Source organism: Nuphar pumila, chromosome 5 (genome assembly GCF_984573655.1).
Source record: "Nuphar pumila chromosome 5, dmNupPumi1.hap1.1, whole genome shotgun sequence".
Taxonomy (NCBI): Eukaryota; Viridiplantae; Streptophyta; class Magnoliopsida; order Nymphaeales; family Nymphaeaceae; genus Nuphar; species Nuphar pumila.
Window position 1 is genome coordinate 120,397,539 of NC_143253.1, and position 144,179 is coordinate 120,541,717.

The following is a 144,179-nucleotide window of genomic DNA, read 5'->3' on the forward strand; positions in this document are numbered from 1 at the left end:
AACACCATCAAATATTAAATAAAGAACAAAAAAACAAATATAAATCATCTACAACACCAATAAATATATAAATTCTCTACCCTCAATACATATGCAAGTTAAACAAATATTTAAGCAACCATATCTCACTTCCTATACCAAGTCCTGAAAATACCTAAGATACTATTATTAGAACACAAAACTTAACACACATATCAGTCAGATCTATATATCAATAAAACTCCATGGGAACTTGCATGAATTGCTCTACTAGAGTAAAACATGGATGATAAGTTCTACCAAAGTAACACATGTTTATATATTACACTGAAGATCAACAAAAAAATGCATCCATTATGCAAGACGTGTGAAAATCCAATTTCATGGTAACACCATTGTCTAGATAAGATATCTGAAAATTTTCAAGTTACAACAATTCTTTAAGGTGTTGGTGTTGGAAGAACATGAAGGAATAGGCCCTACATAATATGTGCTGCTAATTTTGCATACAAAATGTCACAAAAGAAGATAAGAACAGAAGCATGGTTCACAATCTAGTGACTAGTGTGTAAATAACATGGATCAACAACTCAGGCAAACATACATAAATCTAGTGACTATATATATATATATATATATATATATATATATATATATATATATATATATATATATATATATATATATATATATATATATATATATATATATATAGTAAACTTAAACGAAAAATCTAGTGTAAAATATTAAATAAAACATAGGCAAATATACTTAACCAAACACAAATACTACAAGGTTATATTAAATATATATAATAACTTAAGAATGTAAGGTATATATGAAACTCATTTTTCAACCTAATCCAAAGACAAAAAAGTTGACCAAATTAAAGAATATCGCAACCTTGCTGGAATGCTGCAAGATAATTTCATAGGAATCACCGCAAAGGAGGAGGGAAAATGGTTAGGGTTTTAAAGGTTAAAGGGTTAAGGCTCTAACAAGAAACAAACAAAAAAATGAAAACAAAGTGTGATGACTTTATATATGAATCAGCATTCCCCTTCACAACGCCAAACCCCTCCCTTGGGGCTAAAAGATAGTCACTCATTGAAACCCTTAATACATGCAACTGGGAGGGCCTCATCATTTAAATGATGTTGAGTAATTTATGAGAAAAAAATTAAAAAATAAATTGCCAATATTTCTAAGTACATTAGTACAATGAAGCTATTGTTTGCCGAAGTTTCGTTTAACTCATATGTCTTTGGGCACCAAATAGGTGGGAGATGTCTTGATGCAATTCCATTGCTGGATTTGCAAAAGTCTACGATATGATCTATTTTACCTTAACCTATGATCTAATGAAAACATCACAGAAATGAGATGAAAATACTCAATAATTCATTTATTCATCTTTTAAAATGAATACTCTAAATGAATATTTATAAGAAAACTCAAAAACCCTAATCTAATACAGATCCAAAATGGATTCAAGTCCTATCCAAAAAACCTAAAAAAGACAAAATGGATCCTGGACCTGAGTACATCCTGCTTCAACACTGCGTCATTCTATCCAGGTTGGTGAAGACTCACCTCGAGTCTGACTCACTTTCGCTTCTTCCAATTTTGTGCTATTGCTGGATTCACAAAATTAAGTCTAAGCTATGATCTACCAAGCTACGATCTATTCTACCTTAATCTATGATATAATGAAAAAATTCAAGGAAATTAAATGAAAATACTCAAGGATTCAATCATCCATATCTGAAAAATAACTCCCTACAATGAATATTTATAAGAAAACTAGAAAACCCCTAATCTAATATGGATCCAAGTCCTCAATGTTTATTTTTAAATAAAAAAGTGAAAAAGATGCAATGTTTTATCCAGTTGATAGAACCGTGAGTATCAACATAATTTATTATTTTTGAAATGTTTAGTTTCTTGTTAAATTAATGTTTTATTTTAAATTAATTTTATTGGTGATATTTCGCTGATAAAGGCACAAGAAAAATAAATAATTCAATTTGTCACATGGAAAAGGCTGGTGTTATTCTCCTATTTTTAACTTTTATCACTATGTTGAAGACTTGTCATCGTTCTCAAATTTCATTTTATAAATTTTCTCTTTTCTCATAAAAAAAATAGAAAATGCTTGGACATATCACTGATCAAAATGTTGGCCATACTATCGGAGTGCAAATCTACTCATCAGCCAACCTTGCAAAGTTACTCGGCCCAATAACTGGATGCCATGCATCCCACCCTCTCCTTCCCCCCTCCCAATGACTAGCACGTAAGGGTGCCAAACTGTCAATAGTCAAGTTTGACCCGTACCAAACCTTATGGTGTCAGGGTTTTGGTGACGAAGAATAAGGCCCGATTAGAATCTGGGTTTGATGCAAAGGGTTCGACTAGTATATGGAGCCAGGTATAGCTTTGTGAAATTTCATACCAGACTTGGGTCTGACCCCAGTTGTGATTAAGATTCATGTTCTTTCAATGTAAGAAAGATATATTTTATTTTAGTGGGTATGAACCAGGTCGGGTTTATAGGATCCGGATATGGTTTTTTTTATGGACCCGATTGGACCTGGGTCCAAACCCAGTATCGACATTTTAAAATCAGATCCGGGTTCGGCCTTACCTGAGTCTGAGACATGTTGACACCCCTGCTAGCAGGGCAATGATTTGAACCGGGTACCTTGCAAAAATATCATGCAATACTACGACCAGCCAGTCTCAATTGGGTTTCGGAGCATAACCGAAGTTGGATATGCTGGCGAATCCCTGAAAAATCAATAATGACAGGAAGCGTACCTGAATTCGCCATAGTCCATGTAGGTAATTCGGCGTTCTCTTCAGCTGGTCGACGCCCACAATGAGCGGAGGCCTTAGGTTGACGGTGAGCAGGACCCTATTCTGCTAAGTCTGAATGCAGAACTGAATTTGGGCAGGGAAACTGCTACAAGTCTCTCATCATCCTAGTAGCCCCTAACTCCTTATGTAATGGGAGATTAAGCAGTTACGTGAATGTGGTTATTCCATATTCACGTAACTCCCACCCACTACCCCATTACGTGGTCACTACATGACCCACTAGGAGGGTGTCAAATAGGGTCATATTCGTGGGTTGGATCCAAAAACTGAAAATGTTCAACATTCTCCCACTTGACCCATTGACACCAAAATTGTACTAAATCGAGGTGTATACCGTTATCTTGATTTAATTCTTTATGTGGGTTCACATGCCACCCTTTATCACAAGGATGAATCGTATGAGTCAAAGATATGAACACCCCTTTATGAAATGTCATATATCCTTGTACTACTCTTCAATTCACCTTCAGTGCTTAGGCACTTAAAGAAATTACCTTTATGAATAGGTTGGTCTCTCACCTATTCTATTGGTCCTTTAATATTGTTATTCTGCTATTCTCTCTAACTCATATGAGAGATTCTTTATGCAAAATCAACAATAACACAAAACCTTAGAGAATCAAAACATAAACACAAATGTGATCATATAATGTATTGTCATACATTAGAAGGAATCAAAAAGACCCATCCCCTTTACATGTTGGGAATACAATCCTGGTGCTAGCCCTTTAGTAAGGGGATCTGCAGTCATTTCCTTCGTTCCAATTGTATCAATACATACCAGATGATTCTCTGTCCTTTCTTTAACAACAAAATATTTTAACTGCATGTGTCGACACGATGTTGAGCTCTTGTTGTTATTTGAAAAGGACACGGCTGCTTCATTGTCACAAAAGATTTTTAGTGGTCTCTCAATAGAGTCCACTATACCAAGATCCATAATGAAGTTTCTTATCCAAATGGCCTGTGACGAAGTCTCGTATAGAGCAATGAATTCTACCTCCATAGTATGAGCAGCAGTGGTAGACTGCTTTCCACTTCTCCATGAGACAACACCACCCACTAGAAGGAAAATGTATCCAGTAGTGGATTTTCTACTGTCAATACACCCTCCTTTGTCCGCATCAGAGTATCCAACGACCTCTAGGTGGTCAGCTTTCCTGTAGGTCAACATATAGTCTTTCGTTCCTTGTAAATAACGCATGACCCTCTTCGCTGCCTTCCAGTGCGCAATGTCTGGATTTGACTGATATCTACCAAGCATTCCCACAACAAATGCTATATCAGGTCGAGTGCAAGTTTGCGCATACTGTAAACTCCCAACTGCTGAAGCATATGGGACAACATCCATCTAAGCCTTCACAATATCTTCTTGAGGACAGTCCTTTAAGCTCAATCTATCCTCTTTCACTATAGGTGCCGAACTAGGAGAACAATTCTCCATCCCATATCTTTTAAGAACCTTAAAGATATAGGATTTCTGAGATAGGCCAAGGACACCCTTAGTTCTGTTACGACGGATCTCGATTCCAAAGACATAAGTGGCCTCACCCATGTCTTTCATATCGAAATGAGAGGAAAGAAAGTCTTTTGTTTCATGTAAAATACTCGAATCATTAGTTGCAAGAAGAATATCGTCAACATATAAAACCAAAATTATGAACTTACTCCCACTAGTCTTAATGTAAATACACTGATCAACAATGTTTTCAGTGAATCCAAAGTTCATTATTACCTGATTGAACTTCTTATACCACTGGCGGAAGGCCTCTTTAAGTCCATAAATTGACTTATTCAATTTGCAAACTAAGTTATTCGAGTCATCTATACTGAAACCAGGAGGTTCTTGCATGTATACCTCCTCTTCTAGATCCTCATTCAGGAAGGCAGTTTTCGCATCCATCTGATGCAGCTCTAAATCAAAATGAGCTAGGAGGGCCATGATTATCCTCAATGATTCCTTAGTTGAGACAGGAGAAAATGTCTCATTATAATCAATGCCCTCTATCTGTGTGAAACCTTTTGCAACAAGCCTAGCCTTGTACCTCTCCATATGACCTTTAGAGTCTGTTTTGGTTTTATAAACCCATTTATAACCAACAGGTCTAACTCCATCAGGTTGAGGTACAAGATCCCACACTTGGTTACTTGCCATAGAGTCAAGCTCTTCTTTCATGGCATTGATCCTATGTGTTGATCTTTCACTTTCAATGGATTCTGAAAATGTGAAGGGATTTTCATCAATGTCTATGAAATCATTTGACTCTTGTAAATACACCACACAGTCCGGATGGATAGCAGATTTCCTAATTCTGGTGGACCTCCATACAGGTGCTACAGGTGGTTCAAAATGAGCCTTTGTATCCTGTTGTTGTTGTATATCCTCATCAACAACCAGATCTATTTGGGATTGATGTTCATTGACTGGACTTTCTCTTACATTACTCGAAGGAACAATGATAGAGAAAATCGAGTCTTTATTCTTAGCAGGTGTGAAACCTGAATCCTACATTTCCATAAAATTAATATTTTGAGACGCATCTATCCCAACAGAACCATTTTCAAGAAATCTTGCTTTATCTGTTTCCACTATCTGTGGTGTATGAGATGGACAATAAAACCTAAAGCCTTTCGATCTTTCTGGATAACCAATGAAGAAACCACTAGTTGTCCTAAGATAAAAAGCTTTTATATGTGGGTTATACAATTTAGCTTTTGCTGGACATCCTCATATGTGCATATATGATAAAGAAGGTTTTCTACCTGTCCATAACTCGTAAGGAGTCTTTTGAACAACCTTCGTAGGAACCTTATTCAGAATATGCACTGTTGTCCTAAGAGCTTCACCCCACAAGGTCAAAGGGAGGTTTGAGTGATTCAACATCGCTCGAACCATTTCTTTAAGCGTACGGTTTCTCCTTTCAGCTACACCATTCTGGTAAGCACTATCAGGCATGGTATACTGAGGCACAATGCCTTCCTCTTTTAGAAACCGACCATAATATTCGCCACCTCTATCTGACCTGACAACCTTAATAACTTCACCGGTTTGTTTCTCTACTTCTTTCTTGAAGTCCTTAAAAACCTGAAAGACTTTTGATTTTTCAGATAATAAGTAGAGATACATATACCGAGAGTAATCGTCTATAAAGGTGACAAAATATTTTCCACCCGTATGCACTATTTCTAACTTTCCATTGTTGCGTTAGGCATCTTTATTATATGTGTTAGACTGCTTAGCCTTTATGCAATCAACACATGACTCTATATTCGTAAAATCAAGGGATCCAAGGATTCCCTCTTTCACGAGTCTTTGGACTCTCTCTTTCGAGATATGTCCTAATCTCCGATGCCAAAGCAAATAAGATTGATCATCCTTTAGGCCACGTTTATTGCCAATCATTGTGTTCTCAATGAAGTGAGATTCCTGAATTTGGAATTTGGTTCTTAATCGATACAAACCATCACACATATATGCAGAACCTATATTCATTGAATTTTTCATAATAATAAGTTCAGATTTTTCAAATTTAAATACAAAGTCAAACTTATCAAGTTTTGAAATTGAAATTAGGTTCTGACTATAAGATGAAACATATAAAGTATCGACCAAATCCAATATAAATCTCGACTCCAGCACAATTCTGCAAGTCCCAACGCTCTTGACATGCGAACACATCTTATTTCCTGAGAAGATGCTTCTTTCATGCTCCGTTGGTTCCCTTTTGTTCAAAAACGCCTGCAAAGAGTTGACAATGTGCACCGTGGCACCAGAATCAATCCACCAACTATGCAATGGAACATGAATTATATTGCACTTATGAGAAACAAATGACTTATTACCTTTATTTTCGAGTCACTTCTTGAACTTCAAACAGTCCACCTTCTTATGCCCCTTTTTTTTGCAGAAGAAACACTTTATAGAAGGGCCACCTAATTGGGATTTGGCTTTCGCCTGAGAGTTTGAATTCTCCCCAGTGGCTCTCTTCTGATTCTTCCTTTTGAATAAGCTTTTCTTTGGCCTCAACCTTTGTTTATCTTTATGAGAGGCCATATATGCACTTGGCACCCTCTCACCCTTCAATCTCTCATCTTCCTCAACACACTTAGCCAAGAGGTCATTAAAAGAGCACTCATCATTATGTGTGTTGTAGAAGATTTTAAAGGGTCCATACTCAGTAGGTAACGAGGTTGTCGGATGTGACTGTCACCAACATATTTCATAGACACTAATTTAAACATTAATGTACTAACCCTTGCCTTATTAGAAGTGACGAACTGAGCCTCAATGGCTCCCAGAAATTCCTTTACAGTCCTACAATGAAGAATGGTGCCTCGAATATTCTTAGCCACCCGAGATTGCAAAAGCAACAGGCTAAGTCTGTTCGAGCGCTCCCACTTCTCAAAGGCAGCCTTCTGATCGGCTGTGCTCTACTTTGTAAGAGCGGGAAGTTCGTCAATTCTAAGGGTCAGATCTAAATCCATATAGCCCAAAGTGAATAACACGATTTCTTTCCATATAGCCCATATAGCCCAAAGTGAATAACACGATTTCTGTCTAAGATAGGGATACTACTTGAACCGTCGATATGGAAGGAACCTGATAAATCAATGAACGAAAAACGGAAAGGCATTACTATTATTGCTCAGACGAGACTCGTGTTGAAAAGGTAAAAGAGAGACTCTTTATTTTCACCTTTTCTGAGACAAGCATAATTGAGCGATTATCGTTTCACTTTGGTGAAAACGACAATACTCATAATTGCTCCGTCTCTTCAATTCTCAAGGAATTGACTTCAGTTGGTGAAACTAGTAGATCATGAATCCAGAGGCAATTTAGCATTGTACCTTTGGGTACAAACATGCTTCATGGGCTGTAATACACATCTACTATCATACATTGTGTAAATTTGAAACACAACGACCTACTTTTGGGTAGAATCGATGTTTCATAAATTCACAAACAATCATAATTACGAATCTTAATACGGTTTAAAAGAATCCTTAATTAACACGACTCAGATCACTTTGGTGATTACAAGAATCGACCAATCTAGATCTTTTACCGAAAATCTTATTCGTATTATGGAGCACGTCCATGCACACATTTTAATACATGTATATTCATGACATAATATAAGTTCATACTTCAACAAATATGCATAAACTAATTGTCATGAATTTAGTTACAATTCATGCTTAAAATCGTCATGCACAACTTAACCAACGCAAAATATATGAATTAACATGCATAAGTCATGCATTATTTAAAACAAATACTTTATAAAGCATGAAAAATAACAAAAAACATGCTCATATGGGTAAAACTCAAGGTCCTCAAGTAGGAACTGGTCTAAAAACACTCTGAACCGGTCTAAAACCGCTCTGAACCGGTCATCTAAGTGTCCAAACCGATTTTAAATCTTATGAACTATTACTTAATATGAACAAAAGTTTATAAAACCCTATAACCGTATGCCAAAATCCTTGTATCTCTTTATATTTAAGAAAACAAGGTCTCAGCATCTCGGAACCGGTGAAAAACTGGAAAGAACCGGTCAAAAACGGCTCCGAACTGGTTAAAGAAAGGGTCGGATCAGGTTCCTGATCCGATTCAGTCTTAATAGTGTTTGGATCCTGCTTTCATGGATCAAACCCAGTTTAGGATCCGGGTCTGACCCGACCCATACTTAATACGGGTTGGACCCGACCCGAATAAGACCCAGATTAGACCTGGTCCAAAACAGACTCAGGTCAAACCTGGTCCATAACAGAACCGGGTTAGACCCGGTTCTAAATGGACCCCGGTTCCACTCGGTCCAAACCGGAACCCGGGTACGTCTCGGTCCATAACAGAACCGGGTAAGCCCCGGTCCTAAATGGACCCCGGGTTCGACCCGGTCGAAACCGGACCCCGAGTACGACCCAGTCCATAATGGAACCGGGTTCGACCCGGTCCTAAATGGACCCCGGGTTCGACCCGGTCCAAACCGGACCCTGGGTACGACCCGGTCCATAACAGAACCGGGTAAGCTCCAGTCCTAAATGGACCCCGGGTTCGACCCGACTCTTAATGGGTCTCGACCAGACCCGCTTCAAAATGGATCCGGATCAGACCCGACCCAAAAGAAGACCTGATTCTTTTCGGATCAGACCCAGACCCGATGCTATATGGGTCCGGGTCAGATCCAAAAATGAATCGCATGCCCGATCCACCCAAAATGGGTTTCGATCGGGTCTGATATCGGGTTTTTCACTCGAAACCCGATCCGGTCCCCTAATAAAAATTAAACAGAAACCCGATGGGTTTCTGTTTGTATTTTCAGGGAAACCGAAAAGGGTTTCCGCCCTTTTCGGTTCCACGGCGACCCATGTTGTCGTAACGGCGACTGACCCCGGTTGCTGGTGACCTGTGTCACCCCACGGTGATGCTGATCCGGCGACAGCCCCCCCCCGTCAAAAGACGTCGCCCCACGACGACGATTCGCAGCTTCGTCGTCCAATGGCAGAAGACCGGCACTGCCTGCCAGTCCAGCGGCAGCCCCGGCGATGTCAGCAAGGCTGCCGCCGACCAATGGCTGCCCTTGCCGGCAAAACCCCTTCCGGCGACAAGTAAGGGTTTACAAATTGTTTTTTTTTTTTATTGTCGTCGGTTTACAGGCTACTTCGGCGATAAGGTGGGGCTATCCTTGGCGCTGGCAAGACCGTCGCTGTCACCTGCAGCTCTTCAGCGAAAGCTCCCCGCCCGATGGCTGAAATGGAAAACAGAGAAGAAAAGGGTTTTTCAAACCCTTTTCGCCATCTGCCATTATTTTCAGGCGACGACTCCGGCGACGACGGATCATCCCTGCAGCCCGACGGCCACAGATATATTCTGATCATCCTTTCTTTTCTTTTATAAGGATTTGATCTGTCTCTTACCGGTGGTTGTCGCCCCACGACGACTCCATCGATGCCATAAACGCTGAAACGGCCTACACAACCACACGCAACGGAAATGGGTGGCGTCAGTGGGCCCATAACCCATTGTTGGCGAATCTCTGAAAAATCAATAATAACAAGAAGCGTACCTGAATTCGCCATAGTCCGTGTAGGTAATTCGGCGTGCTCCTTAGCCGGTCGACGCCCACAATGAGCCCAGGCCTTAGGTCGACGGTGAGCAGGACCCTATTCCGCTAAGTCTGAATGCGGAACTGAATTTGGGCAGGAAAACCGCTACAAGTCTCTCATCATCCTAGTAGCCCCTAACCCCTTATGTAATGGGAGATTAAGCAGTTACGTGAATGTGCTCCCACCCACTACCCCATTACGTGGTCAAACATGGTCACATTCATGGGTTGGATCCACTAGGAGGGTGTCAAACATGGTCACATTCATGGGTTGGATCCAAAAACTGAAAATGTCCAACAGGATATCGTGAAAGCAGAAAGAACTCTGACACTTGGTCTGGAGGCATTTGCCAACCTACCTCAATATTCTTTAACGATGAAAATGGCCTCCAAATCTTTCTCAACTTTTGCCTTTCTTGAAGGGCAAGTCAGATCCTCACCAAATTCAATTTTGATTAAAATGGTAATTGGAAGCTATTAACTATTTGATTTAATTCCAATCAGCAAATATGTGTAGGGAACATAGGATTAGTGTCAATTACTCTATTTCATATGAACTGTTAACTTGATCATTCCATTCCACTTCCAAAATATATTCAAGTATCAGTGCAAACTGTTGAGATAACAGGAAATAGCTGTAGATGTCTTTATGCAGCTGTGCTGCGTATAACTGCTATCACAAGGATACTCTATTTTGGCTCTCTTATCATGTCCCTTCATATTAAAAACTTCATAAAAATGGTCACGTGTTTGCATCCGCAGCCGTATCCATGTGAACATGAACAAACTTAATTCAGCACCATAAATGAGTTTGATTTTCTGATATCTTCTGTCTCATATTCAAAGCTGACTTTATTCTCAACTTCCCACAACTTGCACACAATTACTTGGCTTGATTGACATACATTTTTAAGCATGATTTATCTCCAGCCGTGAAGGACCTAACTCAACTAATGCTACCCTTGTAATTCTCTGTTGTCCAAAATGATGTGTTATTTTCTTCCAGATGCCAACAGTTAACTCATTAACAATGTAGCACCAATCATGTATCCAGTTATCCGACAGATCCGCTATATAAATGGATCTCGATGTTTCTGCATATCTGAGTTCGTGATTGAGCTTTCTAACAAGCAAACCAGAGAATATTTCTTCACCCATGGCTCAAACCAAAACTCAATAGGTCAAACCCATTGTCGATTGATCCTCTATATCGCCCCTTCCTCAATTGTACTTATACAAGCCATTAATTATGTTGGTCCAACCAAACCTAAGTTTCCCACCACTCCCACCTGAATCATATAGAGCTAGGGGTGGCAATCGGGTCGGGTTGGCGGGTCATGTCGGCGGGTCAGCATACCTCAACACGAACCTGACCTGTTTATTAAACGGGTCGGCTGTGGCAAACACGAACCCGACCCATTTATTAAACGGGTAACCCGACACGACACGGTTAACCCGTTTAATAAACGGGTTGGTTCGGGTAAACAGGTTGGCGGGTCGGGTTCGGGTAAACAGGTTGACCCGCCCACCTAACCCGTTTATTAAACAGGTCAGCCGGGTTGGCATACCCCTAACACAAACCCGACCCGTTTAACAAACGGGTTAGGCGGGTTGACCCGTTTATTAAACGGGTTAGTTTAAGCCAAACCCGAACCCGCCTAAGATGCGGGTTGGCGGGTCATGTCAGGTTTTGCCACCCCTATATAGAGCCAACTTGACTACCATGGGGATCACCCGTGTGGCCAGTGGGGTGGTTGTGAGGGCATTGAGACAAAGACGTTGTATCAAATTCCTTTGGTGCACAAGTGTGCTTGTAGCTTTTGGGGGTGGGCTATGTAAGGTAGGGTGGTCATGGGGCCCCACCCAACATTTTTTTTACTTCGGTGAGGGTTCTTCTTCATCAATATATATATACACGAAAAATAATCATACTATTCTTGCAAAATTGCATTTTTTTAAAATACCTAACAATTTGATAAAATCCTTTTTATATCCAAAATTTTGATTCTCAAATTTTTAGGAGATTTTTACCCCTCTGCAAATACAATATAACCTTCGCAACTCTTGCGAATGTCCCCAAAATGTGTGAACCTCCGTTAAAAAAAATGACACAGTCATGAGGACATTCACACATACAGTACAACCTTAAAAATATGAATTGCGAATTTCATATTGTATTTGCGAATGTCCCCTTGCCTGTACCATCATTTTATGACATTCACAAATGTGTTGAGGATATTCATATGCGAATAGCAAAAAAATCTCAAATGTTAGAGTATTTAGTTAAAAGATGTTTGCACATGTTGGGGACCTTTGTAACTCATGGTTGCAAAGGTCCTCAAAATGTGTGAACCTCCTTTAACAAAATATTTATATTTGCAACAAAAGTCATAGTTGCTTAATCCATAGCCACCTAAACAAAACACACATGTACTAACTAATAGACGTTCAATGAGCAAAAATGTGCAAAAGCATTTTAAAATGCAAACATAATGTTTTATCCTCTGTACATAGGTTTTGGACGCTTGACATCATGAATGAAAAATTTATAAGTGCTCAACCCAATTAGTTAATGACTTAGTCTTCTCATTGAACCAGTAGACTTGGTTTGACCCATACAATGTAGTTGGGTTTCCATTAGGTGATTGTTTTTATAGACTTTAGCCACATTCTTCTCGATGTCTTAAAAATAATTTTTTTTGAAAAAGTTCTCTTGTCAACGAATTTGTTAAGTTTTGACAAGGTTTCATATACTCAATTGAGATTACTCAAGTCTTGAATAAACTATTTATGTACTTGTACTTTAAACTGACATGTCTAGAATTTTTACTATAAATATTATTTTTCATTTTATAAATAGTTGTTTGATTATCGCAATGCATAGCTATCGAGGTTACAGGCTTATCGCCTAATGGTATCTCCATAAAAAAATTCAATCATTTGGCTTTCATATGAGATGAAGTTATTGCTATCAGTTTTGTTTATATTATAGAATGAGTTATCATAGTTTACTTCTTGGATCTCCAAGAGTAAATATTCATTAACTTGTGAATAATGATTCATCAATTCATTGTTGTATGTGAGATGGTTGTTTTGTTAAAAATATGCTTTGGATCAATCTGTTCTAATGAGAAAAGCTGAATTTTGATTACAAAATTAGATGTAATAGGTGTTGTAGATTTTTTATAATCCTTTAAAAACATCTACAAATGTGAAAGTTCTAATAGATGCTATTGTGCTATTGGGTCAATATAGAAAAGGTTCCACTAAATAAACTTTAAAGATCACACTTACAGGGGCAAATATAGAGAAAGCGAAAAGACATTGAAAGAACCAAAACATTCAGCTATATATGATATACAAGTTTGGCTTTTCATTTTTTTAATTATTGCATGCCTATTGCACAAAATTTTCTAGTTCTTAGGTTATTGAATTCAGCTATTATTTTTAACAAAGAGAAAATATAAAATTGACACTTTCTCATGAGATATTGGTGGAATTTTTGGTCGTTTAAAACTTTCCCTGCGCTAGTGGCTATTGAGTTTTAATGTCCTAATTTAGTTTATTGGAGGTCCATTGTTGTGTCAGAGGGACACCTTTGTTGGCATCATGTCCATGGTGACGTGTGGAAACATGGACACAAACACAGACACAAGCACATAAAGTTATTATTTCAATGTTTTAATATTATTTAATAAAGAAATTAATATTAAAATATCAAAAAATATTATTAATAAAAAATAAAAATTACGTGTCCTCATGTCCTATTTTTCCAAAAAAAATCAAACTTGCGAGTCGAAAGGTGTCATGCATCCTAGTAACTGGGTATCTTTGACATAGATCATTGTTTTAAGATCTAAAACTAAATTAAAATATTAAGGAATTGCTTTAGCTGCTATTGAGTTGATACAGTTTTGATCCTTATCCATGCAACTCATCTTTATATTCCATGATCAATGCACATTAAGTTGTGTGTGGACAATTTTAGGTTTTAGATATGAACAAATCATATGAAATTGACCCTTGATCTGCAAGAGAAAAGGTTACCTAGAAAGACCTAAAATGTTCATTCATATCTACCAATATTATCAAGATATTGGTCACAACCACTTTTTTATTTTTTTATTTTTGGTTTGTTACATGGAAAAACTGCACCTAGAATGAGAGACCTATTGCACTCCCTTGGCCACATAAAACCCCGAGGAAAGCAAACCATTAACTGTTTGACAAGCTTGCCCTCCAAGATGGATAGTTCCATTTGAGGGGGCATGAGAGTAACTTCTCATGGAGCTATCAATAATTGATACAAGATCACTCCTTAAGCTATCAAGGATTGATATCTTAGTGCAGCTACAAACTATCAATAATTCATTCATCAACCTCTCTTTTTTATCTTTCTACAATGAACATTTATAGCAAACAAAAGGGAACTCTAGGAACCCTAATCATAATGAGAATCTGAGATAGATTCAAAACTCAACTAAGATCCAAAATCTAATATCTAACTAAATAATTATTAAAAAATAACAAATAATCAAGATGGATACCAATGGACATTGTGGATTTAATAGTGTCTTGTTTCCACTTTTGAACCAATAATTTAGTTCATTTGTTTAAAATACAAATATTCCTCTTAAGTTTTTATATTGTTGATATTCTTGTCTTCTTATCATTATCATTGTAATGGATATGAATATTTTCATAATGTTTTCTTGTTACAAAAACCAGTCCTAATTTGTTCTACAAAGCAACATTTTGAACTTTTTTATAATGAATTTTACTAGAGCTTATCTTGTCTGTTAGGACACTGTATTCTACGGAAAACGATCCTATGAATTTTGAAGAGCTGGACGTAAGGCACAACTCGGGCGAGGGACGCACCATGAGTAGAAAGGCATGCGATGTTAGGAGAGAAAGAGACGTCTCTCCTGATCAGCTACACATGGAAGGGTAAGGTGGATAGGAGGTCGACGACATGGGAGGGAGAAACGGATTTTTCTCAAAGTCGATGATGGGCATAGAAGAGAGGTGAAGGAGAAATACGTTCCTTCAAAGAACAAGAATACAAATCAAGAATGGAGCTTAGAGAATTTACAAGAGAGCAAAGGGGTAAAATATATACAAAGTTTTCACCCTTGAGAGGACTCTAGGAGGGCATCCCACCAGAGTCCCAGCCTGCGTAAGACTCCAAGCTAAGCAAGTTTTTCTATAAGTTTTGAGATAAAGGAAAACTCCCTCTATGCAGTCTCAGTTGGGCAGGACTCTATTTGGATGGGTCCTGGTTGAGGCAGGTCTAGTTGGTCGGACCCAAAGCAAAAAAGGATTTGTAATTTCTTCCTCTCCATCAAAAAGATTTTCACATTAAAATGATTCCATTATATACAAGTTTGAGCATTGGCTCTTTTGGTTTAGTTTAGAATAAATTACAGAAAATCAAATTTATGAGCTAGCTATAACACCACCATAAAAAAAATTTATTAGTAAACTTACCTTATTTTCCTTATGCATTTTAAGTTCCTCCCTAAGACATTAAATCATTTCTTCACTCGTGTTGTTATGATTAAGAAATAAATACTAGAGGTTGTTTAGTCATTTTGATTAACTAAACAATGACCAAGTAAATGGAGGATTCATCATATCATAGCTTAAATATGATCTACTAGTTCACTTGTCCTCATAATTGATCAACCAAGTGAGGTCTTTTGGAGTAGTAGGAGCATCCGAAAGTAGACCTAATTAAATTCTTTTAGTTGGATCATTGTTTTTATGTAGATGATTTTGTATTTTCAATCAAACATAAGATCAAGCTGATAGAAAAAAAATTTGTTAAGTTTTTTTTTTAAAGAAGGTAAAGAGCGAATTTAGTGTAGGTGCTCACAAAGGTGTGTCTAAAAGAATAGGAGAATGAGATAATTTTTGGCAATTATAAAAAAAGAAAGTGGAAGGAGAATGACTTCGTATGTTGTTTATATCCTGAATGCACTCTCAGACAACTATTCGATCTCTACTCGAAAGTCGGTACGATGAAGGAACTGTGACATATGCTTGAATGCTAATATAAGATGAAGGATGCAAGAAATCATGTTTTTTGTTAATAAGTATATAGATTTCAAGTTCTTTGATGATAAGTCATTGTTGCCTCAAGTTCATGAGATGTAAATCATGACTCATCGGATCAAGTCTGGAGATATGAACCTTGATGAATCATTTTAGGTGGTTGCAATTATTGATAGTTTATCTTAAAAATATTATAAAAATAAATAAAATCATAAAAATGAGGAGTTTACTTTAGAATAATTTCTTCAACTTCTTATAATTGAAGAGAAAACACGATCTCGAGATAAGAAAGATGATGTAAAAGAAGTTGGTGTTAAGGTGAACATCACTGAGCATAAACCAAAATTCAAACCCAAACTTAAGAACAAAAATAAGAAATTCATTACTATTCTTAAGAAAAGCGATTTTATTTCCTACTATACTTTTGGCAAACCTGGTCACTATAAGAGAGAGAGTGTCGACACATGAAGAAATTCAAAGACAAAGGCCAATAAACCTAATGACAACCTGATGGTTGTAGTAAGTGAAATATTTATAATCAATTCATGACAACCTAGTGGTACATGAATTATGGATCAATGATCCATTTATAAAATGATAAAAGTATGTTCGAATTATACACAATTGTGTGGGAAGAAAATAAGATCTTCATGAGAGTTTCTGATGCAGCTAGGGTTCATGTAAAAAGAAGTGTAAAAATTCATTTTACCATTGAAAATATTTGATCTTTCAAAGTATATCACGTACCATTATACTGTCGAAAAACCATAATTTTGTAGGTAAATGTTATATCACAAATGGATTGTTCAAGTTCAATTTAATTAATAAAAGTGATTATGCTTCTGTTTATATATTTAACTCATATGATTTATGGCATGCTAGATTAGAACATGTTAATTATAAATCTTTGAAAAGTATGAGTAATTTAAGACTTATTCATAAATATAAAATTGAGTATGTTAGAAAATGTGATGTTTGCATTCAAGCAAAGTTTGCAAAAGACAGTTTTCAATTTCATGCAAACAAAAGATGAGTATTTTAAAAAAATTAAGATTTTTAAAGTAGAGGTAAAAAATTTATAATTTTAAAATAAATTCTATTAGATTTGATAGATGTGATAAATATATTTCAAATGATTTTATTAGATTTTATTAAATTTTATAAAATTCATATGATACATAGACAAAACATGGTCCTTATACTCTTCAATGTAATGGTATAGTTGAATGTAAGAATAAGACTCTGGTAGATATGTGATGCTGATAAGTTCTAGAATGAAATATAATCTATGGGATAATGTTTTGCTTAGTTCATGTCATATTTTAAATAAAGTTTAATATTCAAATTCGAACATTACATCTTATGAACTTTAAAAATGTAGAAAACTAAATTTCAGTTATTTAAAAGTTTAGGTTATATTGCTTATGTAAAACTTGTTGAACCAAAGATAACTACACTTGGTCAAAAAACTTGAACCTATATTTTCATTAGATATTCTCAAAACAACAAAACTCATAGATTTATGGATATTAAAACCAAAGTGATTTTAGCTTAATTTAAAGACCATTTAACTTTAAAATCGCATGAAGTTTTAAAAGATATTAAAAATGAGCCAATTTCAAGAAAAATAATTTGTGAGTCTGAAAATCTTGAGATTCAAAAAAATTAGAGATTGAGAAAACTAAAAGATTTTGGTCATGATTTTCATCTCTACATGATAGATAGAAACTCATTGTTTTTCAAAAACTATGACTTCTCTAAACGCTACTTCTTAGAAAGAGGTTATAGATAGTGAAATTGATTCTATTTTTAAATATAATGTTGGATGTTGGTAGACCTGCCTGTGGTTTTAAACATTTGGGATGTAAATGAATTTTTAAGAGAAATTTTTGACCCGATGGTTTTATTGAAAAATTTAAAGCCAAACTTATTGTTAAAGGTTTTAAACAAAACCTAGACTAGATTATTTGGACACTTATACCCATGTAAGTACAATTGCATCTATTAGAATAATAATTGCTTTGACATCAATTTTTAAACTTGAGATTCACCAAATAGATGTTAAGACAACATTTTTAATTAGTGTTAAATTTTTTTAAGTTACTAAGGTCTTCATATGGTTTGAAATAATCACTTAAATAATGGTATAAAAGAATGATGTTAATCATGAGCAATAGTGCATAATGCATAAACATTACAAAACACTTTCTTTTATCTAAATTTGATATGAGAGACATGGGCTTAACTGATGTTATTTTTTATATTAAGTTGATTAGACATTAAAATTGTTATGCATTGACTCAATCCCACTACATTGAGAAAATTTTGAAAAAATATAATCATTATGATTAAAAGTTTATTGTTACTTCAGTTGACCCTAATGTTAAGTAAGTTGACCCTAATGTTAAGTAATAAATCAACACTAAAAGAAGTATGTTCCTCTTAGAGTATGCAATTGTTATCGACAGACTCATATATATTATGAATGAAACTAAATTAGACATAACTTTTTGTATGACCAAGTTGAGCCGATACACTAGTAATGCAGAACAAGAGCATTTGGATACTATATTGTCACTTCATTTGTCCATCCTCTAATTAGATCGTGTAGGGTATTCATTTTTAATCTCATGATTCAAGTTATTTTGACTCAATTTAACCTCGTAGTTGTGTTCAACATAGTTGGTTTAGTGGAATTGACCATTGGATCATATGTTTGAAAAAATTGTTCTTTCGAGTCCGGAAAAAATTGGTGTTTTTTATAATTATTGATTTTTGCATTGCTGGAAAAACCTGTATACAAGTTGGATTCATAAAGTTACATTAACTGGAGATTACCTGCTTAGGCGGAGAACTTTGTCATCAAAAAATTAGGTTCTAACGATTATCTGATAAGTTTGCTTTGGTTCCCTCTGCCCATCCTTTTGTCCAAAGAGATGTGCATTGCTTTGCTGCCCTAAAATGGTTCAATCATACATCTTATGGATTGGAGTAGACGGCCTAGGTAGCTGATCCATCTTGCATTGTATTATGATACTTTTTGCTCTTATTCTCTCCATCTGTACTCGTGTCTTCATCACCTCCATGGATGTAGATCACATCCAGAGGGTCAGTTCAAAAAACAAAAACAAAAAGTAAAATATAAAATATATAAATTTTGCTAAGTCGTTTATACATACAAAGCAAACTTTAACTTATATGTGTGTTGCGTTAGAAAGAGGACCGTCCGAACTACTTTCAAAAGGCAATTATGGATGTGTATTTTTGCAAATCTAAGTGCATGGATGTGATGTATAAGAACCAACACTTGGATTAAGTATTTTTTATGTGTAAATAGGATTTTATAATGTGCTAAAATTCAACGGTTGAAAATTTTGAATTATTTTAGATTATAGAAATTTTATTTATACATCAAATTTTTTTTATTTAAGTGTTGGTTCTTAGATTTTTTACCATGTAGATCACATCCACGCACTTTATATATATATATATATATATATATATATATATATATATATATATATATATATATATATATATATATATATATATATATATATAATTGTCTTTTAAAAGTGGTTTGGACCTTCCTTGGCTTGGACAAACCTATCTCTCCAATAGTGGATTCCAAGCAAATGTACCACACCCAATATATCTACAGGGTTAAATTTGTAAAAAAAAAACTATAATTTTTTCGGTTCATACTAGTTTGCATATTGTTTTAGTTTACATATTTCAGTTTCCCTCTATATATCAAAAAACACCTACAACTACTATTTTTGAAGAGTCCTAAGTAGTAAGGTAACCTTTTGGTGTCAGGATGATCCCTGAACTTTATATATATATATATATATATATATATATATATATATATATATATATATATATATATATATATATATATATATATATATATATATATATATATATATATATATATATATATATATATATATTGGTCATTCATTGATCGAAAGTGTAGTAGTGTTTTTCAATTTCGCTCCTCTAAAAGGCTGTTTTAGTAAAAATAATTATTTCAGAAATTTGTGAAAATACCAATATCTGGTACAGAAAAGAGTAGCAAAGGAATAACTTAAAGAGAACCTAAAAGTCAAGCCTCCACTGTATTGCAGTCAGCTTTATAAAAATCGAGGGTTGCTTTTTATTTGAGCACAATGGTTGAAGCTATTACTGAAAGAAAGTTGTGGTAACTTTGCACATGGGCTGTCAGCTGTCAGGGGTCTTTTTTTTCTTTGGTTGTAATCTTGAATACATCCATAATAATAATAAATTATCCCCATGGTTAGTGGATCCCAAATCAAAATAATACGAGGGATTAAAACTTCTTAAATTTAAGAATAATTAGACAATTATGATTTAACAAAAAAAGAAAAAGAACTATTTTAGTTGGTCAACAGAAGTTCGTAGTCAAGGTTATACTTGAATGCTTAAAGTTGGCCAAAGGACAACTCTAGGCCCACCAACTAAAACTCAAGCTATCTTCCTACAAGAGTAGCTCAGGTCCAAGGTTTATTGGACACACCCAAGACCCACCCAAGAAGTTCATATGTTGAGTGCATAATGGTTGTTCATTTTTGCAGCCATGCATGTCGTTCATCTAAAGAGTGAAACGGCACTAGGGATGCACAACCAGCCGAGTTAGTAAGCTTGGCTCATTCAAAAAATAAATGAGCAGTGATTGAACAAAGGTTTAAGCTCGGTACTAAACAAGTCGAGCTTGAACAGTTTGTCCCACTCGGTTGGGCTCGATAAACCCGATTAGGCTCCGTTCACATAGTTATATAAAGAAATTAGAGATTATATATGTATATTAGTTTTCTAAATTTGATTTGAAAAAGAGGTGTTACCGTAATTGGTGAGTCATTAGTCTCTTTGAAAATGTCCTGGGTTCAAATCCCACCATTTGCTTTTTCTTTCAAAAAGAACTTTTGACTCAAATTTAAAAAAAAAAAACTTAAAAATAAAAGACTTCTTCTCAAGCTGAGCCAAGCTCGGCTTGAACCCGGCTCATGTGCATCCCTACTTATGGGGCCCATACGAATTGAGGGTTTGGGTTCATCATGAAGATGAAGGGCATTCAGAGTTCTTTAAACAGTAGGAAACAAGGGGTTTGGGTTTTGGACATGAGTACGATTACAGATTCCAGACGTAAATATGTGTTTTTGTGAAATTTTAAGAAACATGGACACGTATCACATGGCATATCTGCATCGTGACACGAGACTCCAAATGCATGTCCCTCTGAGGTAGCCATGAAATGAGAGCCCAAGCCTGATTATATATGAACCTTGGGCAATGCAGGTAGATAATTGTGCATGCATGGTTTTTGGATCCGAACAATCGAGCTAGTAAGCAACCCATGTTGCCTGAAGTTCGTTCGAGTTTGTCAAGTGGTCTGTGACTAGCCACCAGCCAATTATTTAGCACAAACAAATTGAGCACAGAGGGTGCTCAGCTTGGCTCCGCTGAGCTCACCCAAAAAGCAAGATGGATCTAGAGCTAAACGAACCTAGACCAAACAACTTTTGTTTGGTTCATTCGGCTCATTTATGAACTGAGACAGACATCCACTTAGCTGACCCACCTGATACTGGTATTCGGGCCTAGTTTATAGGGCAGCGCTTGAGTAAAGCATGATGAAGCCTGGCCAAACAGCATAGAAGAGAGCTGAGACAGAGATGAATAAGATAGCTACATTAAGTTTGAGTTGCACTGATCCCAATTTACTGAAGGTCATCTCACAGTTTGGCTTTGAGAAGATAACAGAAAGAGAAAAGAATCAAGAGGTAAAATAAAGTGAGATTCGGACTTTGTAGTTTCTATGATTTACGCACTCTCTAGAGGTACATGTTACTTGCAATGTGCAGTAAATTTTGTTAAAAACCTGTTTGATGTGGGAGCTCTGAGAGCATCCTAATACGACCCTGAAGGACTTGTGATTCTCATTGTTTCCATCTACGTACATGCAATTTGGCTGTCCTATCCGATATGATTAAGACACGAGAAGGCTGTGGCACTCCAATAATTTTGTCATCACACAAGTGAGTCCAAGGTCAAGCAGGCTTGTTGGACAGTGTAAGAATTAGAGTAGACTTGAGGGTGACAAACAATGGAATCTAAAAATAAAGCCACCACTACTGTTCAGCCACGAATACAAATTAGGGCATGTTCAGCACGTACATCCATTCAGGCGTGCATTGCAGATTATGCATAGACGCATTTATGTGCATGTGTGTACATGCAAGCACAAGGGTGCACGTGCAAATAGGCCCTCTCAGGAACTTTGCAGGTGCATGCACACCCCCACACACCATCAATCCTACCACCACCACCACCACCATCACCCAAATATTTTCTGTTGAATATTAAGACGCTTGATACAATGATGCATAAGATGTGCATCTGGCTTGTACGGCTATCTATATTATTCAGTGGGTCAAGCGTTCCATGATGAAACATGGCATAGATATTCAGATTTTTGAGATCACACTATCAATAAGCCAAGCTCAAATGATTCACAATGGCCACCATACATAACCCCTTGATGATGGCCTGATTTATACATAAGCATCCCCCCAGTCGTACTCTTTTTCTTTTTGAACTTTTTTTCTATATCATCCTGTAAATTAGACTGATCCACCCAAATCGGAATAGATGTGCTGAAATGGATCAAGAGTGAACCCACTGCTCCCACTGTAATAACATTGAATCCACTACATACTTGGGTAGGCATCTGACGAAAACCGAGTTAACTCAGTTTCCTAACAAAACTCAGAATGTAAACCAAGATCCTGTGGCTAAGGCTTTGAGACGGCTCACAATATTTGATCGATCACCAGACCAAGCACACAAGTAGACATAAGAAAACAAACAGAACATGGCAATACCGTACATTTAACGTGATGAACGGCAATGGATGCAACAAAAGATGGCTACCATCATGAATCAAAGAATCTAATGTCAATCAAAAAATTCAAACACTTGATCAAGCATTGAGAACAAAAAGGCAGGAGGCCAGACACGATTAAATTGGCTGTGTTACGAACCAATATTAACATGAGAAAAGGCAAGGAGAAAAGATACTAAGGAAAGCAGGGAGAAAAATATACTAAATAAAGAGAAAGCAAGAGCAACAATACCAACAGCTAGGGCCTCCAACCCCACACCCACCATGCCATGTCCATCCAAGCAACTCCATGACAAATGTGGTGGGGGCACCCCATCACTTCCGTCGAAACATCTCTCCATAATTTTATTCCCTCCCTTCCTCCCTTCCCGTCTCATCTGTACCTCCACACTACACATGCATTATTGGGAAATTTTACCAAAAAGCAAGGTACACTCTTAACAAGACGACAGACACCATGCAGACTTTGCTCCTCTTTTCACAGAAAACACCCCACCCCACAAATTACAAGACTACCCACAAGATCTTTCCTTCCACAGCAAGACTACGATGGCAATTTCTGCCTTGCCATCTTGCGCTTTTGTAGCTTTGTGCAAAGGTAGGGAGTAGTTTGGTAATCTGTGAGGAATTATTCCCTCTGGCAAGACCAAAAACCATGGCAAAAGAATTGGAAGCAACGTGACAAGGCCATCAATCCAACCATTATTCCCCAACAAGGCCCTTCCAAATGGAAGGCTTCAGACTTGCTTGGATCTTCCTCCACTTTTCTTCCTAGAAGCCCAAATGCCCCTACACCTCAATGCCCACCAACCCAAAACTCTCATTAGATAACCACAAGGCCGTCCCAACGATTTCCTCCTTGGACTTTGCACCTCTTATGATTATTCTAAGACCCTACTTTTATAAGCCTCTGTCTACAAATACAAGCACCCCATTCCTTAAACATTCCAACACTTCTCATCATACAGCCCATTCCTTGAATATTTCTATCATCGTCATCATCATCCCACTGCCACTAACAATTACAAGTGATTCTGCTTGGATGGGCAGGCAAAAGGATTCTGCAATTCTGCATTCATCCATTGCTCTCTTACAAGAAAGATTTAAACAGCTACAGAGGGTCAAAGAAATGAGGGAGGAGAGGGAGCTGTTGAAATTGTTTTCAGAGACAGAAAGGGTGGCTCCGGCTCGCTATAATGCTTCAGCATGCAACCCGCCAGATTCGATTCTAGTTTATAGAACACCAGCAACCCATTTCAATCAATATGGCTCACAAAGCAAGCATCTCAACTTCCAACCTGCAGAGATGAGAGCACTTACAGTGTCATGCTCAGATAGACCAGCTGCGAGACTTGGCCTCAATTGCAGCACTCACAGTTACGATGACACGGATGTTGATACATCTCTTCACCTGTAAACAACATGAGTTTTTGTTTTCTATTTTCCTTTTTTCTATTTTTCTTTTTAGTTTTCTTTTTCTTGTGGTTGTGAGATGAAAAGAGGGTGTAGTACTGTAACTACTGTTTGCTGTTATTGTCAAAGTCCTCGAGGTTACTGTCAATAAGATGTCCTTCAGCAAGGCAGTCCTCTACTTTATCCTCAAATGGAACTTCGATACATTCAATCCTATCCACGTCCTCCTCACCTTTACATTTTCTTTTCATGATTCTTGGAACTACACGAGTAACTGACTTTGTGTTCAGCCTGGTATCATCCTCATTTATCTTTTCAAACCGAATTGCACTCACCTTCCTTGCATTTCCAGCCAATATCTGCACAAGTACAATAGTGGAATTAAAAAAAATAACTAAGACTATTAATGACAGATGAACGATAAATTTTTGTTTACCCTATATATCAGATTAGTAAACAGGACAGATTTGGTCGGGCTCTAGGCACAACCATAACAAAACAACCACATGTAGCACTAGCTAAGCTGGACTGAGATCAGTATTGGGCTGGGAGATTACCAAGTTTAAAAGGCTTAACAGTATCATTAAAAATTCAATCATAAGTTGGTTTGAAAGAATTAAGATTTTCTCCAGATTTGGATTTTTACCAGATCCAGGGCCAGGCTTATAACCTTTCTTCGTTCTGACCATCAATGCATTGGATCTAGAATGAGAACACAAACCCAAAAAAGCCAATTGAGTGCCTCGACTCATGCCCATACCATTTAGATCCATCTTTCTTGAAACAAAATATTCAACTTACCCACTTCACCCCATCAAGAAAAATGATCAAGAGCTAAATGTCATGAATAAAAAGGTAAATGCAGTGTTACCAGAAAATTTATTCAGACTGGACGATTAAGAGTTAATTCCTAAAGGCTCTGTACAAAAGCATCAGAAAACGTAATTGGGTGGAGTACCTCAAGCTTAAGTATCTGATACTTCTCCTTGTGATTATCAGATTCACCATCAACATATTCATCATTTTCTTCAAGGCTTGCATTTTCAAGTTTCACTGTGATACTCTCCCCGGTTCTAGGAATATATCCAAAGGACTCACAAACAAAACCAGACACAGTTTCATACTGATGACCCTGTTGTAACCATGAGAATAAAAGATCAAAGATCAAAAAAGTAAAATCTTGAACAATATTCAGTACACTGAAAAGATCTTATCATAAATATAAACTCACGCAAAATCTACAGAATAGAAGTGATACTTAAAATTTATGAAATAGTAACATGTGTAATTATGTATTCTATAGATATCTTACAAATAATGCAGGTTTCAAAGCAAAAAAATTCAAACACATGAACTTAGATAGGAAAGAGATGCACTAGCATGGAACCCAAAAGTGTCAAATTTAAGAAGACAAATAACAATAGAGTATTAGGTTAAAGTAACTATTTATGCAATTTATACAAATGCTCAAAGTGCATTGTTGGACACCCTAGACAAAAGGTTCTGTTGATTTTCATTTTATATTGAAGAGAGAAGCTACATATTTTACCACTTCTTTGGACATCTAATTTTGCTAATTATCTGTTGATACTTCCTAATTTAGATTATAAAATATTATTCCTGAAATTTTCTTTCTTTAAAAAGTAGGTTCTAATATAAGCTAATAATGTTCTCCCACTAAGGGTCAACCCCAGCTTGCCTATTGAAAAGGAAAGAAAAAAACAAAAATGTTCTCTTTTTTTTCATATCATTGATTTTATGATTACTTCCAAATCACAAAGTCTAAAATGGTTCAGAAACCCAGTAATTTAGGAATACGACTAGCTTGGGCTTGATTCAGGACTCAGGAGAGTCAACCAGTGACTCAACCTGGTTTTATTAACTTTCTATACATACACGTGTGTGCATGTAAGCCAAATCCATTTAGTTTAAGTGGTTAACATTAGGAGTGTTACAACTAACCTCACTTACCAAACTACCCCTAAGGCAGTTGCATTTTTTGAAATTCTTACAAATACTTTTAAGGACCAAAAGAGTTTATTTTTGAGCTTTTTCTATCAAATATCCTTCATATTTTACAATAGGTTTCATGTGTTGTTCATCTTAGTTCTTTTATCAAAAGAATGTCATAGTTTTACCTAAGGTTGCCAGACTAGGATGCGGAAGCGGGAAACGATACGGGGAGCACAAGCGAGAAGCGATGCATTTTAAAATATATAGGAAGCGGGAAGCGAGGAATAAAAAAAGAAATATAAGAATTGAATGAGAATCAAAATAAAACACAAATAAAAACTAAAATAAAAGTGACTAATATTAAATTTCATGATTTTTTAGTGTAAGAATTAAATTTTTAACAAAATCTAAAAATGATGACTACCAATTTAGCGAAAGCACATGAAAGTGCGTGAGAAGAGTCAGAGAAAACACATAAAAAGCATAAAAAGTTAAGAGAACATATAATAAGAATAAATGAAGCATGTCAAAAGCATAGGAAAAGTGTGGGGGAATCGAGGTTCTCATCAAGTTTCGGAAGCGAGGAGTATCGCACTTCCGAAGCGAGTATTTGGGAAGCGAGCTTCCCACCTGTCTAAAAAGCTTATGGTAACTCTGGTTTTACCCCTAAAAGAAACAAGGAAAAGCTAAAAAATGCTAGAAATTTAGTAGTTTACTAATTTAGGCCAGTTGAACACCCTTATTATTAAAATAAAAGCATTAGGAAAATGTCGTCAGCTTTTAAGATGTATAAAAATATATACATAGTATATTATATATATAATAGGACAAGAAAGCTTTTGGTAATTCTTGTAATATAAGTGCAAAGAAAGGTATGAAATTTTCAAAATACAGAAAAGTGAAAAATAAGACAAATCATGTTTTACAAGCAACCTAGTACCCACGCTCATAAGTGGCCCCACTGCTGGTTGCAACAGGCAAATTTCCAGGGGACCAAAGTCAACTTCCCCAGTCAGGCAAGAGAATGACAGATATATCTTTTCAACTCCTCTAATGGGTGAGAAACCTGAAAAAGGGGGAGGCTACACAAAGACAAGGAGATGGCACGTGGCAATGATGACAGAAATATTAACTTGAGAATCTACCAATTTCTGTCATCTTATTTGTTCTGGATAAGCATTTAATACGGAATTGAACAAATGAAGGTGAACGGGTTTTAAGCTCAAAAAAATGACATGAAAAGAAAATTTTTGAGTACATAATCAAACCTCTGGAATTTTAACATTAAGTTCTTCAGAGAAGTGGTAGACTGAAGTATTTGCATCAACATCAAAGATACCATCAGCTCGCATAACAACATAACCAGTTTTTCTCTGGATCTCCTCCTGATACATTGAGAAGTTAGTAAGTGATCCAACAGAATGGGTTATTGCTTGAGGCTTATCATCATGACCTGAAAATTAAGTGAGAGCCTGATAGATCTAGAAAGAAAAGCAGAAAAAAAAAGCAAAACAAAAAAAGGATAAAGAGGAGAAAGCTAAGGCATAAAACAGAATTCTTTAACTTGCGATATCATTTCTGAATATATTTTCCAGTTGTGCAGAAATTATATATGTGCATATCACATAAACAAGCCAGATATGCTTGATAGATCTAGAAAGAAAAGCAGAAAAAAAAGCAAAACAAAAAAAGGATAAAGAGGAGAAAGATAAGGCATAAAACAGAATTCTTTAACTTGCGGTATCATTTGTGAATATTGTAATGAAAGACGCGAAAGCACCAACATGCGAATAGAGGAGAAGCAAGGAAGCCAACAACACAAGCACACAATGTGCAAAAGAGAACGCAAGCACAATACAAGTGCAAATAACCCACTAAGGGGTGAAAAGCCTTCAAAAGCAAAAATAACTTTATTGAAAGAGAGAAAAGAAGAGGCTAAAAGCCATACATGAATGAGGGAGGAGCCCTTAATTTATAGAGAAGGGAGGACCCAAGGGACCACATAGAGGGGCTCCCTTCTAGCCATTGGGAGCCCCAAACGGTCATATTTATGACTGTTTGGGGCCCCAACGACTAGAAGGTGGGACCCCTTTATGTGGTCCAAAACTAATAAATAAAAATAAAAAATAAAAAAGTCCAAGTCAGACATATCAAAAGTTTCCTTTAGAACGAATTTAACCTGATCTACTCCCTTTTTATCATTCCCTGTGATGATCATGTCATCAACATACAGAAGAAGAATGACTATAAGATCACCTGTTTTCTTGACAAAGAGAGCAGTGTCAGTATAACAAGATATAAAACCCAAATTAATCAAGACATTGTTAAATTTGTCATACCAAGCTTTAGGAGCTTGTTTTAGACCATATAATGCCTTTTTTAATTTTAAGACTTTTTCATTTAGAATCATACCTGGAGGAGGTTCTATATAAACCTCTTCGTTAAGGTCACCATTTAAGAATGCATTTTTCACATCAAGTTGAAAAATGTTCAATTTCTTAATAAAAGCAACAACAATAAGAGCTAACACTAGTCATTCTAGCAACAGGGGCAAATGTTTCATCATAATTTACCTCATATTTTTAAGCAAATCCTTTTACAACCAATCGGGCCTTATATCTTTCCAAAGACCCATTACTTTTGGTTTTAACTTTAAAAACCCATCTATACCCAATGGGTTTCTTCCCGTTATGAAAATCAACAATTTCCCATGTTTGCGCCCTTTTAAGAGCATCTAGTTCAAGTTCCATAGCCTTAACCCAATGATCATATTGTTTAGCTTCATGATAATGAGTCGGTTCATGAAAGGAATGCAAAGCTAATAAGCATGCCCTAAAATCTGGTGAAAAAGATTCATAGGATACAAATCTATTTGGTGCTCTAATTACAAGACTTAACCTTCTTTAAGATGATTCTTCCATTGTGTTATTTTGAGAGTATCTCTCAAAAGCACAAGGAGGATTTGCCTCTTCTCTTCTGGAATAAACTTGAATTTGCCTAGATATAGGTTCATTTACATTATCTTGTTGTTCAGAACCCAAATCATCTATATGTATTTCCTATTGTTCATTAAAAGTTTCTTCAGAACTATTATCACGTGATAATAAATCAAACAGGAAAGAGTGATCAACCTTTTCATTTGATTTGTGTGAAAATCCATTTTAATCTTCTAAGAAGGTAACATCCTTTGAGATATACAATTTGTTATTTGTTACATCAAAGCACCTATAACCTTTTTGTTTTTCACCATACCCTAAAAATATGCATTCAATCGCCCTTAGAGAAAGTTTATCATTTTTGCGAGTTAAGATAAAACATTTACACCCAAAAATCCTTAGCCTTTGGTAATCAGGAGTCATGTTGTAAATCTTTTCAAATGGAGAAAGATTCTTTAGAGAAGATGAGGGAGTTCGATTAATTAAATACACGAAAGTTAGAACCGCCTCAGCCCAAAAAGATTTTGGGATGTTTTTTGAAATCAACAAGGTTCTAGTCGTTTCAATTATGTGCCTATGTTTTCTTTCAGCAATATTGTTTTGTTGCGGGGTGTTTGGACAAGAACGTTGATGACAAATCCCATTTTCTTTTAAGTAATTTTGAAATTCATTTGACATAAATTTGCCTCTTGAGTCAGATCTAAGGATGGACAAGTTACCTAAGAATTGATTTTTTATCATTGCATGAAATTCTCTAAAAAATGAGAAAACTTCAGATTTCTTACTTAAGAATAGATCCATGTGAATCTAAAAAAGTCATCAATAAATATAACATAATATGAAAAAACTCCTTTGGATACAACCGAAGAGGGACCCCATACATCAGAATGAATTAATTCAAATGACCTAGTGGAGACAAAATTTCTTTGAGGAAAGGGAATAGCTTTAGATTTTTCAAAGATACAATCTTTACAAGACATGTGATTGTTTTTACAAGAATTGCACAAAAAAAGAAAGAGAGACATCTTTAGAAAATTAGGGTGGCCAAGTCTCTTATGCCAAATATCGATACTTTTGGCATTTACAAAATTACAAAATGACTTGGTTGGAAGAGACAAAAAATCCATGAAGTAAAGATCACCCCTTCTATGGCCGCGCCCAATCAACTTCTCTGACTGGAGATCCTCCACGGTGCAACCTTTGGGCGAGAAAGAGACTTGGCAACCGTGATCGGTAATTTGAGAAACTGAGAAAAGATTTAGATTGATTTTTGGAACTCTTACTTTTAGAATAAAATTTTGATTAAAATCAAGTGTCCCAATACAATCAATTTTTAAAGATGTCCCATCAGCCGTTGAAACATATGAAGGTATGGGGTCGGGTAAACACATTTGATAAAATATTTTTATGAGATGTCATATGAAAGGATGCGCCAGAGTCAAGAATCCACGTAACTGAGGGTGATGAAGAGTAGGCAACCGCAGCACCCGAGGTAGAGGAAGATGAATTTTTGAGAAGGTGCTGGAGAACTTCGAAGATTTGATTGAGAGCTACTTTAATATCACCTCTATCTTCTTTCCTTTTTGAAGCATTTTCTTCAACGGCGGCAACCTTAGCTTTAAGCTTGAGACAAACAGGCTTAATGTGCCCCGGCTCATTACAAAAGTGACATATGATACCTCTTCTATTGTTCTTTCCAAAATGAGGAGGTCTATAGGTTTTAACATTATTTCTAGGCCTAGTAACGGCCAATACATCATCATTCTTTAGGGAAATGCCAAGACGAGTTTCGGCTTGGCATATTTCGGCAAGAGCATCTTCAATAGGTAGAGCTTTGCTACGATGAAGAAGAGATGCCCGAACTTGCTCAAACTCCGGTCTAAGACCATGGAGGAATTGGAAAAAATGCTCTTTTTCAATTTGTTCCCTTCTTAATTCAATATCTTCCGGAGCCACCCATTTAGGTTCAAGGAGGGCAAGCTCATCCCAAAGGGGAGTAAGAGCACTAAAATAATCTCGGACACTCATGTCCCCTTGTTTGGCAGATTTAATTTTTTCTTGACAAAAGAATTGCCTAGCAAGCTCTTTTTTGGTATACATACCCTTAAGAAAGAACCATGCCTCATTGGCTCTTCTAAATTTCGCAATATTGGCACAATTCTTTAGATCAACATTGTTCGTGAACCATGCCAAAATTTTAGCATGGTTACTTTCCCAATCCTCTAATTTGGATTGGTGATCATTGATTGCCTTGATGCGCACATCGCCATCCAAAGCTTTTTCAACATCCTCTTCCATTTTAGTGATATTAAGAGAAGGTTCGATAGAGGTTCCCATAACAAAACCCCAAAGTTTCTTACCTCTTAAGTGATTCTCCATAGCAGAAGCCCACATGAGATAATTTGATCCATTGAGCTTAAAAGAGAGCTCTACCTTTGATTCGTACTCCATAGATACCAAAGAGGATTCCGTTCTTCAAATAAGTTAAGAGGCACACTTCCCAAAGGCTTCAACAAGAATGCAAGATCACCAACCTTGCTCTGATACCACGTAATGAAAGACGCGCCAACATGCAAATAGAGGAGAAGCAAGGAAGCCAACAACACAAGCACATAATGTGCAAAAGAGAACACAAGCACAATACAAGTGCAAATAACCCACTAAGGGGTGAAAAGCCTTCAAAAGCAAAAATAACTTAATTGAAAGAGAGAAAAGGAGAGGCTAAAAGCCATACATGAATGAGGGAGGAGCCCTTAATTTAAAGAGAAGGGAGGACCCAAGGGACCACATAGAGGGGCTCCCTTCTAGCCGTTGGGAGCCCCCAAACGGCCATATTTATGACTGTTTGGGGGCCCAACGACTAGAAGGTGGGGCCCCTTTATGTGGTCCAAAACTAATAAATAAAAGGAAAAAATAAAAAAGGAAAAAAGAAGAAAAAGTAAAATATTTAAAAGTAAAATACATAGTGATATTACCAAAATACCCCTATCGGGTATTTTGGTATACAACAGAATTATATACTTAAATATATATTTAAGTATATAATTTAACGAATATATTTTCCAGTTGTGCAGAAATTATATATGTGCATATCACATAAACAAGCCAGATATGCTTTCATAGCTCAGTTGGTTAGAGCACCTGTTTAGTATGCGGGAGGTCTAGAGTTTGAGTCTCGATGAAAGCAATTAGCTTATGCCAATCCAGAAAAAAAAGCCAGATATTTTCCAAGCTACAAAATATTTTTCAGAATAGAAATTGCATAACCATGTGAAACAATTTTAAAATGGATTCCACATTTATTCACACAAACTAATGGTTAAAAATGACACCATGATTTTCACTTACCTTTGAATCATTCTCATCAAATATTTCTCCAACAATTTCTTCAACAACATCTTCCAAAGTAACTATCTGTTTCATCCACAGTCCAAAAAAATGATATTGTAAACACCAAATGACTACTATGAAACGCCAGATCACCAAAATTTATTTGCTTAACCAAATGCAATATTAAAAGATACTTGTGGACAATTCACACTGACAGTGGGTCAACAAGTGGAGCAGCTGCTCATGACTTATCCAGAGTAGGTGATGCAACTACCAAAGTGAAATAGTTAGGCTAACAATTCAATGCTACATAGTATGTGTACATGGGGAGTGACATCAATGTACGGTTTCCAGCCAAACCTCAGCAAAATATCATGTCTGCTGAAACTGCCATTCAAAGTTAAAACATACATGTACACATACACATGCATGTTTACATATGCCAAAATTATATTTTATATATATAGTAGGTGTTAGCTGCCTACCCATTTTCTAGCTTAGCATCAGCCTACCGGGATTTTGAAGGGTTTTTTCATGTTTTCCTTAAATCTGACCATACAAATGTATTCTACATGCTTCGCTTTATAGGAACTAACTCTTGGAGCGTCCAATTCTTGACATGCAAATAAGTTTTTATAAGGTTTAAAAATTGATGGTCTAAAATTTTCATAAATATTCAAGGATTAAAAAAACATGATTCAAGTGACGTTTCCTAGCAAATCGACCATGCCGAACACATCTGCAGGGTCAGATTTGCGGAAAACAACTGTTTGCACTCAGTAGGCTAGAAAAGTGGTAAGCAGCTACCACTTTTCCTCTATATATATATATATATATATATATATATATATATATATATATATATATATATATATATATATATATATATATATATATAGCAATGGTAATATACCCGACCCCATCCCTGCCCGACCTGTACCCGATGGGATTTTTTTCGAAAATCCGACCTTAGCATGATTGATTCACTAGAAAACGATTCTTGAATCATGTATTTTGGATGAAAAAAATGGTTTTTGGAAACTCAAAAGTTTTAAAAAATTGTTGATCATTGATTTTGAAACCTTATAAAAATCTATCCACGCATCGGAATCAAATGATCCAAGACCCAATTCCTATGAAAACAAGCATGTAGAACACATTTGTAAGGTTGGAATTTTGAAAAAACACAAAAAAAAAATTAAAAAAAAAACCATTTGGTACGGGTCGGGCATGGATGGCATCGGGTAGCTTCCCATTTTCATATATATATATATATATATATATATATATATATATATACACACGAAAATATGTAGGTGCATGGTCACTTTGGAACATGACCAGAACAAACTCGCGTTGAGCATCCATCGCGCGCACGATGGATGCTCAACACAAGTTTGCATCAAATAACACCTTTAGTGGCAACTTTTGTTGTTGCTAAAGGACCCCACTGAGACTTTTAGCGGTGACAAAAGTTGCTGCTAAAGGTCTGAGACCTTTAGCGGTGACTTTTATCGCCGCTAAAAGTCTTTTGGCAGAAACAATGTCATTGAGCGTCCATCACACGCGCGATGACGCTCAGCACAAGTTCGCTTTGGTCATGTTCGGAAGTGGTCATGCACCTACGCACTACTCTCCCTATATATATTCATTATCTCAATTTAAATAGTGACCCTCCCAATAGGGAGGGTCATCATTTTAGCTAGTCCCCGTGTTCCTCAAATGGATCTCTTAGTTGTTGAGAGGGTTGCCCAAAGCCCGTATATAAGGCATACCCAATAAAGCTTACAACTAAACCAGATATGGAGATGGCGATTAGAGTTGAAGTTTCCATTATTAGGTAATTTTAAGACCACTATGGATGGATCTACGATAAGATATTAAAGTTTATTTACAATGGAATTGTATACAAAGTAACAGGTCTCAAACAATGCATGCAATAGGATTTATGGCTACACAAGCCATTGAGGGTAGTTCCAGATCCGGGCCAAGATGAAATATTATAGTCAATTTATTAAAACCGTTGAATTCGGAATATGGTAAAGTAACTCCTAGATGGGGAACTACACCCCTTATGGGTGTTGCAATAGCTCTATTTGCAATATTCCTATCTATTATTTTGGAAATTTATACTTCTTTCGGTTTACTGGATGGTGGATTTCATTAAGTTAGGTCCAGAAAAAAGGGTAAGTCTTAACTTTCAACAAAAAGAAAAGAAAAGAAAAAAGAACTTAGGACTGGGAAGGATTCCGATGCAAGGAATGCTCATACCCCTGGCCAGCACTGTCTCATCGCTCATACCTATAGTACTTCTGCCTCTAGAGAATCTTCTATTGGAAATGGATGTGGATACACACATGCGCCCATACCAACCTGTTAAGGATACTGGCCTGTCACAGGGATTCGGCTAGCAGGGTGCCACACCCGCGTCGACGCGACGCAACGTGGGTGCGGCATCGGGTGCAGTCAACCCGACCCTGAGTGTGGTCAACGCACCCAGGGTCATTTTGGTCTAATTTTCGGACTTAAAAAAAATTGCCAAGAAAAAATTTTTTGCCCTATATGTCACAGGGATTCTCCAACTAGGTGCCGCACCTGTGTTGCACCCGCACCCGATGCGGTCAACCTGACCTTGGGTGCAGTCAACGCACCCAGGGTCATTTATGTCCAACTTTTGGTATATATATATATATATATATATATATATATATATATATATATATATATATATATATATATATATATATACTTTTTTATATTTTTGCCGCACCCCCGCACCCAGGTTTTTTGAAAGTGCTGCACCCCTGCACCCGCACCCATGTGACATAGATACTGGCTAACTAATCAGAGGGGGTGCTGCCCCACTCACGTTACTTATTTCATTGCTGGATCAACCTTCCGGGCTATGGTTTCACTGCTGGATAAACAACTCGGCAAAGTGGCGCTTTAATAAGTTGTGGCTGTTATTCATATGGATCTTCGATAAAGGCTGGACCCCTCCTACAGGAAGATTAAGTATGTAGTCATACCCACCCACCAAGTGACCAAGGTCTCCTCCTTGTGCAAGGCCGACAGTAAGGGGGTTTCGACTGGCGATGAAATTTTTTGGTTTGCTAATTGGTAGCCTTTCCACTTACCCTAGGTTCTCGGGAGAGTGTGTGTCTTTAAATATATGATGACTCAGGGTTGAACAAAGTATTAAAGTGAGTGCAACCAGGAGAATGAGAATACGCTTGTTGCAATTGTTAAACAACAGAGACCAGTGACAAGCAACAAGTAACAAGAATTTGAATTCAAAACAAAGCCAATCTGGCAAACTTCTGAGAAAATATGAAGAAAACATACCCCTACAGTTCCACCATATTCATTAATGACAACAGCCATGTGAACCTTCCTGATTCTGAACTCTCTCAGCAAATTCCAAACAGACATTGAATCTGAGTTTTAAACATCAAATCATCAGTACAATTGCTAGAAATTGACAAGTATTGTTGGATAAACAAGGACCTAGATGATGCATTATAAAAATATGCTAGTCACTGTACAGTTTCTTTAACAAATGGTCTCATAGCTACTTGTTTTGTTCCATAAACTTCCCAAATAAATGTAAAAGATGAAATCTTCCAAGATAGTTGATTGAAGCACAAAAATTAGATGTTACAGGAACAATACATCCATCATGGAATTGAAAGATAACAATTACCAGGTACAAAATATGCAGGCTTGTGAGCAATTTCTTCAACAGTTAAACTCTCAAGTAGGTCAGTCTACAAATCAAATAGATCTCATTGTTACAGTGAAACTCTGAAGAATAAACATGCACAAAAGAAAAAAAGAAAAAAAAGAAAAGCATGCAATGCAAGAGATACTGCAACCTGTGAGGATAACATGGAATTACAAAAGCTAACCTTTTCAACATAATCAAGCATGTCCATTGCATAAGCAATACCAACAATATTGTCAACTCGCTGCTCAAAAACGGGCACCCTGAAAGTTTCAAGAGAACCTGTTTAGACAGAGGATATTGTGGTATAAATGCATATTAGTGAATAACATTTTTTAATTGGTTTCTATACCTGGAATATTGATGAGTTACCCATAAATTTCTGAACTCAATCAGAGTTGCACTAGCATCAATTGCAACAACATCAACAAGGGGAGTCATAACCTCTCGAACATGTGTGTCTTTAAACTCTAGCACATTTTCAATCATATCCTGTAAAGTATTTAAATAAATGTGTAATGAATATGCATTAATAAAGATCCTGATTCCTTTTAGGCAAACACTGTTTAGGATATACCCATCACTTAAGAAATAGAATGTTCTTGACCATGCGCCTTAATGCAAACAGAATGGCACAGAATGAACAATAATCGCTCCTTAAGCAATTAAAAAGATGGCTATTTCAATTAGCTATGTTGATCGCCCCGCAAAGGTCTGAAATAAAAATCATAAAAAATTTCAACGAGTCAAACATGTGAGTTAATAATGTTAATTGATGTCTTCTATTTTTCAAATGATGAACTTACATTCAGATTATTTTTTTCAGAAATTGATGCTAACTTTCAACTGTAATGAGATGGATAAAATCCAATATACATGCAAGAACACGGTTTCAATCAAGTAGAATACTTGATTGAATCACCAAACCACCCACACAAGGGTCTAATAAATTCGATATTTCATAGAAGCACTCAAGAATGAGTTATGTTTACAATGCCTAAGAAGGCATATTTATAATACAAGAGGAGTCACATGGGGGCAGCCCCATATGGCTGTTGGGGCTGCACCCAACGGTCACATTTGTGACCGTTGGGGCAGCTCCAACAGCTATATGGAGCTGTCCTTATCACAAAAGTGAAAAAAAATAAAAATAAAGTGCAAAAAAACAATGCAAAAATAAAATAAAGTGGGTTGACGCCTATGTAGTAAAAGAACCGAAACACCCCTGATGGGTATTTCGGTTTACAGTGAAGTATATACACATATATGTATATGTATATATATAAATATAAAAATATGTATATTTTAGCACCCCTTCAAACTCATGGTAGAACAACCGAGAGTTTGCCAAGTAGGAAGTGAAATCTGGGTGACGGTAGCGCTTTGGTGAAGAAATCCTTGAGTTGATACTCTAATGAAACATAAGGCAATGTGATAGTCTTCTGCAGGAATTCTTCACGAACGCAGGAATTCTTCACGAACGTTGTGGCAATCTATCTCTATGTGTTTCGTCTTCTCATGGAATATATGATTGCTTGCAATATATACAGCGCTCTTGTTGTCACAACACAATTTTGAAAGTTCTGCAGTATGAACCTCCAAATCTTCAAGAAGTTGTCTCAACCATACTAACTCAGAAGTAGTAGTCGCCATGGTACGATACTCGGCTTCAGTGGAGGAGAGAGACACTTTCTGTTGCTTTTTGCATCGCCATGAAATGAGAGTTACCTACAAATACACATAAACCAGTTGTTGAGCGTATATCATTAACATCTCCTCCCAAATCAGAATCAGAATACACAATGACTTCTAGTGAGGAGGAGGATGATAAAAACAATTCAAGGTTAATAGACTTTTTAATATATTTAACAATTCTCGTTACAACGCTTATATGCACTGTAGTGGGAGCATGCTAAAATTGACTCGCAGAATGAATAGCATGAGATATATCAGGACGAGTAACAGAAGATAAAACAAAGCCCCAATCATTTGTTTGTAGGGCGTTGGATCTTGCAAGGGTTCTCTATCATCTATCTTCATTTTGACATTTATGACTTCCAGAGTATCGACCAATTTTTCATCCAAGAGTCTTGATCTTTCAATGATCTCCGTTGCATATTTAGTCTGTGACAAAAAATAACCACGATGTGAGTAAGCAACTTCTATTCTAAGAAAATAGCGTAAAAAACCAAGATCTGTCATATCAAAGTTGGCTTTAAGCACATCTTTGATATGTTCAACTTCATGCTTATCATTTCTTTTGATTATCATATTTATGTACAGTAGTAGAATCACCATCCCTGCATCAGAAGACTTAACAAACAATGCACTATCAGTAAAGCAAAGATTTAAAATGAAATTGTGTCATCACTGAACCTATCATACCAAGCTTTTGGAGCTTGTTTTAATTCATAAAGGGCCTTACATAATCAGAGAGTTTTCTCATGCACTAAAGTCAGGTCAGGTGGTGGATCCATGTACACTTCCCCATCCAAATCACCATTTAAAAAGACATTTTTACCATTCATTTGAATATAGGTCATTTCCTAATCGATGTTATAGCAATAAGAGTTCTAACAATAGTCATGCGAGCGACTGGGGTAAATGTTTTATCATAGTCTATCATATATTATTGACTTTACCCCCTTGGCCACTAACCTAGCTTTATACCTCTCTAATGTTCCATCGTATTTGGTCTTTACTTTGTACACCTATCAGTATCCTATAGTTTTTCTTCCTTTAGGTAATGTTTGGATCTCTCAAGTTTTTGCTCTTTCTAATGCTTCTAACTCATCGTTCATGGCCTTGACCCATTCTTGACGATGTTTAGCTTCATGATATGATTGAGATTCATGATACGAGTGAATAGCCATTAGACAAGATCTATACCTTGGTTCAAATGAATCATATGATACAAATCTACTAGGCGCTTTTGAAATTCTTATGGATTTCTTAAGGTTGGAAGAGGCTTCCTATTGGCTTTGAGAGTATCTTTCTAAAGCACATGGTGGGTGATCTTCGGTACGTCGAGCATAAGCTTGTAAATTATTGTGAGATAGGTCTTCACTTTCAAGACTCCTACTCGCATTCTCATTTACCTCGTGTATGTCTTGGCTCTCATGAGAATTTTCACGCTCATCATTGACTAGGTCAAAGAGGAACGAATAATCATAACTCTCTTGGATATTTTTTTTGCTAAAACCATTTTCATTTTCATTTTCAAGAAACGTAACATTTCGAGAAACATACAATTTGTTTCTTTCAATATCATAACACCTATATCCTTTTTGGTTTTCGGCATAGCCCAAAAACACACAAGAAATGACTTTAGGGGAGAGTTTATCATTTTTGTTGGTAAAAACAAAGCATTTGCACTCAAAGACCCTCAATCTTTTATAATCGGGAGATGTTTTACAAAGTTTTTCAATAGAAGAGACATTTTCAATATTTTTTGAAGCCATTCTATTTATCAAATAGACTGCCGTAAGGGCAACTTCAACTCAAAAATCTTTTGGAACATTTCTAGACAATAGAAGTGTTCTAGTGGTCTCAATAATGTATCTATGCTTTCTTTCGGCAAGTCCATTTTGTTGAGGGGTGTATGAACATGATTTTCGATGTATAATCCTATTTAAACCAAGATAAATTTCAAATTCTTTTGACACAAATTCTCCCCCAGAATCAGTTCTAAAGATTTAAATATTGGTTTTGAATTGATTTTTTATATAGTTATGAAAGTTTTTAAAATACTCAAATACTTCGGATTTGTGTTTTAAAAAGAATATCCAAGAGTATCTACTATAGTCATCTACAAATACAACATAATAGTAAATGCCTTCTTTGGATACGACTAGTGCGGGTCCCCATACATCCGAATGCACTAATTCAAATGAATTCTTAGTTATAAGGTGCCTTTTTCCAAAAGGTAGAAACTTCATTTTGCCAAGAATGCAATCTTCACATACAAAATTTTTTTCTTTACAATTTGAAAGAAATGGAAACAAATGTAATTTGGTCACACTATGATGTCCTAGTCTTTTGTACCAAATTTCTATATCTTTCTTTTCTACAAAATTACAAAAAAAATGTTTTGGTAATTCGAGATTGTTCATGACATAGAGATCTCCTCTTCTATGGCCTCGTCCAATCGGCTTCTTGGACTAGACTTGTATTAGATAATCATTAGATGAAAAAACTATTTTGCAACCATATTCCGCAATTTGAAAGACCGATAAGATATTTAAATTTAGTTTTGGTACTACTCTAATATTTGGTATGTGAAAGATAAGTGTTTTTTTATAAATACCAAGACTTTTGATTTTTAAATATGTGCTATCGGCGGTTGAGACACAAGAATAATTTGAATTAAACTTGCATTCGGTTAATATGGACTCATTAGGAGTCATATGAAAAGATGCACCGGAGTCTAGGATCCAAGAAGTCTTACCATGGTTGTCGCTTGTAGATATAGCTGCTTCCAAATAAGAAGGAGCTTGAGCTTTAAGCATGGGTTGCAATGCCTCCATTAGTTGAGCCAAAGAGAGGGAACCAATGCATTTGGAGTTGTCTACTTCACTCCTTTCAACCGAAGCCACTCTTTTGTCTTCTTTATAATCCTCATTTCTTTTGGGACAAAAAAGGTTTGATGTGTCCCAGCTTATAGCAATGATAGCAAATAATTTACCGCCTTTTTTAGAATCATGATCACCCCTCTTTTCATAGTTGTTGGGGTTTCTATCATTCTTATTTCTTACAAAATGAGGTGGTTTATAACTCTTGGTATGATTTTCGGGCTTTGACATGGCAAGCACGAATTCTTCATCCTTAGAAGTGGACGGCCTCTTCAATTTATTCTCTTCCATGGTTAATTCTTCAAGTGTTTCAACTATAGAAGGGACTCCTCCTCTATGAAGAAGAGTGGATTTAGTCCCTTCAAATTCGGGCATAAGCCCATTTATGAATTGATAGAAATGCTCTGCTTTGCTTCGATTTGATTTGATTTTTGCGAAGCTCAACATCTTGTGGACAATGTCACTTTGGCTCAAGAAGAGCCAATTCGTCCCAAAGGAGAGAGAGTGCATTGTAATATTCCCTTATGCTCATCTCCCCTTGAGTCATGGTCCTTACTTTATTTTGGACGTTACATATATGCGCAATATCCTTAAGACTATACATGACTTTAAGGTATTTTCATGCATCACTAGCGAAGTCAAATTTCGCCCAACTAGAGCACTTGTGGATGTCCATACTATTGATGAGCCATCCAATAATTTTGGAATGACCCATTCTCCATTCTTTCTATTTTTTCATATTCAAAAACGGCCTTGGTCATTTCTTCTCCTTGAAGAGCAACTTCCTTTCTATGTCACATGGGTGCGGGTGCGGCGCAATTTCAAAAATTTTGGACACGAGGACTCTGCTATATATATGTATATATATTTTAACAACAACAACTACACCTTCATCCCAAAACAATTGGGGTCGGCGATATGAACCAACAAAGAAAATCATTTTGGGTCTTCCACATGAATCCTTTTCCTCCAATCATTTCTATCCAATGCTATGTCCTCGGTGAGGTTCAAAGCATTCATATCCTTTCCTATCATCTCCATCCAAGTCTTCCTAGGCCTACCCCGACCTCTTTTAACTAATATATTTTCCCATTTCTCCATCCTTCTAACTGGAGCATCATTAGGCCTTCGCCGAATATGTCCAAACCACCGTAAACGATTCTCTCTCATCTTATTTTCAATGGGTTGTATATATATTTTAAATATATATATATATATAATAAGACTCGGTCAAAGTTGTGCCCATTAGAGGATACAATTATATATATATATATATTTTTAAAAATATATATATATAAATTGATTTTTTTTGTTTTTTGCCCTAAAAAATAGACGAAAATAAAGTCGGTCAAAGTTGACTGAGTCCAAAATGTGGACGGACTCAGCCCCGGTGCGTTAACCGAGTCTGACATTTGGTTGATCGTGTATGCCCCGTGTCCGAAGCCGCACCCGTGTCAGGGCGTGTCGATGCGGGTGCATCGACGCGGGGTGCGTCGACCCCCTAGTCGAGTCCGTGTGACATAGCTTCCTTTTCATTCTCAATTTTTGTAAGAATGAGTTTAGGCTACTTTTCGGTGCCATCAACCAACCTCCAAAGCCCCTTTTCCCAAATTTTATGTTTTACTATGGATGCCCACATTTAGGCGTACAGGAATGAAAACTATCACTTCCATCTCATTCTCCATTTACAATAAGAGAGAGGAAAAGAAAAAGAAGAATGGAAAGGGAAAAGAATGAGAGAGTACAATACAAGACTTTTGGAGATGGCTCGCTTCCTAATGCACCAAGCAAAATTTGAATGTATTTTGCCAAGTCCACGGTCCTCCTCTTGATCATGATCTTTCTTCTACCAAACGCCATTTAGAACACCAAAGCCCTTATACCATGTAATGAGATGGATACAATCCAATATACATGCAAGAACACGGTTTCAATCAAGTAGAATACTTGATTGAATCACCAAACCACCCACACAAGGGTCTAAAAAATTTGATATTTCATGAAAACACTCAAGAATGAGTTATGTTTACAATGCCTAAGAAGACATATTTATAATATAAGAGGAGTCACATGGGGGCAGCCCCATATGGCTGTTGGGGCAGCTCCAACAGCTACATGGAGCTGTCCCTATCACAAAAGTAAAAAAAAAAAAAATAAAGTGCAAAAAACAATACAACAACAACAACAACTACGCCTTCATCCCAAAACAATTGGGGTCAGCGATATGAACCAAAAAAGAAATTCATTTTGGGTCTTCCACATGAATCATTTTCCTCCAATCATTTCTATCCAACGCCATGTCCTCGGTGAGGTTCAAAGCATTCATATCCTTTCCTATCATCTCCATCCAAGTCTTCCTAGGCCTACCCCGACCTCTTTTAACTAATATATTTTCCCATTTCTCCAACCTTCTAACTGGAGCATCATTAGGCCTTCGCCGAATATGTCCAAACCACCGTAAACGATTCTCTCGCATCTTATTTTCAATGGGTGCAACACCTACCTTCTTACGTATCTCTTCGTTCCGAATCTTATCTTTTATTGTATTTCCACACATCCATCTAAGCATCCGCATCTCAGCTACACTCATTTTTTGAATATGATGTCTCTTGGCAGCCCAACATTCCGTACCATATAGTAAAGCGGGTCTAATAGTCGTCCTATAAAACTTTCCCTTCAACCGCAATGGCATTCTACGATCGCACAGCACTCCAGTAGCACTTTTCCATTTCATCCACCCAACCTTTATCCTATGATTTACATCTCCATCAATTTCTCCATACTTTTGAATGATGGATCCCAAATATTTGAAATAATCATTCACCGGTATATCTTGCTCACCAAGCTTCACTACACTCCCATCCCTACTTCGTTGCTTACTAAACCGACATTCCATATATTCAGTCTTACTCTTACTCAACTTAAAACCTCTAGCTTCCAATGTCTGTCTCCATAATTCTAACTTAGCATTAACCCCAGCTCTAGACTCATCAATCAAAACAATATCATCAGCAAACAACATACACCACGGTACATTTTCTTGAATTGATCTCGTAAGCTCATCCATCACTATCGCAAATAGGAAAGGGCTTAAAGCAGATCCTTGATGTAACCCAACCGTTATCGGAAAATTGGTTGTCACCCCTCCACAAGTGCGGACATTGGTTACTACTCCTTCATACATATCTTTAATTATACTAATGTACTTGAGAGAAACACCTTTCTTCATCATTGTCCACCAGAGAACGTCCCTAGGTACTCTATCGTATGCCTTCTCTAAATCAATAAAAACCATATGCAAATCTTTGTTCCTCTCTCTATATCTTTCAATAAGTTGTCTAAGAAGATGTATAGCTTCCATAGTTGATCTTCCAGGCATAAAACCAAATTGATTCTCCGATATCATGACAACCTTCCTCAACCTAGACTCAATCACCCTCTCCCAAAGTTTCATAGTATGACTCATGAGTTTTATACCACGATAGTTTGTGCAATCTTGTATATCACCCTTATTCTTATATAAAGGCACCAAAGTACTCTTCCTCCACTCATTAGGCATCTTATTTGTTCGCCAAATCAAGTTAAAAAAATTTGTCAACCATTCTAAACCTTTCTCTCCCAAGCATTTCCAAGCCTCGATAGGTATACCATCTGGGCCAACTGCCCTTCTTGATTTCATTTTCTTCAAAGCCTCTGCAATTTCTTTCTTTTGAATCTTGCGCATGAAGTCACGATTTATCTCATGAAAAGGAATGGAGAAGTCTCCAAGATCTTGAGCATGACTATCATTAAATAGCTTATCAAAATAATCTTTCCATCTCTCCTTAATCTCCTCATCTTTGACTAAAACCCTTTGCGTTTCATCTTTGATACATCTAACCATACCCAAATCCTTCGATTTCCTATCTCTCATCTTTGCAAGCCTATAAATATCTTTCTCGCCTTCTTTGGTATCCAACTTGTCATAAACCTCCTTATATACCTTAGCCCTCGCGTTTCGAACAACTTTTTTAGCTTCCTTCTTTGCTATCATATACTTCTCCAAATTCTCATTATCACGACTCTTACTTAGATTTCTATAACACTCTCTTTTAACCTTAATAGCTAATTTGACATCCTCGTTCCACCATGATGTATCCTTACCTAGTGGTGCACCGCCTTTAGACTCACCCAATACCTCCTTAGCTACTTTTCTCATACCACCCGCTATCTTATTCCACATTGATTCTGAATCCTCCTCGAGACACCAATCAACTTCCTTAACTACCTGCTCTACAAACATTCCTTGTTTAGCTCCTTTCAGTGCCCACCACTTAATTCTAGGATCTATCCTATGTCTATCCCTTTTGCGGCATTGTTTAATTCTAAGATCTAAAATTAAGACTCTATGTTGTGTAGCTACACTTTCTCCTGGTATAACCTTACAATCGATGCAACAACCCCTATCTCTCTTTCTAAGTAGGAAAAAATCTATCTGACTCGTATTAACCCCACTTTTAAATGTTACTAGGTGAGACTCCCTCTTCCTAAACCAAGTGTTTGCTAAGATCATATCATAGGACAAACAAAAATCTAAAATCCTTTCTCCACTTTCATTTCTTTCTCCTATACCATATCCTCCATGGATATTCTCAAATCCCTCCCTACTAATGCCTACATGTCCATTAAGGTCACCGCCGATGAAAAGCTTTTCTCCATAAGATGTCTCTTATACTACTCCATCTAAATCTTCCCAAAATTGATGCTTAATGGAATCATCTAAACCTACTTGAGGTGCATAAACACTAATAATATTAATAATATCCGTACCTAATACTAATTTAATAAGTAAAATTCTATCACCCTTCCTACGGACCTCAACTACATTATCTATAAACTGACGACTCATAACAATCCCTACTCCATTCCTATTCCTATTTATTCCTGTATACCAAATCTTATATCCCCAAGGTTCTATCACTTTAGCTTTCTCACCTACCCATTTGGTCTCTTGAAGACATAAAATATCAATCTTTCTCCTACACATAACATCTACTAACTCTACCAACTTACCAGTTAAAGACCCTATGTTCCAAGTGGCTAACCTAATTTTATGGTCTTGGACTAACTTCTTTACCCCCACCCGTCCAACAAAGTGAGGGAACCCTTGCCTATTTGACACCACACCCGGGCGCCGGTGTGACGCGTCGCTTCTGGGCGACGACCTAGCAACCCTTGCACATTTATCACTGCCTCCGGGCCTAGAGAGTATAGCGCGTCGCTCAGTAGGGAACGCCCCAACGAAATTCTCATATTGGTTCATTTTCATAGGATATGACAAAGTTTTTATGCTGGCTGTCACAGGCCTACCGCAACCCTCCTCCTTTATCCGGGCTTGGGACCGGCAGTGTATAACTACAAAGTGCAAAAAACAATGCAAAAATAAAATAAAGTGGGCTGACGCCGATGGAGTAAAAGGAAAGAAACACCCCTGATGGGTATTTCGGTTTACAGTGAAGTATATACACATATACGTATATGTATATGTATATATATACATATAAAAATATGTATATTTTAACATCAACATGTACCAATTTTCTTGCTGGAAGTATGTCCAGAATAAAATTCATGCTCATTGCTCAATGTCAACTTTATATTTATCAAAATGTCTTCTAACTGGAGATCTGGAGATCAGTTAAAGCCAGCAAGAATGACAGTGTAACAGTACCAAGTTTCTAAAGGACTGCTAAGAAGAACAAAAGACCTTGATAACTATGGCTCTTGAAGTACTAATTCTGCACCACATGATAATCAAAAGGCTGCCTACCACCTAGATTACTAGATATCTTCCTCGATGCAATTGCAACCTCAAACAGCTGATGTTTCAGTTACATAAGCGCTTTATGGTCTTCATTAGTCTTCTTCTCACATCCAACAGGTGGTGAAACATAAATCGTTATGACGTCATGCTTAAAAGTCACAAGTGATCTTAGAAATTTGTTCAGTGAAAAGTGTTTGAGCAGACGCTTAAATTAGCGATGGAGAACGAATTCTAACTGGATATTGCTGCAACTGATAAGCATTGTGTGCACACATGTGAACCCAATTACACCATGCATATGCCCAACCCAACATAAAAAAGGCCCAGTCTAGCACTAGGCAAAAATTGTGTCAGAATGTGGGCCAACCCAGCCTGCCACAATGGGGCCAGATTTAGGGACCTGGCTTGATAAGAACCAAGCCAGGCTCAGTTGGGTCAAGACTTACCCAAAGGATGACCAGGGCTTTGGGGTCTGTCCTGAGCCCCGTCCAAGCCCTGCACTTATGGTGCGAAAAAGGCAGAGTTATGATCATGTGGCATCCATAGGGACACTTATGGTGTGTTGGGTTATACCATACTTGTTGGGTACTTTACCAAACTCTATTACAATAAGGAATTAGTTGACCCCTAGATGTGTTGGATTGTTCTCCTTTGACAGATCATTCTCCTCTTTCTCCAACAAACCACTCTTCTCGGTCTACTTTAGTTTTCATTCTTTACTTTTTGTTATGACTTAAAAAAAGATGCAAAAAACCTCAAATAAATGTTTGTCATAAACTTTGATCATGCTTCAAGAAGGCACCAACTCCAATCATAATCTTGTTAGACTTGTTTTCTTCAAAGCTTTGATGATTAAAACCTGTTACGATACCTCATCAATACTTAGAAGTACAAAGTCAAATCTACATTATATATATATATATGTGTGTGTGTGTGTGTGTGTGTGTGTGTACACATAAAAAAAATACAAAGTCAAATCTACACAATATGTAATATATAAAAACATATTGTATGATGGTTGAATTATGTATGGTTGTTATTATATGCTTACACATTCAATAATTTCATGCAACATGCTACACACAGAAATAGGGAGATCACACATTCTTTTTTTTTTGACATGCTAGTTTATGTGTAATAATTCCGACACATTTGACAATGAGTTAGCTAATTCACATCTATATTTGTCCATGGTTATAGGGTAACAAAAAGTTTTTATGCTCTCAAATGCTTTGAGAAGCTTAGAAGCAACTAATAATAAATTTAAATGAGTTTATGATGCACATACACCCATGGTAAACAGGATGTACTTGAAAGACCATACATGCTAAACTTATCATCACTATTGGGTTTCACTGACATCACAATTTTAGTAGAAAATATAGATAGCTCCACATTCAGATTTTAGAACATAAAATAGAAAGGAAAGAGAACTAAAATGAGGAAGCCTGACTTATTTGACCGAAAGGCACAAACCTGCTCTTCTTCTTCAATAGCTCCACTCAATTCTGCACCTCGCAGCATTAGCTTTAACTCATCTTCAGTAACATATGGTTCACTATGTGGAAAGATAGATCATGAGAAATCAGAAGGAATTCAATTCTATCACTAAAATACATAGGAGTATGAAAGAAAGATCTTGAGAGCAAAATTAATATTTATTAATACTTAATACCATAGTCACAAATCACATTCTTAGGATATTCTTGACAAGGGAATCTCTAGTGATATTTTGAAAAACTGTATTTTTCTTGGGAAAATCTCAGCAAATAAAAATGTTAAGATATTAAAAAGTTGATTGTTTTCATTTTAACGTTCATTCTTTAGATCCTTTACATACTTTTGTATTTGAAACTAATGGTGTTTATGCTCCCTAATGGTTACTTTCTTCATTCTTTCCAATGGGAATAGTCACATATAAAAGAGATGAAAGAGTGGAGATCCACCCTTAATCTTTCAAAAGCCATGCTCTCCCTTGGTTACACATCAAAGCAGCAGCCCACAGCCCATGAGATGTGAACAGCTTTTTTATATTTATGTTGTGTTCTGAAAAAAAGTTTAAGTGGAGCTGAAAGACAATTTCACCTCATGAATAATATAATTTCTCAAGTTGATCTTATTACTTTTTTTTCATGCAATATATTCAAATTTGGCGATAAGTTGAATATGATTAAATCGCTTTTTGTTGTTTAATAATTTTATCCTATTCCTTCTGCAATATATTCAAAATATCATTGATACATGTGACTATGATTAACACCTTACCTAAACCATATTGCAGTCATCTATCTATCTATACACATACACACATTAAAACCAAGTATTAAGACTGACAATTGGTGGAGCGTGTATACTTAATAATATGATAATACAGGAACCAGATATCCATAACAAATTTTGGTTGTGCAATGGGCATCTGGTCAAGGGTACTTCAAGCAAACAATGTCATTTTCTTCTTATTCTTTTTTTGTTTTGATCAGGTTGTGGTGCCATACTTGATATATACAACTACTTTTACATGTGGAATAATTCCACTGTTCTTATAATGTCTTGAACATAAGCATTTGCAATGAACGAAGTGGCTTAAGCAAAATATACACTCTTCTTGCACCTAGTAGAGCACTGGACAGCTCATTCAATCTGCAACAGTCCTTTGACTTTATCAACATGCAAGTTTGCTTCATGTATTCTTCGGCATCTTTTATTTTACACCCAATATTCAATAAGCTTCATAGATTTCACATAAAGATCATGCTGCAAGCCTGCTAGATATCTGGTAGAGCCCAAAATTATGGGGTAACAACCCTCTTGTGCACCCATAACTTGACAGATAATCTGTGAAGCCAGAACTTTGCCAGACAATAATCCTCCTAGGAAGAAACAGGATGAGATCACCGTTTATCAGGAAACTGTTTCTGCAGGTCTCACTACTAACGTTAGGCACATGAATGGTTAATAAGCAGAGCTCAGACAGAGAAGGACAAGTTCACCCAGCAACTGACTTGATTGAAAGTATACTAAACCAGTTAAGATGACATAAAATTAGACAGAGGTGCCAAAATAGAGTGTAGCCACTTGTTGATCATCATTTCTCAAGGCAGAAATCAAAGACAAAAACTCAAGGACAATATTACCAAGTATGAAGAGTACAAGTGATCAACCCATTGATAACTGTAACACGTCTTTGGTAAGTCCAGTTGAAGTTCAGACATATATAAACTGACGTACTTGGTTTGTTGAAAAAGCAACAGCAGATCATGTCAATGTAAGATACTCTGTCATCTTCCATTCTCTAAAACATGGTTGGATCAACAAAAGTTGATCACCCATATCTTTCAACAATTAGAATTCTAGGAAATAGGCAATTGGATTAGCCCCACCCTAGCCATCTTTGCATGTAGAAGAAGAAAAGAAAAGTTCAGCTTAACAAAATTAAAGACTACCAGATCAACAAAGAAGTATTGCAGTGCCCCAATAACTTGTATTCAAGGTAAACAGTAAGAACTGTCCAGATCACTTTCAACAACTTTAATGAATTGCCAGTTACAATAATTCACCCACATAAAGGACATAAATTGTGATAGGTCATTGATGAAGTGTACAAACAATGATACAACAGCACTGGACTCTACGAAACCAAGACTTTCCAAACATTGCATGAACCATTGAACCCACGACTGTTTGTTAAAGTCAAAACCTGATAGGATCATTGGGGATCCAAAAAGGACCAGTTGAAAAAAAGGCATTATACAAGTTGGATTAAAGAGGCATAGCAGAATATACTAATAATCCAAAGCACTATCATAAAAAGATGATGACCGCTCATGAAAATTATCAAGGCAGCACCTAGATATTGGAATCAACAACTTCAAAAGGACACAGATATGAAGTAGATTTCTCAAATAGAAGAAGAAAGCCCTTGTGCATTTGAAATGGAAGGCAACGGAAGAGAACTTTGTGAGCCTTTTGTTAAAACATTCCCTTCGAAGATTTGAAATGCATGACTAGCATGACCTAAGAAGTGGTGCATGACAAGCAGGAATGCATATATAAGAACGAGTAGCAAAAGATGAGGACAGGTGGTAAAGCAAATACAGTTCATCTCTACTCCATGCATGGAAAAGTGTATTTTTTTCTTACATGCCATTGACATAAAAAAAAAGGAAAATTCATATGGCAATAATTATTGCCAATTTTTTTAACAGAACATGTATTCAAATTTATAGGAACACGATACATTAGATGTACAGAAAAAGGAAAAGAAGAGTCCATGTCCTTCACAATTGCAAACATTAACCATGTTCTCTACTCTGTACACAATACAATACAATGTTGAAGGAAAAGGGAAGAAAAACGCCTGAAGCCACAAAGGAAGATACAAAAGAAAACAATGGGTAAAGAGGACAAACAAAAACCACGTTATAGTCTTAGAGAGAAGAAATGAGTTCTGCATTAATGCAAAATGACAATTTTAGCTTGTTACTATTTCCAAATGTACCATTTACCCCCATTCCAGAAGCATAAGCAGGGTCTACATCTCTAAGGGTCAACAAGTTTCTTTCTAGTAACAAAGTCATGAATTTACAAGTGTATGCATGGGTATATGTGTCAGAGACATGAATTGAAAAAAGTGTGTGATGTGTGCATGTGTTTTCATGCACGCAAAGGTAAGATTGCTCATTATTAGAGTGTTTCTGCAATTTTTTTGTGGTAGAAAAAAAAAAGAAAAAGCATAAGCATTTCAATATTATTATGGAACTTTATACAAATCAAATGCAAGGAGTCACCATACTCGTTTGTGTCTCTTGTTAACAAATAAAATGGAAATATTTTCAAACATCAGCAATGTAAAGCATATTTATCTAAATTTCACACCATACCAGTTTTGATACTGTACCTTCTACCTTTTAGACCTAGGATCTTCAAGATGCCCACTGAAAAAAAGGTCACCACCCTCCCCACAGGATAAAGGATCAGGGAAAGCCAAGCAACTGGTCTGACCTAGTAGCATTAGAAGGATGGATCAAAAATTCACATTAATAATATTTTAGATCTCACAATAGCTCATTACAGTTGAGTTTAACAAACATAAACATAAACCAGCACATTCCAATTTAAATTTTCAAGATAGCCATCCTGAGAAGAGATATATCTTACCACAAATCTAGCAACATCAGTGGCATTATGAACTGCTATACTTTTTGGAGTAATTTCTGTGAGTAGTAAAATAGCAACCTGATTCATTCAAAAAAAAAGCTGGAAGCATTAATTAACTGGGCCAAATTTTAGAAGTATGTATGCACCTACACATACATGCATGCATGTGTATATACGCATTTACACATGTAAAAAAAATACATTACGTCATATGATTTGCACTACCAAAATACAAAATTTTATAACTTAACCCCATGCAGTGCTTTGAAACATTTGAGATCACACTTATAACATCACATGCAAATCATCTGCATGATATTTATATCTATCAATGAACATTGTACACTTGACCAACCTATAAGCGAAGTTAGTTGGGAACATAACATACATGCATGGATTAACATGAATAGCATGTATTTTAAATGAAATAGGTAGCAGCAGCATGATGGTAGGCAAGTAAATAAATCTCATAGATAAACCAGATTTCCAAATACCTTATGTAAGAAAGATATTAGATAATAATGGAGAACTGAATCCAACATGTCCTTTTCAGGATTGCAAACTCAAACTATTCTAGCCAGCCAGTCCAACCACAGACAGACTGGGTGGTCACGTTGGAGGAGCAAGAACATAAGAACTTGAATAACAAAAATAGATAGCATTGGAGAGGAAATAAATAAACCAAAAAATAATACAATAACAGGCAAAAGAATGTGCGTGTATATGCAATAAAACAAACTAAATATGGTATGTGTACTTAGCAAAATGAAATTGTACAAGTATATGTGATATAAATAAGCAAATCTATGTGATTGCTATCCACAATTTTTCAGAAATCAAGTCGAAGGTGTTGATGAAATCAATGGATGACTTTGCTCATAAATGTCTGAAAGGTTGTCTTAGTATTCTGATTGAATGACTGTAATAATGATGAAGGGAATAGACATCGTCACATCGCAAATGAGGCAGCTCAAATTTGTAGTAGTAAGGGGTGATCAGCCACACTAGATTTATGTATGGTAATACTAATACACCATAGTGGTGTTTAAATATGGGCTCTTATATATATATATATATATATATATATATTCTATGACTGTAATATGTATTACCCTCTAGGGGTATTTTGGTCTTTTACCATTGTAATAGGTATTGCCCATTAGGGGGCTTTTTATTTTATTTAATTATGTTGACCTTTGCTATATTGTCAAGGACATTTTTGTCCTTGGTCCTTGACAATATAACAGCTATATAGCTGTTGGGAGCTCCCAACAGCTAGAGAACAGCTAGAAATCTCTATATGGGAGCTCCCAACAGCCATAATAGGGAGCTTCTCTGATGCAGGGCAGGACCCGATTGGGCCCAGCGTGCCACTCGATCCACCACACATGGCAGATGCAAGACCCCGTGGAGATAACTCACCTGCAGGGACGGAGCCACGACGCAGGGAAGTACCCCTGCACACCTACGTCAGGCGTGGTGGAGCTCGCATGCACCAGAACCAGCTGCAAAGGGAGACTGAACCGGATCGTGGGTCGGATCCAAACCTGGATCCACGACCCGGTCCAGTAAACAGTCTTTAAAAGGCTGTCTAGGGTTGCGTGAAGGGCATTGAAGATTAAAAGAAGCCCAGCCGACTTTTCTTTTTGCTGCAGTTTTCCCTTTACTTATTTCCTGTTTTCCATTGCATTCTTCCCTGTTTATTGCATTTCTTTTATTGTTTATTGAAACATTTCTGAGTTAATAAAGAAGACAGTCCCACCGATTCACGGTGGGCCATTATTTTCTCCCCTCCTTCAACGTGAGTTGCATCAAAGTGGTATCAGAGCAGCGGGCGTTCCGACTTCATCAGCGGTATGGCTCTTGAGGAGGGAACCGATCCGGTACAAGGCGAAGCGCGTGAGGAGGCGAGCAGCGAAGACCCAATGCTGCGTGTCATGGAGGTGTTGACAAAAATACAAGAAAATGTGGTGCGTATCAGTCGGGACGTGGCAACCATATCCCGGCGACTGGATGGGGTCGAAGGCCGAGTCGCTGCCCTTGAGTCGCCGGTGGATTCCACTGCGACCTCAAGGCAAAGACTGGAGGGTGCACTGAAGGTCGTAGCAGACGCGGCAGCAGTCCAGCCGACGTCTTGTCAACCAGACTGTGTTGTTGCTCCACGACCAGCAGATCCTCCTCCACTCCCAGGTACGACAGCCACGGCGTCACATGCAACAGGTACCCCCCATCCGAACCAAGAAGGTAGGGCAGGGCAACCCCATGTCGTTGGTACAGTATCGCCCTGGCCTCGAGTCATGGGGGTTATACCACCGGCTGGGCTGGGCCTGCAGGAACCCAGCGACACACCGGGTCCTGCCACAAATTTTTGTCCGAGTGCACCCCAGACCAGGGCTCGGTTTCCTGTGGGTCTGCCGCAGGTAGGGTTGGGTCCGCAAGGACCCAGCAGTATGCAGGACCCCGCTGCGGGCCCCAGCGCAGCAACCCGACCCCAGAAAGAGCTGTTTCTCCCTCCTGGTCCCGCGCGCAGAAGCATTGCGATAACCAGCCAGCGGGTGGAACCTGGCGAACCTGTGTGGATGGGTCCGAACCCGAAAGGGTCCGGGCCAGAACAGTTTTCAGCAGGACCCAGGCCTGGATTTCGGGGACCATCCGTTGGGTCCCTGGGAGCAGGTCTGGGATCCGAACCCCCTTACCCAGCCAATACAATTGGGTTTGGTTCGCGGTTCATCCCGAACCAAACCCAACCCATTAGTTTCGAACCCACAATTGAATCCAATACCGACCCAGACCCATATCGGACCCGGACGGAGCTCCAGATTGGATTTGAGCCGGGTCAGAACCAGACCCATAATCTCTTGGATCGGGGATCGAGTTCAGACCAAGCCTATTATCCCCAAAACTCGAACCTCGATCCCTCCCATCCCTATCTGGGTCCGACGAGTAGTGTAGGAGTGGGCCCGATTCACATTCCATCGGGCGAGTCAACCCATCCATATACCAACCAAGGCCCATACCCATACCCAAACCCAAACCCAAACCAACCCGGTTATCCAAATCAAGGCCTATACCCATACCCAAACCCAAGCCAACCCGTTTATCCAAACCAAGGCTCATACCCATACCCAAACCAACCCGTTTACCCAGACTTGACACAAAACCCAACTCAATATCCGGCCCAACCCCATATTCCTAACCCACAACCATATTATACCAATTCTACCCGTCCGGAACCAGAACCTCAACCGAACCTTCCCCCGAACCTTGGACTTCCCGTCATTCCAGTACCCTCATACCGGCCACAGATGGTGCCCGCCCACGGGCAAACCCGACCAAGGCAATGTCAGCAGGAACCGGCGCGTCCCGACCGCCGACCCCCCATCAGGAGAGATCGACAGCACCAGCATCCTGGCGAACAATACCATCATATGGGCAATGAAGCAGTTTGGGACGACGACATTTTCTGGAACGAGCATCCTGCAGGGATAGTGGAGCCGCGACAACAGAGACCACCAGACCACTCTTCCACCTATGGCGTGAAATTGGATCTTCCGGAGTTTGCGGGGCGATTCGACGCAGAACAGTTTTTCGACTGGTCTTATGCAGTGCAGTTTTTCTTCGATTATCACACAGTTGCTGAACATCGTCGTGTTTCGTTAGCTTCTACACGATTGAGAGGCCTAGCACAGACATGGTGGGTGGAGTTACAACGATCAAGGGAGCGGCAGGGATTAGAACGCGTACAGTCGTGGGAAGAAATGCAAAGACTGATGCAGTCAAAGTTCGTGCCTTCGGATCACGCCGAGCGAGCCTACAAGGAATACCTGACCCTGCGCCAAGGCTCCCGAACTGTAGCAGAGTACACCGCGGAGTTCCATCGTCTTTCCCTGCGTGTGCAGATCGAGGAAACAGCTCGCCAGCAGGTCACGAGGTACATTTCGGGTCTCCGCCCTGCTATCTCTGATGATTTTAGTTGTGTCACAGTCGAAACATTAGATCAAGCCAGCAGTTATGCCATGAACATCGAGGATAAGCTGAAGCGGAGGCAGGAATATCGGACGACCCGTAGTGAGCCCTCCAACCGACCCAAGCCGAGTTTCCCAACCAGGGGAGCAAGCTCCCCTAGTGACTCAAAACCTAGGACCGACCTTAGCAAATCTGACCAGTCAGGTCCAGCTTTCCACACCCGGTCCAAAACCAAACCTACTGAGTCAACCCTTCGTTGCTTTAGGTGTCAAGAGTTAGGACATGTCGTGTCCAAGTGTTCGACCGTGAGCAAGAACACTCATCTAGTTGAAGGGATTGTCGAGTCCGCAAGTGAGAGTGATAGTGAGGACAATTCATTAGTTGAGGTTGAGGATGAGCGGGGAGTTATAGAGTTCGACGGCAACGTCGAAAGTTTGTTGTCCATCCGTCATGTGTTGACCACACCCCGAGAATTGACCCCATCGAAATGGCTAAGGAACAACATTTTTAGGACTCGATGCAACTGTGAAGGTCACGCGTGTGATGTCATCATTGACACCGGAGCATGTGAGAACATGGTATCTGAGAGTGTGGTGTCTACCTTGAAACTCAACACCGAAACGTTATCCCAACCCTATAAGATGGCCTGGTTCAAGAAAGGAAATGAGGTTCCCATCACTCAGCGTTGCCTAGTCCGGTTTTCCATGGGGGAACACTACCACGATGAGGTGTGGTGTGATGTGGCCCCTATGCATGCGTGTCACATTCTTTTGGGACGTCCCTGGCAGTTTGATCGCCAGACCATTCACGATGGCCGCAAGAACACTTACTCTTTTATCTTTAATGGCCATAAGATCGTCCTTCTACCAATCCGGGAGACGGGTTTCCCCACAGTTGACAAACCCGAGCGAGTCCCCCGACTCGCAGGTCTCTCATACCGGCTTTTCCTGGACCACTGCCAGGAAGATGGCTATTGTTATGCCCTGGTGGCTAAGCCAGTAATGAGTTCACCTGTGTCCATTCCCGCGGATGTTGCCCCTCTTCTCGAGGAATTCCGCGACGTTATGCCGGATGACCTTCCTGATGGATTACCTTCGACAAGGGTGGTTCAGCATGCCATTGATTTTGTACCCGGGTCGAGTCTACCCAACCTTCCAGCTTATCGCATGAACCCCTCCGAACACGCGGAGTTGTTAAGACAGGTTCAGGAATTACTGAAAAAGGGTTTCATTCGTGAGAGTGTTAGTCCTTGTGCCGTGCCTGCCTTACTCACTCCCAAGAAAGATGGGTCCATGCGCATGTGTGTCGATAGTCGTGCGATCAATCGCATCACCGTCAAGTACCGTTTTCCCATTCCTCGTCTAGATGATATGTTTGATATGTTATCCGGTGCCTCCATTTTCTCTAAAATTGATTTAAAAAGCGGATATCATCAGATTCGGATACGCGAGGGAGACGAGTGGAAAACAGCATTTAAGACACGTGATGGATTGTACGAGTGGTTAGTTATGCCGTTTGGGTTGTCTAATGCCCCCAGTACCTTCATGAACATGATGACCCAAGTTTTGCGTCCGTGTCTTGGGAAGTTTGTTGTTGTCTACTTTGACGACATCTTGGTCTATAGTTCTTCATTGTCTGATCATTTGAGTCACCTGCGTCAAGTCTTAGATATTTTGAGAAAGGAAAAATTGTATGCCAATGCCAAGAAGTGTGAGTTTATGACATCCAGTGTCGTGTTCTTAGGGTTTATTGTGTCTTCTGATGGCGTCAAGGCCGACCCCGCTAAAGTCCGAGCGATTGTCGATTGGCCTACCCCAAAGACTATAGGAGAGATCCGTAGTTTCCACGGGTTAGCCACCTTTTACCGACGTTTCGTGAGAAATTTTAGTACCCTTATGACCCCCATCACAGAGTGCCTAAAAGGTACTAGCTTTCATTGGACGCCAGCGGCGAGCAAAGCCTTTACGATCATCAAGGACAAAATGACCAGTGCCCCTGTCTTAGCCCTCCCCGATTTTAGTGCAGTCTTTGAGGTTGAATGTGATGCCTCTAAAGTGGGGATTGGCGCCGTCTTGAGTCAGAATCGTAGGCCTGTCGCCTTCTTTAGCGAGAAGCTGACTCAAGCCAGGTGCCAATACTCCACTTACGATGTTGAGTTTTATGCCGTTGTACAAGCCCTTCGTTATTGGAGGCATTATCTCATTTACAAGGAATTTGTTTTGTACACGGATCATGAGGCATTGAAGTACCTGAATAGTCAGAAAAAGTTGAGTGTCCGTCATGCCAAGTGGGTCAGCTTCTTGCAAGAGTACACCTTTTCGCTTCGGCATCAATCGGGTACCCTGAACAAGGTGGCTGACGCTCTTAGTAGGAAGAACAGCCTGTTGATGACTATGTCGGTGCAGGTCATAGGTTTTGAACAATGCAAAGAGTTATACTCTACGGACCCTGATTTTCACAAAGCCTGGGAAGGATGCACCTCTTCCGCTCGTAACCTTGACCCCCGTTTTTGTATTCATAATGGTTATCTCTTCCATGGCAACCAATTATGTGTACCCAATTTCTCTCTCAGGCTTCAGTTGATTTCTGAATTACATGAAGGTGGGTTAGCAGGGCATTTCGGGCATGATAAGACGTTCGCTCTCTTAGATGAACGATACTTTTGGCCCAAAATGCGCAAAGATGTTGCCAAGTTTATCCAAGGCTGTCATGTGTGTCAAGTGTCCAAGGGTCATCGTCAGAATAGTGGTCTGTACACCCCGTTACCCATTCCTGAGCGACCGTGGGAGCATGTGTCCATGGATTTTATTGTGGGCCTTCCCCGTACACCACGTCGTTTTGATTCAATTTTAGTCGTTGTTGACCGGTTCTCCAAAATGGCTATCTTTATCCCGTGCAAGCGCACCACCGATGCCTCTTTAGTCGCTTCATATTATTTCAAAGATGTTGCCCGTTTTCACGGTCTACCTCACACAATCACTTCCGATCGCGATACGCGTTTTATGAGCCATTTTTGGAAGTCGCTATGGACCCTGTTGAAAACTAAGCTCCAGTTCAGTAGCGCGTATCACCCCCAGACTGATGGTCAAACCGAAGTCGTGAACCGCACCTTAGGAAATTTATTACGGAGCTTAGTGGGTGAAAATGTCAAAACTTGGGATCTCGTTCTGCCTCAAGCCGAGTTCGCCTATAACAACTCCATTAACCGGTCCACTGGTAAATCCCCGTTCCAAGTAGTGTATGGTTGTTCTCCCACCCATGTCGTTGACCTCGCCCCTGTGACAGATCTCTCAGCTCCAGCTCCGGATGCCTTTGATGCCGTTGAATATATGCGTGACATTCACAGCCAAGTCCGGGCCAAACTTGTTGAATGATGCAGGGCAGGACCCGATTGGGCCCAGCGTGCCACTCGATCCACCACACAGGGCAGATGCAAGACCCCGTGGAGATAACTCACCTGCAGGGACGGAGCCACGACGCAGGGAAGTACCCCTGCACACCTACGTCAGGCGTGGTGGAGCTCGCATGCACCATAACCAGCTGCAAAGGGAGACTGAACCGGATCGTGGGTCGGATCCAAACCTAGATCCACGACCCGGTCCAGTAAACAGTCTTTAAAAGGCTGTCTAGGGTTGCGTGAAGGGCATTGAAGATTAAAAGAAGCCCAGCCGACTTTTCTTTTTGCTGCAGTTTTCCCTTCTTTACTTATTTCCTGTTTTCCATTGCATTCTTCCCTGTTTATTGCATTTCTTTTATTGTTTATTGAAACATTTCTGAGTTAATAAAGAAGACAGTCCCACCGATTCACGGTGGGCCATTATTTTCTCCCCTCCTTCAACGTGAGTTGCATCACTCTCACTCCCTCCTTTGTGTATATATATGGGCCTTCAGCCCCTTGTATTTTTATACATTTTGTGTGCATTTGTTAAGTAAATAAAGATTATATTTTTATATTGTAAATGTTCCTTGAGCCCCTAAGTGGCTATTGTGCTTGTTCCCCTTTTGTGGGTTTGTATTTGTTTCTTGTTTGAGGTGTGTGGAGACTTCTTGATCTCATTACATGGTATCAGAGCTATCACAAATTTTGATCTTGGTAAAGCTTGTTTGTGTGGACGTGAGATCGTGGATCATATGATTGTAGACTCGTGGTGCTCGAAAGAACTTCGCCTTCATTGTCTTCTTCCTCTCTATTTCTCCATCTTTCTCTCTCTTTCTCTTCTTGTATCTATGAAGGATGAACGAGAAGTGATTGTCACTATCCCTGTAAGACTCAATGACACGAACTATGTGATGTGGGCATCCATAATAAAGCATAAGATTTGGGGAAATGGTCTATGGGGCTTGGTAGACGGATCCGAGAAAGAACCAAAACTTGTTCTTTCCAAGAATGAGAACAGCAAAGAATATGCGCTTCAAGGAGAAGAAATGAACAACGTCGTTGCCGACTATGAAAGAGATGGAAGGAATAAAAGATGGGTTATTCCAGTGTTGATATAAAGAAATGTTACAGTTTAGCCAAATTTGAATTTGCTAGTGATGTTTGGAAATAACTCCAAGATATGTACTCCCTAAGAGATGCCAAATTTGAATTTGCTAGTGACGTTTGGAAATAACTCCAAGATATGTACTCCTTAAGAGATATGGCTCATGTATGTAACCTTCAAAAGAAAGTGAGGACTGTGACCCAAGGAGACATGAGCATAAGAGAATATTACAATGCTCTCTCTCCATTGCGATGAACTTGCCCTTATAGAGCCTAAGTGGCATTGTCTACTTGACATAAAACTCCGTGAAAAACAAATCAATGTGGGGCATTTTTATAACTTTGTAAATGGGCTTAGACCCGAGTTTAAGGGGACCAAATCAGCTCTCCTTCGTAGAGAAGGTGTTTCTTCCATAGTTGAAACTCTAGAAGAACTAACTATGGAAGAAAATAAGTTGAAGAAACCCTCCTCTAAAGATGAAAAATCCATACTTCCTATGTCAAGGCCCGAAAATCACACAAAAACCTACAAGCTTCCTCACTTTAGAAGAGGCTCGAATTATTAGAGTACGATATTTCATATATGGGTCTGGATCTGGATCCAACCCATTGTGTAATATGTCCAGCGTGTAATATTGGACACCTTTGTAAATACATGTGATATATAAGGGTATTCTTGTAAATCATGTATTAGGGTTATTACTTTATATTGAATAAAATCAGATCATGTCTCCCTCACTATTCATTAAGGGAATATGTGATCAGTTAAAGCCCTATCTCTCTCCTCTCTGAGTTTTTTTGCTTGTGAACAGATTTAGATGATTCCTGACATGGTATCAGAGCAAATCTGACTCTAGGGCTGAGATCTTCTCTAGAAGATGTGTCTCGAAAGGTCCTTTCCATCTTTTCTATGGAGGAGTGATGCCCTAACTTGTTCAAATTCAGGTCGAAGACCATGAAGAAATTGGAAAAAGTGCTCTTTTTCAAGTTGTTCCCTTCTTAACTCAATATCTTCCGGAGCCACCCATTTAGGCTCAAGAAGAACAAGTTCATCCCAAAGAGGAGTTAGAGAGCTAAAGTAGTCCCGGACACTCATATCCATTTTTTTGGTGGAACGGATTTTTTCTTGACAAAAAAATTGACGGGCAAGATCCTTTTGGGTAACCCTTAAGGAAAAACCACGCTTCATTGGCCCTCCTAAATTTGGCAATATTAGCACAATTTTTTAGGTCTACATTGTTCATAAACCATGCCAAAATTTTGGCATGGTTACTTTCCCAATCCTCAACTTTGGATTGATGGTCATTGATAGCTTTGATGCGCTCATCGCCATCCAAAGCTTTTTCAACCTCATTTTCGATTTTAGTGAGAATAAGAGAAGGTTCGGGAGTAGTTCCCATAACAAAACCCCATAGTTTCTTACCTCTTAGATGATTTTCCATAGCGGAGGCCCACATAAGATAGTTGGACCCATTGAGCTTAAAAGAAAGCTCAACTTTAGAATCACGTTCCATCGGCACCAAATATTTTTTCTTTCTTCAAAAGCTTGAGAGGCACACGTCCCAAGATAGCAAAGAGAAGCCCAATCACCAACCGAGCTCTGATACCATGTAATGAGAAGAGGCGGAAGCACCAATAGAGCAAAGGCACTCTTTAAGAGTGGCCACAAGAACCAAGAACACAAACACTAAAAAGTGTATACACAAAACTCACAAAAGTAGGAAATGACTTAAAGTCATAAGTTAAATATTATTGAAGAAAGAAAGAGGAGGGTGAAAACCCAATGCTTTTACAAGGGGAGAGCCTCCTCTATTTATAGAGGAGGAGAACTAAGAAGAGACCATAAAGGGGGGCTCCCTTCTAGTCGTTGGGAGCCCCAACGGTCATAAATATGATCGTTGGGGCCCCAACGATCATATGGGTGGGGCCCCTTTATGGTACTCCAAAGAGAAAAAAGGAGATAAAAAAAGAAAAAGAAAAAGAGAAAAAGAAAGAAAAAAAAAGGAAAAAGTAAAAAGGAAAAATTACATGGTAATTTACCAAAACACCCCTATCAGGTTTTTGGTTGTACAGAAAAACAGAAAAAAGAAAAAGAATTATGTATATATATATATATGTATATATATACTTATATATATACGAGTGTATATATATATGTATATGTATGTATATATTAATATATACGTAATTTAACAGACCCGCCCCATTTGATCCATGTTAATATGGATTTGGACCTAGTCCAGGATCCATATTGACTAGGATCTAATCCGAGTTGGGATCCAATTGGAGTGGATATGAATTTGGATGATAGATTCAATCTGGATCCATGATCCATCCATGGCACTTTTAAAACTAGCATGAATTTAAAGTTTTAAAAACAACCACTTTACATGTAGACTAAGGATGAGGTAGAGTTTTACCTGATATGGAGATTTAGAAGGGGGCATCCCCCCCTAGAATATTCCTTTGAAATATAAAAATAATAAAAAATAAAAATCTAGATGAAGATAAGGAGGTTAGATGTAGAGTTCTACACTTAGTAGAACTCTACCCCTAAAGAGGGACTAGAAGGGGGTGTCACCCCCTCTCTAGAGCATTTATCAAATATAAAAAGGAGCTAGAGCCTCTCCCTCTCTAGAAAACGTATTCTAGAGAGAGAGAAGGGGAAAGAGGAAAAATCTTGGGTTAGGGAGAAAGAGAAGAAAGAAAGAAAAGTGAGAAAAGAAGAGAAAAAAAAAAGAGAAGAGGAAGAAGAAGCCATCCATCGATTTTCTCTAGTTTTTCATACTTCGAATCAAGATACGGGTTTTCCTCTTAATTCGCGCGAGAAAGGGATTTGTATAAATCTGTCACAGGGACTAGGCCAACTGGGTGTTGCACCCGTGTCGACGTGACGCGACGCAGTGTGGGTGCGCATGAGGGTGCGGCACCTGGTGCGGTCAACCTAACCTTGAGTGTGGTCAACACACTCAGGGTCATTTATGTCCAATTTTTGGACTTTATATATATACATATATATATTTTATATTTTTGCCGCACCCCCGCACCCAAGTTTTTTGAAAGTGCCGCACACCCATTCCCGCAACCACACTCGCACCCATGTGACATAGGTATAAATTGATTTGAGCATAGATTTAGAAGGAAAAAAGGGAAATCTGATTTCAAAGATATATATATATATTTCATGATTGCCAATTTTATGAATCTAATTAGAAATACATATACATATATTGTCATGGTTACCGATTTCATGAATTTGATGAATATGTATATATATTTCTGATTTGTCGATTTCCTTGCTCATGCATCTGAAAATATATATGTAGTTCAAATTTGTCAATTTCATTACTCATGCATCTGAAAATTATATATATATAGATAGATCTGTCAATTTTATGTTCATGCATTTGAAACATAATATGGTTATTTTTTGTTTTGCCGATTGTATGCTCATACATCTGAATTATTTATTTATGATTCAGTTCTGCCGATTTCATGTTCATGCATCGGAATATGTATTTGTCTTAGTTGTCGATTTCATAAGCATGAGTCATATACTTTCATGTATTTAAATTTTTGGTCCGTCGACTTTATGAGTTAGATCAACTATGTATCTATTTTTTCATATTGCCAGCCATGTTTGGATACCTATTTTTTCATATTGCCGGCCATTTTTTCATATTCATAGGCTTTATGTAAATACCGATTTATATATATCAGTTGGTTCATGTTTGAATCTGATATACATCTATATGTATTTCAGATCACGTTTTTGAATCTGAAACATGTAGATACATGTCAGCCGAGTTATGTTATGAACCTGTTATATTATGCTAGCCGATCCATGTTGTGAAGCTAGTAAACAAATATATATCAGTTTGCAATTTTCGTTATTTAAATCTGACCACACTTATGTTTTCTCCAACTAACTGATTATGTGCAACTGATCTTGTACATGAACCGGCTCGCTCAACTGTATTTTTTTTATGTCAGCCGATTCATGTACATAAAGCTGATCATGTACGTGAATCTGACCAGTAGCTGTTTATCTACCTGATTGGTCATCCATGTGCATGAATCTGATCATAGTCAGACTAGTAGTTGTTTATCTTCCTGATTGGTCATCCTGATCATGTATATGAATCTTGGCAGCAGTTGTTTATGTTCTTGATTGGTTGATCCATGTACATGAATCTGACCAGTAGTTATTACTTTCTGACTGACCGATCCATGTACATGAATCTAACCAGTAGTTGTTACTTTCTGACTAACCGATCCATATACATGAATCTGAACACTTATATTTTCTTATTTGCGTATTTGTGTACATGAAACTGATCATGTACACGAATCTGATCGGCACTTGTAATTTTCTGCACAGTTGATTCATGTACATGAAGTTGATCATGTACATGAATCTGATCAATATTTGTATGTTTCTGATTAACCGATTCATGTACATGAAGCTGAATATGTACATGAATTTGTTTAGCACACATACATGAATCAGATAAGAAATTATGTGTCTATTCTTGCTTAGTTGATTCATTTACATGAAGTTGATCGTATGCATGTTTGCAGTTAGCAGGTCATGCACACGAATCTAATCGAAATATGTATTTTCTGATTAGGTACATAAATTTGATAACTGATCAGTTTGTAGTTTTCTTAGAAAAAGCATGAATTTGAATATAATTAGTTGTTTGCATGACTGTGATCATATACATATTTAATTTATCATGAATAGTGTGGTTTGCAAGCCTATATGTGCTTGGCTAAATGTGATTTTATTTTGTGTTATGAATGTGCATTGTGAACATAAATTGTAAAACTGTGTGTATGTTCACTGACATTTTGCAATTTGCATAAATCACTTTTTGAGATATGTTAGTGGTTATGTGTGAACCATTGTGGGCCTATTCAGGACAAGAGCATATGTTGCTCCAATGTTATTGAATTATTTATGCATTGCAAAATGATTTCTGAAAATTATTATTTTTAAAAATTAATTACATTGTTAAATTGTAAGGGTCAAGGCCCGAAATTGTTATTGCATGTACATTTGCAAAACAGTTCTCATGTAAAGAACTTGAAATTAATTTAATTGATAAAAGAGACTAAAACAGTATAATTATATTCTTCCTTGATGTCTCTTCCACAGTGTGAGAATCTTGGATGACGGTCATAGAGGACCGTAAGGATATTAAAACTTCGTGTGCAATTGTGCCCCAGAACCCAATGTATGCTTCATGTTCCCGATCACGATTTCCCGATCACGATTTTAAGGAGCTTTCAATCACTTTGCCTAGGAGTGGTGTTGTTGACTCAGCTGTAGTTATTGGTATATCAAAAAAGTGGCGTCAATGGATATTGATTTTCTTGATGTCTCGGCATTAGGTATTGATTCCTAATGTTCTGATTGATGGTGTTGATTCCTGACATTGGTCGATGAACAAGTGTAGAACCCAGTAATTAAAATACAAAATGTGTGTTAATCTATAACTGAGAACTAACTTGAACTTCGAGAAATGTGCATTTTTTTAGTATTTGCAGGTTTAAGAAAAAGTATAAATTAAACTTGTGTGCATTTAAATAGGGACATGCATGCAAAAGCAACTCTAGTAAATAACTTAAGTTATTCATGCACGTGCATTGAATCAAGCATATTTTATTGTTCAACATTAGTTTCATGCATTTTCGCATATTTGATTTAGCATGATAATTGTTAAATGCTTGAATGGTAAGTTATTGCTTGTGATTTTCTTATGTATGAGTTAATTTATGTTATTTTCTTTACTGTTCGATTTTTAAAGGAATTCGTACGGGGACTTCGGTTCTTATCCGTTTTCTTAAAACTGTTTTACAGGCACACATGCTCAGTGACGTGTAGGACTGGCTGGTTGGAGGACAAGAGACTTGTGGCTTGGTGTTTAATGACCAGAGCACAGGATTTTTGACAAAGTCGATTTTTATATTATTGAACTTTTGACTAAATGATTTAATTAATGAAGTTTGATTTATTACTTCTAGATGATTCAATGCATACAATGGTTCGTGGTTTGGTTATATTAAATCTGTGATGTACCCTGGGACCTTGGGAGGTTATGTGCAATTATTTAAAAAAAAATCACTATTTTTCGAGGGTCAGTTGGGATCGTTACAGTAACAATGATAACACTCATATGTTCCTCTATGTGGACGACAAGGAGTTAGTCATATCAAAGATGTTCTAGAAAACAATTTTGATATGACAGATCTTGGTTTTCTTAGATATTTTCTGTGAATTGAAGTTGCTTATTCGCCACGTGGATATTATTTGTTTCAAACTAAGTATGCAGTCAAAATAATTGAAAGGTCAAGTCTTACTGATGAAAAAAGAGTTGACACGTCAGAGGTCATTAATGCAAAAATAAAGAAAGATTATGGAGAACCTCTGAAGGATCCAACTCCATATCGCCAAATGTTGGCGCCCTAACTTACGTTTTTATTACTCGTCTTAATATTTCTCATGCTATTTATCCTGGTAGTCAATTTCAATATTCTCTCACTATAGTACATATAAGTGTTGTAACGAGAATAGTTAAATATGTTAAAGATACCCTTAATCATGGTCTACTTTTGTTATCTTCATCCCCATTAGATGTTATTGCATATACTGACTCTAATTGGGGACGAGATGTAAATGATCGTCCCTCAAGATTATATTGTGATAACAAGAGCGTCGTCTATATTGCAAGTAATCATACATTTCATGAGAGAACAAAGCATATCGAAATGAATTGCCATTATGTACATGAAGAATTCCTGAAGAAGAACATCATTTTATCATATGTGTCATCTGAGTATCGATTGGGGGACTTCTTCACTAAGGCTTTGTCATCTCCCAGGTTTCACTCTCTTCTCGACAAACTCTCGGTTGTGCTTCCGTGAGTTTGAGGGGGGTGTTAAAATATGGGCTCTTATTATGTATATATATATATATATATATATATATATAATTTTTTCCCATGATGGTAATATGTATTACCCTCTAGGGGTATTTTGGTCTTTTACCATCATAATAAGTATTTGCCCATTAGGAGCCTTTTTATTTTATTTAATTATGTTGACCTTTGTTATATTGGCAAGGGCATTTTTGTCCTTGATAATATAACAGCTATATAGCTGTTGGGGGCTCCCCAACAGCTAGAAATCTAGTAGTTGGGGAGCCCCCAACAGCCATAATAGGGAGCCTCTCACTCACTCCTTTGTGTATATATATGGGGCTTGAACCCCATCTATTTCTATGCATTTTGTGTGCATTTGTTAAGGGAATAAAGATTATATTTGTATATTGTAAGGGTTTATTAAGCCCCTAAGTGGTTATTGTGTTTATGCCCCTTTTGTGGGTTTGTATTTTCCCCTTGTTTGAGGTGTGAAGACTTCTTGATCTCATTACAAGTGGCAGTTTTTCTCTATGCAAAGAACTCTCACCATCTAAATCTCACAAACTAGTGTAAGACTTATCATATTGATGACGCAGGCCACTCTAGAACCTATATCAAACTAATGGGAAACAGTGGCATATTAAAGAAAAAATAAACCAAATCTCCTCTCCTCTCATCCCCCACTCTATAAGTAGATACAAGTGGATGTGAGTAGATCAAGCTAAGGATCAAGTTGATGAAATGAAATAGGGATCTTCGAAACACGAGCTTAGATTCACAAGGGAAAGTGTCATGAATGACACTAAAGCATAACCCTTAAAAATGGTATAACTGGAAACAAATTAAAAATAAAAAGGTATTCTTTATTGATATGAAAAACCAATTGCTTAAGAAGCATTAGAATGGAATACGAGAGGGGCTGCACCCCTTTATATACAGAGGACACAATAGAGCTGTTGGACACAGTCCAACGGCTCTATCCAACAGCTCTATTGCTAGTCAAGTCTGAACAGGACTTGACTAGCAACAGTCATTCGAGTTCAAACTGAACTAGATGACATAAAGACAAAAAATAAAAATATATTTATATATATATATATAATAATATTATTATTATATATATATGTACAGTTTTACATTTTAACACTCTTCCTCAAACTTACGGTACAATGAGCGAAAGTTTGTCTAAGAGAAAGTGAAATCGGGGAGCAGCGAGAGGCTTTGTAAGAAGACAGCTAACTGATATTCTGAAGTGACATATGGCAGATTAATTATCCCGTGTAAATATTCCTCTCTGATGTAGTGACAATCCATTTCGATGTGTTCGGTGCATTCGTGGAATGTTATGTTACTGGCAATGTAGATCGCACTTTTGTTGTCACAGCACATTTGTTAAGCCTTTGTTGCTTCAGCTCCCATGTCAGCAAGCAGTCGGCGGAGTCAAACTACTTCTATGGTCGTGGTTGTCATGGCTCTATATTTAGCTTCGGTGGATAAGAGAGATACCTTATGCTGCTTTTTACACCTCCACGAGATCAATGATTCTCCTAAAAAACACAAAAACCAGTGGTTGAGCGTCTATTATTTGGATCACCTACTCAATCAGCATCAGTATATGCAATTAAATCAAGAGAAGAAGAGGAAGATAAGAAAAGTCCTCGTGAAAGAGAGGACTGGATGTATCTGATAATATGCATGATTGATCCCGTATGAACAAAAGTAAGAGCATGTTGAAATTGACTTGTTGTGTGAACATGTGCTATATCTGGTCTGGTAATGGATAGATAGGAAAGTGCCCCGACAAGTTGTCTGTAAGGAGTAGGGTCTGCAAGAAGTTTTTCATCATCAATCTTCATTTTAACATTAACAACTTCTAGAGTGTCGACTTTCTTATCATCAGTAATACCAGACCTGGAAACAATATCAAAAGCAAATTTAGTCTGAGATAATAAATATTCTCTATAAGAATAAGCAACTTCAATGCCTAAAAAATATCTCAACAAGCCTAAATCATTCATTTCAAAATAAGATTTAATAAGTGTTTTTATCGTTTCAACTCTCTATTTATCGCTTTCGGTGATGATCATATTATCCACATAGAGAAGAAGCACAATGATCCCTGCATCAGAATTCTTAATAAACAAAGCAGTGTCAGTCAAACAAAATTGAAAACCAATATCAATCATAACATTATTAAACCTATCATACCAAGCTTTTGGTGTTTGTTTAAATCCATAAAGAGCTTTTTCTAAGCGAAGTACTTTACCCTTAAGAATACTTAGACCAAGAGGGGGTTCCATGTATACTTCTTCAACTAGCTTTCCATTTAAAAAGGCATTTTTGACATCCATTTAAAAAATAGACTATTTTTTTATAGAAGCTAAGGCAATTAAGGTTCGGACAGTTGTCATACGAGCCACCGGAGCAAAGCTTTTTTCATAATCAATCTCATATTCTTGGGCATAACCTTTGGCTACTAATCGGGTTTTATATCTTTCAAGAGTACCATCACTCTTTGTTTTAATTTTATAAACCCATCGACATCCTATAGTTTTCTTTCCTAGAGGAAGATCTTGAATAGTCCACGTAGAAACTTTTTCAAGTGCATCTAATTCAGCTTTCATGACTTCTATCCATTTGATATCATTTTTTGCTTGAAAATATGTGGATGGTTCTTCATATGAGTGAATTAATGCAATAACTGTCCTATATGTAGGTAAGAAGGACTCGTATGATACAAACTTTCCTAGAGGCCTCGAGACTCAGGATGATTGTCTAATTGGAATGTTAGAATATTTTTCAAGTGCACATGAAGGATTAGACTCTTGTCGCCTGGAATATTGAATACTAGTATCCCTATGAACTTCTTAATTTTCAACATTATGATTAAGATCAATAATTCTTTTATCATCATTAAAGTTACAGTCAAGGTCATATTTATGAGATGATGTTAGATCTAGCAAAAAGGAGTACTTAGTGATGTCTTTTAATTTTTTAAAATCAAAGAAGCTCTCCTTTTCAAGAAAGGAAACATTTCTAGACACATATAGTATATTATTTTTTAAGTCAAAACATCTATAACCTTTCTGATTTTCAGCATATCTTAAAAAGGCACAGGGAATCGCACGAGGGAAAAGTTTATCATTTTTTTCAATAAATATGAAACATTTGCACCCAAATATTCTTAGTCTAGAGTAGTCTGGAGAAATGTTTATAAGTTTTTCAATGAGTGATATTTTGTAATAAAAAGGATGGCATCCTATTAATGAGATAGGTGGTAGTTAAGGCAACTTCTGCCCAAAAGTCTTTCAGTACTTGATTTGCTATTAATAAAGTCCTAGTGGTTTCTATAATATGATAATGTTTTCGTTCTGCCAGTCCATTTTGTTGAGGTGTATAAGGACAAGATCTTTGATGTGTGATGCCATGCAATTTAAGATAATTTTGAAAATTTGTGGATAAAAACTCTCCCCCTGAATCTATACAAAAAATAGCAATATCATTTTGAAACTTGTTTTTAATCATATTATGAAAAGTTTGAAAGTATGAAAATACTTCAAACTTATGTTTGAGAAAGTAAATCCATGTATGTTGGGAGAAATAATCGACAAAAATAACATAGTAAACAAATCTTCCTTTAGAAATTACTGGTGCAGGATCCCAAACATCCGAGTGTATTAATTCAAGTGGTCTTGAAGAGAAAAAGGTTCTGTTCTGAAATGATAATCTTTTCATTTTGCCGAGAATACAATCAAATGATTCAGAGTTACAAAATTTCCCTAGATTTGAAAAATGTTGGATTTTGGCTATATGTGGGTGACCAAGTCTCTTATGCCACACTTTCAACTCTATTTTCTGAATATTATAACAAAAAACTTTCTTCGGCATTTTCAAAAAATCCATGTAATAGAGTCCTCCTTCTCTATGGTCTTCCCCAATCAGCTTGCCTGACTGGCGATCTTGTACCCAACAATCATGAGAAGAAAAGGAAATATTACACCCATAATCAGAAATTTGAGATATAGATAAAAGATTTAAATTTAATTTGGGAACATGTCTAATTTCTGGAATAGAAAATTTCTTTGTTTTATAAATTTTTTCAAAATTTCTTATTCCTTCTATTTCAAGAGAAATCCCATCAGCAGTAAAGACCTTTGACACACTTGTTTTATTTTAACACATTTGGATAGACTTTGATTATTTGGGGTCATATGAAAAGATGCACCAGAGTCAAGGAGTCAAGAAATTTTACCTGTATCAGGAAAAGATGAGGTTGTTGCGCTGGTTGAAGCTTCAGATGAGGAAGAGGCAGCTTTGATGAGAGGCTGAAGAATCTGCATTAGTTGGGCCAAAGAAACTGGTGCATCCTGATCTTTAGGCTCCGATCCAGCAATTGCAACTCTTTTTTCTCTCAGCTCCTTAAGTTTGGGACATTGTGGCATGTAGTGTCCCAGTTCATGACAGTGATGACAAATAACTTTCTTCTTATCATAGTCACTATTTTGTCGGTTAAAGTGAAGAAGCCTATATGATCGAACATGATTCCCTAGTCTAGACACGGCTAAAGCAGAATCATCTTCAATTTTTGAAGAACCTTTCTGGAGACGAATTTCTTCCATTGTTAACTCTTCAATAGTTTCAACAATAGAAAGAATTTTTTCCCGGTGAAGGAGGGCCGATTTAGTGGTTTCAAATTTCAGCCTTAATCCAGTGATAAACTGGTAAAAATGTTCAGCATCGAGTTGTTTCTGATGAAGCTCGATGTCTTCGGCACAATGCCACTTTAGTTCTAAAAGGGAAAGTTCTTCCCAAAGTTCAGACAACCCATTGTAATATTCACAAATAGTTTTGTCTCCTTGTGTCATCATTCAAACTTTTTCTTGGAGGTTGCACATGTGTGCAATATCTTTAAGGGAATACATATTCTTAAGGTATTCTCATGCCTTATCGACATGATCAAATTTGGCAAGACTTGAGCATTTTTTAATGTCAACGTTATTGATAAGCCATGACATTATCTTCGCATGAGATATTTTTCATTTTTTCCATTTCTTCTCGTATGAGGCAAGAGCCTTGATTTTCTCTTCTTCCGATAGAGGGACCTCTTTATCTCCCTCCTTTTTAGTAAGAGATAGCTTAGGTTTCGAATCGGAACCATCCACAATCCCCCATAGGCCTTTTCCCTATATATGGTGCTTCATGATTGAAGCCCATGTTACATAGTTCGTATCGCTTAGATTCATAGGCATGATGGTGACTTTATCATTGTCAGCCATTGATTACAAGGAGAGAAGGAATACGGATAGAAGAGAAACAAGAAGATAAATGAAAAAGAAAGAAGAAAATACAATACAACAAGATGTGAAATTTTCCCCAATGAAGTGATAAAACACTTTTCTTCAAGTGGTGAACACTTTTGCAAATGGGCCCGAAAATCAAGGCAGTTTTTACTCAAGATCTAGTACTTCCGCTGCTCTGATACCATGAAATGAAATAGGGATCTTCGAAACACGAGCTTAGATTCACAAGGGAAAGTGTCATGAATGACACTAAAGCATAACCCTTAAAAAGGGTATAACTGGAAAGAAAATAAAAATAAAAAGGTATTCTTTATTGATATGAAAAACCAATTGCTTAAGAAGCATTAGAATGGAATACAAGAGGGGCTGCACCCCTTTATATACACAGCTGAAAGAGGACTCAATAGAGTTGTTGGACACAGTCCAACAGCTCTAAATAGAGTTGTTGGACTGTGTCGAACAGCTCTATTGCTAGTCAAGTCTGGACAGGACTTGACTAGCAACAGTCATTCTAGTTCAGACTGAACTAGATGACACAAAGACAAAAAATAAAATATATTTATATATATACTAGTATAATAATATTATTATATATATACGTACAGTTTTACATTTTAACAATTGATAATTCTTATTATATCACCCCTACTAGGGTCTTGAGCATCATAGACGCCTTCCAATATAAAGACCCTTAAACACTAGGAGAAAAGAACCTAAACCCCACAAGATTAAGTGAATAGACAAAATTGTGGTCATGTTGTTTTTATCTTTCTATACATAACCAAGGAAGCCTTGAAACCATTGTCTTCCAATAGGAGCAATTGACTGTGCCGATAGTTGATAAATAGATAGAGACTTACGGATGCTTTTTCTAGAATAGCAGCAGTACCTTGAACGATACTTTTGAGGGTTTGATATAGCCAGCATTAATCAGCTCTTTGAGTAGCTTCATTAGCTTCAAGTCATGTAGTGGATGTAGAGGGACAAGTGTCAGTGTTGAGTCATTGAGATGGCATGTGAAGAGTCTAGAGGGAGGTTATATGAGTTATGAGTTATACGTGTAAAGGCATGCAAGTAGTGGTCATAGCGGTGCATGTCATTAGTGAGTCATTAAGATGAAATTTCGTAGTTAGAGATGAAGACCATAAAAAGAAGGTCAAAAGTCATCATGTATGCATGAGAAGTGTGTAGAAAGGGCCCCCAACTGTGTATATATCTATGGGCTATGTAATTTGAGTATGAGTAAAGAGTATTATCCAATAAAATAGATTTAAAAAGAGTTGGAAGAATTCATCTATACAGATGGAGAGTATGAAGGAGAAGTGGATTCCTTATAATGGTGAACAATTCTAGTAGGGGATTTTGTATAAGGGAGAATATTGGCTACCCTCTAGTGTACCGTACCCTTTAGTAAAAAACCACCCATTTCTTCATATTTTCTTAACTTTTCTGAGACTCAAGTCCCACGGACATGATCTTTATGGTTGGTTTAGTCAAAACATGTTTTAGATTGTTCAATCCCATCGTATAAGTAGATTTTCTAAGGGGTTACAAAATTCAATGGTGTACAATGCCTCAAGAAATTGATATTTTTAAAGGGCCTCATTCTTTTGAATTTTCTGATATGGTCCCTGTTTTTCTGGAAACTGCTAAACAGAGACCTACTCTTACCATTGACGATTAACTCAGGTTAAATCTCAGTTAAATTGAGTCAATCAACAATAATACCCTCAAATGACTACAATACCTGCCCATCTTTTTCGTATAACAGTAAATAAGTACTTTGCAACTCCAAAGGAAAATATAGAAAACAAAACAAAAAATCATGCTTTCCAATATGTTGAAAATCATCTTGAGTTATCTATTTGGCAGTTTTCAGTTATGGTCCATATGAGGAAATTCAGAAAAGTGAAGTATATTTTTTAAATTAAGAGCTAAAACTTGGCCCCACCATGGGTGATGGGATCAGGTGTAATCACATTGCACAATTGCACTGTGCCGCTGCACCTGATCACCATCCATCTGCATACTTTCTAGAGATCTCTATTTTAGATCTCAGACAGTGGAAGTTGGAGTTTCCAATATTTTGCGGACTGCATTCTTTACGTAGCTTTGAGACCCTTTTCAAATTATTTACTTTCATGATACACTACCCCTTAATTGTACTTCACTTACCCTTAGGGCTTGCTTGGCAGGCTGTCTGTGTCGTGATTTAGGACAGCGCCACCATAAATCACGCCGCGCCTGTCAACCATTGGACGCGGCAAATGTACGGAAAGCACGCCCACCGCATCTCTGGAATGATGTTTCACCATTCTACCCCCTGTTACACCGAGAACATGACAAGGGGAAAGACTATATATATATATATATATCAGGCGAAGGGAGGTCTAACCCTGACCTTCTCATCCCCCCTCTCTCTCCTGTGCAGCGATCAGCAACTCTCTCTCTTTTTCTCCCCCTTTTCTTCTTTCTTTCCCTTCTTCATTCATATCCCTCTCTCTCTTCTTCGTTCTTCTTTTTCTTTGATTTTCTTCGATTAGGGATTTTATTTTTCTTTCATTTTTTCTTTGATCTTCTTTGATTTTTTTCTAATAGATGAACTTTTTAGTGAAACACATTCTCAAATTAGGGTACAACTGTCAGATATCTAAAATTTGACCTTCACGACCGATGGCATCATCCGATGAGCTATCCATGTTCTTATATTAATAGTGGCATGTGAAAACAACTCTTGGGAATGCCCCAAAGCTCTCATGGTATCATTCTGAATATACAAGCCAAGTGACATAATTGCAGCTTGGTGCCTACGGAGTATGGACATAATCTAATAGATCGATGTGAGTAGATGGGTCATAGTCTCTTACCATAAAAGTGTGCTACAATGTCAAGCATGTGCAGTAACACCAACTATGAGAAATCCACCAAATAACATGTGATTTGTGAACAATGAAACTTGTGTTCCATAATCAATAGTGCCTTGAGGACGTATTGTGCAGATGAGATATCCACCCAATTACCAAAAGGACTACCTCGTAGGAGGGATGTAGACCATCAGATTGAATTAGCAACAGGGGCCAAGCCATCTTCTAGAAAAGAAGGAAACATGCACCTAGTACATTTACTTTCCCACCACAGAGTGCAGTTCAATCTGATGAACAAACACCAGTTAACCATCCCTATCAAAAACAAAGATCTCAAATAACTAAACAGAAGTACCATATCAGGCTTTGCAATACCTACAGACTTATTGAAACATACCGTCATAACCCCTGTGGCTGCACTAACTCCAGCTTCGCCAAAAATTGCAGTTGCTGCGTCTGTCACAAGTGCAGTCGCCCCAATATTGACCACACTGAGCATAAATAACAACATTGACTCAAGAAGCATTTGATTTACCACTCAACACATTCAGAAGATAATTGCAAGATCAAAAGAAAGAAAGCTAAAACTGAAAAACAAAAGGCAAAGAAACAGCATTTACGTTGTTCCAATAAGTATTGTAGTAAGAAATCGTGTAACATCATTGCAAAGCATTCGGAAGACACCATTTTCATCTTCTTTTTCTGCCAATTCACGAACCTAAGGGAAAAAGGACAAAAAAAAAGATTGTCAGCAGGAAGGCAAAACGATGGAACACAACATGGGATATACAGAGACAAACTGATTTCTGCGCTTTCCAAAGTTAATTATTAGACCATATTTCAATTGACAGTAGGATTCCCACCAATCATGCACTTGTAAGGTGATCTTCATTCAGAAATGACAAATTTTGTGCTCCAGATATTACATTCACATATGGTCACAGATGCTACAGTATAGAAGATTGTTGTTTATTTAGTTTATAAAAAAATGGAACTGTGCGTTGAATCATACAAGAGAGTGTATTGCAATGCCTATATCTTATAAATTCCCCAAGGTCCAATTTTTCAGAACAGATGGGCATGGCTACCAATCCCTTAATGCAAGGACTCCTTATTCTGTAAAGATACCACCCAAATACAGTATATCATGTTCCCCTACAACTTCAAGTATCATTTACCTCACCCAGAAAGCTAAGAAATTCCCTGATTCCACCAAAATTCCGATTGGAAATCATTCAGAGAGAAAGAAAAACACTAGCTGAATCAGAAGAGCCAAACTACAATTGAAAAAAAAAAGAATGCTAATGATTCATGATGAACAAAGACACCCAAACAGACCAGAGCAGCCATACCTTCCACGGCCACAGCGTAGTAATCGAGGTCTCCGCCATCGAGAAGAACGCCGACAATCCCAGCAATGCCGTTAGCACCAGCCCCTGCTCCTTCAAGACCCGCAGCACCTGCAGAATCTTGGGCAGCCACACGCTCTTGAACAGACCCTCCTGCTGCCCGAGCGTTCTCAGCCCCACCTCCAAAACGCCCCCCACGGCGAAAGCCGTCCGGCAACGAACCACCAGAATGCCGCAAAGAATCACAACGAACCACGCGCTAGCCTTCCCAACCGAAGCCCCAACATTTCCCTCAAAAAGTTCGATTCTCCGGTCACCGATACCACGAATTCCCGGAGGTACCCACCGCCATTCCCTGCCCCTGAAACTCCTCGATCCGGAATCGCACACGATCGGGAAAACCCTCAATCCCACCCGGTTACAGCAAATCGGGAACGCGAAAACCGGCAAAATCCGGGCGGGGATTCGAAGGCGACAATCTCCGAAGGGAATAAATGGAGTTCTGAGGGTGGCGAGGGCGCAGGGCCTTCCAAGAAGGGGGGAGTCTACTGAGAGAGCCATGGCTGCTGTGTGAGTGAACTTCTGAGGGAGTGAGGGGGCTACGTGGGAGAAGATGAAGAGCTAACAGGACGCATCAGAGACATTGTTCGGAGCTAGGTGTTGTGAAATGTTGGTTTAGAGTAACTCTGGAGAGGAGTTTGGAGGGCTTTGGGGGGTGAGGGGAGGGGGGAGTGAGAAAAGGGAGAGGGAGTGCCCCTGTTTGTTGCCTGTTGCTGTTTCTGTGGTGGCTTTGCTAAAAGGGAATCAAAAATCTCAAAGCAATACCAGATGGCTTCATTGCTTTCTCACAGGGATACCTCACCTTTACGTTCGTGTCGTGTCCTCTTGTCTGCTGCTTCTATGCTAAAAGTTGATAAAAAGACTGCAAAAAAATTGGTGTATCGTGTCTATGTGACATAGCTTGCTTCTCTCTCTCTCTCTCTCTCTCTCTCTCTCTATATATATATATATATATATATATATATATATATATATATATATATATATATATATATATATATATATATATATATATATATATATATATATGCTGTATTACATTAACTGTAAATTAATACAATTCTGATGTTATTACAGCCACCCATCTCAACATTTCTCGAGATGGAGACCACGCCCATCTCGAGAAATGCCAAGATGGGCGGTTGTCAATGGCGCTGCATCATATAGTGGCGCTGCATATAATGTGTATATTTATATTAATTGTAAATTTATACAACTCTGCTGTATTATATTAATTGTAAATTAAATTTTATTATGTTGTGTTGGTTCCAAACACCATTGTCGGGGTTGCCGGAGTGACCAGCTGGGTGGTTGTGAGGGTGCTGAGATGGAAGGCGCCCGATCAAACTCTGCTGGTGCACAGCGTAGCTTTCAAAGGTGGTCGTGAGGCCCCCCACCCGGTGTTTTCGGATTCATGTTATGAAAAAAGAAAACATAGCAGGTCAGTTGGTTGAGCTCCATGCTTGTAAGTTGTCAGATGATTGTTTCAATTTCACGAGGCAATAAAACAAAATAAATACATTTTTTCATTTGAAACGAGCGAGATTGAGCTCGGCCTAGTCATAACTTTAAGTAGGTTTGAAGCTAAATAAACCAAATACGTCGAGCACCAACAGCTCAAGCTTGGTTTGTTTAGCTTGCTTACCAGTTCTACATCTTATGATGATTTACATGGGTTGGTTTTCCGACGTCAACATATTGGATATATCCCATAACCAACTGAATTCAACTTCAATTGGTACAGATTTGGTAAGCCGAAACCATATCCGATTATAATCGTATGCAGATATGGTTTTGGTAAGCCGAAACACGTGGTGAATATTCAAATTTGATGGATATTTGAATACATTTACATGTAAAACCCCTGATTTTAGCATTTATCTAAACTGAACTTGAATCTGTTTAGCCAATATTCAATTAGTCAAATGTGGCATTGGTTGCATTCAACTTTAATCCGAGCCATTTACATCCCTATGTTGGTTATGAGGTCGACCTGACCAACATACAATTTTGTTGGGTTGGAGCTAGAGTTGGTGGGTGTGATGAATTAGACTCCCAATGGAACTCAAAATTCAAGTTCCTGCAATGTGGTGCCCCATTTATACAAGATATTGTTTACATATTAAGTTAACTAAAAGAAAAGGTGGAGGAGATTTTGCAGATAAAAGATGAATGGCTTTTTATTTATATCCTTTTTTGTTTCCAACTGACTATCCGTTTGTTTTTGTTGAGCAAATGGGTTGTGTCGTGACTCATGATTGTTCTAGTGATCTTGCCACGTTTCATACTTCTTTATCTCCTTTTTGGGATAAAACATGACATTGCAACTGTTTTTTAAATAATTTCCATTTAGTTGCTTACATCCTACTACGGTCCAACCCAAAATCTTTTTTTTTAAGTACTTTATTTTTGTATAAAGCATATGCTAGATATATCTCTTCTAGATAAACATGATAGGACTCTTGTTCTTTTTCGGATAATTTATAGTAATAAGATCACCTACATATAGTTGAAAAGCTAGATAAATAACGATATATTCTAAATCTTTGCCATACCGAAAATATAAGCAAAAACACTTACGTATTTAAAAAAGTATATATTTTTTCTACTACTTTACAATGTTTTATATTTTTTAGCCTATGTTATTCCTTTACGTGGCTGGATTATAAAGAATTCATTCATTTGGAATGTTGATCAATTGCATCTTTATCTTTCTTTCCTCTTCTTTTATTTTGGACTTCATGTATATGCACTCATCTTATATGCCATTCTTTTTTTTTTTTTCTTTTTGCCTGAGCTAAAATTGGGTTAGTTGTGCTTAGTGAAAGAAAAAAAACTAATTAATCTTGAAAATTTCTACCTCATGCAACCCAAAATTTCAGAATTCAATGTCTTTTTTGAAGTTATCATCACTTTTTTTTATAAGAAAGATGGGTAATGACCTGGGGTTCAAACCAGGGACTGCCCCCTATGATAGTGTGACCTTACCATCCAGATATGGCATGACTCTTTATGCATGCGGAGATGCATGTTATATGCATACAGACATGCATGCACTTGCATACAGCGACTTTTTTTTTTATGATTAAGTTCTCATGGAAGCAAGTAATCTCTATGTGAGCCCCAAAGGGACTTGGCATAGTGGGATGGGACCAAGGCCGCTAGGCAGGTAGTCTAGGTTCAAATTTCATGGTCGTCATCCCTTGCGTAAGCTAAAGCAGGACGACTTTTTGGAAGCAAAAGCTAAGCCTGTGGAGTTTTATGCCGTCAGAACAATGATCGTAAGTACAACAGGCAGGGGCATAGCTAGGATTCATGTGAGGGAGAGGGCAAACAGGGGTGTAGCAAAAAAAAAAATTTGGTGTGATAGTCTAGGTAAAAAATTTGAGATAAAATAAAAAATGGCTACAATTATTAATAAAAATTTATTTCATATGGACAAATCAAACTATTTGTTGCAGTCTTTCTCAACCTCAATGGAAAGTTCTTAAACATTATCTAATGACAATATATAACACTGGTGCGATAATTTGAAGTTCATAACAATGCATAAATTTTATTTATGACAAAATAAATCAAAATACAAAAGTACCAACTAAAATGGACCCCGACGGTTACCCGCAACATAAAATTCATCTATAAGAGAATCTATAACTAAAGTCATAGTATATTCTCGTTCGATGTACAATGTCATATAGTTAGCAAGAAAATCGTCGTCCATTTTGTTATGAATTTCCCTCTTCACATGCTTTATCACTGAAAATGATCATTTTATAGTGATCGTAGAAACTAGTAATGTCAATACAAGATTAAATAATCTAGTTAGCATGACACAACTTTCTGACCTTCCACTTGCAACCAACTTTTGATACAAATCAGGTAGAGTAGGTACTTGAAATTGAGGATCAAAAACCACGTCAATCTGATAATGTTGTAACTCTTCTTTCAAGTAAAATATATCTTGTGGTGTAAAATCTTGAGGATAGAACTTCTCTGCAAGCTTGCAAATATCAATTATATTAAAGGATTCAAATGAGTTTCTAGGATCCAACGTCGCACTGAGGAAAAGAAGTTTGACTGATGTGTCATTAAATCTAGTATTTAACTCCACCAACTAGAAATCTATAGCTTTATTGAAAACATCAAAATGATAGTGATGCTCAATTGAACGATACTCACGACTACGGGATCGACCAACCATATATGTACCACTGAAGTCAGGTAGGCAAATATCATTTGTTGAACAAAATGATGTTACCTCTTGAAGAAATTCTTTTCAACCATCTTCTCTCAAAGCTTGAAGCACAGTCTTTGTAGTGTAGACAAATCTCATAGCAGTCAAGATATTTTGATTTTTCTTCTGAAGGGTCTGACATAGAATATTAGTAACTGCAAATATTTGATTCGTCAAATGCAAGACAAATACAAATTCGAAACTTGTAATGCAAGTGTATGCACCATCAACTTTAGCCTGAGATCTAGCACTTGAAGATTTTTCAATCAAGCACTCAAATACTTTACATGTTGCAACATACATATCCATCAAGCTCTTTACAAATTCATAATAAGAACTCCAACGAGTCGCTCCAGCTCTATGCAAGTTCCCAATCTGATTAGCCCCACTTCCTATCGATTGTTTCCCAATTTATAACAAATGCTCAATTTTTTTTCTATGTGCAGCTTTCAACTCACCAACACGCTTAGACGAATAAGTAATAATGTTAACAACATTATCCAAATGAGAAAAGAATTGCCAAATGTGACGAACATCCTTAGCTGCAGAAACCAATGTTAATTGCAAACGATGCGCAAAACAATGGACATAATATGCAGAAGAACAATCCTTTAGAAATAAACCTTGGAGCCTATTCCAAGCACCCCGCATATTACTAGCACCATCGTACCCTTGTCCTCGCACATTCTGAATTTGAAGGTTGTGACTACTAAGAATATCAGAAATTTGATTTTTCAGATTCAACGAGGTAGTATCACTAACACTTTTAATTACAAAAAATCATTCTCTTAAAATTTCCTTTTCATTGACAAACCCCAATATAATGCACATTTGTTCTCATTTAGATGCATCTTATGCTTCATCAACAAGGATACAATACGGTGCATCTCCAACTTCATTACGAAACATACCTTGTAGTCGGTTTGTCATAATGTGCAAAATATCCCTCTGGAGAAGTGTATGTGGCATTTCTTAAAGCATTAGCCAAAACAACTTTACCAACATCTGCATTCATTTTTCCAGAATAATCAACCAGTTCAATAAAATTTCCACGATTCAATAAAGATAAAGATTTATCATGGCCCCTAAATGCGCAACCTTAGAGCGCTAACCACTAAGGGATAACATTGAGGTTCTTAATTACTCTCAAATGAGCTTTCTGACATTCCTCTTGGGATACAACATTCATCACTTTGTCAATGTGATGACCCATTCTCATCAAAATCTCTGCATTTCTTAGATATACATTATGATATGAAGACGGTGAAAAACCAACATGGGTAAGAAAAACACATTTTTCTCCTTGACTAATCCTCTTCCAATTATTAAACCCAACCATTGCCAATGCTGAGAGATTCGAAGAAGGGCTATTATCAAACTAGCACATATTTGATTAGTCAAATTACCCAAAAGATCGGTGTCTCGTCATCATGCTCGGTCGATGTCTCATCATCTTGATCACTCAGAAGCACAAGAACAACGTCGGAGGCTTGGAGGAGAAGCATGGTCGGCCGGCGTCGGAGGAGAAGATCGACCGGAGTTAGAGAAGAAGCTGGGCGGATGGGCGATCTTGGATCGATCGGCAGGAGTCAGAGGATTTGGAGAAGACGAGGATAAGGGCTAGGTCACTCAAAATCAAGATCGAAGAAGAAGAGGGGTTGAGGGAAAATAAGTTAAACAGGTTGGATCCATCAAGGGCGGGTGCCCGCCCTCGCCAGGTGCCGGATCCGACCTGAGAATCAGGGCTGGGTTAGGACTGGGCTTTTAAATTTTTATTTTTTTTAAACTGGGCGAGTGGTTTCAACATGTAAATATTAAAAAAAAAAGTAATCTCTAGGTGGGGTCGCCGACACTCAAGTCCTTACTATTATGAGACATCTAAGCAATACACGTTATATCCGCGCATATCTATGTTTTTAGACGTAAGCACTGGAGTATAATCAGTAAGGATTGTCACTAGATCCATTTATTTTAAGTTGACACAATTATTATTATTATTATTATTATTTTGATAGAGAAAGCTGGGGTTACAAGGCTGACCCCTACCAGTTATACAACTAATACCATTGGGATTCGAACTTGCAACGTCCCAACACAAGGTGACCTGCACTAACTGCTCCTGCCAAACAAATGGGAGCCCCCATTGGTAAGTTCACAAAATTATGGTAGAATAATGGGTCAAAAGTTGTGAATGTCTAAATAGTTAGAAACTTTTTTTTTATGACGAAGAACCCTTGCATTATAAATTATTGCCCTTTTAAATTCTTTGAAAAAGAATTTCGCATGTGCTACAGTTGATCATATAGTCACTTTACTCACCTAACCAGCACCTCCTCAAGCATAATTGCCACCTACCTTCGTAGGGTTTGTTCACCAATCAGTCAAAATCTCAATCACATCTCAACAAACTTCATTATGGAAGGATTCAACAACTGCCAAATCCACCAATTTTCTTAGGCTCTGGCATGCAATGGAAATGAGCTGCAGGGAAATCAAGAAAATAGATTTAAAAAGAGTTGGAAGAATTCATCTATACAGATGGAGAGTATGAAGGAGAAGTGGATTCCTTATAATGGTGAACAATTCTATTAGGGGATTTTGTATAAGGGAGAACATTGGCTACCCTCTAGTGTACCGTACCCTTTAGTAAAATCCACCCATTTCTTCATACTTTCTTAACTTTTCTGAGACTCAAGTCCCACGGACATGATCTTTATGGTTGGTTTAGTCAAAACATGTTTTAGATTGTTCAATCCTATCGTATAAGTAGATTTTCTAAGGGGTTACAAAATTCAATGGTGTACAATGCCTCAAGAAATTGATATTTTTAAAGGGCCTCATTCTTTTGAATTTTCTGATATGGTCCCTGTTTTTCTCGAAACTGCTAAACAGAGACCTACTCTTACCATTGACGATTAACTCAGGTTAAATCTCAGTTAAATTGAGTCAATCAAAAATAATACCCTCAAATGACTACAATACCTGCCCATCTTTTTCGCATAACAGTAAGTAAGTACTGTGCAACTCCAAAGGAAAATATAGAAAACAAAACAAAAAATCATGCTTTCCAATATGTTAAAAATCATCGAGTTATCTATTTGGCAGTTTCCAGTTATGAACCATATGAGGAAATTCAGAAAAGTGAAGTTTATTTTTTAAATTAAGAGCTAAAACTCATGGGGTGTTGGGATCAGGTGTAATCACATTGCACAATTGCACTGTGCCTCTGAGGGATTTTATTTTTCTTTCATTTTTTCTTTGATCTTCTTTGATTTTTTTATTTGATCTTCTTTTATTATTATTTTTCTTTGATTAGAGCTTTGATTTTTCTTTGCTTTTTCTTTGATTTTTTATTTCATCTTCTTATTGTATTTTTTTTAAATAACTAGTTTTTTTTTTTAATTTCATTGATTATGGTTTTTTTCTTTGATTAGGGCTTTGATTTTTTTTTTTGATTTTTTTATCTTCTTAGGTTTTTTTAAGTAATTAGAGTTTTTTCTTTGATTTTTATTTATTAATATTTTTCTTTGATATTTATTATTTTTTTTCTTTAATTAGGGCTTTGATTTTTTCTTTTGGTTTATTTATGATTTATTGTTTTGCATTTTAGGGTTTTATGATTTATCTATTGTTTTTGCATTTGTATATAAAAATATAAATTCTCATTTTTTCTCAAATTACCCAAAATTTAAACATTTTTTTGTACTTGGATCCAGTTTGAGATTCATATATATGGCTAAAATCCATAACTTTTTTGACAAACTTTCATAATTAGTTTCAATATGACAATGATTAAAGCATTTATATATTAAAAAAATATCAATTCTTATTTTTTCTCAAATTATCCCAATTTTAAATATTTTTTAGTTTTTAGATTCAATTTGAGATTCACATGGAAAGTTAAAATCCATAAAAAACAATTTAAAATACTCATATGGTTGGCTAGATCGAGTCGTACTATTCAAAATGAATATGTGTTTAAGTTGTCCGCACAATATAAAAACCAAATGCTGAAGACAAGGAACATCGCTTTTTGTTCAGTCAAAACTAACGTTGGGCATAGTACAATTATTATAGAATAAACAAAATATGTGTTTTATCTGTAACGTTGGGTTGTTCTGTTCATTCTTAGACGAACCACCTAATTATTTAAAAAAAAACCCTAAGAAGATCAAAGAAAAATCAAAGCCCTATTCAAAAAAAAAAAAGTCAAAGCTTTGACCAAAGAAAAAAAAACCTTAATAATCAAAGAATCTCATAATTAATAAAATCAAAGGAAAAAACCCTAATCAATGAAAATGAAATAAAAAACCCAAAAAAATCAAAGAAAAAATTAAAGCAGAAAAATCAAAGCCTTAATAAAAAAACCTCTAAAAAGAAGAAGAAAAAGAACCAAGAAGAAGGGGGGGGGGGGGGGAGGGGAGAGAGAGAGATGAATGAAGGGAAAGAAAAAGAAAAGAGATAGAGACATAGAGATCTAGCTCATGACTGGCGTCATCGGAGAGAGAGAGAGAGAGAGAGAGAGAGAGAGAGAGAGAGAGAGAGAGAGGGGTTGGAGTCGGAGTCCCCTTCATCCGATATTTTTTTTAAGTATGTTCTCCCATCCTGTTCTCGGTATAACGGGAGTGAAACGGTGAAACGTTGTTCCAGAGATGCGGCAGATGCACGAAACAGGTGGAGTGTGATATTTGTGGCCGTGCCATCCCAAATCACTGCCTGCCAAACAAGCCCTTAAGAACCATTGTCCACAATGTTTGAATCATTGCCTTTCAAAAAAAAAAAAAAAACAATGTTTGAATCATTCAGAACTCAAGAATACGCAAATGAATCTCTGAATCTCCCTAATTCTAGTCAAGATTGCAATTTAAACCTCTTTGAGTGTCTCAAAGGACGGACAGGCGACGACCCTTTGGACGCCAGACTCTTTAATAAACGAACTCATACATATAAGACCCGTATTTTATTGACGCAAAATATCATACATATATGTGAGCAATAAAAACATGACCTTAATACTCGTTTCTAGCTACTAAACCAAACATGTATATTAAGGGTCAGATGTGCACAAACAATAAATAAACAAATAGTGTTTTCCATTATGGGGTTCCTTGCTTCCTTGCCAACATTATCCTGTGTAAAGGAAACAAAAAAAGCTCTGTTTCTTGATTATGAAAGAGAATTGTATATACATTTACAAAGAGACTTTCACCACCAAAAGCAGCAAAAATCAAACATGATTATTGTTAATTAAAAAATGCCTAAAAAGAATAGGAGTACAAAGAAAATCTAGCTATATGGAAATGAGTGTTTCAACTAGCATCATCTAAGCCGGCGAAGAAGGGGTCCTTGAGGAGCTCGGAAGCCGAAGGCCTGGCTCGGGCGGGAGCCAGGCACTTCTCGATGAATGACTTGATGGTGGGGTCCTTGACCTTGATCAACGTGGTGGGCCTCACGCCGGAGGTGACCTTCCAATAGATCTTGGCGATGGAGTCGCACTCGCTGTAAGGGATCTCCAGGGTGACCATCTCCAGCACACACATGCCGAACGAGTATATGTCGACCAGCTCGTTGTAGTCTTCCTCGTAGAGCTCCGGTGCCATGAACTCCGGCGTCCCGAGTATCGAGTGTGCCGCGTGGTCGCTTCCGACTATGGTCGCCAGACCCAGATCCCCAATCTTCACCTGCAAGTTTGTATTGGAGCAGATGATCAAATTTTATACAAGGACATATACATATGTATATATATGTACGTATGCATGTATAAGTAAATATTTGTGTGCATGAAACAGAACCAAATGAGAGAGACAACATGATAATGGTCGAATAAACCCAGTCCATTGTGGGCCACAAAGAGTAGGAATTATTAATAATAAAAAAGTAAGCTTTTGAATAAATGTCACACGCAACGCCAACGTTCACATATAGATGAAGAAAGAGAGAGTTCCCTTCCTCACGAGTCACGAGAGGTAGAAGAGGAGGGCAGCCTTCTCTAGTGTCCTCAGCATATTCTATCTCAAGTCATAAAGAGGAGACGTAATGGGCAAGGAAAATACCCACAAGAGAAAATAGTATTCCCCCAATGAAAAAGAACACCATGGGATTCCCTAGAGGACAGAAAGAAAGGTGGTTTTGTGACAAATTGCTTAACAACCAGCTAGCTAGCCGGTTAATGAAACCAATGAGCTGAGGTTGAGCCGTTCAAGCTTGAGTTATTCTTAAACTGAGCCAAGCCAAGTTCAGGCTTATAATCAGCTCGAGCTAAACGAGTCGAGCTCGAGCTATCTTGTTCAAAGAAAAAATTGTTTGAAAGCTGGCAGTAAGATTTGAATGCTATCTTATACAATATAAAATATATTTATTACTACTTGACGAGTTTATATGAGTTGAGACGAGCCGAACACCACTTGAGAGGTCGATCATGGATGGGAAAACAAAGAAATCGAGGAAAGAGAGAAAGAAAGGGACCTTGCCGACGTTTCCATTGACGAAGACGTTGCTGCAGTTGAGGTCCCTGTGGATGATGCAGGGCTCGTGGGTGTGCAGGTATTGGAGTCCCCGCAGGATCTGCCTCGCCCACTTCTTCACGGCCTTGACCGACACGTGGCGGTGCTTCCTCCGGTACTCTCTCAGCGTCCCCGACGTGCAAACCTCCGTGATGAAGTTGAGTGTACACTGCGCCTCCTCCACCCACACGGCGTACAGCACGATGATGTTCTCGTTCTGGAGGGACCTCAGCAGACGGACCTCCGCGAACAGGCGTTCGACCATCGGAGGGTCCCCAGTGAACTTCCGGAGCTGGACCTGGTTCCAGGCGACCTCCCTCCCCTCCCCTTGATCGAACGCCCGGTACACCTTCTTGACCGCGCCGGAGCCCAGCAGATCCCCGTACCGCCCGTACCGCCCCGTCGGGTCGACCTCCACGAACGTCTCCGCGTCCTTGTCCGCCGGATCCGGTCGAACGCTCGGCATCCTCCCGGAACGGAATCCTAAAGTTTTCCGGCAAGAGAACCGGAATAAGGAGAAAAATCGGCTAGATGAACACCGATGAGGAGCGGATCACCAAGAAAGACGGCGGCCGAGCCTCCTTGAGGTAGCGAATCTCCGACACGATCTCATCTCGTCCCACCGGAAATCGGTGATCGGTTAATGGAAGGATGAGCCGGAGAGTTTCTTCCTAAGGGAAACGGAGAGCAACGAAGGACTCGAGAAGGGGCTCGCCATTTATAGATGAGCGAGGAGGATGTGGTTGACCCGAGAAAGATACAGCTTCTAGAAGGGTTTGGTTGGGGTTACGCAATTACGGCGGTGCTGATTTTACTTTTGGGTCTGAGACGGAGAGAAAGATTTAGTTGTGGAATTACGTAATTGACCTTAGTGATGTGAGGAGTTTGGATCAGTGTAAACGGGGTCGGATTGGGTTCAGATATAGGCTTCAGTGAATCCGACCTAATCGTACCCTATTTAATCTTGTAAAAGTTGGACACAAAATTGATTAGGTGACCAACTTTCTCAGCTGTGATTGTTCATCATCCCACTTATGACTAAAGCAAACATCGCCTCAAATGATAAAAAATATGGTTTTACCTGGTATGGTTCTGGTTTGGTTCATGTAGTTCTTATCGGGTCGGGATATGGTTTTTCTTATAGTGAGTGACAGGTTTTATCAGGTCTGAGTGGGCTAAATGGATCTGGTGACTTGGTTAGATGAGTAGGTTTCTTCGACTAGCACATGCTGGTCTGGTAGCTAGGGCCATAAGTGGGTTGGGATGTTATGTTTTCAATTACCAGCATCATTGGATCAAAACTAGGTCCACACGTTGTGATGGATTCTTGGACTTGGTCCAAGCTCACATCAGGTTGGGATGGGTGGCTTTTTCCTTTATTCTGATCCTATATCCACTGTTTTTTACCATTTAGAAACTGAACACTCAGGTTTAGATCCAGGACCAGATAGGTTAGGGTGTGAACTTCTTGAATACAGGCTGAATCATCCTTGATCCAAATCTAAATCTAAATTCTATGCAACTTAGAGTTCAGATCCAAATTAATGGCATCTGATGAAATAGGATCAGGTTACATATCCAAAATTATGTGCCACATTGGATCGGTTAAAAGAAGCTTTGTACGTGTCAAAGGCACACATGCATTGGATTTGACCCCTAATCTAAACATAATCTGATGAAAATACTGATCAAATCTAGTTTGGATAATCAAAATCCAAACCCAATGAATAAGTACACGTCTAGATCATATAGACACAAATTAAACAAAGAGATAAATTGCTGGATCCAGATCAAAAGTATAACCAGACCTGATCCATTTACACCCTTAGAATAGGTCTGCCCTGACGTTTACGTATACCAAATGCATCAATTAATAATTCTGCAGACTCGTATTTGGACCAACTCTGGTCATCCAAATTCTGAATAATTTATTAGATACAAAGTTTGCTTACTTCTCTATTAAGACAATCATATTACCACGACGTTTCGTTAGAAGATATATATATATATATATAAGAGAATGAGGACTGAAAACCTCCCCCAATGAAAACGGTCACAAACCTACCCAATGAAAAAATTTTGGTGTTTTTTTCAAAATGCTGACTATACAGATGTGTTTTGATTTACTAGAAATTGACACTTGGATAATGAATTTTGGATAGAAAAAATAGTATTTGGAGCCTCAAAAAAATTTGAAAATTATACACCATTGTTTTAAAAACCTATCAATGCATCGGAATCAAATGCTCCAATAACTGATTCTTAGAAAAACAAGCATATAGATCACATTTGTACTATCAATTTTTTTGAAAAATATCAAAAATCCAATAAAGTGTCCATTGGGTAGGTTTGAGAGGGTTTTCCATTGGGTAGATGTTCACATACACACACACACATATATATATATATATATATATATATATATTCGCTAGAATATGAGAACTGAAAATATGTACACTAATATGTGAACTGCAGTTTTCATGACTTTTTTTGTTCTTTTCTCTTGAATCTAACCATATGGATGCAATCTAAGTGCTTGGTTTTATAAGAACCCACTCTTGAATCATCAGATTTTGATGCATAAATGATACTTTTTTAATGCTTTAAAATCACTGACTCATAATCTTTCATAAATATTCAAGCATTCAAAAATCACATTTTTCATAAAAAAAATACACAATCCAATGATTTATTCCTAGCAAATTAGCCATGCCTAGCACATCCACATGGTTGGATTTGCAAAAAATGTGTTAGAAATGCCCATATTTCTAGTTCTAATATTCTAGTTCTGATATTTTAGTTCTCATATTCCAGTGACTATATAATAATAATAATGGTGAAGAAGAGTCCAAATTTAGATGGTGTTTTATTGGGATATAAATTTTCTATATTCCTTTGTGCATGCAACCTAGTAAAAAACACTAACTTTTCTATATATATATTTTTTTAATCTATCATTATAGATGTGAACTGTATAATTTTTTTTGTGGAACATAGGTGTTGGATCATGCTTTATGAACACGTAAGTTAGTATTTCAAGCGCTTCAAAAATTAAGGGCCCACAATGTACGAGAATTTCATGACTAAAAAAAAAATCATATTTTTAGTTAAAAAAAGATAATCCAAACTGCCACCGTAGCAAACAAATCATGTTAAATACATCTATGATTTCGACCAAGGCTCCTGAATTTTTAGGTGATAAAAGAACAAAACTGTCAAGGAAAACGTAAAGTGGCCATGTTTGTCATATTTTTCTAGTTGTTATGGCATTATGACAAAAATTAGTGTTATCTACGTCATTTATTGTGTATTTTATATCTCTAATTTTCTTATTTGCACAAATTTTCTGTTTATATATATATATATATATATATATATATATATATATACATTGAAACATTTAAATGGTATAATTTTAAAAAGGTTGATTCAAAACACTTCCATTTGATTCAATTGGCCACTTCTCTGAATTGTTTTGAAAATGACTCGGTTCATAAACTGATTCTGAAAACGTTATAAAATTCCACCGAACAATTACCTTGAATAGCTTGTTGAATTGAACAAGTTAGGTCACAGATAATTAGATCAGCCATTGTGTATTTCTGCCATTAAACTAGATTAGAGCAAAATTTCAACATTTTTGGAAGGTAACCCTAAATTTAAGGTTGTGGTTAGTAACTTGAATAGGAATCATAACGTAGACATTATTAATTTGCAATAAGATCAAGGATTGAAAAACGAAAAAAAAGGTAATAACAGTAGGTTTGTAGTCTTTTTTATTTATTTTTTAATGATGAAGGAAAACCCTTACCGAGAACCGGGTCACTTAATAGGTCCTCCTCCATTCAAGGTAAAACTTCGGTTTTAGGATACGACCACTCAGCCTGACGTGCCCCAACCATAATAAAACAACAGCAGCCCCATGCACTAGTGAGATTTGATCTTGAGCCTTCAGCTTGACACAGGACCCCGCTGACCACGCGAGTATCCATCGTTGTGGTGGTGTATGTTTGTAGCATAATGAAACAGAGTAGTTTTTTAATTAATTAATTAATTTATTTACTTTTGACCAACGTCAACTTTGGAGAATCTTGGGATTGTGCTCTCACCAAATCTGCCCAACTTGGGGAATGAAACACATCTTTACTGTTGAAGTAAAAAAAAAAAGAAGAAGATACCAACAGGGGCTCCGCTTGTCTGGTAGCTAGTGCACGTCAGATTGTGTTGGGACGTCACAGGTTCAAAACCCATTGGTTTAGCTGTATAACTGGTAAGGGTCTGGTTAACCCCAGCTTGCCTTTTAAAACAAAAAAAAAAAAGATGCTAATGGTGTGTTTGTTACACGCCCCCACCCTGGGAAACCTTTTTGCGTGCAGAGTGTCAATGGGTCGGATTTACCCAGACCCGACTGAACCAAACCCTATAGAGTTAGGGTATGGTGACAAATAAGAAGACCGGATTAAAACCCGAGTCTGGACCTGAAGTACCGATTAATACATAGACCTGGGTATAGTTTGTGAAATTTTATACCCGAACCGAGCCTAACCTGAGTTCCGATTAAGACCCGCAAATTTTCAATGTAAAAATGCTAAAAAATATATTATACCAGACACGGGCCTAACCTGAGTTTCAATTATTATTATAAACCCGGGTACTGACAATGACGATATTTGGAGCATTCATTTTAGGTTTGAGAAGAAAAATGCACTGCACTAGTATTCAGTTGGCTCCAAGGTTGTTAAATGCGATGAGGCGAAGCGAGGCGTTGAGCCTGTTATGAAGCGAGGCATAAGCCTCGAGGCGTTGAAGCGTAAGCTTCATGATCAAAATAAAAATTCTATATGAACAAATAGCTGCACACCTCCATTGATGAACGTAAGCATAAACATCATCTCTGGGCGATAGAAACAAATAAAATCAGTTCGATTTAGATCGAATCGGCCCTCACCGATTTGAAACAGAACTGGATCCGATCCAAACCGGGTCTGATCCGAACCTTCACATGGTAAACAAACCTTCTTCCTCCTCTTTATATTAGATCTTTTGGGTTGAGATCAAACCGGGTCCGATCCGAACCTTCACACGGTAAACAAACCCTAAACCCCCGTTTCTTTTTTTTGTTCACTGTTCGCAACTCACCTTCTTCCTCCCCTTTTCTCCTTCTTCCCCTTCCCTTCTCCTTTTCTTTTCCCCATTCGGGCGCCGACCGGAGGCCAGCCGACCTTGACCTCCGACGCCACTGCCACATCGTCGCCAGTCTCTCTTATCATTCTTCTCTCCATTCACTTCTTTCTTCTTCCTTCCCCTGTTTGAGCGCCGACCGGAGGCCGACTGCCATTGTCTTCCTTCAGCGCCAATCGCCGGAGGCCTACGGCGAGATGCTGTCACCTGTAGACCCAGCCGAGCCCCATCTTTCACCATAATCCCTGCCGTATCCTGGATTTTCGTCAAGTCATCTTAAGAGGTAAACTCCTCACTGTTTCGATTAGGTTTGGCTCGTTGGCTGGCTTCCTACCCCGCTTCCTCGGTCGCTTCTCGAGATCCACCTGACAGCTTTCTGCCTCCCGCACCGATGCCTCGAGATCAGAGTGGTCCGAGTCTCTCCCCGACTTCACCCTGGATGGAAGGACGATCGCAGAGGAGAAAGACAACATTTCGTCTTTAACATTGTCGTTTCTTGACAGCCCAGAGGCCGGCCGCTTCTTCTTCTCATCCACTGCAGCTGCTGGCACCACGAACTTCGGCTCCAACGAGTCGCCAAAAGCTGAGGTTCTGGCCACCGCGCATCGAAGATGGAAGAGCAACATGATGCGTACCTTTTGAAGCGAAGCGCGCCTCGACGTGAGGTGTGCGCTTCACCCATGTGAAGCGTGCGCTTCAAGACTCAAACGCCTCACTAAAGCGCCTCGGTACCTTAAGCTTGCGCTTCGCCTCTGAGGCGTACGCCTCTCACAACACTGGTTGGCGCTCTAATAATTTCTAATGCTCTATTTATAATTTTTTTTTCACAGTTCGGTTAAGAATCATGCGGTCCAATGCTCAGTCATGGTGCTTAATATTTCAATATATTTTTGTTTTTTTGTGTGTGGTAATTTCCAACTTTACAACCTATAGAACACATATTGGTTCATATTTGTTTGTGGATCTTTACTTATTTCGAAATGGAACAGAGGCCACATGGTTCAGATTAGATCCAATTCTTCATTTCAAACTATTTCATAAAGATACGAGTATGTGTATGACTCGTAAAGGTAAATGTGATACTGTTCCATAAAATTTTGAAAAGTATGATACGATTCTAGAGTTAATGTTCTAGATGGATCGGTCACCCCAACGGCTTCTTCATTGGACTCTCACGTTAAAGTTCAGTCGAAGAGAAAGTCACCTATTGCCTCAAATGAAGATCACAATAAGTCAGTTTTGATAAGAGTCCACAAATAGTCTTATACTAATGTTAAGCTAAGCTTACCTAATCTTAAAGGTTTTGATAGAGAGGAAAGGTCTCCAACCAAGATTAGTGTTCTTAATTCTAAGTCTAACCTAGATGTATTGGACTCTCATTGTAATCTATATAAAGGCAATAATAAGACCAAAGCCTCTATTCAACGTTTTGAATAGAGAGGTTATCATGGATGTAGGTGATTATTAAGCCACGTTAAATTGGCTTTGTGTTTATGTAAGTTTATTTGGTGTATCATAAGTCTAGTTTATATTATTGTGTGAGTGTGATTCATGTTATGGTATCAGAGCCATAATCATTTTATCATCAATGGCAATCTCACTGTCATCCACCAACAATACTCAACAACTCGAAAGTTAGTCAAAAGCTTCAGGTAATCTCAATATGGTTTTACCTCAACCAAATTTTTAATCTCGGCTTCATCATTTTTTTACTACCAAATTAACGGTCGATAATTATTTGTTATGAGAATCACAATTTCTTCCCATCTTGAAATCGTTATTGGTCTCGTTGATGGATTAAAATCATGTCCATTGAAATTCAAAAATAGATTTAGATGAAATCAATCCAAATTTCATATTATGGCATCGTCAAGACCAACTTTTACTTAGTTGGATTCTATTGTCGTTATTCAAATAGGTCTACACTCATGTCGTGGGACTCACAACATCCTATGAGGTCTGAACTTCATTGAAACTTGCTTATGCTGCCCAGTCCCCAGCCCAATTTATGTAGTTGAAAAATCGTCTATTTGAATTAAAGAAAGGCTCTCAAAGTGTTGAGCAATATGTACAGGATGCAAAAATAATTTCGCATCAACTAGCCATTGCAGCCAAGCCAGTCTCTGAAGATGACTTGATGGCACATATTCTCTGTGGCTTGCCTTCTGAATTCAATTCGTTCTGTACGACCATTACCACTCGTATCGAATCTATCACACTTAATGAATTTCATGAACTTTTGTTGATTCATAAAGCTCAATTAAGTGAAAATGAGTCGGTTCCTGATGTGACCATGCCCACGGCTAATCTTATTACCTGTCAAAATCAAAACCAAAATTCGAATTGGCATGGTGGCTATAGAGGCAAGAATAATAATAGAAATCATGGCGGTTATAGAGAAAAAAATAAAAGATATTTTCCAAATTCTAATCAATCTCGAAGTGAACAAAAGTATGAAAGTAATGGAAATCAATAAAATAAAATAGTTTGTCAAGCGTGTGACAAACCGAGTCACACGATGAGGAAGTATTTTTAATACGCCTTACTCTATCAATTGAGCGCTCCACAAGCTTATCATGTTGCCTCTGCGACTCACCACGTCACCAATGATCTTAGCAACATGTCTCTATATTCTGAATATCAGGGCAATGAGATTCTGAAAGTCGGCAATAGCTCAAGTTTGCAAATTCATAATGTTGGTATGATTCATTTTCCTAAAGCTCACTTTCTTCTCAAAGATGTGTTGCATATTCTTCATATCATAAAGAATTTGTTGTTGATCAATAAATTGACCAAAGATAATAACTTATTTGTTGAGTTTCATCCTGATTGTTGTTATATCAAGGACAAGGTTTCAGAGAGACTTCAAGTCAACAGAAAGGGTTATGGATGCCTTTATCGTATTTCTCTTCAAGCAGGACAGAATAAAAAATCAATGGTGGGTGAAAACATCATGTTTGATCAATGTCATTAACGCCTTGGGCATCCTTCTTCTAAAATTGTTCAACATATGCTTCTTCGTTTTCATTTACCTTCTAAAAAATGGTTTGAAAATAAAGTCTGTGAGGCATGTCAAATCGGTAAAAGTCATAAGTTGCCTTTTATTTCTACCTTTTATCGAGTATCTAAACCTTTAAACTTAATTTTTTCTGATGTTTGGGGATCAGACCCTATTTCTTCAGTTAAAAATAAATATTATTATGTCAATTTCATTGATGCATATTCTCGATATTGTTGGATCTATATGATACATCAAAAATCATAAGTGTTTGATGTTTTAAGCAAGTCAAGGTGTATGTTGAGAATGTTTGTAATGGTAAGATTAATTTTTTTCATACTGATTGGGGCGATGTGTATCATAATGTTTCTACCTATCTGCAAACTTGTGGGATTGACCACCGGGTCTCTTGCCCTCACACACATGAACAAAACGGCAATGCCAAATGCAAACATCGACACATCATCGATGTTGGCCTCATGCTCATGGCTCATGCTAGCATTCCCTTGCAATTTTGGCCTTATGCTTTTCAAACTGCGGTATACCTCATCAATAGAGTCCCTTCGACTACTATTGCTCATAAAACTCCTTTAGAACTTCTTTTCAAAATTTATACTGATTACAAATTTTGCATTTTCGGTTGTGCTTATTTTCCTTGCCTCCGGTCTTATCGTCGTCATACGCTCGATCCACCCTATGCACATTCTTGGGCTATAGTTCCCACCACAAGGGCTATGAACATGACCACCTTCAAACTTATTATTTTTCAACATGTTGTCTTTGATAAATCCCATTTTCCTTTTTCTCAAATCGGCCATCTCTCTCTTGTCCCTTCCTCAGTCTCTCAGTCTCCTCTTATTTTCATTGCCATTCCCTATCCTTTCAACCCTTCTCCAGCTGCCCCTATATTTTCACCTTCCCCTTCTACTTCCTCTCCACCACCTTCCTTTTCCCTATCGGTTCTCATGGACCCACCTTCACCTCTATCCCCCTCTCCTCCTCTCGATCTCATCCTGTCCATTGTTCTTATTGGACTGACGTCTTTTCATTCTTCGAAACCGATCTACACCCATCACATGATAACTCGAACCATGGATGGCACTCGCAAACCCAAACTTTACCTCTCCACTAAACATTCTCTTTCAGTCACCCTTCTCTTTCAACTGATCCAGGATATGAAACCTACCTTCTTTACCATAGTCAATCAAGATCCCCGGTGGCGGCAAGCCATGTACTCAAAGTTTAATGCTCTAATAAAAAATGACACTTAGATTCTTGTTCCTCTTACTCACCATCATATTATTGGACGCAAATGGATTTATAAAATTAAAAGATAGTCTGACGATTACCTCGAACGCTATAAAGCATATCTCATCATCAAGGGTTTCAGTCAACAAAAAGGTGTGAATTATTTTAAAACTTTCAGTCCGGTGGTTAAACCCCGTACTATTTACATTATTCTTGCTCTCATAACTGGACACAACTAGCCGATTCAACAACTAGATGTTCAAACACCTTTCTCCATGATGTTTTCAATGAAGAAGTCTATATGGCGCAACCTTCTGGCTTTCAAGATCTTCGATTTTCTCATTATGTGTGCAAGCTGCAACATGATTTATATGGCCTCAAACAAGCTCCTCACATGTGGTTTCACTGGCTTAGTACTTTTCTCTTGGGCATGGGTTTTGTTGGTTTTCAGATGGACACTTCTCTCTTTATTTTGAAGAGCACTTTTGTTCTTATTTTTATGTTAATTTATGTGGATGATATCATCATGATCGGGAACTCTCCTCCTCAAATTGCTCTCTTATATCTAATATAGGTCGTGAATTTTCCCTCAAGGATTTATGATCGCTTTATTTATTCTTGGGAGTCAAAGTTATCTCTCTTCCTATCGGGTTGCTTCTCTGTCAGTGCAAGTATATTTTAGAGTTTCTCTATAAAACCCATGAATTTTAAGGAATTTTCAATGAAATAAAAACGTGTGTTTATGTGAAATAATATGGTTTATGAAATATTCAATGTGATTTTGAGGATTTCGGGCCAGTAGAGCGAACCCGATAACGAATACTAGAAAGGGTACTTGGATCCGGACTTTAGCGAGATCCGATGATCCGACCTGGTTCACGAGGCCAAGTGGAGAAATCCGATGGTTTCAAGATAATAGCGTGAGATCCGAAGTACATTTATGGTGAGAGAGTGCAAGTTTAGAACCAACGGGTGAAAAATCCACTTGAAAATGGAAGAAATCCATCAACAAGGAAAAACGTCAAAATATGACATAAAAAAAATTTTCTTGCAAAAGTAAACACCAAGTGATGGTGTGGTGTAGTGGTAGGGCACACGGTTGTTTGGAGCCACAACCCAAGTTCAAAACTTACGATATGCCCATGTAAAGGTGAAAAGCATTATGTTTTTTTTATGAAATCCGGAACGAAACTGAAAAGGTTATATATAATTTAATTCACACCCTTTGCATCAAAAAACAACATAGCACAAGTGGTGGGGCTCGTTACCCCTTAGGTTGAAGACCCCAGTTCAAAACCCCTTGTGCATAAATTTTTACTTTTTGCATAAGAAAAGTGATAATTTTTACTTTGGTGAAAAAAAAGAAGAAGGTAAAAACATGAGATCTTGGCCAAGCCTATTTATGTGGCTTTTTCATCTCACTTTACCAAAAAGTAAGGGGAATTCCACCAATAAGGGAGAAGGGTACCACTAAAGCAACAAGTATAGGTGGTTGAGATAATTTTGCTAAAGAGAGGAAAAGGGCGATTTTGGAAATTTTAAGCACCCACTAAAAAAGGTGGGTTGAAAGTTGAGTTTTTGAAAAACCAAAACTTCCCTACGTGGGGAGAGAAAGAATTAAAGGTTGAGGAGGAGAAAACGTTTCAGATTCTCTCTCTCTCTCTCTCTCTCTCTCTCTCTCTCTCTCTCTCTCTCTTCCTCTCTCTCTCAATGGTGGTCGACCATAGTGCGGGATGGGTGGACCTCCGTTGCCGACGTGGGTGTCGTTTCAACGAAGGAAATGAGGTGCGGTTGTGCCGTCTCGGAACTTCAAAATGGTAAGAAGTATTTCCATTTTTATGTGAGTGATCGACACCCTGTGACATAAATAAGCTGCAACACAACGACACCATCAATTTGATATGAGGAAAAACAAAACAAAACAAAAATAAAAGTTTATAAGTTTTATGGTTTAGCTTAGGATAATAGAGATTATGAAAGTATCGATCAGAGTATGGCAGATATGCATATTTATACCATCCACCCATGAACCAACGTGCTTATGTATTTCCCAAAGCTGGTGGTAATGTAAAAAAAAATCATGAATATGCCAATATCTTTCTTTCTTTTCTCTATAGTGTGCGAAAGCCAATGAATAAGGGGGGGGGGGGGGGTACAAGTGTTTGACCTACCCAACAAAAAAAAACTAACTATGAATATGAGGATAATGCTATATGTATTGGTGGTTTATTCGCAGTTACGTATGAGTGTTGGATGCGTTTTTTTTTACTCATGCTGGTCTTTATAAGAGTTATTTACTAGTTGTAGTCACATAAGCAATGCGAGTACATATCACAAATGTGCAGATTTGTACATACTACCTGCACACCCACCATTTCTAAATGCCCAACAGAATACCCAAACTATGTGCATCTCATTAAAAAAAATAGTGATTATTGACTGTATGACACTTCTATTGAATCACGAGGAGTGGTTTGTAAATGTTGTTTACTTTTTTGCACTTGCATACACTAAAAACGTTGGTTATTGATTATTACTAAACCTTATTAACTAGGTGGAAGCATATGTATTGACTCAGCGTCTTAATGAACCAAGAAGATATTTTGGTAGTATGCAGTTAAACATGTGAAGTGCTATATCTAAGTCGTTAGGTTGTACACACCACTTACAACCTATAATATATATACTTTATTGCTGATATTACGTTTCTAAGCACAAGTCTGACTATAGGGTTGAGTACATCTCATATAGATGATGGAAAACATAAGATCCAATATATAGATGCATAAATATATTTATGCATCAAGCCTCTTATGTGGGGAGTCTGCTGGGAGTATATCTTGGTCTTTACACAGGTGAAGGTCATGCTGCAGCATATGCATACTTATTATTAACGCTGATCTGTCATGTGAATTCATGACAATGACACATCAATATATGCATATTTGCTATTAACGTAAATCTGTCATTGAATTTCATGTCGGTACCATTGCAGCATATGCAAGTTTGCTATTGTTACGAACCTACCGTTGAGGTCATGTAAGGCATACAACAACATATGTAGGTTTGAGATATATATGATCATGTCATTGTATTGGAGAATTAATACAAAATTTGGTTATGTGTGAGAATCAGCCATAGTACGTCGAGCTGTGAATAATATATATATATATCAATTAAACCATGCCATGTGGATGGCATAGTTCACGGGTACGAATGTGTACGCCATAGCTAAAAAAAATGAATATTCAAATGTGGGCTCTAGGTCGAGCCAAGTTCTGAGGAATATACACAATTGGGCAATGCTTATGAGACACCTCGAATGGTAAGATGCATAGTATGTGTTTGAACACAATTGCGGGTTCGGGATTTTTGGAAATCCCCGTGGTGCGATGGCTCGCACAAGAAAGCAAACAAAAAAAAGAAAATGAATGCAAAATCGAAAAAAAAAAAAATTGTGTGGTTCTGGGTATATCCGAAAGACGGTATATGCTACCGGACCACTGGTGGTGCGATAGCTTGCACATGATTATAAAGATGAGGTTAAATGATAATATAAACATAAAAATCTTTGAGATTCTGGGTATATCTGAAAGACGGTATATGTTACCGGATTCTTCGGGCTCTGAGTACACCTGAAAGATGGTGTATGTTACTGGACCCATGGTCTACCTTAGAGAGGGTAGGTGGTACAAGCTTCGTGGACATTCTTGTTTTTGTGAGAGCTAGGCGTCTCACTAGGTCCCCAGTCCACGAAGTTAGGGGACCAAAACTACCAGTGTATCCTAGGTGGTAGATCCAAGTCTTTTGCAAAAGTGTTACAGGGTGCATCCTAATTCTTGTTCTAGCCACTGGGGAGTTCTCTCTCGGTCATGGACCGTCCCCTTTGGATATCCGTACGGCTAGTCATACGAGTTATTAATTAATAGACACCTGTATGGTCTCGGTCTGCTACGAGGTCTATGCCTGTGCGTACTCACAGGGTAAGAGTAAAATAATCATTAAATGATTTAAGTTGACGGGAAATTTATTTATGAAGAATTATGTACTGTTGATATGACCTTCATAAAACTTGTGGAATCTACAACTTATGCTAATGTGAATAAATGTATCTTTAGTTCAGTTATCTTTTGCACCATATCATGAATTAGAAAGCATGATTATTTTCTTAGAATAATACAAATTTTCATGCTAGTTATATCTGCAGATGTTGCACATATTTGTACACAGGACACTAAGCACCACATATAAATATAATGCTTCTTACGCAGACAAGGGAGTCTGACCCTTCTACATTAAAATTTTTCAGGTAACGCATAATTGAAGCATCGTGGCGTTGTATTTGGAAGTAGTCAAGAGATCTCAGTTTTTTAGTGTTTTCTGTTTAAACTCTGAATAGTTAGATTTGTATTTTCATTTATGAGATGTACTTAATGCTTTAATAAATGAATGAAATGATTTCAGTACCTGTCTGGCTTTACCTGTAACTTGCCCGACGCTTGGACTTGTCACTTCCGCTATTTAAAAAAAAAAAAAATTACTCCAAAATTTTTACTATAAAAAGTTGGGGCATTACATTCTCAATCGAACTAACATGCTTGATGCCAAACTTGTCACTTCCCCTATGGCCACTAATCTTTCATTGTCAATTTTCAGTGGTACTGCTTTTGAGGACCCCACATTATGTCGCAGCATTTTGGGTGCCTTGCAATATATTACCTTGACTAGGCCTGATGTTTTCTTTGCAGTGAATAAAGTATGTCAATTTATGCATTAAACCACTATTGATCATTGGCAGGCGGTAAAACATATTTTATACCGTCTAAGTCCATGATTTCTTATGGGTTGACTATGACTCATTCCACTAATTTTGACCTCTTAGTGTGTACTGATGCAGACTGGGTCAGGTGCCCAGATGATAAAAAATCTACAAGTGGTTATGCAGTGTTCATTGATCATAATTTGGTATCCTAGAGCTTCAAGAAGCAAACTATCCTCTTTCGCTCAAGCACCGAAGCTGAATATCGTACTCTCTCTAACTCTGCTATCGAAGTTACTTGGGTTAGTTATCTCCTTTAGGAACTAGGTCTTTTTGGTCCTCCTCCAATCATTTGGTGTGACAACATTGACACCATGTACTTTGCCTCTCACTCAGTTTTTCACTCCTGCTCCAAACATATTGAAATTGATGTTTATTTTGTTCGCGACAAAGTTGCCAAGGAGTTACAAGTTTGGTATTTGCATACTGATACTCAACTTGCTCACCTGTGCACTAAATCCTTATCTTCTCAATGTATTTCCTTGTTGCGGTTCAAACTCAATGTGCGTCTAGGCCCATTGTGTTTGTGGGAGGCTGTTAGAGATAATGTTCTGGGTCACCTCAACGGCTTTCGGATTGGACTCTCATGTTAAAGTCCAGTTGAAGAGAAAGTCACCTAATGCCTCAAATGAAGATCACGATAAGTTGGTTTTGATAAGAGTCCACAACCCATTTTTTTACTAATGTCCAACTGAGCTTACCTAATTCTAAAGATTGTTATGAAAGGTCTCTTGTCAAGATTAGTGTTCTTGAATCTAAGGCTAACCTAGATGTATTGGACTCTGGTTGTAATCTATATAAAGTCAATATAAGAGGAGAGCTTTTATTCAACGTTTTGAATGGAGAGGTTATCGTGAATGTAGGTGATTGCCACATTAAGTCGGCTTTGTGTTTGTATGAGTTTAGTTGGTGCATCGTGAGTCTTAGTTTATATTATCGTGTGAGTCATGTTATATATATAAGGGTTCTATATTATTTATTTAAAAATTTCTTTTCTTTTTTTTTTATTAGTGTACACATTATATGCAAGGGTGCTGCAGCCACCCATCAAGCATTTCTCGGGATGGGTGTGGTCTCCATCTTGAGAAATATTGTAGTCTGAGATTTTTTTTATAGCAAACTTGCACAGAAACAATCTCAGAATTGGTCTGAAGACTCTGAACCATAAGATTTTTTACTGGATGGAGGGATTTTGAGTGCTAGCATTCTGGGACATGACAGGGGCTAGTTTAAGAAAAGACTATATTGGGCCATCTTTTCAAGTTATATATTTTTTTCTCATTGTTTTGCTAATGCATCACAGTCGATAATGTTTGAGCTGAAGGCTGGGTAAATTGTGGTTGCCTTGTAGTCATTCTTCATTGCACTTACAATGAATTTGGTGAGTATAGCATGACTATTATCAAAATTCTTATCTTAGAAATGATCGTCTTGTTTTGATAGGTGTGACTGTTTTGGGTTCCAAGAACCTGAGCTGTATTTGGGAACTGGTATCGATTACTAGAAATGCCAATTCGGGTCAGTATCAGTGGCTCCAAACAAGAGGTGGAATTGCCAAATCCATCAAAGTCAACTTATTTGGGAAAACATGAATTTGCTGTTTCCATTCAACAACCAGTTTTTAAATGCATCTTCACGGGATCTAATTTGCTTTCTTGTGTTTCTACCTGTTTAACTGAGATTGGTTTTCCCTTTTGTTGTTTGAAGTAAAGCTTTATTAAATAGGAAAAATGCCTCCATCTCCTAAAACAGAGAAAATTTTCTTATCAAAATCCAAGGCAAAATGGAAAATCTTTCTAAGTTTTTTATTGCTTGTAACGAATAAAAAAATTGCCACTTTTTCTTTTTCCAATTGCATTTTTTTTCTATCATTTTCTCACTTCCAAACGTACCCATGTTTGGTTTTAAGGGAGACTTGGAGGAAAGGGGAAGTAGCTCCGTTTGGGTAGCTGGATGTTGGAAGGAATTTGAGGAATTGAAAAAGCGGACGCCTTCATTTCCTAGAGGAATTGGAAAAGTGGTATATGCTAACTCCAGTTTTGCGTGTCAACACAAAAGAGCAAATGCCTAGCAACCTCCTCAATTCTTCAATTCCCTTGTCAATGTCTTTCGCCCAAGCAACCATTGTGAAAGAGAGTTTTGACTGAACTGGAACCTGATTCCTAAACTTTTTATCCCCAACCACCAATTCTCCAACAAAGCCCAGTTGGAAAGTTGGTGGAATGGAGTTATGGATTTGGAAAGAGGAGGCCATCAAATCTTAAAATTGGTAGCTACTACCTCTAGAAGATGGTAGTTAGGGATGTCAGTAGACCGGGGCGGGGGACAAGGTCTTCACCCCCGCCCCATTTCAAAATCCGAACCTCCATCTCCGCACGGGGATGAATTTTAACCTCCACCCCCACCTTCATCCTCGTTTCAAGTCCTCTATCACCAGTTCAAACGGGGGCGAGGCGGGGTGGGGCCCCATTTTCCCTTAGTCTATAGTCATTCATTGAAGGATTGGGGACAGTGTGGGGCGGGGCAGAGGAAAGCGTAAGTTCATCCCCACCGCCATCCCCGCACGGGGATAGATTTTAACCTTCGTCCCTACCTCCATCCCCAGTCCAAACCGGACAAGGCGGGGTGGGGCCCATTGTCCCCCGTCCACTTTCATCCCTAATGGTAGTTATCAATAAAGTGATCAATGAGTAGTCTTTCTTTTGGTTACTTGTCAGATGTTTCACACCCAAACTTGGATATCTGGTTATGGGCATAAAGCCATAAACAATGCCCACTTCAATGTTATTTGGATTAACCCAACCCCAACTCTAGTAACATGCAAATCAGATTTGGGTTACGATTGTTTCCCGATATTGATGGCTCGTTTGTTTTATTCTTATGTAAAAGAAAAACTTTATAAGAAAACAAACACATATTTCTCAAAAAATCTTGCTAGCTCGGTCTTCTAATGGGAAAGCTTTAATAATGGAAGAAGTAGGAAGAGATTTACGCATAAAAAGTGGTAGGTGGGTGAGAAAGACTGGAGCCTACTTCTGCGAACAATGACACTTTCCTACCATGAGGATTTGACATTTGTTTTATTCATGGCGAAAAAAGATTACATCTGGATTGCATGAAACAAACGAATATCCACTTGGCAAATCTAAGTGTTTCTCTTTGTAAAAGCATAAAAATATTCTAAACACCCTCTAAATTATGTGATTTGGTTTTCGGATTCTATCTTATGGACCCAACCCAATCTCAACACCAAAAATGCTTGATATTTGGGCCGGTTTGGATACGCCTTGATGGGTTGAATACTTGACCTGTTGACAGTCTTAATTAGGACAGATCAGGTGATTTGACCAAACACAATGTTTTGTGTTTTAAAATCACCACTGTTCATCACTTTAATCACCACCATTCATTGTAAGATGATGACATCAGCACTTTTTGGTGGACCTACTGCCTGATTAAAGTGATGGATGGTGGTGATTTCAAAATGCAAAAAAATTGTGTTTTATCAAATCACTGGATCTGTCCTACTTAGCTAGCATCGGTTAATAATTCCAGTTTTGAAAACACGTACAAATGGAATGGAAGAGCATCTCACCTCCTTTCTTATTTTCATAAACTGCCTTCTCAATATCATTCTCCCAAACAACCACTGTTACCAGCACAGTGGTTTGACCAAAATAGAATCTTCATTTTTGGCCCGGCAACTACGTCAGTGATACACCATTTAGAGTGTCATAGGTGACACAAATCGAACATGTTATGTCATTGACACGACTTTGACATGTATTTTGCATTTCTTAATATTTTCATAATATTTGTAATAATATTTCAATAAAAATATATATTTACATATTAAAATATCAAAAAATGTTTTTAATGATTAAAATTTTCTAAAAATTTGTGTCCCATGTCCTGTTCTACAAAAAAAGTTTTGAAGTTACTTGTGTTGGGTTGTGCCCGTATCTTTGTGGCAGCCTTCCAACTGCATTGATATTTTTTAATATATAAATGATTTAATGAATACCATATTACATATAATTATGAAAGTTTATTATAAAAATATCAAACCCCAAAATCAAATTAACTATAAAAATCAATTTTTCAAACCCTATTAAATCATAAAACCATAAAATGCAAGAAAATAAATCATAATTTAAAAAATTCAATTCAAAACCCTAATCAATGAAAAAATTACTCTAATCAAATCAAAGAGAACCATAATCAAATTAACTATAAAAAGCCCTCATTTAATTTTTTTGATTCAAAGCCCTAATAAATTTTTTAATCAAATTAACTAGAAAAAACCCTAATTAAAGAAATTTGATTCAAATCCCTATTCTATGAAAAACCAAGAATGAAAAAAAAGGAAAAATGAATAATGGCCTAAAAAAGAAAAGGAAGAAGAATGAAAAACGAAGAAAAAGGTGGGGAGATGAAGAAGAAAAAGAATGAAAAACGAAAAAGAAGGAAGAGAAACAAAAAAAGAAGGAAGAAGAAGAAGAGATGAAAAACGAAGAAGAAGAAGGAGAAGAAGAAGAAGAAGAAATGAAAACAAAGAAGGGGGAGCGACAAAGAAGGGGAACCTGACTGCCGGCCTCATCACAAGCGTTAGTGATGATCGGCACCACCTCGCTCAGCACCGGTGTTAATCGGCACTGGCTCACCCTCGACGGCCTCCTCCTAGCTGTGTGAGAGAGAGAGAGTGCCGAAAAGCGATCAACGTTTCTTAAAAGTGAAACTCAACAAAGCGTTGAGACCCACAAGCACAAACACAACAACATAACATGAGAACACCAATAACACAAAAAAAGGACAGAAAAAACCTAAACACAAAACAGAAAACTCATACAGGACCACAAACATCTATATGAGGATCAGTTGGTGGCAGAGGCAGGTCTTTGAGATATATGCGTAAGATAACATACACATCAGCCAAGACCCTATGGGTCAAACGGTTAAGGTTGAACAAGACATCCCGAAAAATAGCATCATTTCTGACCATCTATATGAACCACCACGCTGTAAATAACCAAACTCTCCAAATAGTCCCTCACTTCTTTTGATGTCTAATTATAGCAGGGCCGATGATAAGATCTAACGCAAAGCAGCCCTCCCGCACAACGACTGATGGAACCCTCCAAGTTTTAGAAAACAATTCTTGAAACACTTCACACGACCAAAAAAGATGTTGTGTAGTTTCTTCAGCCTGTCGACAAAGCACACACCAACTGAGAAACTGAAAACCCATCCTCTTGATATTGTTATGGGTCTGTATCCGGTCATGAAGAATCAACCAAGCCAATACCTTGGTCCTCGGAGATGGTCCCTTCCCCCATAAAGCATTGTTGGGGATCCAGCCCTGACCTGCAGGTAAAAGAGAACGGTAGACCTTGTGGACTTGGAAAACTCTCGTATTCGAGACTGCCCATTGAAGCCAAGATCCGTCTACCCCCACGTCCAAATCCCTGTCAAGAAACAAACGCAATGCCCTAAACCACATTTTCCTCAAATGCGATGTGTATGGTCCACAAGCCCCCCGACGAACAACAAGCGAATCGATTAGACCATATTTTAGGCGAAGGAAGTTTGCGCATGCATCCTGTGACGTATGTGCCAACCAACACTGCTTCACAGCCAATGCCACACTTCTTTGACGCAAAGCAAAAATTCCTAAGCCAGCCATAGTCCTTGACATAACGATGAAGTCCCATCCCACCAAGTGCCTCTTATAAAGTTCATTTACACCACGCTATAAAAACCTTGACAGGACGCGCTTAAGCTGGTGCTCAACATTGACAGGCATGACACAGACCGACATGAAAAATTCAGAAATTGCTGACAAAACATGCCTGATCAAAGTAATTCTACCAGCAAGAGACAAATATCTTGCACACCAAGACTGGAGTTTAAGACACACCTTGTCAACAACCGGTGCCCATGATGTTTTAGAGATTGACTTGACTTGTAGGGGGAGGCCCAAGTACTTGATCAACAATGGCTCTAAAGCGCAATTGAATTTTTTTTTCACCGTGTTTTGAGTGGTCGGATCGCCATTCAGAAGCGTGACCGAACACTTATTTTCATTTAGCATCAGCCCAGACAAAGCTGCAAAAAACATAAGAATAAGCCTAATGCGAAGCATCTGCTGTAGTGAAGCCCTTCCAAAAACTAGCATATCGTCTGCATATTGTATAATATGACAAGAAAAACCTTGGATATCCAACGACTGTAGGAAGCCCCTTGTTTGCGCGAGTCTAAAAATCACCACAAGTCCTGCCACTGTATTAAACAAAAGCGGAGATAGCAAACATCCCTTCCGTAGGCCGTGCCGCAAAGAAAACTGCTCACCCTTTACCCTGTTAATGAACACCATGGCTTGTGCATTGGTAATAAGCTCTGACACCCATATGGAAAAACGGTTACCGAATCCCATGTGATTCACCACTTGCGACAGAAAAGGACAGTACACAGAATCATATGCTTTATTAAAATCAAGCTTCAACACGAAACAAGGAGTACGACTCGCATGCATGGAGTGAATGACTTCTGAAGCCGAAATATATGCTTGTTGAACTCTTCTATTAGGAATAAAAGCAAACTGAAAAGCAGAAAAAAAATTAGACACCACCAATTTGAGTCTTGATGCTAAGACCTTTGCGACTATACGATACAAGGCTTCCATTATGAAAATAGGACGAAAACACATAATATCTGTGACGGCGTTTTCTTTTGGAACAAGAGAGATTAATCCGACATAACACTGCCTAGGCAATCTAGAGTTACGATGAAACTCATCAAGCACTGTACACAAATCACTCTTCACTACTCTCCAGAATACTTTGAAAAAATCTACAGGGAAACCATCTACTCCCGGTGCCTTTCAACCCGACAAAGAGAGAGAGAGTCGGGGGGACCCCTCTTCCCCCGATTTTTTTTTTTTTAATTTTGTTCCACCCATTCTTGTTCTCAGTGTAACAGCGGGTGAAAACAAAAATTACATAAAAATAAGGATGCAGTGGACACGTTCTGCACGTCCGCCTTATCTAATGTTTGTTGAAAATATTGTCCCCAACATGATTTTAGTCTAAAATCGTGTGAGGACAGTGCATCAAATGTGCCCTCAGGGTGTGTTTGAATAGCTGAACAAACACCCCCCAAAAACAGCCAGGTGGCATTTGTCCAGAGTGCGAGTCACAAGTACCATCACACATTAGACTTGGAGGACTAGACATGGACTCTGGGTTGGGTCTGTTATTCTGACTTTGATTGGATTGGATCCGAGGGATTCGGGATGGAACTTGGTGATATAGATCCAAATAGCTCATCCGGTTATACTTGTATGATCCGAGTATCATGTGTGCCCATAGTCACAAAAGTTAAAAACGGCAAAATCTTGTCCGGCAAAAAACTTTGGAGATTTTGAAAATTTTCATAAATCTCACATTTTTTTCGGCAAAATCTTGGGAATAAAAAATAAACTTAAAAAATATAAAAATTAATTTTTATAAGAAAATATGAATAAAACACATTTAAAAATAAAAACATCGAGGGTTTTCACAATAAATATCTTTTAAAAATATAAATATCACGATATTTGTCAATGTTTGAAAATCTCGCGAGAAATTGCCGTTTTAAACTTTCTGCAATTTCTTGCGATGTTTTTTATAAATATCGCTATATTTGTCACAGAGTGCGTTGCCCCTGCGACTGGATTATTCCTGCACCAACTTGTGGCCTCATGGACTGACATATTGAGATCGTGGCAAATCAATCCGCATTGAGCACCATCAACCATCTCGATCCCTTCCCCCACAAACCAGTCCAAAATTTTGCAGAAAAACCATCACCAACTTTCCAGCTAACATTCTCTTGAATACTTTTCCATCCCCAAAGAAGGACCTTCCACACCCATGAACTCCTCATACTATTATGACAATTCCAGAAGCTCTTCTCAAATAGAGATTTCTGTCTTAAGAAAACTACACACTTAGATTTTGCATATACAGTTTGAAGATCCAAGAACACAAGGTTAGCTTTATTAACACCCTCTATCCGCTGCAACCCAATACCACCTTCCAATTTGGGCCTACATAACTTGCTCCACTTCACCAAATGTAATAGGCGCTGCACTCCAACTCCCTTCCAAAGCAGCCTCTATGAAACAAACAACCACCTGAGCATATGCTTAATCAAACAAACCCCACCTGCAAATGACAAAGTAGAGGCTTGCCAACTTTCAATACTTATAACCAACGGGTTTCTCATCATCGATCCAAAAAAATGAAAAAAGAGTTTTTTTTTTATCAAATCTAACACCATATGCGTGATCTATATGACCCATTTAATCCATATGGTCAGATTTGATCGAAAACTTGCATTAGTGAGATGCAGATGGGGTATGAGTGGAACCGAATCAGACTATTTTGCAAACAAAACTTGGGATCTATGAAACTCTTAATTGATCCCTTATGTTCTCCCATCCATTCACATGACACTATGACAGTATTTCATAGGTTCCACAGCAATAGAATGCAGGCCCCGATTGACTGGAGGGGTGCATAAGTATCAGTTAAGAGATCCTCTGATCCCCTCTATGTAAAGTAAACTATGTCGTCTCTGCCCTAAAACATAGTGTAGGGTCGTCTTTTGTTATCTAAGCGAAAATGATTCTGCAAATAAACCTTCACGAATCAATTACTTTTTTCTTTTGGTGTCATGTGTCACCGTGACATTGGTGCTCTATGACATAACATCATAGATTCAGCATTAGATACCAGATAACAAAACTATGATATGAGTCGGGCATATAGTTAGAACACATGAAGGAGGTATTCAAAGGGCTGGGTGTTTTTCAAAATCAGGGAAGCCAGAGGATGGGGAAGGAAGCACTTGGCTGGAGGTAATCCAACAATCGGGTATCATTGGCAGGGTGATGATAGACACCAGAAAAATGAAATGAACACAACACACAGCATGGTCCGAGCACTGGAAGGTAGGACTCGGAGGAACAACACTTCAAGCGTGCTCGTGGACAGGTTGTACAGTTTTGAAGGGGTACAGGTCAGTTATACTTACTGCAAATTCAAAATTTTGAGCAGATATTTAGCAAAATTAGCTAGAGGTGGTCTGTATCAATCCTGGAAGGACCGGCCCCTTGATTGGCATCCATTAATACATCGGTGATTTTGTATACAGAAATCAGTTCTTTTCACATTAATACATTGGTATTGGCACCCATTAATACATGGGTTTTCACATTAATACATTGGTAGGGGTCTGCCTAACCCCAGCTTGACTGTAAAAAACAAACAAACTATGATATGAAGTATGAACCATTGCAAAATTTTCAAAAATACCACAAAAATCTCGTGATATTTTGTCAACTGTTTTAATGGTCAAAATATAATGATATTATGAAAATATTGCGACATTCTGTTGATATTTGTGTTTTCATCTGTTATATATTAAAAAAGACTATATTTTTTATATTTTTAACCCTTTTACACATGTTTTCTAGTTTCCAAAGTATTTATTTCAATTGATATTTTGTTGATGAAAACAAAAGAAATATAAAATTTTTCAATCTCACAAGAGATATTGTATGTTCTTGTTTTGCCATTTAAAACTTTTATCATTAACACACACACCCTGCCTCTTGTGCAGATTCAACACATTTTGTGAACAAGCAACCTGTCAATCAGTTAGTGCACTGAAAATAATAATAAACCTGTAGGCGGTGTAAATGGGTTGAGTATACTCGACCTGACCTGACATCCGGAACTGATTATACCCGATCCAACCCGATTTTAGTAGACTCATTGGTTCAGATCAGGTCCAAAATATAGATCCATAATGAAGACGGGTTAAGGCTTGGTATTGTAAATACAGACCCAAACTGTTTAGACCCAACCCACATTTTATACCCGTCCTAATGGTTTCACATAATGTAATTAAAACTGATCCGATTATTATGTACCAGAACCTCTTTTATTCTTGAAGCCACCCAAACTCGAAACCAATTCATACCTGAACTGACCTGAACCTTAACCAATTATGTATCCAAACCTATTTTTATATGTGAAGCTATTCTAATAGAACCTGTTGAAACCCGACCCAATATTAGAACCCAAACCCATTTTTTAATATGATATATAATTGATATCTTTTTATTTCAATTATGTTTGGTTGGTGTCGTGATATTATTTTTATATTTAGATTTTGGCATTATCTCAAATGCTCATTTGTTAGCATATAATCTTCTTAATAAATAGCCGATTCTATTAATTTACACCATTTTTATGATTGGTAATTAGGTCTAAAATACCAATCATATCATGACCCGAGCTGAAACCCTATCCCGTTAAAACTGAACCAATCATACCCCGAACCCATTAGCCCATATGGGTATAACCAGACCCAGATTGATTTTAGGTCGTATTCTTAGACCTGATTAAAAAATGGGTCTAGTGAAGACTTGACCGGATATATACCCGAACCAGTTAACCTATATTGGTCAACAATTTCTAGCCATACCTGAACCTGAACTGGACACGAATTACATTGGGTCAGGATTGGGTATATATGACTTTTAGGCCTGATTCAAATTTGGGTCTGATAGGAGCCGACCCTAACCCAACCCGGTTATACTGCTAGGTAGGGCTGGGAAGCGAGAGGAGCAGGTCGTTGTTTGGCTCGGCTAGTGAGAAGCTTGGCTCAGCTTGGAAATTGAGCTCACTGAGCCAGGCTACAAGCCAGCTCGTTTAGGTAAACAGGTCGAGCATGAACATGGCAAGCTCAGCTTGGCTCTACTCATATAAGCTCGTTTTACATATTATATAGTTATATATTATATATTTTATACATTTAATATATGTATTTTATAGATTATCAATCTTAAAAAATACTTAAAATAATTTTTTTAAAGAAAATGAGCCAACTCATGATCGACTCATAATGAGCTCGGGCTCGGCTCAGCTCATGACGAGCTGATGAGCCGAGCTCAAGCTTGGGTGTAGCCTTTATGAGCCAAGCTCGAATAACCCAAGCTCGGCTTGTTTACAAGCCCTACTCCTAGGCAGGATGCCAATTTGTATGAATTTGGATCTAATATCCATTAATTTTGTTGCTTCACTTTGTTTACGAATAGATAAATGGTCTAGAATTAGGATGTTAATTCCCTGACCAAATCAGGCAAGAAAACATATTTGAACTTTGTATAGATCTAATTCTTATTTTGTTGTGGTAAATGCATATTTAAGAAACAAAACATATTCTCGGTTTCAAATATGAGTTTGAATGTGAATTTGATTTTGTTAGAACCATTCGATTACATATGATTTACAGGTGCTAGAAATGCGTGAGTACTAGTATGGTATGAATATTAGTGTAGGTATGTAAGGATTAAAAAAGTTTGAGGTACATTTTAACTTAAAATGCCTATTAATATTACTTAAAAATTGTTGATCAAGCTTGTAATAAGCAATGATACTGTTTTTGAAAGAATAGGGGGGGGGGGTAAATTTCTAAAATTTTATATGATAATATAAAAGCAATACTGGCAATGACATTAGATTGCACTCATTTTTTACACCATTCCATGTTTTGGCCATGATTAGAGAAATATGACAAACATGGCTTATTCACTACTCAATATATCATAAATTTGGCCACTTGATTTTTTTCTTAACAGTTTTATCCTTTTGTTGCCTAAAAAAGTTAGACATTTTGGTGAAACCACTTGTCTAAATTATCGTCTTAAAAAATTAAGCACCATATAAATGTCACCTGAAAAAATGAAGCGCCACATAAGTTGCCGCTTAGAAAAATCAGAAAAGTTAGACGCCTTGGTCAAATCACTTGTCTAAGTTGACGCATGAAAAAAGTAGGCACCATGTAAGTGTTGCATAAAAAAAAATCAGGGTTCATATAAGTTCGAATCAGGCGTCATGTAAGTTGTCTCCTAAAAAAATCAGATGCCATGTTTTCGATCAAGTAAAAGTAGAAAACTGTTTTTTTTTAAAGAATTATAAAAAAGGAGAAAACTGTTAAGAAAACAATAAAATGACTATATTGTTATGGTATTTGTAATAAAAAATAGTGTCATCTTAAAAAAAGGTATTTATGAACTAAAATAGCTAGACATGCATATCTAATCAATCTATTATACATAGAAATATTGATAAAAATAAATTTGATATTGTAGTAGGGACGATTTTCTGCTAGAGACTATTTATGGTTTCCAATGGGTTTCGAACCCATATTTGCCATTGGTACTTTTATGCACGATATGTTAGAGTATGCCGTGTGCCAATACAATGGGAGTAAATTAGGTCATATCGTATATAATCGATAAATGGTGAGTTAGATCAATTTCTTTTATATATCTCACCTGGAAACCGTGCATCTCACTAGGAAATTGTGTGAACCGCACATCTCCATCAAGTGAGATGTGCTGCAGCGATTGAATACAACTAAAGAATCAGTTTTATACAACAAGATTTGATCTGCTCTCCCAATTATTTAGTTATACTAGTATGGGATCTGCGTCCAAACCATATTCATATCCCAATTATTGCTAGACCGCATTCCTTGCTACAAACATAGCCATATAACCGAACAGGCTCAACTCCAAAATGACCAAAATACCAAGAAATTTTGATGGTGGATATGCGTTTCCCCGATTGACACAAAATTGAGAGAGACTACTTTTATGGGAAAACGAAGTTTTCTTTGGCAATTTATTTATGGGTTATATTAATGGTGAGGTGAAGTTCCTTTTTCCTCATTTTTTGTGAAGTGCAAAACGTCACCACACCACACCCTCCTTATTCCTTTCACTATAATACATTACAATACCCAACTCATCCCTCTCGCTCGCTCTCTCTCTCTCTCTCTCTCTCTTGTGGGCATCATAATTTTTTTGAATTTCCATTCACAATAGGTGGAAGTAAAAAGGGGAAAAAGAATAAGAAAAGTAAGTAAACAAGGTGGGGGAGGAGGGTGTTTTGAGAGGATGAGAACACCCACGTTTCGTTTTGTTCCCTCCCAGATCTTATTAATCCTCAACTCCGCTCGGGTCCCTTCTAATCCACGCAATCGGTAGGAACTTTCGATCCCAATTGTCATTGAATTTCGATGCGATTTCTCTTTTGTTTGGTGGGTTTTCATCTTCTTCGATCGGTTTGATCTTCATCTCTGACGCTGTTTCTCGGGTAAAAACTGTGCGTATTCAGTTTCTGATCTGAAGAGCGGCCTGGTTTATGGGAGGATCCAAGATTCCTTGATTGGATTGAAAGGAAACCAATTTGGTCTCGATCTACGATTCTGATTTGGGTTTTCTCCGTCGAGGTGAGATTGTGCCCCTTTTGTTTTTCATTTATTTTCCAATTTGGTTTGTTTAATTTTGAGTCAGGATCGGTTGTTTCATGTAATGGAATGTTTGATTTAGCAAATTATATTCATGTCGATAAGTTTATGGCCTTCTGAAATCCTGATTGTTATAATCTGAGCGAGAATGGATCCTTTCTGATCTCAAGAAACGAAACGCATGTCATTTGGATCGATTTGACGATTTATTCGGTTTATTGGACGATGGTTGTAGCATCGTCCCAATTCTCATTCGAATTTATATGTGTTTGTGTTTTGGTGTCCATGGTTGAAATTTTATTTGATGATCAATGGAATTGTTCACGTCCTGTGCTTTGATTCAATTGTTTTCGAGCCCTCTGTCGAATTTTCTCGTGAATGTGGTTGAGAAATGCAGATAATGGAATCAGATCTACCAAAATTGTTTATCGGTGGGATTTCGTGGGAGACGACGGAAGATCGTCTCAAGGAGTACTTCAAGACTTATGGTGAAGTCGTAGAGGCTGTCATCATGAAAGATCGGACAACTGGGCGAGCTCGTGGATTCGGCTTTGTAGTGTTTGCAGACCCAGCTTCTGCAGACAGAGTTGTTCTAGAAAAGCACATGATCGATGGTCGAACGGTATGTCGCCCTGAATCTAATATTCTATTCATGTGATGTAATGTTTTGGCGGAATTTAATGTCTTAGCTTGTCTGAGCCTGCTCATAATTGAATCATACGGTTCCTTGTTTGAACTTCTCTTCTTGTTGTGCAATGCATTTACATAAACACTTCTAGCATCATTCTTTAACATATTGAGGGTTGTAAGGGTTCTTAAAACAAAAAATAACTCTCAGGTTGAAGCAAAGAAGGCAGTTCCTAGAGATGATCAACATATCCTTAATCGAAACCTTGGTAATATTCATGGATCAGCAAGTCCTGCACGAACCAAGAAAGTTTTTGTAGGTGGTTTAGCTTCTACAGTTACAGAAAGTGATTTTAAGAAGTATTTTGATCAGTTCGGGACGATTACAGATGTTGTTGTAATGTATGATCACAATACACAGCGGCCTAGAGGATTTGGATTTATAACCTATGATTCAGAGGATGCTGTTGACAGGGTCCTGCTGAAAACGTTTCATGAACTGAATGGTAAGATGGTGGAGGTCAAGAGGGCTGTACCAAAGGAATTGTCCCCTGGGCCAAGTAGATCCCCCCTCAGGGGTTTTGGTTATGGTCTAAACAGAGTCAGCAATTTCCTTAATGGCTATTCTCAGGGGTACAATGGAAACTCAATTGGTGGATATCAGATGAGGATGGATGGAAGGTTTAGTCCAGTTCCAGTCTCTCGAACTGGATACTCTACATTTGGCCAACCAAATTATGGACTTGGTGCAAACTTTGGGCCTTCTCTAAGTTCAAGCTTCAGTGGGAGCACTTATGGTGGTGGGTTAAACTATGGTAGAGGCTTCAGTTCTTATTATAATGGGAATTCAAGTAGATATAGCACCCCGATCGGGTATAGTGGAAGTAACAGGACAGCTGGGACGTTTTTTAATACACCTGGTCGGAATGTTTGGAGCAATGGTGACCTTAACTATCCCACCAACTCTGCTAGCTCAGGAGATTATGCAATTTCTGCAAGTGGGGGCTTTGGAACTAGTGGATCAACTTGGGGATCATCTCTCTCTGTTGGCATTCAAGGTGTAGGAAGCGGTGCTGGTTATGCAAGTGGGATGCTTGGTTATGGAAACTCTGAGAATAGTTATGGGTTGGGAGGAAACAGTTATTCTGGTCGGAGTGGTGGAACTAGCATCTCTCAGGCTTCCCTTAGTGCAACCAATGGTGGTTATGATGGATCTTACTTGGATCTATATGGTAGCAGCTCCGTTTATGGTGACCCAACTTGGAGATCTGGAGCTTCTGAAACAGATGGGTCAGGTTCCTTTAGTTACGGTCTTGGTAATTCAGCTAGAGATGTCACAACAAAAGCTTCTGGGAGTTACATGGGAGGATATAATGTTACTGACAGACAATCAAATAGAGGTACTTGCTGACTATTCAAAAAGTTTATTCTAGTTTTGCTATTTTTGTGAGCCATATATGTGGGAAAATTGCTCTTAGGAACCAATTTCAAAGGAAAAGAATCTAACTCATTTGAAAAAGCAAGAAGTTTTGATGGATTTTGCGAACCATTTTCATGGGAACCCTGACCCAGGTTTGAAACAAACTTGGACATGTCTCTTTATCATACCAACAAGGAATTTTCCTGCTGTATTTTCCATACAAAACATGTCCTTAAGGAAAATCCTTTTTTTCAATTTTCTTTTGTAGTGGTTGAATATTGCTTTGATCATGTTACAAGAAAGCTCATCTGCAATCTCTAGCATTTATAGAGGTTTCATATTTTTCCTTTTCCTTTCTGAAAAGAAATTCATGTTCTTTTTCTTTTTTATCTTCGCTTATGGTTATTGGATTTAGACATTATGCAAGGTGCTCACATATTTTTTTCCTAATTTACTTTTATGTTTGTTCTTCAGAACTTTGTCATGAACTTTGCCTATAATTTTGTAACTTGGATATCATCTTATTTCTTTTCTTCATTCTCATCATTTTTATAGGAGTTGCAGCATGATAGGGCTCTTTCTGTTCTTGTCAGATCTCAGTAGGTGATGAGGACTCAAGGCCACATTTGCCCCAGTTATTGTTATGCAGGTCTAATTCGGATTTCTATTTTTTCAAATTCAAATTCAAAGAAAATGACAAAAGATATCCCTTACAAGGTTTGTGATTTTGGGTGTAATTTTCTAGATTGAGTTTAGGACTTTAGGTTTCCCCTATTGGATTTGAGTGAGATGTAAAATCAGTTTGCGGGATATATTCAGAAGAGTATTCCAATTTGTAGTGTGCATCTTCAGTGATGCACAGGATAGGCAATTCTTTCTGATGTATTTTCTGGCTAAGATTCGTCGGTTCCTGTTGTGTTTGTTTTCTGTTTTAGTTTCAGATATACCAGAATTCTGGTTGGTTACTAGTATGGGTCCTTTGGAGAAAGCATTGGGATCCTAGAGGGATTTGATATTTGTCAGTGAGAAACCTCTTTCATGAATACTTCATTATGAGTCTTGGATGTAGTCTCTCATAAGAACTCTTTTTCAATAATAATGAGTTTCAGGATTTGACTTTTCTTCTCTCTTTTTGTCAGATGTACTCTAGTTCAAAGAGTTACTTTGCATATAATTACCAGAAACATATACTGCAACTGCAAGTGCACAAATAGATAATAAAAGATATCATGGATACGGATATGACAAAATGCATAACAGAAAGGAAATTGGTGAGAAATTTCAAAAAAATGGCTGAAACTATCCATGGTTAAGATGGCTCTTTGAGTTCCTTGTTTGTATGTCTCTGCCCTTGTGTAGATAACTCATCTAATCCTGTCAAAGGAATATGTAAAAAAGACTCCCTGTAGGTATAGGAAATTCAAATTCTGAATACTTTTCAGTGCCTTGGGAGTTTAACAACAAGCATTAAGATGACTAGATTTTTCTTGATCAATGGATGTGTATAAACTATAAAGGGTTCACACCATTGCAATTGGCAATAACTTTATTGCCTTAAAATAACTTTTATGCCTTCTTTAAGCTACCTTGCTCCTTTTGTTGGACCATCATCTAAAACTAAGTAAAGAATCGCTATCCTCTTCCCCTCTTGTGTTTGGAATTTGGAACATTAGCTTATATACTCTTCAATCCAAGAAACATTTTGCAGATGAATGAAAAAGTTGCATACCATGTGCTCTGTCTTTGCTTCTTAGCAGCATGATAATTGATATCGCACTGAACCCTGACATGCTTATATATATGTTCTGAGATTATGGTCAAATGAGCATTGTTCTGACATGGCTTCGATGAGTTTGTGTTGTGAATTGTCTGATCTTGTAAATTTAGTTCTCTTTATTTATTATACGCATGAAGGCCAGCACAATGATCAAGGAGCAAATAAGGTTATATGGTTAGAAAAGGCCGTTGAACACATTTCTCATGTCAGTAGTTTTTCCTTAGTCAATCATTTTAAAATTCACATCGTGTCTCATGATACCTCTAGTCCATGCAACATGATATGCCCCTCGAACAGAAATGGGGTATATCACATCATACTAAACCATACATTCATGCAATTTAATCTCTAAATAATGCTACTGATTACAAAAAATTGACTTAAGACAACATGAAAAACTTCAATAGCCTTTTCTGCCTTATTTTTACCTTAATCATTATGCTCGCCTTATTCGATGCGCGATTATCATGTCTATAACATTTGTACATGCATCTCTAACGTGGGTGGGGGGTGAGGTGATATGTGATACTATTGATAATACCATGCTATCTATCAAAAAGTCATAGTTGTAGGTGTTTTTTGGCTCATTCTGACCCTGTACTTTTGTTTATGATTGTTTATTCGAAAAAACCTGCTTTGTCTTTCCTAATATAAAATATATATTCCTAATATAAAAAAGCTTCTCGTGAGAAGCTTTGCTTGTTTCTCACTCCTAGTGCAAACCTGTCATGGGGATGTCCTCTATTCCAATTTGGTTAACTTTGGCAAGAGAATCTTTCCTGTAAGAGCAGATCAATTCTTCAGTTAATCAAGGCTGAAGCTGCTAGTGGCTAACATAAGGTTATAATGTCAGATCAGGTAACATTGGAAGCCCATTTACGCCCATTTGTCCAATGCCTACTTTGCTTTTTCTTGACCTGGAATCAGATAGATAAAGGCAATATTTTTGCCAGTTTCTGAAGATAAAGGTGAAAGTTAATGGTCATTTTCGCTATGGTTGTGATTTGGGCCGTAATATTCTGTGGTTCTATGCTGAATCTAGGGTTTCTTCCTTTGGTGTGCTTAAAATTAAAGTCCAGATTGCAGGATATATACGTAAGAATGATCTTATTTGTAGTTTACATCCTCAATAGTTCACAATTCCTTTTGATGTATTTCCTGGCTGAGATGCCAATTCCTGTTTTGTTTCTTTACTGCTTTATCTTGGAGTTACAGTTACGGCATTTTTGGTTGGTTAACTAGTGTGGTTGCTAGTGGAATATCCCTCTCATTCTAGAGGAATTTAGAATTTATTCTTTCGAAAACTTCAACAATGATTGTTGGATTTAGCGTCTCACCAGAACTTGTATTTTTAGACAATAGTCAATGTTGAGAATACTTTATTATTTTATATATTTTTCGGTTGCTCTATTTTTCTCGTTCCCAGTTACCTTTCTGAATATTGCAGAATAGGCATAAACAAGAAATGCTAATCGGTGCAATAATTTCATTATATCTATCATTTTCTTCTTAATGAGACCTTTTTCCTAACTCCAAAACATGATGAAATTTATCATGCTTAAAGACCCCTAAGGTTCAATCTTCATGTTCACTAGAGTTAACCTTATTACTTGATTGTGTTTTCACCACAAGGCGGTCTGGTTTCTTGCTATCTGAAAATGCGTTTATCTACTCTCCTGCAACCCCCCATAAACATTGCAATCTAAGATGGCAACACAAGCTAGTAGAGAAACTGCTATTTCTGGAGCATGTATTAGTAACTCACTAAACCTGACTATAATCATCCATTACCTGTTTATTGTTACCTAAATTCTTAATAGATGCATTGAAGTGTTAGCAGAGAAAATAATGCTACAACCAGCAGCATCAGCTATTTAGGACACTGGATCTATCTTGTTTATGTTCCTGCAGCTTTTAACTTACCAACCAATATGCGTATCTGGAAAGGCTACCAAGAATCCATTCTTAGAGGTGTCAATGGGTCAGGTATGACCCATTCCCGACCCATACCAGATCCCATAGGATCTGGGTTTAGTGATAAGTTGGTCTGATTAAGAATCTGTGCCAGACCCATAGGGTCCAATTAGTATTAGGAGAACGGCTAATGAAATTTCATGCCAAACCCAGGTCCCAAATTTTGAATGTAACACTGGATCTGGTTTATGTAATCCTTATACAAGCCAGGTAATGGTCTTCTGTATGATAGGTCTGGTTAGACTGCGGTCGAACCCCGTGCCAGCACCTCAGAGTCAGATCCAGGTCTGCTAAAGGCCCAACCCATTGACACTCCTAATTCATAATATAGAACTTAGAAATTTATTTAACTTAGTGAAGGACTGCCCTTCAGATATGTATCATGCTCTTTTGAAGAACAGAGACTATCATTGAAATGGAAGTTATGGAAGTAGAACAGAGTTACATACAAAAAACGATCCTCCCATATTCATCGTTATAGTTTTGGAGTATGCACCATGTAATCAAAGCATTCCCCCATCAATTCCTTTCTTGAGGGAACCAGGCCAAGCCAGTCACCGTTTTGGGTCTCTCTCTCTCTCCAAAGGTTGCATCTAAGATGCTATGGATCTTAGGTCTTAGGATTGGAGATCCTAGGATCTTAGGTCTTTTATATATTTATTATTTATTACATATATTTTATAGATTATCAAGCTTAAAAAAGGCCTAAAAAATATGTATTTTTTAAAGAAAATGAGTCAGCTTGTGATCGGCTCGTCAAGCTCAACTTGTAACAAGATCGGGCTCGGCCCAGCTTGAGCTGGGGTGTACCCTTAATGAGCGGAGTCCGAACAGCCCAAGCTCAGCTCGTTTACGAGTCGTCAGTCTGAAACTCAGGGGGTGTACATCCCTTGCTATGCTACCCAAAGTGGGCAAGGGGACCTAGGTTTTTTATGCCAATGAGTAAATGACCTTGCCAGCACTCTCCCCAAATATCTAAAAAATGCATATACAAACAATAACTTGGGCAGTTTTGATATAATTTGCTCTAAACCTTTAGAAAGCAAAATAGCAGCTATATTGATTTTGAGACAGGATCAGGTGCCATCACATGGCACACTTGGATTGTGCTTCTGCACCTGGCTGCCCTCCATCTGCCTTTGGGCCCTACAACTGAGGGACTGTCAGCCAAACATGGAGGACAGCCAGGTGCACAAGCACACTCAAAGTCTGCCATGTGATGGCACCTGATCCTTTTTCATTGATTTTCCCTTTAGTTGTCAGTGTACTCCCCTACACGCCCCCAAAACTGAGAGCAAATCAGGTGCGATCACATTGCACACTTTAGTGTGTCGCTGCACCGGATCTGCTTTCCATCTTGAGCCCCACAGCTGATAGGCTGTACCCTAGAGATAAAGGCAAACTCAAAAGTGTGCAATATGATTGCACCTTATCAGCTCTCCCCCAAATCAACTCCTAAATGTGAAGAAAACGGCTAACATTCCTGGCCTCTTGTTTACCGTCAAAACCATAAAGGCCCAATTGCCTATAGAATTTAAAAATTTGACATCAATGCCAAAAAATAATTTCAAAAATTGGACAAAATAGTAGAATAGGATAAACAGAACATGTTTTATTTGTTTTGTAACAACTGTACTTGGTTCAACTCAACTAAGAAATTATATTTTTTTGTTATAAAAATTTTAAATGTAGAAAGCCCTAATTAAATCAAACCCTAATTTAATTCTTAATTCGAAAAGCCTTAATTAAAAACCGTAAATAAAAAAAGCTCTAATTCGAAACCTTAAATTGAAAAGCCTTAATTCAGAACTCTAAATTGGAAAACCCTAATTCAAACTCTACCCGCATAGGGGTGAGAGAGAGAGAGAGTCAGGGTATAAACCCCCTCCACCCAACCTTTTTTTTAAAATGAGTGGGAACATTGTTCCCGTTCCAGGGGGTGCAACTGTGTTTCACCATTCTTCGGACGCGGCAAAGGTGTGAATGCTCCCTAAGGGATCCTGATTGACAATGAGAGCAGATCAGGTCCAAGAACATTGGACATCCAATGCTCCTTAGATGTTGTTCATCATGAATATATGGGACACCCAAAACCTATCCAAAAGAATGGTTTTTACCTAACTAGGCCCCACAAGCTTTCTAGATGAAAGCCATCAATTGTTGAGAAATGGATGGTTTAAATTCGTCCAAAATAAAGAGCATATGACAGGAGTTAATGCCATGATGACGATGATGCTGATATGCATTTTTACCTTTTTAATTTTCATACTGTATTTTTTTGTAGATAGTCAATATGACATTAGAGTTCTGTCGTGGTTATGATAGCTAAGAAAGAAAAAAACTACTCTCATGTTGTGTCCTCTTGTAGTTTATTTCTAAAGAAAAACACCACAAAAAATGAGAGAGCTGGTTCAGTGTTTCTGCCCAACTAGAGGGAGCCTCATAGTGGCTGCCTCCTATAAAAAACGCCTCCCTATTAAAGAGGGGGGCCAGAGTGTACTGCCCTATATTAAAAGGGCCAACACTCAAGAGTGCTGGGCCTTGAACACACAACCATGCCTCCAAAAAATGGTGTGTTATGCGCCCTCTCAAGCATGTCAATGTGACCTTTTTTAGATGACAAAAGAAATGTATCAACTTTTGAATTGATGAAAGCAAAATAGCAGCGATATTGATTTTCCCTTTAGTTGCCAGTGCACTTAAGCTCCTACCATTTGCTGTTAGGTCCACAGATGACAGGCTGTATCCCGAAGATGGGGATGCTCAGTTGCAGCAGCACACTAAAAGCACTCAATCACATTATACACGATTCTTTTTCTCATGATTTTACTACTCACTTTTTGTAAAATTCCTTGAGTTGGCAGATCAGATGCAATCACATTGCACATTTTAAGTGTGCCGCTGCACCTGGCTGCCCTCCATCTGCTGTCAAGCCCCCACAACTAACAGGCTATATCAGCCAAAGATAGAAGACGAACCCATGCAGCTGCACACTCAAAGTGTACAATGCGATTGCACTTGATCTGCCCATCTTGCTTACTAGCTAGATCTCCCTGTTACATTAACACTAAGGACACAGGTTCACACTCTAATGTTCAAACCGACGTATAGGAATCCTCAGCCTTCCCTGGACAGTTGATTGGGGAGGACAGACATGTTATTTGACAAAATACAATTTTTTGTGTTTTGAAATCACCACTGTCCGTCGCTTCAATCACCACTGTTCATTGTAAAATAATGACATCAGCACTTTTGGTAGACCCCACTGCCTGAACAATGAATAGTGGTGATTGAATTGATGAACAATGGTGATTTCAAAACACAAAAAATTTGTGTTTTGTCAAATTACTTGATCCGTCCTCTCAATCGGGCCTGCGGTGGGCATATGTCCTGTGACATACGGACACAAAAGAAAGAAGAGAATGAAAGAGCTCATGATAATGAGCTTTACCACCAATACTTTAAAAAATACACTTTCAAAACAATCGTTTTACAAAAAAAATACTAAAAATATACATCACATTACCAACAAATATCACTTGCTATTGACAGTGGAAAAATAAAAAACAAATATCAATTGCTACAGCTTACCACCAGCAACACCATCTTCTTCATCAACTACCAATGAAGTATTAGCCTCTCTCCTTGTACTCATGGCACCTAGAGAACCCAACAAAAATTATGAAATTCACAAAACCCAAAACAGCAAGAGTGGTGTAAAAGCAGTCCAGCCTCCCCTTGTTCAAGTCATTCTTCAGCCACCTTCCATGTGTAACCCTATCCACAGTAGACACCAAAAGGCTACTGACATAGTACCCCATAGACAAAGAAGTCTGGGACAGCCCAAGGCTCATTGATTTCATCCCATCTGGGGCTTCCTTGATGAAGAACTCAAGCTGGCCCACATACACAAAGGCCTCACCTGCACCCACAAGAAAATACTGTGGGACCAACCAGAAAGCACTGACATCTTCATTCTTTACTGCATGGTCCCTCCTCATCTCATTGAGAGCTGCAGTTGCCATTGCCAAGATGCTCAAGAACAGGCCCAGGCCTATTCTTTGCAGGCTGGTCACTCCCTCCACATTCTTGTTGTCTCTTGTCATGTACCTGCTTCCAAGGGGCACCAAAACCTTTTCATTGAGTGAAGTGAAGAGGAGGATGGTGGAGAAGAGAAAGAAGGCCATTGAGGCTGGGGGGATGACAAAGGTTCTTATTCTTCTGTCCATGATGATGGATTGGTGCACTGAGAAGGTTGACATCTGTGAGTAGACAGTCCAGAAGAGGATGCATGTGGACCATATGGGAAGGAGCTTGAATGCCATCTTCACTTCCTCTACCTCACTCACACTTGATGATAAATTGCTGTTGACAGGGGGAGAAATTGCTGCCTTGTCTAACCATCTTGTTAAACAAAAGCAGTACAAAATTTGTTCTTTAGCTGAGTTCATATTGTTTAAAGCTACGTAGAAAAGCAGAACTCAAAATGGGATATATGAAAATTGCCATACATAGAATTGCAAAGATTCTCATAGAAATCCTACCGTTCTGGACACGTACTACAAGGACCAGCTGGGGTTCTGTTCTTCGTTGTTCAAAAGATAGGAACACATTTTGTAACCCTATGAAACGCTTTCTTACCTGAGAAAGTGGGCGATAGTTTCTCAAGTGGGAAAGTGTTTCATATCTTTGTGAGCATGCAATTAATTTTCTCATGGCAAAATAACCCAAATGGAGTACACATAAATTTTCACAAGAGAAAATTTGCCATAATTTTCATATAAGAAAATTTGCTTATGAAAGGTTTTTCCTTCGAGTAAACAAATCCCATCGAATATCATTAGGGGTTGCAGACTTCTTTTTCAACTGCAAACATGCCCTAATGTGCTTCATTACAGCATTGTTTAATTTGAACTTTGTAATCTGTTTTATCAGTACTTAGTAAAAAAATATGCTCTGGGTCAAATTGATTTAACAGTCAAAAGCTTGTCTTTTCAAGTTTAATGTGATGCGTGAGCCATTGATGTTTTACCTTTCGAAAGACACATCTGAACATTAAAACATCCATCTCAATATACGTTTTCAGGCGAATAAACTATGACAATCGCATGTATATATTTAGATTAAACAAAAAAACACCCAACTTTTGTAGGGCCCTAAGGAATGCATCTCTCTCTCTCTCTCATCATCCAGTGCCCCAAACCAAAAACTAACCATGATTTTCTCTGTTGTAATGAATCCAATGCTGATTTAAAATTCAGGAAATCAATGAACACGGTCAAATATCAGAAACACATGTTAGCCAAATGCTAAGAATAGCAGGGCACATACCGAAGCTTCTGCGTGTAGGGGAACTTAGAGCTGTGGTAGTCATATAACAGTGAGGCATCCGCAGGGAGAGGAAGCCTTCTGTTTTTCCACCCCACAAGCACTACTCTGAATACAACTGTAAGGGGACTCCCTGTTGGTCTCTTCAACCTGTAACGAGGGGCTCCTGCTAGCAGCAGCACTATGGCCACGACCATCGTTGCCGCCAAGATTCCATAGCCCCACTGTCTGCCCACAAAGTCCTCAATGTAGATCAGCACCGTCACAGAGAAAAGAGAGCCGAGGCTCACGCAGAGGTAGAAGCGATTGAAGAAGAAATCCATGTCCTTCTCTTTAGGATCCTTCTCGTCGAACTGATCGGAACCGCAGGACGAAACGTTCGATTTTATGCCGCCTGCACCTAACGCAACCGTGTATAGCGCAACGTATAACAGTGCTAATTGCGATCCTTTGGCCTCGATGCAATTGTTGTTGGTTTCGTTGTTGCAGGGAGGTGGCCTCATGCTTTTCAGAGTTGTTGCGATTATCAATAAAACGTCTCCCTAGTGATCATTGTTAGAGCATAATCTGGCATTAGTATTTGTGACCATCAAGGCATCTTGAAAATGATTCATATTTCAAGAGTTATGGATGCAGTTACAGCAAAGATATTCTAATATGTATTCACTAGGATGCTTGAAAAAAATGGTATGATCTGATTCAGTTTATCTTACCAATGTGATGATGAGGGCACAAATGAAGACATTGAGGAACCGGCCCAGCCTTGCATCTGCTAAGAAACCAACCACAAGGGCGAGAAGGTTGAGCGTGCCCATGAAGTTTGTGTTCATCATTGCACAGATTTGGACGCAGAGATGATGTGTAGAACCTTTATCAGATAAGTGACCAGATTCAAGGTTATCCCCATGATGATGATGATGTTGCTTGCGAGTGCGGGTGTTCGACATTCTCCTCAGTCGGTCAATGTTCATGATGAGCCCAAGCCTAAGGTCGACAGAGAGAAGGACCTTATACCACGTAAAGGTAGGCTAATAGCTATGAATCTCTCATCATTTTCATGGTAGCCTACCCCTTATATAATAAGGGAAAGAAGCAGTAAATATGGTCTCTCTACATTCGTAACTTTCACCCACTAGCACTTTATTATGTTGCCCACTAATGATGTCAAACCAAGTCACCCAATGGGTTAGACCCAAATCCGTTATGTCAAACATTCTCTCACTTGACCCATTGACACAAAAAGTATACTAAATTGAGGTTTATACCATTATCTCGATTTAATTTTTTATGTGAGTTTGCATGTTACCCTTTATTACAAGAATGAATCATATGAGTCATGGAGATGAACACTCCTTTATGAAATATCGTATTTTCATATACTACACTATAATTCACCTTCAGTGCTTTAGCATGTTGAAATTATCTTTATGAATAGGTTGGTCTCCTACCTATTCTATTGGTAATTTAATATTATTATTCTCTCTAACTCATGTGAGAAATTCTTTATGCAAAATCAATAATATACAAAGTCATAGATAATCAAATTCATATACACAAATGTGATCTCATAATGTATTGTCATACATCAGAAGGAATAAAAAAGACTCATCCACTTTATATGTTAGGAATACAATCCTAGTGCTAGCCCTTTAGTAAGAAGATCCGTAGTTATTTCCTTTGTCCCAATTGTATAAATACATATCAGATGATTCTAAGTCTTTTCTTTACCAACAAAGTATTTTAACTCTATGCGTCAACACGAGGTTGAGCTCTTGTTGTTATTTGAAAAAGACATGGCTGCTTCATTATCACAAAAAATCTTTAATGGTCTCAATAGAGTCCACTATACCAAGATCTATAATGAAGTTTATTATTCAAATGACCTATGACGAAGTCTCGTATAAAGTAATAAATTCTGCCTCTATAGTATGAGCAGCAGTGGTAGAATGCTTTCCACTTCTTAATGAGACAACACTACCCGCTAGTAGGAAAATGTATCTAGTACTGGATTTTCTACTGTCAATACACCCTCCTAAGTCCGCATCAGAGTATCCAAAGACCTCTAGGTGGTCAGCTTTTCTATAGGTCAACATATAGTCTTTCATTCTTTGTAAATAGCGCATGACCTTCTTCGCTGTCTTTCAGTGCACAATGCTTGGATTTGACTGATATCTACCAAGCATTTTCACAACAAACGCTATATCAGGTCGAGTGCAGATTTACGTGTACTGCAAACTCCCAACTGCCGAAGCATATGGGACAACTGCCATCTGAGCCTTCACAATATCATCCTTAGGATAGTCTTTTAAGTTCAATTTATCCCCTTTCACTATAGGTGTTGAATTAGAAGAACAATTCTTTATCCCATATCTTTTAAGAACCTTAAGGATATAGGATTTCCGAGAGAGGCCAATGACACCCTTAGTTCTGTCATGATAGATCTCGACTCCAAGAACATATGTGGCCTCACCTATGTCCTTCATATCAAAATGAAAAGAAAAAAAATATTTTGTTTCATGTAATAGACTCAAAACATTAGTTGCAAGAAGAATATCAACACATAAAACCAAAATTATGAACTTACTCCCACTAGTCTTTATGTAAATGCACTGATCAACAATGTTTTCAGTGAATCCAAAGTTTATAATTACCGGATTGAACTTTTGATACCACTAGCGAAAGGCCTGTTTAATTCCATAAATTAACTTCGTCAATTTGCAAACTAAATTATTCGAGTCATCTATACTGAAACCAGGAGGTTATTGCATGTATACCTCCTCGTTCAGATCCTCATTTAGGAAGACAGGTTTCACATCCATCCAATGTAGCGCTAAATCAAAATGAGCTACAAGTGACATGATTATTCTCAACGATTTCTTAGTTGAGACTGAAGAAAAAGTCTCATTATAATTAATGCCCTCAATCTGTGTGAAACCTTTTGTAACAAGCCTAGCCTTGTACCTCTCCACATGACCTTTAGAGTCTGTTTTGGTTTTATAAACCCATTTACAACCAACAAGTCTAACTCCATCAGGTCGAGGTACAAGATCCCACACTTGGTTCTTTGCCATAGAGTCAAGATCTTCTTTCATGGCATTGATCCAATGTGTTGATCTTTCACTTTCAATGGCTTTTACAAATGTGAAGGGATCTTCATCAATGTCTATGAAATCATTTGACTCTTGTAAATACATCACATAGTCTGGTTGGATAACGAATTTTTTGATTCTCATGGACCTCCATACAGGTGGTTCAAAATGAACTTCTGTATCCTGTTGTTGTTGTATATCCTCATCAACAACTTGCTCTATTTGGGATTGATGTTCATTGCTCGAACTTTCCCTGACATTATCCAAAGAGACAATAATGGGAAAAACCGAACCTTTATGCTTCGCAGGTATGGAACCTGAATCCTATGATTCCTCAAAATTAATATTTTGAGACACATCTATCCCAACAGAACCATTTTTCAGGAATCTTGCTTTATCTTTTTTCACTATCTGTGGTGTATGAGATGAACAATAAAACCTAAAGCCCTTTGACCTTTTTGGATAACCAATAAAAAATCCACTAGTCGTCCTAGGATCAAAGACTTTTATATGTGGGTTATATAATTTAGCTTCTACCGAACATCCTCATATGCATATATATGACAAAGAAGGTTTTCTATCCATCCATAACTCATAAGGAGTCTTCTAAACAACCTTAGTAAGAACCTTATTCAAAAGTGGAGTTGGATTCGAAGATTCAGAATTTAAAAGCGGAGTTGGATCCCAATCCAACTCTCCAAACTCGATCCAGGCATCGCTACCCAAGGCGATTCACACGCTTGCAGAACATTCCTTGTCCTAGTGGATCGACCATTTAGCTGATGCTCGTCGTGCTCTTTCTTTAGATGTTTTGATTCCATTGCGTTTTTATGAAATCGTATTTTGGATATTTTATCAGCAATATTTATTTCATGTAATTTTTTTTAGGAGTCGAATTCTACGGATCCGGATAGTTTTGGTGCCCTATAGGATATTTTTGTGGTACTAGAGGGTGTATGGGGAACGCGAGTAGTTTTTGATTTTTTCGCATTTGCATTTTTCTAATGCGTTTTGTGCAGGATCCAATTCACTGCATGTTTTGGATCTGGATCAAGATTCGTTTCCAAATGGGGTTCCTAGTTGGTGCCATTTTGGACTGGACCATCTTGGACCTCATTCAAAATCCAGTATTGACTAGTCCAAGTCAAATATGGTTGTTGGTCCCTTAAAAGCTTTAGCCAAAAATAGTCCAGTCAAAATCCTTTTTTTTAGAGCATGGCTTGGGAAGACCATTTGCCTCTTTAATGTGGCTCTTCCTCATGCTCCATAGCCATTATGAGTGGAGGTCAACCAAGGGAGAGTGGGATGCTTCTTTATTGCAAAATTTTGACTGTGTGGCTGGTGCTAGAGAAGAGACTATCTTTGTGTGAAAGAAATCGATTTTCATTGGTGCATGGAAGGTGATCTTTGAGAAGATCGACCATGTTGTGGCTGTGCAAGCTGTGGTTCGTGGTTGCTGATCTTCAAAGAGGGTGTTCACCCCACTGTTTGTGGTTCTCCAATTGACGTTGCTGCTTCCCAGCAACTCTCCATTATTATCATCTTCTAAATACATAGCCAGTTTCATTTTCTGATTCTCTATTGACATTTCCTACATTTTTTTATTCTTTTTCTCTTGAATAATACTGTTTCAAAAAAAAATTTGCAAACAACTATTGGTTGATTATTAATAGAATGAATGATTGACATAGGTTTGTTATCAAGTGATTTTTTTGTTTGCAAAATATCCAGTTTAGATTACTATTGCATAGCTCGGTTTCTTGTCAAAACCCGGATTCTCGAATCCCAAGTTGTCAGAAATGACTCCAAAAAAATAATCGTATCGGCATCGATACTAATCCGTTTCTAGCGTTCTTTAGCTTCTTAGAAATCTAAAATGATTATCTACAACTTTGTAGTTGAGGTTATTTTGTGAATTGACCGTTTGAGTTTTAAAAATTGTTGTTAAAGTCTCAGACTGACAGGAATCCACTGTCACTTGTTTGTTTCAGAACACTCCTAGTGGTGTTCGGTATCTTTCAATTATCTGAAAATTCCATGCATGAAAATTTGTTTTGTTTGATTCTATGGAAAGCTAGAACCTAGATCTAAATTTTTCATGCTTTAGGTTTTAATTGAATCTTCGTTTAAGTGCCTCAAAAATATTAATCTCTCTACTGCTATCGAATATTTGAAGTTTTAATTCCTTTGATAATATCTCATACCATTTCCAGAATTCAAAAATTTGTAGAGCCTTGTAGAAAACTCAAAAAATTCTGAATTTTAGTTCGTTGGAAAGGTCTAGATCTGACCTACATTTTTTCAGCTGGTGATTTTCACAAACTTTATAATCTGATAGGTCAAAAATCTATTTGAACAGACTATCTGTGGAGTCTGAAAGTCTGTCATAGAGTTGTCTGTCCGTCCCAGTCTTGAGTTCGTGGAATGGACACCGCTGATTCAAATCTAGTGATTTCAATTTTGTTGGAAAGGTGTGAAAATCATACATAAGTTCTCTTTGGACTGCCTTTGTCGAAACAGAGTGCACGGGTCCTAAAAATCCTATTTTCCTAAGTCCTATTCGGATTCATTTTCGTGAAAAGCTTCCGCGCGTTTCAAGATCCATTTGAATCTTGGATCGTGGATCGTGGATCAATATTCACCAAGTCCATATCAACAACCTTTATAAGAACCTTATTCAAAATATGCACTACTGTCCTAAGAGCTTCACCCCACAAGGTCAAATGAAGGTTTGAGTGATTCAACATCACTCAAACCACTTTTTTAAGTGTATGATTTATTCTTTCAGCTACATCATTCTAGTAAGCACTACCAGGCATGATATACTGAGGTATAATGCCTTTCGCTTTTAGAAAGTGCGCTAATGGCTCTTCCTTTTGCCTCATTTTAGTGAAACCACCATAATATTTGCCACCTCTATCAGACCTGAGAACCTTAATAACTTCACCGGTTTGTTTTTCTACTTCTTTTTTGAAGTCCTTAAAAACCTAAAAGACTTCTGATTTTTCAAATAATAAGTAGAAATACATATACTGTGAGTAATCTATAAAGGTAACAAAATACTTTTCACCCATATAACACAATAAAAAAGGGCCGCAAACAACCGTATGCACTATCTTCAACTTTCCATTGTTGCGTTTGACATCTTTCTTATACGTGTTAGACTGCTTAACTTTTATGCAGTCAATACATGGCTCTATATTTGTGAAATCAAGGGATCCAAGGATTCCCTTTTTCATGAGTCTTTGTATTCTTTCTTTCGAGATATGTTCTAACCTTCGATGCCAAAGCATATAGGATTGATCATCCTTTAGGCCACGTTTATTGCCAATCATTGTGTTCTCAATGGAGTGAGATTCCCGAATTTAGAATTTAGTTCTTAATCGATACAAACCATCACACATATATGCAGAACTTATATTCATTAAATTTTTTATAATAATAAGCTTAGAATTTTCAAATTTAAATATAAAGCCAAACTTATCAAGTTTTGAAATTGAAATCAGGTTCCGACTATAGGATACAAATAGAATGTATTGACCAAATCCAATATGAATCCTGACTCCAACACAATTTTGCAGGTCTCAACGTTCTTAACATGCAAACACATCCTATTTCTTGAAAAGATGCTTCTTTCATGCTCTGTTGGTTCCCTCTTGTTCAGAAATGCCTGCAAAGAGTTGACAATGTGTACTGTGGCACAAGAATCAATCTACCAGCTATGCAGTGAAACACAAATTAAATTGCACTCATGAGAAATAAATGACTCATTACCTTTATTTTCAAGCCACTTCTTATACTTCAAACAGTCTACCTTCTTATGCCCCTTCTTCATGTAGAAAAAATACTTTATAGAAGAGCCTCCTGACAGAGATTTAGCTTTCACCTGAGAGTTTGAACTCTTCCCAGTGGCTTTCTACTGATTCTTCTTCTTGAAGGAGCTTTTGTTTGGTCTCGACCTTTGTTTATTCTTATCAAAGGCCATATGTGCACTTGGCACCCTCTCACTTTTCAATCTCTCATATTCTTTAACACACTTGGCCAAGAGGTCATCAAAAAACCACTCATCATTATGTGTGTTGTAGGAGATTTTGAAAGGTCCATACTCACTAGGTAATGAGGTTAAGATTAGATGGACCAAGAAGGAGTCAGAGATGACGAACTTCATGTCATTCAGTTGAGTCACAATATTCCTCATTTCTAAAATATTTTGTCGGATGTGACTGTCGCTAGTATATTTTATAGATACTAATTTGGACATGAGTGTACTGACCCTTGCCTTATTAGAAGTGACGAATTAAGCCTCAATGGCTCCCAAAAATTCTTTCATTGTTCTGCAGTGAAGAATGGCACATCGAATATTCTTAGCCACTCGAGATTGCAAAAGCAACATGCTAAGTCTGTTCGAGGGCTCCCACTTCTCAGAGGCAACCTTCTGATCAATTGTACTATGCTCTGTAAGAGCGGGAGGTTCGTCAATTCTAAGGGCAAGATCTAAATTCATATAGCCCAAAATGAATAACATGATTTCTTTTCAATCAAAAAAATTTGATCCGTCTAAAAGGAGGATATTAATATAACCGTCGATAAGGAAGGAACTTGATACAATAAGGAACATAAACAAAAAAACATTACTATTATTGCTCAGACGAGACTCATATTGAAAAGGTAAAAGTGAGACTCTTTATTTTTACTTTTTCTGAGATAAGCACAATTGAGCCATTATCGTTTCACTTTTGTAGAAACGATAATACTCACATTTGCTCTGTCTCTTCAATTTTTAAGGAATTAACTTCAATTGGTAAAACTAACAGATTATGTAATTAGAGGCAATTTAATATTGTACATTTAGGTACAAACATACTTCATGGGCTGGAATACACATCTACTATAATACCTTATGTGAATTTGGAACACAACAACCTACCTTTGGGTAGAATCATTGTTTTATAAACACACACACAATCATAATAACGAATTTTAATACTGTCTAAAGAATATACAATCAACACAATTCAGATCACTTTGGTAATTACATGAATTGGTCAATCAAGATCTTTTACCGAAAACATATTCGTATTATGAAGTATGCCCATGCACACATTTTAATGCATGTATATTCTTGACAAAATATACTTCATATCATCAAAATACAAGTTCATGCTTTAACTTATATGCATAAACTAATTTTGATGATAAAATGTTATGAATTTAGTCATAATTCATGCTTAAAAGCATCATGCATAACTTAACCAACATAAAACACACAAATTAATATGCATAAGTCATACTTTCTATACAACAAACACTTTATAAAGCATGAAAAATAACAAAATCAAGCTTATATGGGTAAAACCTGGGGTCCACAAGTTGGAACTGGTTTGAAAACACCCTGAACCGGTCTAAAACGGCCCCAAACTGGTCATCAAAGGGTCCGAACCGGTTTTAAACCTTATAAATCAGTGCCAAGTATGAACAAAAGTTCATAAAACTCTATAACTGTATGCTAAAATCCTTGTATCTTTATATATTTATGAAAAGATGGTCTTAGCATCTCGAAACCAGTAAAAAATGGCTTCAAAACGGTCTAAAAAAGGCCCGCATAAATCCTTGATCCGGTTCAAGTTCAAATAGTGTTTAGACCCTGTTATGGATCCAATCCGGTCCAATCATGATCCAGACCCTACTGAAGCATGGGTCTGACCCGGTTCAATTTGAACCTGGGTCAGACCCGGTCTGAACTAGACCCGGTCTGAACTAGACCCGAGTCTGACCCAATCTGATCTGAACCTGGGTCTGACCTAGTCCGATCTGAACCCAGGTTGGACCCAGTCCGAACTTAACCTGGTATCAAGATGGGTCTGGGTCCGATCCAATTGAATCGACAGACCCGATTCACCCATAATGGGTTTAGATCGGGCCTGTCACCGAGTCAAAATGCTAGACTTGAACCAATTTCCACCTTTAAAATAGAAACCCAAGGGGTTTTGTTATGGTTTCTGAGAAACCAAATATGTTTCTCTGCCTACGTCACCCCACGATGACCCACATCATCATATAGTGACCGACGCCAGTGCCCAGCCGACGACAGTCAACTATCCTCAGTGATGCACCTCTAGCACGTAACCCAATGTTGGTGTTTTCTGCAATATCAATCATAGAAGCATACCTGAATATGCCATGGCGTGCAAGTGCGGGTGTTCGACGTTCTCCTCAACTGATCAACGCCCACGATGAGCCTAGGCCTAAGGTCGACGATGAGCAGAACCCTGTACCACGTAAACCTTATATGATATATGGGGTAGGCTAATAGCTATGAATCTCTCATCATTTTCATGCCAGCCTACCCCCTTATATAATGGGGGGAAGAAGTAGTTACGTGAATGTGGTAGGTAACTCCCACTCACTAATACCCTATTATGTGGCCCACTAATGGTGTCAAACCGGGTCACCCAATGGGTTGGACCCAAATCCATTATGTTCAACAGATGACACTCTCAGAAAGTTCGACCGCTGTAAATGTGGTTAGCATGATATTATAAAATGAAACGTTTGCTTCAGATCAATACCATAAATTTTTTTGTTAGAAAGATTAACACCATAAAAAGATTTAACACCATAATTGAGTTTGACGCTATATCAAGTATGAGACCTACAAAGATCCATCCTTCTGTTCAAGATTTGTCAGCAGGATTTCCTCAAATATCAAAGACCTCATCAACGTTCTTGGCTTTGTCCTAGGTGTCTAGTCTTATTATCTGTTAATGAAGAGAAAAATGTAAAGACAATCCCTTAAACTTATTCTTCTTTGTATCAATTTTGAGTTTGATTGTACAACGTTGTAGAGATGATGCAACCGGGATGAAAGTTTTCTTACCATTGTGCTCGAGCTATTCCACTTCTGTAGAGGAAAAGACATGCAAATTTTTTTTTGTGTGCAGAGAGAGAGAGAGGTATCTACAGGTTTGTATCTTATATGAAGTGTGTTGATTCATAATAACAGTATGTCACCCTATTAGTTAAAAAGATAGGGCTCCAATTTGTCGATGACCGATTCTCTTCTAGTCTGAATTTTTTAAATAATATGCACACACTTCGATATATATATATATATATATATATATATATATATATATATATATATATATATATATATATATATATATATATATATCCAAAATGGAGGCCGCACAATATCAACACACTTCGATACTTTGATCAGGTTTCTACTTTTAACGACCATGGATAAGGACGAGCTCGAGGGACGTTACCTTTAGCATAGATGCTTGAGAACTAATGAGGTTGTTGGCAATGAATAATGATGCTTGAGAATCGACAAGGCTGTTGTCAAACCTCGCTCTCCAGAAAATTTGTGAAGGAAAATATCTGATTAGGAAAGGAATGTCTTCTTTTTTTTTAAACTAGGACTGGTAAACAATTTGATTGACCTGTGTTTAACGTGTAAGTTTGGCTCTTTCTTGTGGTGAGACCAACTTAAGCTGACTTGTTTATAAAAAAATACATTTTTTACAACTAGAAGTGATAGTTGTTGGGTAAACCAGGGACCTGTGCACAACAAGAGGAAATGTGGAGAGCGTACCTGAGGCAACCATCGAAGAACAAGATCGATGGCGGTGGCACTGGTGGCTGGAATAGGGTGAGCTTCGCTCCTCAGCTGGACTGCAGCCCTCCAATGAGCGCAGGCTCCTTCAACAGTCGGTGAGTAGGATCCCTCTTCCCTCTTTTACTGAAAAACTGAGCGAAGGTATTTTTCTTTCCTTAACCCTTCTATGCATTTTTCCCTTATACGGGTTTCTCATTGACACCCGTTTATATAGCAGCAGAAGGGAAACAATTAGCATAATTGTTCCCTCTCTGAATTTCCTTATGTTTATCTGAAGGGACACTATAAGAGGAAAGTTACCATATGTGGGTTACTGCCACTATGTGTGGCTTATCCCAATATTCTCCCACTTGTTTTGACGATAAACCCGTAAACTTTATGGGAATGAATTGATTAATAGATTGGCCTTTACAAATCTATTCTACAGATCCTTAGTTAAATCTCTAATCCTTATGAGATTAACAACAACCATAATGAGAATCAATAAACTGTATGTGATCACTTTATTCATATGCATATGTCAAAAAGAGTTTAACAAGCCCATCCTCAATACATGTTCGAAATATAATCCCAGTGCTAGCACTTTAATAAGAGGATCAACAATCATCTCTTTGGTACTAATATTAACAATATGCACTAGATGTTTCTCTGTCTTTTCTTTGACAACAAAATATTTTAGCTCCATATATGCTTGCATGACATAGTACTTTTGTTGTTGTTTAAAAAAGACATTGCAATTTTATTATCACAGTAGACCTTCAGTGGCTTCTCGATATAATCGACCACCTTTAACTCTGATATGAAGTTCTTCAACCATATGGCCTGCGAAGTAGTATCATACAATGTTATGAATTCTGCCTCCATGGTGTGAGCAGCAGTGGTCGTCTGCTTTCCACTCCTCCAAGAGATCACTCCCCCAACAAGTAAGAAGACATACCCAGTAGTAGATTTTCTACTATCAAGGCATCCTCCTAAGTCCGCATCTGAGTAGCCAACGACCTCGAGGTGATCAACTTTATGATACATCAACATATAGTCTTTTGTCCCTTGCAAATACTGCATGACTTTCTTAGCAGCCTTCCAATGGGATATGCCTGAATTAGACTGGAATCTACCAAACATCTCTACTGCGAAGGAAATATCTGGACATGAACAAGTCTGTGCATATTGCAAGCTGCCAACAACTGATGCATATGGATAAGCACTTATATGTGCTTTGTCAATTTCGTTATGTGGATAATCCTTTAGGCTCAATTTGTCAACTTTTAATATGGGTGTTGAACCAGGAGAACAATTCTCAATCTCATATCGCTTTAATACCTTATTTATGTAGGATCTTTAAGAGAGGCCTAAAAAACCATTTGCTTTGTCTCGATGGATCTCAATGCCAAGTACATAAGTTGCCTCACCCATATTTTTTATATCAAAATGTGACGCAATAAACTATTTTGTTTCTGAAAGTAACTTTATATCGTTGGTTGCCAACAAAATATCATCCATATACAACATCAATATAATGAACTTACTCCCACTTTCCTTAAGGTATATACATTGATCAATAATATTTTCTGTAAACCCAAAAGTCACAATGACTTAGAAAAATTTAATATACCACTGTCGGGAGGTCTGTTTAGGCCCATATATTGATTTGTTAAGCTTGCAAACCAAATAATCATCTTCAAAGAAATCAAGAGGTTGTTCCATGTATACCTCTTCATTCAGATCCCCATTGAGGAACGTTGTTTTCACATCCATCTGATGTAGCTCTAAGTCATAATGAGCTACAAGGGCCAACATTATCCTCATTGACTCCTCAATTGAGACTGGAGAAAATGTCTCATTATAGTCAATGCCCTCCATCTGAGTAAAACCTTTAGCAACCAATCTTGCTTTATGTCTCTCTATGTCACCTTTGGAGTTTCTTTTGGTCTTAAAGACCCATTTACAACATATGGGTTTCACTCTTTTAAGTGACTCGACATGATCCCACACTTAATTCTTAGCAATAGAGTCAAACTCTTCTTTCATGGCTTTTATTCAGTGCGAAGAATATTTGCTTTCAACAACTTTCATAAAAGTTAATGAGTCATCATTTATATCTATAAAATCATTAGGCTCCTAAAAGTACACTACATAGTCAGGATGTATGGCAGATTTTCTAACTCTTGTGGATCTCCAAATAGGTCGTTCTTCAAGCTCAGATTAAACCTGTTCATCATGTTCGTGCTCTTCTGCATTATCCACAATAGGTTCATTTTGGATTTGTGCATCAACAACTGGGTGATTAACCACATCATTATTAGGAATGATAATGTGGTATCTTTCAGTGTTTTCTTTAACAGGTGGTGAAACTGGATCATGTACTCCCTCAAAACCAAAGTTTTGAAGTGCACTTAATCATAATAAACAATCTTCTAAGAATTTTGCCTTATCCGTTTCAACAATCTGTGGTGAATGAGATGGACAATAAAACTTGTATCTTTTTTATCTCTCTGGATAACCAATAAAATATCCACTGGTTGTTCTTGGATCAAAGACTTTAATGTGGGGTTTATACAACTTAGCCTCTGCAGGACATCCCCATATGTGCATATAAGACAATGATGGTTTCCTACCTGTCCACAACTCGTAGGGAGTTTTAGGTATAAATTTTGTAGAAACCTTATTCACAATATGCGCAACAGACCTTAAGGCTTCACCCCACAACTTCATGAGAAGTGTTGAATAATTCAACATGGCCATGACCATTTCTTTAAGCGTACGATTTCTCCTTTCAACTACATCATTCTGGTAGGCACTACCAGGCACGGTATATTGAGACAATACTTTCCTCTTTGAAAAATTGTACTAATAGTTATTTTTTTTGCCCATCTCAGTAAACCTACCATAATATTCGCCACCTCTATCAGACTTTACTATCTTAATAACTTTATTGGTTTGTTTCTCTACTTCTTTCTTAAATTTCTTAAACATCTGAAAAATATCAGATTTTTCAAAAATCAAGTAGAGATACATATACTGTGAATAATCATCAATAAAGGTGACAAAATATTTCTCGCCTGTGTAACAGTGGATAAACGGTCCACATACATCCGTATGGACTATCTCCAATATCTCACTACTACGTTTGACACCCTCTTTATATGTGTTTGTATGCTTAGCCTTTATGCAATCAACACATGGGTCATTGTCGGTAAAGTCTAGAGATTTCAAGATCTCTTCATTTACGAGTCTCTTTATTCTTTTTTCAGAGATATGACCCAACGTTTGATGCCAAAGCATGCATGATTTATCATTAATCATGTTATGTTTATTCCCAACCAATGTATATTCAGAAGTCAAAGACTCTTGAGTTTGGATCCTCACGTTCAATTTATACAAACCATCATAAACTGGTGCAGAACCAATTTCAATAGAATTTCTGTATATGAATAACTTAGAATTTTTAAATTTAAAGAAATATCTAAATTTGTCTAATCTTGAAATTAAAATTAAGTTTCTACTATATGATGGAACATAAAAGACATCATGCTGATCTAAATCTGCGTCTGTGTCTAAAGTGATCTTGCAGGTCCCAACACCCTTCACATGCAAACACATCCTGTTCCCCGAATAGATGCTCTTCTCATGCATTGTTGGTTTCCTTCTGTTCAAGAACGACTGTAGACAGTTGAAAATTTGAACAGTAGCACAAGAGTCAATCCACCAACTATTTTCAGAAATTTATAATAAATTATATTTATCAGAAATAAATGATAAATTATCTTTCTTTTTCAACCACTTTTTGTACTTTATGCAATCTGCTTTCCTGTGACTCTTCTTCTTGCAAAAGAAGCACTTTATGGGAGCAAAGTCGGATTGCTTGCTATGGGAAGTCTTATCCCCTGCTGGCTTCTTCCTAGCATTTTTCTTGAATGCATTCTTCTTTGGTCCTACCTTGAAGCCATGAGAAGCCATATGCGCACTTTGCCCCTTCTCTCCTTTCAATCTCTCTTTTTCTTCAACACACTTGAACATAAGTTCATTGAATGTTCATTTATCATTATGTGTGTTGTAAGAGATTTTGACATGTCCACACCCCAAAGGTAAGGATGCCATAATTAAATGCATTAGGAAAGAATCAGAAATGGTCAGCTTCATGTCATTCAGCTGAGACACTATGTTCTTTATTTCCAAAATATGCTGGCGAATATTACCTCCTCTAAAATATTTCATAGTTATAAGCTTTGACATTAGGGTACTGGCTTTGGCTTTATTTGAACTCATAAATTGTGCTTTAGTAGCACTCAAAAATTCTCTCATTGTCCTGCATTGTGGGATAGCATTGCGAATATTCTTAGCCACTTTAGATTGCAAAAGCAACAGGCTAAGCCTATTCGAGCGCTCCCACTTCTCAAAAGCAATCTTTTGATTAACAATGCTTTGATCAGTAAGGACAATAAATTCATCTATCTTTAGGGCCAAATTTAAATCCATATACACTAATGTAAAAAGAATAATTTTTTTCCAACCATTAAAGTTAGATCCATCAAGAAAATATATAGAACTTGAGCCATCTAAAATCATAGAACTAGAAACTGCATGACAAAAGACACGTATCAAAAGAAAGTATATATGCAACAAGCTTGATGGAAAAAATAATAAATAAAAGGCCCTAAATATGCTTATTTTCAGGCGAGTGTAGGGGGTCATCGGAGTCCTACTTTGGTAAGAGCTTCGATACGCGTAATCACTATGCCTACCAACCATAATTGGTAAAACTGAGGCTCATGTGAAGCTAGACCATCAACATATGGTACCTTTGGATACACATGTGTAATGTATCTCAATATATTTGCCTCATTTTACCCTACCTAAATTCCAACCACGATAAAACTACCTTTGGGTCGTTTATCATTTCATGAATCTGAGTACAACATTAATATTGGCTAAATCCATATAATAGTGTAAAATTTTGACAACATACGTGTATTCAGTCACTTTGGTGACATGAATTCACTAAGTCATCTAACTATCCTTGATGCTAATGTTATGCATTCATTTATGCATGTATAATTACAAATAAAATGCATGAACAATAACAAAATTCAAGTTTAAATGGCTAAAACCATGAGTCCTTAAACAAGAACCGGTTTGAAAACACTCTGAACCGGTCTGAAACAGCTCCGAACCAGTCATCCAAGGGTATGGACCAGTTTTGAACCTTATGAACCAGTGTTAAGTATGAACAAAAGTTCATAAAACCCTATAACCGTATACCAAAATTTTTGTATCTTCTTATATTTATGAAAACAGAGTCTTAGCATCTCGGAACCGGTGAGAAACTAGAAAGAACCAGTCAAAATGACTCTGAACCGGTCCTGGAAGGGGCCGAATCAGTCTTTGATCCGGTTCATGCTAAATAGTGCCTGGACCCTTACTGAATCCGGATCTAGTCCAGTTATAACTTGACACGGGTCTGACCCGGTACTAATCGGATCTGGGTCAGACCTGATATTAACCTGTACCAGGTTCGACCCGGTTATTACTAGATCCGGGTTTGACCCGGTATTGACCAGATCAGTCCCGATATTGACCGGATACGGGCCAGACCCAGTAATGACCCGATCCGGGTCTGACCCGATATTGACCGGATCCGGGCCAAACCCGGTATTAATCAAATCAGACCCAGACCCGGACCCGGTTCTACTGATAAAAATAAAAAACAGAAACCCGAAGGTTTCTGTTTATAGAAATCAGTGAAAGCAAAAAGGGGGGTTTCACCCTTTCGGCTTGCCGACGACCAATGTCGTCGGCCGGCGACCCACGCTGGAGCCCTACCGGTGATGCACCACCAGCAAAGCCAGCCGCCGACACAACCTGCCGCTGGACACAACCCCACGGTTGAAAAAGAAACGACGAAGTGCCTCGGATGTCGTACGTCACCGGATGGCCCTTGACGTCGGCGAATCAGCCGTCGAAGGTCGTTGTTTTTCCGGTGACACACCTTCATAGTGAAGCGACCGACGAAAGCATCCTCTTCCTGACGACGCACCCACGATGACCTGCATACAATAATGAGAAAACCCTGTTGTCGACGACAGATGAAAACAGGGAGAAGGGGTTTTAATAACCCTTATGTTGCACGTCGTCGGACGAAATACCGACGATCCGACGAAAAGCAGCCCCCTTCTCTGCGACAGTCCGCGGCTGCCCCCGACGACGACGAAAACTCCTACAGCCCGTCGACCACAGGTATACAACCAGATCATTTTTTTTTTTACTTTACTCAATCGCCCCACGATGACAGTCGCTGTCTACCGGTGACACCATTTCACCCAACGGCGACCTGCTGTCGATTGCCATCACCTCAATGTTTCCCCATGGTGATGTCGCTCTACCGAAAAAGCTTTGTCGCCTCATGGTGACAGTCGCCGAAAAACACCAACGAGCTCGCAACGGATGCAGGTGTGGGCCCATAACCCAATGTTGGGTAAACCAAGGATCTGTGCACAATAAGAGGAAACGTGGAAAGCGTACCTGAGGTAGCCATCGGAGAACATGATATTCGATGGTGGTGGCACGGGTGGCTGGAATAGGGTGAGCTTCACTCTTCAGCCGGACTGCAGCCCTCCAATGATTGCAGGCTCCTTCAGCCGTCGGTGAGGAGGATCTCTCCTCCCTCTTTAGTTGGAAAACTTAGAGTAGGTATTTTTCTTTCCTTAACTCTTCTCTGCGTTTTTCTCTCATATGGGTTTCTCATTGACACCCGTTTATATAGCAGCAGAAGAAAAACTGTTAGCATAACCGTTCCTTTTCTGAATTTCCTTATGTTTATCGGAAGGGACACTATAAGAGGAAAGTTACCGTATCTGGGTAATTGTGGCTTATCCCAACAATAGTATGATGTAAAATATATTTATTACTACTCAATGAGCTTATACAAGCTATTGTTCATGTTAGCTTGCCCAGCTTATCTAGCAAGTTTGAATGAGCTCGAGCCAATGAAATCGGCTCTTTACAAGTTTGGTACCCCAATTCTGGTGCTACGCGCCATGTGACCATAGTGACAAACGTTAAAAATGGCAAAAATCTCGTTTTTCAAAAGCTCACGAGAGTTTAATTTTTTTTTCATAAATCTCGCATTTTTTTTCTGCAAAATCTTGGCAATAAAAAAATCAGTAGCCATTAGGCCGTATTATGTCATTGCTCTTAATTCGGTACA

General features: G+C 37.8%; 4 protein-coding genes and 1 non-coding gene across 7 annotated transcripts; 2 read left to right on the plus strand and 3 right to left on the minus strand.

Moving 5' to 3' along the window:
- Positions 1-22,963: 22,963 nt before the first annotated feature.
- Positions 22,964-77,535, minus strand: LOC149838401 (putative DUF21 domain-containing protein At3g13070, chloroplastic). 2 transcript variants are annotated; one of them, XR_016431959.1, is made up of 15 exons: positions 76,732-77,535; positions 76,000-76,097; positions 75,777-75,870; positions 51,841-51,918; positions 51,581-51,684; positions 48,160-48,241; positions 36,662-36,801; positions 36,494-36,572; positions 36,289-36,352; positions 35,931-36,022; positions 32,604-32,669; positions 27,588-27,704; positions 25,325-25,498; positions 24,274-24,725; positions 22,964-24,181 (listed from the first exon to the last, which is right to left on the minus strand). XR_016431959.1 is itself a non-coding variant. In XM_090006576.1 (14 exons), exons 1-14 carry the CDS (start codon positions 77,287-77,289, stop codon positions 24,471-24,473), a joined length of 2,001 nt encoding a protein of 666 aa, XP_089862702.1. In that variant the 5' UTR covers positions 77,290-77,535; the 3' UTR covers positions 22,964-24,470. The 2 variants fall into 2 exon arrangements, 1 of the variants encoding a protein (XP_089862702.1); XM_090006576.1 differs by having other exon boundaries at positions 22,964-24,725.
- On the plus strand, positions 32,369-32,442 carry TRNAT-AGU (transfer RNA threonine (anticodon AGU)). Its single transcript has one exon. It is a non-coding gene; the product is annotated as a tRNA-Thr (tRNA).
- Positions 77,536-86,083: 8,548 nt separating the features above from the next.
- On the minus strand, positions 86,084-88,220 carry LOC149838403 (putative serine/threonine-protein kinase WNK11). Its single transcript, XM_090007684.1, has 2 exons — positions 87,488-88,220; positions 86,084-86,703 (listed from the first exon to the last, which is right to left on the minus strand). Exons 1-2 carry the CDS (start codon positions 87,989-87,991, stop codon positions 86,332-86,334), a joined length of 876 nt encoding a protein of 291 aa, XP_089863810.1. The 5' UTR covers positions 87,992-88,220; the 3' UTR covers positions 86,084-86,331.
- Positions 88,221-114,661: 26,441 nt separating this feature from the next.
- Positions 114,662-118,308, plus strand: LOC149838404 (heterogeneous nuclear ribonucleoprotein 1-like). 2 transcript variants are annotated; one of them, XM_090006556.1, is made up of 5 exons: positions 114,662-114,869; positions 115,004-115,118; positions 115,534-115,758; positions 115,975-117,163; positions 117,739-118,308. In XM_090006556.1, the coding sequence occupies exons 3-5, from the start codon at positions 115,537-115,539 to the stop codon at positions 117,750-117,752; spliced, it is 1,425 nt and encodes a 474-aa protein (XP_089862682.1). In that variant the 5' UTR covers positions 114,662-114,869; positions 115,004-115,118; positions 115,534-115,536; the 3' UTR covers positions 117,753-118,308. The 2 variants fall into 2 exon arrangements, with proteins under 2 accessions (XP_089862682.1, XP_089862681.1); XM_090006555.1 differs by having other exon boundaries at positions 114,662-115,118.
- Positions 118,309-124,566: 6,258 nt separating this feature from the next.
- On the minus strand, positions 124,567-136,076 carry LOC149838405 (protein NRT1/ PTR FAMILY 6.4-like). The gene is given in 5 exon segments (XM_090008246.1): positions 124,567-125,338; positions 126,266-126,804; positions 126,976-127,098; positions 127,101-127,185; positions 135,985-136,076. Coding segments are annotated over 4 exon segments (1,503 nt in total). The 5' UTR covers positions 127,170-127,185; positions 135,985-136,076.
- Between the last annotated feature and the right edge of the window lie 8,103 nt (positions 136,077-144,179).

Coding starts and splice junctions, on each gene's coding strand:
- LOC149838401 (XM_090006576.1), bottom strand. CDS start 77,289: ATGGCTCTCTCAGTAGACTCCCCCCTTCTTGGAAGGCCCTGCGCCCTC. Junction 48,242..51,580: donor CTAGGTCTAAAAGGTAGAAG/GTACAGTATCAA, acceptor CTTTCCACATAG/TGAACCATATGTTACTGAAG. Junction 36,802..48,159: donor CTATTGAAGAAGAAGAGCAG/GTTTGTGCCTTT, acceptor AATACTTTACAG/GATATGATTGAAAATGTGCT.
- LOC149838403 (XM_090007684.1), bottom strand. CDS start 87,991: ATGCCGAGCGTTCGACCGGATCCGGCGGACAAGGACGCGGAGACGTTC. Junction 86,704..87,487: donor TCAATGGAAACGTCGGCAAG/GTCCCTTTCTTT, acceptor ACAAACTTGCAG/GTGAAGATTGGGGATCTGGG.
- LOC149838404 (XM_090006555.1), top strand. CDS start 115,537: ATGGAATCAGATCTACCAAAATTGTTTATCGGTGGGATTTCGTGGGAG. Junction 115,759..115,974: donor ACATGATCGATGGTCGAACG/GTATGTCGCCCT, acceptor AATAACTCTCAG/GTTGAAGCAAAGAAGGCAGT.